This window comes from Salvia splendens, chromosome 12 (genome assembly GCF_004379255.2).
Source record: "Salvia splendens isolate huo1 chromosome 12, SspV2, whole genome shotgun sequence".
NCBI classification, from domain to species: domain Eukaryota; kingdom Viridiplantae; phylum Streptophyta; class Magnoliopsida; order Lamiales; family Lamiaceae; genus Salvia; species Salvia splendens.
The window spans coordinates 32,714,010-32,834,109 of NC_056043.1; the positions used below are offsets into that span (position 1 = coordinate 32,714,010).

The 120,100-nt window shown below is 37.2% G+C and overlaps 13 protein-coding genes and 1 pseudogene across 21 annotated transcripts; 8 read left to right on the forward strand and 6 right to left on the reverse strand.

Annotated features, from left to right (window-relative positions):
• The first annotated feature begins 2,085 nt into the window (after positions 1 to 2,085).
• On the forward strand, positions 2,086 to 4,989 carry LOC121758953 (E3 ubiquitin-protein ligase WAV3-like). Of its 2 annotated transcripts, XM_042154415.1 has the most exons (3): positions 2,086 to 2,443; positions 2,539 to 4,251; positions 4,532 to 4,989. In XM_042154415.1, the coding sequence occupies exons 1-3, from the start codon at positions 2,144 to 2,146 to the stop codon at positions 4,583 to 4,585; spliced, it is 2,067 nt and encodes a 688-aa protein (XP_042010349.1). In that variant the 5' UTR covers positions 2,086 to 2,143; the 3' UTR covers positions 4,586 to 4,989. The 2 variants fall into 2 exon arrangements, with proteins under 2 accessions (XP_042010349.1, XP_042010350.1); XM_042154416.1 differs by lacking the exon at positions 4,532 to 4,989 and having other exon boundaries at positions 2,539 to 4,438.
• A 115-nt stretch (positions 4,990 to 5,104) lies between these two features.
• Positions 5,105 to 7,881, reverse strand: LOC121758954 (glutamyl-tRNA reductase 1, chloroplastic-like). The gene is made up of 3 exons (XM_042154417.1): positions 7,334 to 7,881; positions 6,694 to 6,935; positions 5,105 to 6,440 (listed from the first exon to the last, which is right to left on the reverse strand). Exons 1-3 carry the CDS (start codon positions 7,599 to 7,601, stop codon positions 5,310 to 5,312), a joined length of 1,641 nt encoding a protein of 546 aa, XP_042010351.1. The 5' UTR covers positions 7,602 to 7,881; the 3' UTR covers positions 5,105 to 5,309.
• An 11,564-nt stretch (positions 7,882 to 19,445) lies between these two features.
• On the forward strand, positions 19,446 to 24,339 carry LOC121756833 (phosphoenolpyruvate carboxykinase (ATP) 1-like). Its single transcript, XM_042152234.1, has 13 exons — positions 19,446 to 19,525; positions 19,619 to 19,889; positions 20,059 to 20,237; positions 20,419 to 20,569; positions 20,686 to 20,770; positions 22,050 to 22,150; positions 22,245 to 22,543; positions 22,637 to 22,810; positions 22,896 to 22,961; positions 23,039 to 23,217; positions 23,433 to 23,602; positions 23,749 to 23,917; positions 23,996 to 24,339. The coding sequence occupies exons 2-13, from the start codon at positions 19,630 to 19,632 to the stop codon at positions 24,137 to 24,139; spliced, it is 1,977 nt and encodes a 658-aa protein (XP_042008168.1). The 5' UTR covers positions 19,446 to 19,525; positions 19,619 to 19,629; the 3' UTR covers positions 24,140 to 24,339.
• Positions 24,340 to 28,196: 3,857 nt separating this feature from the next.
• On the reverse strand, positions 28,197 to 28,921 carry LOC121757917 (glycine-rich cell wall structural protein 1.8-like). Its single transcript, XM_042153371.1, has 3 exons — positions 28,675 to 28,921; positions 28,306 to 28,581; positions 28,197 to 28,246 (listed from the first exon to the last, which is right to left on the reverse strand). The coding sequence occupies exons 1-3, from the start codon at positions 28,919 to 28,921 to the stop codon at positions 28,197 to 28,199; spliced, it is 573 nt and encodes a 190-aa protein (XP_042009305.1).
• Positions 28,922 to 30,581: 1,660 nt separating this feature from the next.
• Positions 30,582 to 46,220, forward strand: LOC121758371 (symplekin-like). 3 transcript variants are annotated; one of them, XM_042153780.1, is made up of 27 exons: positions 30,582 to 30,935; positions 31,505 to 31,664; positions 32,194 to 32,286; positions 32,518 to 32,620; positions 32,760 to 32,931; positions 36,914 to 37,088; positions 37,561 to 37,689; positions 37,802 to 38,395; positions 38,494 to 39,126; positions 39,684 to 39,749; positions 39,977 to 40,081; positions 40,149 to 40,385; positions 40,583 to 40,630; positions 40,771 to 40,917; positions 41,382 to 41,546; positions 41,628 to 41,690; positions 42,055 to 42,165; positions 42,263 to 42,346; positions 42,428 to 42,515; positions 42,587 to 42,693; positions 42,944 to 43,039; positions 43,349 to 43,429; positions 43,508 to 43,579; positions 44,160 to 44,204; positions 44,325 to 44,408; positions 44,493 to 44,596; positions 45,723 to 46,220. In XM_042153780.1, the coding sequence occupies exons 1-27, from the start codon at positions 30,730 to 30,732 to the stop codon at positions 45,817 to 45,819; spliced, it is 4,065 nt and encodes a 1,354-aa protein (XP_042009714.1). In that variant the 5' UTR covers positions 30,582 to 30,729; the 3' UTR covers positions 45,820 to 46,220. The 3 variants fall into 3 exon arrangements, with proteins under 3 accessions (XP_042009714.1, XP_042009715.1, XP_042009716.1); XM_042153781.1 differs by having other exon boundaries at positions 42,428 to 42,475; positions 42,619 to 42,693; XM_042153782.1 differs by lacking the exons at positions 30,582 to 30,935; positions 31,505 to 31,664; positions 32,194 to 32,286; positions 32,518 to 32,620; positions 32,760 to 32,931 and adding an exon at positions 32,939 to 34,960.
• A 14,244-nt stretch (positions 46,221 to 60,464) lies between these two features.
• On the reverse strand, positions 60,465 to 62,884 carry LOC121756823 (protein DETOXIFICATION 48-like). Its single transcript, XM_042152223.1, has 2 exons — positions 62,507 to 62,884; positions 60,465 to 62,420 (listed from the first exon to the last, which is right to left on the reverse strand). Exons 1-2 carry the CDS (start codon positions 62,645 to 62,647, stop codon positions 60,927 to 60,929), a joined length of 1,635 nt encoding a protein of 544 aa, XP_042008157.1. The 5' UTR covers positions 62,648 to 62,884; the 3' UTR covers positions 60,465 to 60,926.
• A 6,566-nt stretch (positions 62,885 to 69,450) lies between these two features.
• LOC121758478 (protein ZW2-like) lies at positions 69,451 to 70,399 on the forward strand. The gene has a single exon (XM_042153871.1). It carries the CDS (start codon positions 69,562 to 69,564, stop codon positions 70,225 to 70,227), a length of 666 nt encoding a protein of 221 aa, XP_042009805.1. The 5' UTR covers positions 69,451 to 69,561; the 3' UTR covers positions 70,228 to 70,399.
• Positions 70,400 to 70,596: 197 nt separating this feature from the next.
• Positions 70,597 to 76,715, forward strand: LOC121758477 (probable E3 ubiquitin-protein ligase rbrA). The gene is made up of 3 exons (XM_042153870.1): positions 70,597 to 71,549; positions 72,987 to 74,780; positions 75,689 to 76,715. Exons 2-3 carry the CDS (start codon positions 74,513 to 74,515, stop codon positions 76,597 to 76,599), a joined length of 1,179 nt encoding a protein of 392 aa, XP_042009804.1. The 5' UTR covers positions 70,597 to 71,549; positions 72,987 to 74,512; the 3' UTR covers positions 76,600 to 76,715.
• A 594-nt stretch (positions 76,716 to 77,309) lies between these two features.
• LOC121757918 lies at positions 77,310 to 80,963 on the forward strand (annotated as a pseudogene).
• A 232-nt stretch (positions 80,964 to 81,195) lies between these two features.
• LOC121758860 (amino acid permease 6-like) lies at positions 81,196 to 85,739 on the reverse strand. The gene is made up of 6 exons (XM_042154274.1): positions 85,324 to 85,739; positions 84,618 to 84,711; positions 84,173 to 84,387; positions 83,871 to 84,016; positions 82,112 to 82,339; positions 81,196 to 81,853 (listed from the first exon to the last, which is right to left on the reverse strand). Exons 1-6 carry the CDS (start codon positions 85,646 to 85,648, stop codon positions 81,443 to 81,445), a joined length of 1,419 nt encoding a protein of 472 aa, XP_042010208.1. The 5' UTR covers positions 85,649 to 85,739; the 3' UTR covers positions 81,196 to 81,442.
• An 8,275-nt stretch (positions 85,740 to 94,014) lies between these two features.
• LOC121759212 (probable inactive poly [ADP-ribose] polymerase SRO3) lies at positions 94,015 to 96,826 on the forward strand. Of its 2 annotated transcripts, XM_042154718.1 has the most exons (5): positions 94,015 to 95,019; positions 95,208 to 95,446; positions 95,535 to 95,668; positions 95,765 to 95,879; positions 96,349 to 96,826. In XM_042154718.1, the coding sequence occupies exons 1-4, from the start codon at positions 94,076 to 94,078 to the stop codon at positions 95,858 to 95,860; spliced, it is 1,413 nt and encodes a 470-aa protein (XP_042010652.1). In that variant the 5' UTR covers positions 94,015 to 94,075; the 3' UTR covers positions 95,861 to 95,879; positions 96,349 to 96,826. The 2 variants fall into 2 exon arrangements, with proteins under 2 accessions (XP_042010652.1, XP_042010651.1); XM_042154717.1 differs by lacking the exon at positions 96,349 to 96,826 and having other exon boundaries at positions 95,765 to 96,220.
• Positions 96,827 to 101,400: 4,574 nt separating this feature from the next.
• Positions 101,401 to 105,353, forward strand: LOC121758710 (inositol-tetrakisphosphate 1-kinase 3-like). The gene is made up of 10 exons (XM_042154104.1): positions 101,401 to 101,943; positions 102,501 to 102,582; positions 102,692 to 102,724; positions 103,523 to 103,643; positions 103,828 to 103,920; positions 104,056 to 104,163; positions 104,250 to 104,426; positions 104,565 to 104,620; positions 104,702 to 104,786; positions 104,908 to 105,353. Exons 1-10 carry the CDS (start codon positions 101,735 to 101,737, stop codon positions 104,976 to 104,978), a joined length of 1,035 nt encoding a protein of 344 aa, XP_042010038.1. The 5' UTR covers positions 101,401 to 101,734; the 3' UTR covers positions 104,979 to 105,353.
• Positions 105,354 to 105,930: 577 nt separating this feature from the next.
• LOC121757919 (50S ribosomal protein 6, chloroplastic-like) lies at positions 105,931 to 106,242 on the reverse strand. The gene has a single exon (XM_042153372.1). The coding sequence runs from the start codon at positions 106,240 to 106,242 to the stop codon at positions 105,931 to 105,933; it is 312 nt and encodes a 103-aa protein (XP_042009306.1).
• An 865-nt stretch (positions 106,243 to 107,107) lies between these two features.
• LOC121758708 (ATPase MORC2-like) lies at positions 107,108 to 118,476 on the reverse strand. Of its 5 annotated transcripts, none has more exons than XM_042154100.1 (16): positions 118,013 to 118,476; positions 117,088 to 117,151; positions 116,585 to 116,666; positions 115,565 to 115,718; positions 115,276 to 115,390; positions 113,219 to 113,549; positions 112,754 to 112,937; positions 112,101 to 112,202; positions 111,662 to 111,991; positions 111,505 to 111,588; positions 111,098 to 111,256; positions 110,103 to 110,186; positions 109,097 to 109,234; positions 108,368 to 108,480; positions 107,998 to 108,149; positions 107,108 to 107,555 (listed from the first exon to the last, which is right to left on the reverse strand). In XM_042154100.1, the coding sequence occupies exons 2-16, from the start codon at positions 117,140 to 117,142 to the stop codon at positions 107,452 to 107,454; spliced, it is 2,187 nt and encodes a 728-aa protein (XP_042010034.1). In that variant the 5' UTR covers positions 117,143 to 117,151; positions 118,013 to 118,476; the 3' UTR covers positions 107,108 to 107,451. The 5 variants fall into 5 exon arrangements, with proteins under 5 accessions (XP_042010034.1, XP_042010037.1, XP_042010036.1 ...); XM_042154103.1 differs by having other exon boundaries at positions 113,219 to 113,390; positions 113,490 to 113,540; positions 117,088 to 118,476; XM_042154102.1 differs by having other exon boundaries at positions 113,219 to 113,390; positions 113,490 to 113,549; positions 117,088 to 118,476.
• Positions 118,477 to 120,100: the final 1,624 nt, after the last annotated feature.

The window sequence follows — 120,100 nt, forward strand, 5'->3', positions numbered from 1 at the left end:
ACGCCAATATATTTTTTTGATTTTTTTTTATTTTGTGTCTATAAATACGAACATTCCATTTGTGCATCAATCTTACGTGCATTCCATTTCAATCTCTATTATACACTTTGAATCGGCATCAATGGATTGGTTCAACAACGATGACGTGAGATGGAGGAGTTCGTTAACTCGAACAATTGGTACATACCGGGGTCGCAACCATCGCAGCCGACGCCTAGTCCGGGAGTCGGTAGCAACGTCGACATAACCTCGCCGGTCAACAGGGAAGAGTTTGAATTCAGTGAGATGGAGCCCGCTCAAGAGCGGGGCAAGGAGAAGGTCGGCGAGGAGGATGGGCCGAAGAAGTGCACTCCGCATGAGACAATGTGGCTTGCGAGGAACTACATCGACGTGGCCGAGGATCCTATCATCGGCAACCAGCAGACTGGCAAGGCTTTTTGGGAGCGGATTGCTCAGAAGTATAACGTTGGCCGTCCTAAAGGGTCGATCGAGCGTAGCTACGTGAAGGTGCGCAAGCATTGGGGCCGGGTCCAGGCGGATATAAGCAAGTGGAACGGAAAGTGGGCCAACGTAGTTCGGATGTGGCCGAGCGGGCACAGCGAGGCGGACCTCGTCGAGAAGGCGAAGGATGCGTTCTTCACTGACGGGAAGAAGGCCTTCAAGTACTACGAGGTTTGGAAGCTTGTCGAAAAGAGCCCGAAGTTCACCAGCGGTACCGAGCCGGCGGCAACTGGGGCGGCGAAGAGAACCAAAGTTTCCGCCTCCGGAAACTACTCTTCGAGCGAAGGAGGTCCGGCAATCGACCTCAACGTGACGGACGACGACGTCTTCGTCTCCTCTCCTAGCATTCAGAGCCGCCCGATGGGAACAAAGGCGGTCAAGAGGAAAGCAAAGGGGAAGGCAACTGCGAGCAACTCCGCTATGGCGCCGACCAATCCGTCTCTGGATAAGATGTCCGACACTTTGGCGGAGATGAATATTACATGGCGGATGAGCCAGCTGACGGAGTTGACATCGAGGGATACATCGAAGATGTCGGACGAGGAGCTCGAGTTGCACCGTGAGATGATCGCCTACCTTCGCGCCCAAATGAAGAAGTAGTAGTCGTGGCCCGGGATTCTTTTATTTTAAATTTGTTTCGTCTAGTAATGTAATGTTAATTTCTAATGAACAATGCATTTTCCCGATTTTAATTGTTCAACGAATTGCGTTTACGAGTTAAATATGTTGAAGTTGTGAATAATGTCATTTATTAGTTGCGGCCCGAGTTGCAGCCTGCAGGGTTAGAGGCTTTTGGGGCCGAGCCGCAACTATAGAGGAATGATGACGTGAAAGGGACTTGGGGCCGGAACTGGGGACGGGGTTATTCATGCTCTAACTAAAATTTGACTTATTAACTCAATTTAATTTAATAATTCCATGCTACTAGTAATATAATAGTAAGACATAGGGATTCAATATGCGACGATCGAGATACAGTTACCAACAAATCAAAGAGGGTATCTTGGTTTTGCAGTAATTATTAATTAAGGAGTCCAGACTTTGCCAAGCTCAATCCTGACACCACTCTACTACTTTAAAATGTAGCCAATAATACAGTACTATGAATTAATTCAATTCATTCACCTGCATTTTTTCAAACTTTAAATTGTGTTATTTACCAGTATATAAATGAATGAAAATTTTAATGAAAATTGTAAAAATAACCTTAAATATGATAGATATAACGAGCAACGACGATCCAAAAATTTGGAGCAAATTTGTTTGGTTGATATCCATTTCTCCAAAGATTAAAGTGTTAAAATGGAGAGCTCACTCAAACTTTATGAATCAAAACATAGTTTAAAGTTCTCATTTTTACAACGTTCATCAAATTTCAGTTTAAAAAATGTTTTCAGTTATAGTTATTTTATATTTTTATGAAATTCAAAGCTGTCATTATAGATAAATACCATAATTTACTAACTATTATCACACATATTTGTTTTTTTATATTTTGTTTAGTTAAATAACAATGGTAGGCGGCGTGTGTATATATATGTGTTGTTTACGTAGAAGAGTAGAAACAAAGAAACAGAGCTAAAATATTGAAACAGAGCAAAAAATCTTCTTCTTCAGCTTTTACTCCCTCTCTCTCTAGAAAATGGGTTGGCGAAGAGCATTTTGCAACACTCTCCCCTTAGATAAGAGCTCCGCCGCCGCGGACAAGCACCGGAGTTCTAGGTCAACCAGAAGCAATCCTTCGACTCCTCCATTGCATTGCAAAACGAATTGTAGTAAGAGCGTGGATGGTAACAACGAGATCGATTCGCCGAATTCGAAGCTCGAAAGCAAAAGTAGCGTCTCCACTCCGAGAAATCGTTCCAGCATCCGATTCCGCTCCGCGCCGTCTTCTCCTAGATCTCCTTTCTCTGTGCTTAAGAGCACGCTGCGTTTATCCAGAGTGAGTAATTATGCATATGTATGCTTCTAATTGGTGTTGATTTTGATTGTTTTTTAATTTGATTTTGATTTTTTTTTTGGTGTTTTGTGATGCAGAGTAGCTGTGGAGTGTGTGTGCATAGCGTGAAGAGCGGGCAAGGAACGGCGATCTACACGGCGGAGTGCGGCCACGCCTTCCACTTCCCCTGCATCGCCGCCTTCGTCGGGAAGCGGCGCGGCCTCGTTTGCCCTGTCTGCGCCGCCGTGTGGAAGGATGTTCCGTTGCTGGCAGTCTACGCGCAGCAAAACCGCCAATTGGAGGAGGAAATTGATTCTGGCGCGAAAATCGCGCCTCTTTCTAGCCCTAATTTGAAGAGGCGGTGCAACGCGCCGCCCTACGACGACGACGAGCCCTTGCTCACCCCCAATTTCAATCGGATTCCGGATTCCGTGGCTGATGAAGCGGAGGAGGAAGTCGAGGAGTTTCAAGGATTCTTCGTCAATCAAATCAGTAGCGAATCATTTACCGGCGGTGATTTGAAGACGGTGGAGGTGAGCGTCTCCCCGGAGGCCGCCGTGATCTCCCAGGGGCGGACGCATGACACCTACGCCGTCATTGTGAAAGTCAGGGCGCCGCCACCGCCGCGCATCCCCGGCGCCGCGACGCGCGCCCCGATCGACCTCGTCGCGGTCCTCAATGTTAGCGCCAGCATGACCGGCGCAAAAATCAAGATGATGAAGCGCGCCATGCGCCTAGTTATCGCCTCCCTCGGCTCGGCCGACCGGCTCTCGGTGCTGGCCATCTCCGCAGCGCCGAGGCTGCTGCCCCTGCGGCGCATGACGCTGCAGGGGCAGCGCTCGGCGCGGCGTATCATAGACCGCCTCGCCTGCAGCCAGGGTACCAGCATGGCTGAAGCCCTGCGCGAGGCGACGCGGGTGCTCGAGGAGCGCCGCGAGAGGAACCCCGTCGCGAGCATTATATTACTATCCGACGGCCTCGTATCATCCGCCGACGAGAGCAGTCAACACTCTCGCGCGTCGTCTTGCTCGACCCGGTTCTCCCATGTGGAAATACCGGTTCATTCGGCCGGCTTCAGTCGCGAACCGGCCGAGAACGCATTCTCAAAATGCGTATCTGGTTTATTAAGCGTAGTGGTTCAAGATGCACATATCCAACTCGGGCTAGCGCCCGGGTCGGATCCGGCCGAGATTACGGCCGTATACTCATGCAATGAGCGCCCATCCATCCTCGGGTCAGGTTGCATCCGCCTCGGCGATTTGTACGCCGAGGAGGAAAAAGAACTACTCTTAGAAATCCGGGTCCCAGCTTCCCGGGTCGGGTATGGGTCACACCACGTTCTATCGGTTAAATGTTGTTATAAGGACCCGGCCACTCAGGAGCTGATCCACGGTAAAGACGAAGCGCTCCTGGTGCCGAGGCCTCAAGCCGTTCGATCCGGTCTGCCCAGGATCGAACGGCTGAGGAATGTCTTCATCACAAGCCGGGCCGTGGCCGAGTCGCGGCGGCTTATCGAGCGCAACGAGCTTGCTAGCGCCATGCAGATGTTGTCCTCGGCTCGAGCGTTGCTGATGCAGCCGACGTCGGAGATGGCCGGAGAGTATGTGAGAGGGTTGGAGGCTGAGATGGCGGTGGTGCAGTGGAGGAGACAACAGCACCAGCAGAAGGTGGCGCCGCGGCGGTGGAGCAGTGAGGAGAGAGAAATTGGATTGTTCGTTGATGAGAATGGGAAGCCGCTGACGCCGACGTCGGCTTGGAAAGCCGCGGAGAAGCTGGCTAAAGTGGCTCAAGTTAAGAAATCTTTTAACAAAGTGAGCGATTTGCACGGCTTTGAAAATGCTAGATTTTAGCTGCCATTTGTAATTTCCTTTTTGTTTTTCCTTTTTCAGTCCTTTTCTTGTTGTAGAGAATAAAAAACTGGAATAGCTGAAACTGGGCTCGGTTAAATTAGTTGATTTTACTTATACACCGTACAAAACGAGATCAAAATTTTATAAATTTTTGTTATTTATTTTTTACGCAATATCTAAGTATATTCGGGAAACTGAAGTATGGCATTTTGTATATATTAAATGTATGTATATTTTGCAGATGAAGTGGGGTAGGAGAATCCCAAGACGAATGTGGCCACCAATGATATTATAAAGAATATCAAGTAAGTTAAACAATTATTTTTAGATGATTACCAATGCACAAAGATATTGCTTTATGATTATAATATGGAATAGCAAATTATTGGCATATGATTAATCAGTCTATTCAGAGCTGCGTTGGTTTATCCAATTCAATAGAGAGAGGAGAGAAAGAATTATCTAGGCCCAATAAAAATAACTATTGGGCTTCATTTAAATCTAATTATTGGGCATCAAATTATTCATGTAAGAGTAACAATCATTCCTTCCTTAATCCATTATTCTTTTCTGTCTACTAGTAAATTTATTTTATGACAGTTAAACTTCAATATTTCATGATTTTACATTCTAACTTGTAATTTTAGACATTTGTCCACTCCTTTTCCATCCTCATGCTATTCCATTACAAGTATCAAACATGTCCTAAATAAATTAAATGTATATAGATCTAGACACTCAATGGCAGTATGGCACTGAAAATCAAGTAAAAAGAATAATGTAGAGTAGTAAACCTATATAAGAACACTTGACATGAGACAGAAATCTATATATGTATGCTCTTACACCTTAATTATATAGTTTACAAAGGGTAATACATAGAAGCAATAATTAGAGGAAAACTGTGTTTAACATCCAAGAGGGAAAGATTTTCCAAGAAATCCAATCTCATTAATATATTCATACCAAAAAAAATTAATCACAATTGAGGCCTGAAAGCAATAATCATAGAAGAGAACTTAATTCTGTGATTGCTCCACCTTAGCTCTTATTTTCTGTTCCAACACAGAAATCTCAGTCTCAAGGCTGAACATTCTGTTCAAAGCATGCATGTTTTCTAGCGTCTCGGACAGAGTCCGGCTGTCGCTCCCGTCACACCTCAGGTGCTGCATCGGGCCGTGCAGAAGTTTGTTGACGATGCCTCTGCTAAGATCGTCAACAGCCTTCCTCGTCTTCTTTGGAATGTCATCTCCCATTTTCGACAAGCACTTCTCCAGCTCTGCGCCTCTTATTCTCTCAGCGTATGCCCTTAATTTCTTGATGGTTGGGACGGTCTCCAGTGAATCGCGCCAGGCTTCAAATTGACCCGACTCTTCTGCAATGATCGCCTGAGCTTCCATTGCTTTACGCAGGCGGTCTTCTTTATTGGCTGCCACAACCTCCTTCAGATCATCCACGTTGTAGACACGTGCAGTCTTGAGATCGTTGACACATGCGCCCACGTTTCTTGGGACAGAGATGTCAACAAACAGCCTCAACCCCCCCACGTTTGAGCCAACGGGTGGGAGGTCCACGACGTGCTCTTTCAGAAAAAGTGGAGTCTCTGATGCAGTGCTTGTAAAGACCACATCTGCTTCTGCTGTGCAGGTTAGCATTTCAGTGAGGGGTTTGTAGATGATCTCAACATCCTTGATCTCCTCGCGAATGGCGGAAACTCTGTCTTCAGTTCGATTCACAACCACCATCTTCGTGCAGCCTTTGGCGGCCAAGTGCTTGATCACCAGTTTTCCCATCTTCCCCGCTCCAACAACTAGCATCCGAGCAGTAGAATGTGAGGCTTCGGGGAGTTTCATCAAAGCCAACTCCACTGCAGCTGAACTCACGGATACTGCACCAGCAGCAATGTTCGTCTCAGTTCTAACTCGCTTCCCCACAGTGATCGCGTGTTTGAAGAGACCACTTATGTTCCGTCCAAAGCCCACCACTCCCTGCCCGACCTTAACCACTTGCTTCACTTGAGCCAGGATTTGACCCTCACCCAATACCAAGGAATCCAGCCCAGCCGACACTTCAAAGATGTGTTGAGTCGCGTCTTGATCATAAAGTAGAAACCGATGCTCACAGATCTCCGAAGCAGGGATTCCACTAGTCTGACAAGCATACAATCTATCATGAGATTCACAGTGATGATATAAACCTTTAGCAGGAAAAAAAATCAGATGCTACAAAGATGAGAAGTCTCAACAAATATAGCTTGTTTCTGCTATAGGCTAACTGCAACGCCTTCTATAGAAAGGTTTAGATGCTATCGATGGTAAAAACCAACACGAATAACCATTGCAGTTGCTGGTAATCTTGGACAAAATATGCTTAGAAAATTATAAACAGTCAAGAGATAGATACCTTGGACATCCAATCAGTCACTTCTTTAACCCCTCGGTGACGAGAAAGAGCTACCACGTAGATTTCCATTCTGTTACAAGTACTCAGAACAGCAGCCTCTTCGATATGATTCAAACCACAGAGCTCGCTTATAGCTCTTGGCCACTCAGCCTCAGGAACAGCGAGTTTCTCCCGCATTTCAACAGGCGCCGTGTGGATGCTGAGACCAATCACTACAATGCTGCTTCTTTCTTTTGTATATCCTGCAAGAAAATCCAACAATATGATTTCAAGAAGATCCCAGTCTCCTAACAGAAAACAAGCAAAGGCAATTGACCCCACAAATAAGAAAAAACGAAATTGTATTCTCTAAAATGAAGGAAAATTATAAGAGAAGATACAAGCAGTTTGTTGTAATAGACCAAACAGTATGATCAAAGTCTAATAATTCAAATAAATTATTTACTAATATGAATAAAAAGATGCAACTGATTCCTATCAAATTAGGGCTTAGTTTATTCTCACGGAAGAACAGCTTCACATCATCATTAAACTTAATCATATCATCGATTATATTCGCAATCATTAGAATTAAGCAAGTGAGCTCAAATCTTAGAAAATCAATTAATTCATCAAATCCAAAAAAGGCAGGTGTTCATACTGTCAGCGGCGGAGGTCTTGAGCTGTTCGAGAGCCGATAAGCTCGAAGCGGAGGCCGAGAAAGAAGCTGCATTGGTCGGCTCCGCCGCGTCGGCTTGAGCCGCCAGGGCGTCCGGCGCAGCCTCGCACTTGACCATTCCCCAATTCCTCCGGCTCAGAGCCGCTAGCCGGGCTCGAGGAGCGGCGGATGCGGACATCGACGGCGACGCCGCGTTCCTCACCAGCAAAGCTTCGAGCTTTGCGCCCACAAATGCACTCGAAACAGCCATATTGCACAATTTGCTCAAATCACGGATTAATTAAGCGGAAGACCTAGAATCAAGGAGAGGGGAAATTGAGGGTTTTGTGAGTGTGAGTGATTATTGTGGTGGGGGTAATCGACGTCGTCAGAAATGGGGAGGGGAGGGGAGTATGAGCTTGAGGCCTCGGGATTGAATTGATGCTTGATTTTGGCAGTTTTCTTGATTTTTGATTTGTTTTGGAGTGGATGAGAGAGAGAGAATGGAATTGGTTGGATTTCTTTGAATTGTGATTGGTTGATTTGGGGCGTGTTCTATCCACACTACTCTTCTTTTCATCGGAGCCACATCACCACCAACTAGGAGATACTCCTACAATGCAAATATGGAAAAATGGTGTTTATTGTGTGATGATGTCGCGAATTTTTGATGGGAATAAATGCAAGTAATAAACGATCACAACACGGAAAATTACGTGGTTCGATTTACTGAGGTAAATCTACGTCCACGGGAAGAAGAGAGGGCAAATTTGTATTGCTTGGTCTCGCTTACAGATTACAATACTGATTTGCTATAAGATTCAGGATCTAGAGAGCTTAACCCTCGTCTATCTGATCTAAGTTCTATTTATACATTCGAACTAAGATCGTGGTTTGCAGGTTGATAACTGCTTGATACCACTAAATAGATCGTGGGTGTAATGGAGGTCGTGGAGATCCTGCATGGGTCCACTATCTCCTTGTTCGGTCGAATACTGAGACCGAACTGCTGAACTTTGCCGATCAGCTTCTGCCGATCTGAGAGTTGAGCTCGATAGGTCGGCTTTTACCGAGCTATAGGCTGTGACCGAACTCTTTGGTTGTGCCGAACTGATACTACCGAGCTATAGGCTGTGACCGAACTCTTTGGTTGTGCCGAACTGATACTCTTTCTTGGGTTTTGGGCTGATGGGCCGTCACTGCTATTGGGCTCGCAATTATTGTTTAGTTGTTTAGTTCGTATCCCATCACCACCCCCCCCCGAAAAGCGAAGTGAATCACTTCGGCGTTTTGGATAAGTGTAAGGGGGAGGCCGACGTCAGGGGACGTGCTCTGCACGTGTCTGCATTAAATGCGACAGCAAATCCGGCCAGAGAATCCAGAAAAAGTGGGATTTGAAACGGTGCGACGAATTTGAAATGCCTTTGCGAATCTGATAAATATTTCCTCTCTTCATCATTGGAATACTTTTGCGATTATTTCTTCTGTATTCTCTCTCTTTTTCGTAAAATTTTCTTCCGCTTCTTCAAGAATTTCTTCAGAGACTTTCGACCATCAAAGAGTAAGAATCATGTCTTCTTCTTCTGAATCTGTTTCTGAATCAGGTAGTGGTAGGAAGGGGGGTAAGGGGTCTTCTGGCCGGAAAAGGTCCGGGGAGAAGACGGTAGAATATTTCCACAGCATTTTGAGTAAGGATACTGTGATATCCTTACACGGAAAATATTTTCTTCCTGGGGGGTTAGGGGTGATTCCCGACGACATTCATAGGGCTAACTCGCCGCCGGAGGGTTATGCCACCGTTTACGAAGCCTGCTTAGAATGCGGGCTTCGTTTCCCTCTTCCCCCTGCCTTTGTAGAGCTTCTTGATTTTTTTCAACTTCCTTTAGGTCAGGTGACTCCAAATTCTTGGAGGCACTTATCGGCCTTTGCTGCCGAGCTGCGTAGACTAGAAAAGGATCTGTCTCTGAGGGCAATCCTTAATTTCTTTCAGTTTAAGAGAAAGGGATCCTGGTTTTACTTGATCCCTTTACAGCCCTTCAGAGCATTCTGTAAAACCAAATGGCCGAAGTGGCAAAATCGTTTCTTTTTTTACAATAGGACGGCGGCTCCGGACTTTTCCTGGAGAGGGCCGAAGTCCGTAATTCCTCATCCTCGGGTAGAACCGTTGGACGAGCTCGAGGGCGAGCTCAATAAGATTCCCATGATTAGGAAACAGTATTCGGAATCTGAGCTCGTCAAGGGTGACTTCGTGTTCGATTCCTCGTCTTCGGACGAAGAGACTGAGGGTGAGGATTTCTTTTTTATGCTTTACTGCTTTAACGGCGAAAACTAACTTTGTTTTCTCACTTTTTGGCAGTGAACATGCTAAGCAGGCTAGGTCGCAAATCCTCCGAATCCAAGGAGCCGGAGAAACAGAGAGCCACCAGCTCGGCGTCTGATGCCGAGAAGAATCCGAAGAGGCAGAAGACCTCTTCGAGTCAGTCTTCGGATCCAAAAAAGCCGGAATCGACTTCGGCAAAGGGGAAGGCGAAGACTCAGAAACCCCCAAAAGCGCCACAGAGAGACATTGTCCTGGGGGGTTGTGGATCCGGAGCGGTTGCGGCCACTTCGGAACATATCTCTGAGCCCTTTTTATGGCCAAAGGACTTTGTGGAGGTGAATTTCCTTCTTGATTTTCTGGTTTTGCTTCTTTCCTATATTTTTTGTGGCCCCTCTGTTGACTTTTTTCCTTTTTCCATTTTCAGAGGAACAATATGCTCTGCAAGCTCGTCACAGTTGAACTCTCTAAAGCGTCCAGCGATTATGATGAGATGCAGAGGAATTTGAATGCTGCTCGTCACCAGGCCGAACAGGCTCGGGCAGACTTTGAGGAGGCAAGGGCCGCTAGGATCTCGGCTCAGGATGAAGCCCAGCGTGCCAAAAACCAGCTCATCATCCAGAGAGAGCAGTCGAAACAGAGGGATGCTGCCGCCGTGGTTGCTCAGGGGGAGGCTCTCCGTGTTTACACGGAGAAACTCTTTTTGAGCAATCAATTTTCGGCCCTTATCGGCGATCTGCTGAAATTGATGACCGATAATGCCGAGCAGGAACCCGAAGTCATCTTGCCGCTGTATGGCCGAGAGATTGCAGCGCGTCTCCAGAGTCTGCCGCTCCTTGAGGAGCTTGCGTCTTCATCGGTCCTGCTTTCTGCTGAACGAGTCCGTAGTTGTCGTGCTGACCGTGACGAGAACATGGAGGCCATCTTTGCCTCCTTGGGGCCTGTTTCACCCGCTTCAATTTTCAAAGGGGAGGGTGAGCAGGAAAATGAGGCCGGCAAGGAGACCGAGCAGAAGGATCAGCAGACCGGCGACGGGCACGCCGAGCAAGAGGTGCAGCAGATCGGCGATGGGGGCGCCGAGCAGGAGGGAGGGAGGAGGGAGGCCGAGGCTGAGACCGAGGTCGACAAGGAGAAAGAAGCTGAAACCCACAGGGAAGCCGGAGACGAAACTGGCGAAGTATGATTTCGTCTCCCTTCTCTTAGTTTAGTTTCTTTCTTTCTATTTGTAAAATGGCCTTGAAGCCCTCCTTGTGTAAATTTTTTCTTTGAATGAAAAAATTCTCCTTTCTACACTCGTGTCTTCTTTATAGCTTTTCTTAATCTCTTTTACTCCTATTGTGGTTTACTGCCTGCTCGGTAAACCGAAATGCCGAACTGACATAGCTGCTTCGTATTCTTTACTCTAAGGAGCTGGAGGTACTTCACTGGAAGCGGCTATACTCTTCGGCTTTAAATGAAGCTGAGAAAAAAGCTATAGATGACCAGATGAAGTACGATGAACTCTTGGCTCGTTTAGTGGAGCTGGAGTCCAACAATAAGGACTTAGAGTCCATAAAGAAAGATCTGGAGGCCGAGCTGAATACTGTCATCGCTGAGAGGACTGCATATGAAGACTTCATCAGCGGGCGCGGGGGAATGACTATATCCGAAGTTCAGAATCAAGTTGATGAACTGTGGGAGAAGCTTCATGTACTCCGGAAGAACAATGTGCTGGAGAGCTCGGCTTGCCAACAAGTTGTGAAATCATTGCGGCGCTTGGCTTCTCTGTACGACATCATTCTTTCCCGGCGTCCCGCGATCGAGAGATTCCTTAGCCGTTTCCCGCTAACAGACGCTCATGCTCCAACTCAAACCTCGGATCCACTTACTCAAACTTCTACTCCAAATCAGCACCGGACTCAGGAGCAACCGGAAACGTCAAGACAAGAACCTACTCCAAGTCAGCAACGGGCTCAGGAGCAACCGGAAACGTCAAGACAAGAACGCCCTGAAGTTCGTAGAGGAGTGGTGAATATGAGTGAGCAAGATCAGCGAATGCTTCGTGAAGAGACTCTTCGCCGCCGAGGTGCTAGAACTTCCCGGACTCAGAGAAGAGGCGGTAGGTCGATCAGAGCATCTCGTCCACCTACTGATTCTTCAACTGCTCGGAACGCCCGAACTCAGCATCATGAGGACTTTTTGGATAGGTGGCTCAACTTTAGCAACCGTAGACAGTAGAGTAGTCCTTTGTAATGGTGTAACGCATTCTCGTAGGGCAGCGGAATTGTATGCCCAACAAGACTTAGTAAATGAAATTTTTTCATTTCGCTTCTATCACTGCGTATTTACAGTTCAACGATTTTTTATTTCATTTATTGTACTCGTCCTCGGTCTTATGAAGTAAACTCTTCTTTGACCGGATTGAGTTAGTGTCCTTATTTGGCGAGTTTTATCGCTTGGATTGGACTTTCCCTGTACTCGTCCTCGGTCTTATGAAGTAAACTCTTCTTTGACCGGACTTAGTTTGTGTACTCGTCCTTGGTCTTATGAAGTAAACTCTTCTTTGACCGGACTTAGTTTGTGTCCTTATTTGGCGAGTTTTATCGCTTGGATTGGACTTTCCCTAGTTAACCGAAGTGGTTTTCGGCTTATTGCAGTTCGTTTCAGACGAATTGCTTGTTTCTTAAGCTGAATTGTGGAGTCTTGTATCTTCCTTAGAAGCTTGGACTCACAATTGTCTTTAATAATTGATCTAAAAAGGGGATCAGCCTTTAAAGAACAATATACCTCAGTAACATTTATAAGAGACAAAACGCACACAGAGAGACAAAACGCACATAGAGAGACAAATAAAAAGGACGAAAAAGATTTTAATCTTTTAAAAAACGACAAGTATAAAGAACAATACAAATATGAAAGCACATACCCCTAGGACCGAACTAGACACGAGACTGACCGGACCTTGTCTCTTACAAATAGAACTTCTTGAGGTTGGAAATGTGCCATGTATGGTGTTTATTGTGTTTATTGTTTGGTTTGACAAAGAAAATAAGATTGAGGTTTATGAATATTGTTTGTTGGGTAGATATGGGTTAATGTTTTATCTTGATACTAGTGTATCTTGCGTTCGGAAATGATGAATCGAATATATTGATGCTTTCCAATTGATTGAAGTGTGAGCAGGTGTGATTATTTATTTTACAGCCGTGATCTTTGGTTAATGACCTAGTTACCCCATGGAAGAATTGAAGATATACTATATCCATATTGCTTTCTCCACTTAGCTCGAGGAATAGCTTGAAGTTGTGATTACAGTTTGAATTTTGATTCAGACAATAATGATAGTATCTTGTATCTAAAACAAAATGGTAGCTCACTTTTTATCGTATGGAAGAGGATTAAAACATGTTATTGAAAAACTATACTGAGTTGTTAATAATATCTATTGGAAAGAGGATCGTGTTGGGGCACATGAACAACTTGATGCATTGTCGTCTCCCTTTAACCCTTTGACCGAATTTTATTTTCCTTTATGTGTCTTAGTCTTTTCATGTAGCAAAATTAGTCTGGTAATTCTAGGTTAATTCAATCTCAAATAATATTAGAATAAATTGACCTTAAGCAATTGATAAATCACATATCACACCTTTTTATCGTCTTTTTTACATTAAATCATTATTTGTTATGTATAATCTTATATGCATATTTATATTGGAGTAGGAACATAAACACCCAAAATAACTCAAAACTCATGACATATGTGAGTGGGTTAGGATTGGAATCAGGAGGATTACATTTATTAAATAGAACAAAGCACTAATATCCCACAACGTAACCACTAATATCCACAACATTTGTTTGACTTAGACAATCACACAACTTAATTTAACTATTATACTATTATATCGACAGCTAGTATTAGTTTAATTAAGTTTTAGGATTGTTATATTCTGTCCTATATGTGTGTGATAGTATCTATGATCTTAGATGCCTTATTTTAAATGTTTTTACAAGATTGTGACTCAGAATGCACATTGGTTATTTAGAGGGAGAAATGAAGCATTATACATGCTTGTTCTTGTGCATGATTAGCACCAATATAAGTTATATTTTCTGTTTGTATATTGAGTAAAAATTAAATAGAAAAATGTACCAAAATGTGAAAATAATTCTATTTCAAATTTTCAACTTGATTGCGAATCATATTAATTTATGATAATTGATGAGTAGTATAGTAAGTCCAAAAATAATAATTAGAGATGTATGTTGTGACAACGAGTATGGTATATGCAAAAAAAATGAAAAAGATAAAGAGTGGAAAAAGGGGAAATTGTGTAGGATTTTTGTGGATGTTTGTGATTGGCTCATAAGATTTCATAGGGTGTCTGCACCACAACTTTCAACACATGACTCGTGGAATAGCTTTGTTCTCACACTTCAAGATGTGGACATGAATAAACATTTTTTTTCATTTCATTTGTCGTAATTCAGTGAACTTTTTTTGGTACATTCATAGGCTTGTGGATTAGTGATGTTAGTTTTATGAGAAATGGCTAAAATTGGTCCTGAACATATGGTCATTTTATGTTTTTGGTCTTAAACATTATCTTTTGGATTTTTTGGTCCTGAACATATGAAAATTTGATCATTTTGGTCCTGGACTAACTGTTCCGTTAAAAACTAACGGTCAACGTAAAATGACCATATGTTCAAGACCAATTTTGGCCTTTACTCTTAAATCCTAACTGATTAGTTGAAGTAATGTATGTATTTTGGCATGAATGTGGAGTGGAATCATGATGTAAAAGCTTTATTTGACATCAATAGATTTAGTAATGTTTGAATTTCTTGGTAGTAAGGTATGTATTTTGAATGTGGAGTAAAGTAATGTATTGATTTTTTAACGTAATAGTTAGTCCAGGACCAAAATGATCAAATTTTCATATGTTCAGGACAAAAAAATCCAAAAGATAATGTTTAGGACCAAAAACATAAAATGACCATATATTCAGGACCAATTTTGGCCTTTACTCTAGTTTTATTAGCGTTAGTACATTTTTTTATAAAATAAATAGAGTACAATAATTGGCCCTTTCCAACGAAGAAAGCAATTGGGCCTGTGGCTTACATTTTTACGAGACTAGCCCACAAATCAAAATGGATGGGTAGTAAATAATGGGCCGCTCCTAAGGGATTTTTTAATTGGGCCGAGAACTTTATAGAGATTAATTTCATGAATAAAAGATTAGGGTAATTGAATCGAATTGAATCTAAGTCGAGTCAAGTCAAAGTCGAATTATCCAATTCAAAATATAAAAATTGTTGCAACAATTAAAATAAATAGGTAGAAAACATTGCATAAAACTAATTTGGCATGGTAACAATATACGCACATATGTTGAAGATCATTATTTGCATCTTAATTTACACTAGAAAACGCTAAGAAGACTTTTGATTTGAGTAATACAATTTAATTGATTAAATAGTTAAGTGTTTAGTTTGCATTATTCACGTATGTGACTGACTAATCATGAAAGCTCGGTCAACATTATAATTAATCAAGTAATCGAATAGTTTTTTGTCACCCCAAAATTATGATCATCATTCATTATATCAATTATATGCATCATCCACCCAATCAAAGAGTGCCCAATATGATATATTTGACTAGCTTATGCTATATAATCAAGTAAAGATTTGTTATGTTCACTAGCTTATGCTAAACAAGTTTGAATGTCAACTATAATAGCTAACTAAGTCCACTTATCTCATCTAAAAAAACCTAATTTTAGTAGGAAGTAAACGTAAGAAGTACCATAATTGAAAATGCCAACATCTTTGGCCTTTTATACAATCAACGTCTTCTACCTTTTTAACTAAGTGTACTCGCTCTTTTTTTTATGCGGCCCTTACAAGGCTGTGCCACTTCATATCGACCTTCAATCTATAAATATGCCTGATTTTGGAAATGGTGGGTGGACACACTACATTCGAACTTTTGCATCCAACAATTCTCGTAAAGCTCAAAAGATCTCGCTTCAAACACGTACATGTCGACCATCATTTTAACATCTTTATGAACATTATTAGTTCAATTCTAAAAAACTTCACCAATTTCGTCTAGACCTAGCAGATTTCAAGTGTCATCATTTTAACATCTTTATGAACATTATTAGTTCAATTGTAAAAAACTTCACCAATTTCGTCTAGACCTAGCAGATTTCGTCTAAGAATGGGAAGTTGTTTTAGTATTTAGGTATAATTTTTCGAACGAAAATATGATTTTCGTCCACTTAACTCGGATCAAGCTCGATTTTTTCCTACATTTCTAATTATCATAGACATTTTATAACTGAAATTGGGGTAATACCAATGCAACAGCATCAAATTCACGTGGCCATGTTTTATTGCCGCGATTTAGGTTGACTTTAATGAAAAAACCTTTAGTTTTGTCTCTTCAATATTGATTAAGGTCACGATATGGATAACGTTTTCCGTGAATTAAGAAAGCAAAGAAGATTTCTTTAATTCAACTAAACACATTTTTAAGAGTAGAGTCCATCATTAGAGGAAATTATTAACTTTTATTTTTCTCTTATCCAAAAGAAGGCATGTGATGTAAATGATAAATAATGAATGTCACTATATATAAATATAAATTGGTGATGTATTCAACACTATTTATGAGCATGCATCTATAATGCCTTGGTCATGTTAACATGTTCTTACTTTACTTTTTATTTTAATGTTTTTTAATGTATCATAGATCAAAGATTTATATATTTGTTTTGACATTAACTTCGAATAGACGAAGAAATTATAGGAGTTGTAAAAAAAGTTTATATTTTATGTAATAGACTAATTGTACTATGTAAATTTGATGGCCTTACTTGTGATTTATGATATTTAAGGTAATGAAATGATTCAAAAATCATGTTAATGTGGCCTACATAAATAATTGGTGTTTACGGTAACTACTCACTTCTATATAATCGTATAACTTGAGGAATGATGCTCATAATTGGTATGTTATCACTTCTTTATATGCGTGTAACTTGAGGAATGATGTGTCATGTGTTGACTAGTCATTTTCGTTGAGGCTCTGCTTCTTTTATTGTATATTTTCATTTTAATTTTAATACTTCAAAAGTATTATTGGTAAGAAGTATAGGAGTATAAAGTAAAAGTTCAATTATTCTTTTAATTATGAAGTTTATGATAAATATTCAAAATTTTGAGCTTTGACTTTTGGTGTTATTTGTATGTCAATATAATTATGAAATAGTACTAAAATTAAAATAAATGCATAAAAATACTAGAAAGATGCTCACATAAGTTGACTATTAACTTAATTTTTGCTATTAACTTAATTTAACATTTTGTATTCAGTACGGTAGTCGTACGGAGATTAATTATAGAAGATTGGAGTTGTAATCCTCTTATTACACCTATTGTCGTATTCCAAATTTCCAACAATTAAATTTTTACTCGCTTACATATGTAACGATGATAATTCAAACGAGTCCAGGTAATATATCAATCATATATAATAGATATGACAAATTAATATCAGATATATAATTAACTACTCATATTTATAGCACTTTCTACATTACTATCTTCTATCTAATAAATACTGTATTCCTACGTTGGAAAATAGACAAAAAAAATCATGGTTAGAAGCTATTTTTCACATATGGTGGCATTTTTTTTGAAACTAATGAACATAATTTAGAGGTTTACTATCATCTAGTTTTGACAATTTTAATATATTACATTTGTAAATACATGTAGTAAAAATTGTAGATATAATTGTTGGTCTTTTTCATCTCGGCTGCTATTTAATATTTACTCGTTTGCCACATATTTTTAATCATATTTTAATACTTTTAGAATAAATAGTTTATTCCAAGTATCATCTTCTTGAGCATGAAAAAATATATGACCGACTTCTAAATATTTTAATACGATTAGAATAAATAGTTTATTCCAAGTATCATCTTTATTGATCATGAAAAAACATAATATGACTGACTTCCAAGCATATCACATGCTCAACTTGAAATACCATACCGACTTGTAAGAATTATCTCATCTCGAGCTAGTAACATTACAACTACTTTATGTCATTAATTTTGAAATATTTTAAAATTGATTTAACTAATCGATATAAACGAAAAATGTACCTACAAAAATGTCAGTATAATTGAATTACGAATTGGTAAAGTCTCGTATAATTATATTTATGAAAAAAATCAAATGATGTTATTAAATATATAATATAGTATATTACTAATAGAGAATTGACGGTGATGATATAAAGGGCGTTCCACTTTTGATAAGATGATAAGATGATGAGGTGTTATACATTCATGATTCATATCAAATTCGGTGGTGTTCGGTTTTCTAAATAAAATAATATCAAGATATAATCTAAGATTGAGTTGTGAGATTATTTTAGTCACATGGGGTTAACTATGATTAATTATCTCATGATTATTCATTTATGATTGAGTTATCTCATAAACCAAACACTCTACATATTTAATCCGGAATACAATCATGCAAACCGAACACTCCATTCGTGAACAATCAATATTTTGGGATTCACAGCTTTATTTATTTGTCATAAAGAAATGAGATAGTGCCTCGCAGCGCTACATTTTGAATAAAACATGCGAAAAAATATATTTTTGAATTCGACGTATTGAATATTCAAATAAAGTTGGCATAGTGATGATATAAATTTACCATTTGACATACGTAATCTGCGACACATTTGTTGTTTTTTTAGATATTTTTTGGCTTATTTTTTGTGAAATATTGTCCAACCTAATAGGATATGGCACAAATTTTAATAAATGGTCCATATATTGTGTGTTGAGAAGTAATTTTATTTAAATAATATACTTTCTCTATCTTTATTGAAATTCTCATTTTGTGAAGGAAGAAAGATACTCAGTATATTGTAAGTGGACAAAGTAGCGAGCCACATCGAAGAAAATACGTGTGATAGTATCTATAAACAAAAATTGTTAAAAAATTTATATTTATTTGTCAATTAAAAAATAACTAATTTTTGTGATGCAGGAGTACTATACAATAAAAAAGACTATTTTTTATTAATGAAAGGAGTATATAGTTTTCCTTTTAACTAATTTTTGTGATATATAAAATAAAAAGGATTATTTTTGATTGATGAAAAGAGTATATAAATTTTCTTTTAATTTTTTGCTAATTGAAATATAAAACGTCATTTAATATACTCGCATATGCATCTGCAAATTTAGGAACGTGGGGGATGAGGCCTTCTGGACCGTTGAGAAGGGTCCAATTTTTCATAAGCGTCGGCCGAAAATGTAATGATTGTTCCTCTTGTTCTACATATATATTTTTAAGATGAAGAAAATGTAAAATATTGTCTTGAAATTTTTATGTAACTTATATTGTTAATACTTTCAACCGTTGCATCATTCTTACCAATAACCTTTAAAATGAGCCTCCACATCATTATAATTATTTGTTGTACCTTTGTATCTACCATAACATTAATACAGAACATAAAGTATATAACAAAAATTCTTAAACCGTTCACCGTTTCTCATTTTATTTCGAGTTTTGTATAAATTTCACAATATTGACTTTATTATTAAAAAATAGTGTACTATAGTAAATACTATTATCGGTTGAATTTGAAACTAACTAAATCTGCTGACCTAAGCTGCATCACTAACCATGGTTAACTTACCATAGTCTTAATTTAATTCCAATTAAACGCGCCTATAAATATTGAGCCCTTCCATTTTTATCAAAGCAATAAATTACACCATTTATCAAGTTGGAAAATTTTGCATGGTTGAATTTAAGCAGCTCTAGTTGATCAAATTCCATCTTCCACTGTAAGTATTAATCTTCAATCTTTGATCATTCGCTGCATACATATATAGATACAGGATCGATTGAGCTAGTTATTGCTGTAATTTTCTGAGCAGGAGCGGCAAAAATGGCGGCGAACGGCGAATTCAGCTTCAGAAGCAGCGGCGTGAAGGGGCGGAACAACCTGCCGAAGATTCACACCGATAAGAAGGCCTCGGATGAGAGCGATATCTGCCACGATGACAGCGCGACGCCGGTGAAGGCGCAGACGCTCGATGAATTGCACTCGCTTCAGAAGAAGAAGTCGGCGCCGACTACCCCGATCCAGGCGGCGCTTGGAGAATTCGCGGAGGAGGACCGCCACAAGCAGCAGATGCAGTCTATTAGGTTTTTAATCGATTCGCCTAAATTTGATTTTTTGATTTTTTTGGTTGAATTTTAGCTGCACCTACGAAGATAGGCTAGGTCGTCTTTGATTTCGAAATGAGTGTTGGTGAATTATTGGATCTGTTATTTGTGGAACAGCTGTGTTTGATCAAATTTTTTAAATTCGCAGCGCGTCGCTGGCGTCGTTGACGCGGGAGACCGGGCCGAAGGTGGTGAAGGGAGATCCGGCGAGGGCGGCGGAGACGCCGCGGGTGGCGCCTGCGAGCCACCACCACTTTGAACCGACGCTCGACATCAGTGATAGCGGGCTTAAGTTTACTCACATCCTCTACAATCTATCCCCTGCTGGTAACTCATTAACATTTTCATAGATTTGTTATTTAGATTTAATGATTTATTCAAATATATACTGAATATGTGCAATTCAGTGATTCACACTGTTGGTAAAAGTTGAATCAAATCAACTTTACTCTGCTTTATATTGTGAATACTACTTTGACGAATTTTTTAATTTGAATGCGAATTCCAGAATTATACGAACAAGCTATAAAATACGAGAAAGGATCGTTCATCACAGCGAGTGGAGCATTGGCGACGCTGTCTGGGGCGAAAACTGGACGATCTCCGAGAGACAAGCGTGTGGTGAAAGATGAAACCACAGATGATCTGTGGTGGGGGAAGTGAGTCTCTGCGTGAATTGGAAAATAATTTTATGAATTTGATTGATTATCTGCATAAGAAATTACTACTATTTTTTGGTAATGATTTAATTCACGATTTTTTCTTGACGTGGCAGAGGCTCACCCAATATTGAGATGGACGAACACACTTTTCTTGTTAATAGAGAGAGAGCCGTGGATTACTTGTGCTCACTGGAAAAGGTATAAAGCTTTCTCGTTTAATTAACTCTGGATTTGATTAGTAAATTATCAAAATAATATTTTAACATTAGTAGGGTCGACTTTAAAGTCGCATTAGCCTTTTGTAAATCTTGCAAGAATCAAGAAATTATTAAATCTCTTCTATGCGAAAATGATTTGTCGGTTGACTTGAAAATTTACCCAGCATAACATATGTCCAGATAAACCAATTAACAAAATTATTGAATCCCCAAAAAACAGAGTGATGCTAGTCGTGCCAGCTGCCACATACTTCTAAATAGATATTGAAAAATCTAAAAATAATAATTATTCTATAGATTTCAATTTTGTGAAATCAAATTTTAAAAATATCTATCTACTCCTATTTATTTATGAATAGATATTTTGTGAAATAAGTTGAGTAGGTCATATTATACTACTACTACTACTACTTACTATTGTCCAGGGAGCTGTCTGTCACTATGAGTCAACTGCTGCAATAATTTAGAGCCAAGAATCTTTTTTTAATTCTGGGTGGGTGATAAATTGATGATAAGTGGCAAAAAGTCGACCATAAGAAAATTTTTAAAAATCAAACCAAACAATAAATAGCAACGAAAAAATATCTATTTTTAGTCTCAAACGGCATCCACACATGTTGGGGACACCTATATTTATGATAATACATTAAATAAAAAATAAGTACTATGAATCTAACAAAAGAACATAGTATAAAATATTCTAAAATTGAACTGTATCAGAACAGTAGGTCTATAATCTGAATCTAGTGGAATTGACTGATTCTCCACTTTTAAAAAGTACTAATAAATTGAGTATATTCTATGTTATACTCTCTCTTATGTTTGAATTAAAATCTCATTTTATTATAAAATAGACGACCTCGATATAAAAAGTCTCATTTCACTGTATTCTACTAATTTTTCTCACCCTTTTTTCCTTCATATGTATTTCTTTAAACCCCCGGCGTGTCGAAGTAAGACTTCATATTGCGATTGATGGGAGTAGGTATTATGTTATACTCTAGCCACAGTAATCAAGTGGCCCACATTTCAAGGCTAAGGGGTTACATAACATAATATTCTAGTAATTGCAGTATTAAAATGACCATTAGTTAGAATATGAGCTCCGTTCACAAAGATAACGAAACGTAACTTAGTTGGTAAATGTAAACCAAGCAGGTTGTGAAATCGAACCAATGACTTTTTCAGTAAGGAGATATTTTAGGAGTGTGCATGGAGAAGTGTTAGTATTTAACTAATGAGGTGTTTCATGTGTGAAGGTTTACGTGAACGACCAGTTCCTTAACTGGGACCCGGAGCATCGCATCAAAGTGAGGATCGTCTCTGCAAGAGCCTATCACTCTCTGTTTATGCACAACATGTGAGTAGCTCATCAACTTTGCACATTGTTTGTTTATTGAGTTTGTTTGTATAAAGAGTGATGGATATATATGAGTGTTGTGTGTCGGGTGCAGGTGCATTCGACCTACTCCCGAAGAACTGGAGAGTTTTGGCACGCCCGACTTCACCATATACAATGCAGGGCAGTTCCCTTGCAACCGATACACTCACTACATGACTTCCTCGACTAGTATAGACGTGAATCTTGCTAGAAAGGAGATGGTGATCCTCGGCACTCAATATGCTGGGGAGATGAAGAAGGGTCTCTTCAGCCTGATGCACTATCTCATGCCTAAGCGCGGTGTCCTCTCCCTGCACTCTGGCTGCAATATGGGGAAAGACGGAGACGTCGCCCTCTTCTTTGGATTATCTGGTAATATTTCTTCCAACCTCTCTGTATATGATGTATCAATCTCAATCAAAGCTCGTATAATTTTGTGTGTGTGTGTGTGTGTGTTTGTTGTAGGTACTGGCAAAACAACGTTGTCTACGGATCACAACAGGTACTTGATTGGAGACGACGAGCACTGCTGGAGTGACAACGGCGTCTCCAACATCGAAGGTGGCTGCTACGCCAAATGCATAGACTTGTCAAGAGAGAAAGAGCCGGATATTTGGAATGCCATCAAGTTTGGAGCTGGTGGCCTTCACTTTCCCCTCTCGTTCTGTCCTTTTCCTTCGCTTTCTGTGAACTGATTCATCTCCTATCCATTTGTTTTCTGCAGTTCTCGAAAATGTGGTGTTCGATGAACACACGCGAGAGGTGGACTATTCGGATAAATCTGTCACAGGTAGAATTGAGTATTTGAAGAATCACACGATCAAATGAGCTAGTAAGTGCCTTACTTGGTTCGTTTTTCCATCTCAGAGAACACACGTGCTGCCTACCCGATCGAGTTCATTCCAAACGCGAAGATACCCTGCGTCGGCCCTCATCCAAAAAATGTGATCTTATTGGCCTGCGACGCCTTCGGCGTGCTTCCCCCAGTCAGCAAACTCAACTTGGCTCAAACTATGTACCACTTCATAAGCGGCTACACTGCCCTGGTAAGCACAAAGCCAACTCCTCTAAGTAGAAGTAAAGCCAGACATTTTACATTGGGCTCAAGATTACATTTCACAGCTTCTTTTGGATTCAAAACTATATTTAAACTCAAGTTACAGATACTTAAAAATTAACATATAGTACTATTAATTACTAAAACACCTCTAAGCTGGTTTCTCACTCTGTAGAGTCCTAACACTTGCTGGAGCTGATGCAGGTTGCCGGAACAGAGGACGGTATAAAGGAGCCTACAGCCACATTCTCTGCGTGCTTCGGTGCAGCCTTCATCATGCTTCACCCAACCAAGTATGCAGCTGTGCTGGCTGACAAGATGCAGAAACACGGAGCCACTGGGTGGCTCGTCAACACCGGCTGGTCCGGTGGAAGGTACACATACTTTTCACCTATCAATATCTTCTTTTATCTCCATTATAATGAATATCCATATTAGCAATCAGTAAATAAAACAAATGTCATATATCGATGTAAAGAGAGAACCGTAACCACTGTATACCTTTCTTTATTACCTGCAGCTATGGGTCAGGAAGCAGGATCAAGTTAGCTTACACGAGGAAGATAATCGACGCCATACACTCAGGTGAGCTGCTGAAGGCGAACTACGTGAAGACGGATGTGTTCGGCCTCGAGATACCAACGGAAATCGAGGGTGTTCCTGCAGAAATTCTTGATCCTGCTAATACAGTAAGCTGCATTGCTATTTAGATACACAGCCTTTTATGAGGAAATCTTGTTTTAACACTTAATTTTTGTGTGGGGCAGTGGGGTAACAAGGAGGCTCACAAGGAGACTCTTCTTAAGCTAGCTGGGCTTTTCAAGAAGAATTTCGAGGGGTTCCTCAATTATAAGATTGGGACAGATAGCAAGCTCACTGATGAGATCCTAGCAGCTGGCCCAAATTTCTGAATCTAGAGAGGGAGAGAGTTTGGAAGATGAAATCATTTGTGGTGAAAGCTTTGCTTGAATTATCATGTTTTGTGTGATTGTTAACATATACGAATGTAGCTTGAATATGATAATAAGTTATATTTATGTAAGTTATCTTGTGTTCTGGAAATTGGGAGGAGCCAAACAACATGGCCATTGGAAAAATATTTTTAAAACAATACTGTTTTATCTCTATCGCTATCATATTTGTGGACAGTGTATTTGTAAGCTTACCACGCACAGCATTTGCAGACGTGTTCGGCTATAGACTCATCGAACGGACACATACTCGAGCCCGACTTGAAAATCTTATCAAGCTTGGTTGAGGCTCGAACCTACAAAATTAATAAATTCCAAAATTTTAGCCAAACTTCAAATTGTTAAATGGTATAGACAACATATTTAGAGAAGAAAGCAATGGGAGAAGATAATTGTATTTGATTGAATGATGAAATGGTACTCAACACCCATATATTTATAGGGATGTTGGTGACCTTTGAGATCCTACAATAAATGTATATTCATGGAACTACACTATTATTGGAACATGCACATCTTCAATGCTTCTTGGAACTCCATTCTTGGAACTCTATTATTCTTTAATGCTTATTGATACTTCCCCTTTTCTCAACACTCCCGCTCAAATTGAGTGGTGGGATCTCCAAAACTCAATTTGGAAAGCACATCTTCAAAGCTCCTTGAGTTGACTGCTTTAGTTAGGATGTCGGCAAGTTGATCCTCAGAGCGAACAAAAGGGAGTTCGACAATCCCATTCTCAATGTTTTCTTTGATGAAGTGTCTGTCAACCTCCACATGCTTCGTTCGATCATGTTGTACTGGATTTTGTGAGATGCTTATAGCGGCTTTGTTATCACAATACAACTGGCACTTGCTTGGAGAGAGATTAATCTCTTTCATCAATCTCCTTAACCATAAAATCTCGGTCAACCCACTTTTAATCCCACGAAATTCTGCTTCAGCACTCGAAAGAGCCACCACCTTCTGCTTCTTGCTTCTCCATGTTACCAAATTACCTCCAACAAAGGTAAAGTAGCCTGCTGTAGACTTCCTATCGTTTGGGTTCCCTGCCCAGTCAGCATCTGTATAACCATGAATCTCAAGATGCCATTTTTGGCGAACAACACTCCATGCCCTGGAGTTCCCTTCAAATACCAACAAATCCTAAGTGCTGCCTCCATGTGATCTGTCTGCGGCTTATGCATGAACTGACTTACGACCCCAACTGCATAGGCAATATCTGGCCTAGTGTGCGAGAGATATATGAGTTTTCCGACCAGTCGCTGATATCGGCTACGGTCAGCCAACTTGGCTCCTTCTCTGATTTGTAATCCGTGATTAACTGCCAGAGGAGTGTCTGCTGGTTTACATTCCAGTAGGCCAGTCTCTGCTAGGATGTCCAAGATATACTTCCTTTGTCGCAGAAAAATTCCTTTGGTTGACCTTAGCACTTCAATCCCAATAAAGTACTTGAGATTCCCCAAGTCCTTCATCTCAAATTCCTGAAAAAGATTTTTCTTTAATTCCTTAATCTCTTCTAGGTCGTCACCTGTAATAATCATGTCATCAACATATATGATTAAACATGTGATCTTATCACTCTGCTTCTTAAAAAATAGCGTATGGTCTAAATTGCTCTATGTATATCCATAGCTAATCATTGCCCCAGCAAACTTCCCAAACCATACTCTTGGAGATTGCTTCAATCCATACAAGGTCTTCCTCAATCGGCACCCTTCACCTGCTTTAAAATATGTTGCAAAACCTGGGGGTGCCTCCATGTAAACTTCTTCTTCCTTCTTCAACTCTCCATGTAGGAAGGCATTCGTCACATCAAACTGGTGTAATGGCCAGTCCCTATTAGCAGCAATGGATAACAACACCCGAATAGTGTTCATCTTAGCTACTGGAGAGAAGGTCTCAGAATAGTCAACTCCATATGTCTGAGTATAGCCTTTTGCGACAAGTCGTGCCTTGTACCTTTCTATCGAGCCATCAGGTCTTCTTTTGATAGTGAAGACCCATCGACAACCCACTGGTCGCTTCCCTTCTGGTAGAACACATTTCTCCCATGTGTGGTTTCGAATCAGTGCATCAATCTCTTTCTTCATTGCTTCCCTCCAATGCTTGTATTTCATAGCTTCTTCTCATGTCTGTGGTATTTCTTCTTCCTCATATAGTGCATTCTCGAAAGCCCGAGCCATCTCTGATAAATGGCCTTTGGCTAGGTTCACAACAGAGTACCGCTTTTTCCTGTCAATCCTCTCTGGTGCATACCTTTTGGGTGGAACTCCTTTGTTTGACCTTGGTGGAAGTATGTACCTCCCAGTGTCAGGGTCAACTCCTTCGACCTCGACTTCCTCAATTTCCCTTTCTTCGGTCTCAATTGAATTTTCTTCTGCACTTACAGTGTTAGCCAAACAATTATCTGTATCCACGGGATTACTTACATTGGATAACCTTAACGGAGAAATATTTGAGGCGATGCCACCTTCTACGATGGACTCTACCACATCAGAGACTTGCTCAGCGGAATTGCTTACTGTTTTCTCTGATAGATCCGCATTAGGATTGCTTGGCGTTGGCAGTGGCATTGAGATCCAACTTAGCGGGTCCGTATCATTGTTATCCCTAACATTACTCTTCCCCTGACCGCTAAGATGGGTAAAGAAGTACTCAGTTTCAAGAAAGTTGCAGTTCATTGTAACAAACATCCGGTTGGACTTTGGATCGAAACACCTATACCCCTTTTGATTTACCCCATATCCTACAAAAACGCATTTGATAGCGCATGGGGATAGTTTAGTTCTTTCATGTTTAGGAATGTGGACAAAAACAGAGCATCCGAAGACGCGAGTTTCAAGAGTCAAGGGCGGAGGAATTTTTGTGAAGGTGGACAAGACTTGTAGAGGAGTTTTGTGTTTGAGAATACTTGTGGGCAATCGGTTTAAGAGATAGGGTGAGGTGGCAATGGCTTCTGGCCAGAAGTGTTTCGGGGCTTTTGACTCTATAAGCATAGAACGAGTCATTTCGAGGAGAGATCGATTTTTCCTTTCTGCCACACCGTTTTGTTCGGGAGTATGAGCACATGTGGTTTGGTGTATAAGGCCTTTGTTTTGGAAGAATTATTTCATGGTAGAATTAACGAACTCCCCCCATTATCTGACCGAAGGACCTGGATGGTTTTGTGAAACTGAGTTTGGATAAGGTTATAGAAATGGGTAAAGTGTGACAAAACTTCAGATTTTTGTTTCATGAAATATATCCAGGTCATGCGAGTGCAATCATCCACAAAAACTAAGAAATATCGAAAACCTTGCCCCCCAATAAATGGTGCGGGCCCCCAAACATCAGAGTGTACTAAGGCAAACAGGGTTTCAACACGAGTATTACTTAATGGGTAAGAGTTCCGATGACTTTTGGATAAAAGATAAGTTTCACAGTACATGTCATGCTTAGGAATAATACTAGGAAATAACAATTTTAAGTAACCGATAGATGGATGACCCAAGCGCCGATGCCAAAGCCAAGCTTTCCGGTCAGCTGATCCGTGAGTTAACATGGCAATCCCTTTTTGAGCCATCTCATCCACATAGTAAAGCCCATCACAGTGCCACGCCCAATTATCTCCCCGGTTCGGATATCCTGCAACAGACAAAATTGTGGCTGCATTAGTAACGTACAATTCAATTCCTTTGTGACATGACTAATGGATAATAACTTATGAGACATCGAAGGAATATATAGACAATTTGATAACTGCAAAGTTGGGGAAATGTTAACGGTTCCAGCCCCCTCAACCACTGTAAATTACCCATTGGCAGTTTGGATATGAGATTTTAGAGGTTTCTGAAGGTTGGTAAGGTCTGAGGCATCATATGTTATGGTATCGGTTGCCCCACAGTCAAAAATCCATTTATCATTTTTCTCATGGCTATTAGATACTGCACACACAACTCCAAGCTTCTCGAGAGGCTGAAATCGATTTTGGCAAGTAGTTTGGGAAATTATGGAATTTTCAGGAGATTTGGGGGCTAATTGTGACTGAGAATTTTGGTGGGGTAAAACCTGCAATTTCCCAAAGATTTGGGGGCTTCCAATAAAAGAGCCCCATAACCCTAATCTACCTGAATCGGGCGCCACCTCTTCCCTCATCAATTCTTCACTCCAATCACGAATAACACTCCCACTTCCGCCGGTGACGAAGTTTGCTGCCCCGGTTGTGTTCACCGGCTGAGCAGCTTCATTTCCGGTCCTTCCTCCTGGCTGGACAGCACCGGCGGTTTGCGCGACCCCCTGCACGGCGTTGCCACCGTGGCCTCCAACTGCTGCGGCGGCGTGCCCGCTACGGTTCCAGGGTGTTTGCGGTTGCGGCGGCTTGCCGTGCTTCTCTTCCCACCAATCTGGATACCCAATTAGTTCAAAGCATGAATCTTTTGTGTGTCTTTTCCGTTTGCAGTAGGAACACACCAATTTTGACTTGTCTTCTTCATCACTTTGCCGATTTCTGCCATTGCCGCCACCGCGACCATCACCGTGGCTGCCGCGACCACCACCGTTGCTGCCGCGACCGCCACCCCGAGAGCTGCCGGTAGGGTTCTGCCACCCTCGGATGGCGAGGCCGGTTCCGATTCCATCCGTGGCAGCTGCTCCGCCGGTGTTTGCCTGTTGTAACACTCGGAGTCGTGTCTCCTCCTGCTGAATCAGGTTGTACGCATATTCGACGGAGGGAAGCGGGTCCATTTTCAGTATCTCTCTCTTGGTTGTTTCATATTTGCTATCAATTGCATATAGAAACTGACATACTCTCTGATCTTGTATGAATTTGTTATGAATCTCCATATCCTTTGGACATTTCATTGGGTTCGTCTGTTTTTGATCAATTGAAATCCAGATCTCTCCCAACCGGCTCCATATTTCTTCTAATGAACTGATTCCTTGTCTTAGTGTGGTTGCTTTGAACTGAAGGTCATACACCTGGATTTTATCTCTTCCACTCCCATATGTGACGGCCAACGCATCCCAGATATGCTTCGCCGTCGGATGTTGTGAAACTCGACTAACCAGTCGAGGCTCGATGTTTTGTATTAACCAAGTGATCACACAGTGATCGACTTGTTGCCACTGTGTGAAGGCTGGATCGGTTCGAGGTGGGGAAGGAGGCACTCCGGTGACGTGAGAGACCATTCCCCGACCACTTATTGCCGTCTTTATCAATACGGACCAAAGGGCGTAATTTTCTCCATTTAACTTGTTCCCACCAATGTGGAGGGGCTGCGTGTCGATTCTGAATGGCACGACAGCTGTTTCTGGTGGATTTGGTTGGTTAATCGCAAAACTATTGCGCATAAAATTGGCAAACTGCCGGGCAAATTCATCTGCCATAGATGAATCTGAGGTTTCGGTTACTATATAGTTGTCATTTGACATTTTGGCTTATGGTTACAGGTACAACGGAAAAAGGAAAAACAAAAAAAATGAGAAGGGGCCGAAAAAGGTATCAAGGACGATGATGATACCTTATCTGAGTCCAAACCCGCTTTGATACCATGTTAAATGGTATAGACAACATATTTAGAGAAGAAAACAATGGGAGAAGATAATTGTATTTGATTGAATGATGAAATGGTACTCAACACCCATATATTTACAGGGATGTTGGTGACCTTTGAGATCCTACAATAAATGTATATTCATGGAACTACACTATTATTGGAACATGCACATCTTCAATGCTTCTTGGAACTCCATTCTTGGAACTCTATTATTCTTTAATGTTTATTGATACTTCCCCTTTTCTCAACACAAATAACTTGCAAAAGAGAAAGACTTGAATCCTACTTCAAAATCTTATGAAGCTCGTTTCGAGCCTCAAACCCAGTTCCTTTTCAAAGCTAATAACATTCAAAAAAAACTTTTTTTAGCCAAACTTCGAATAGTTTGCAAAGAGAAATATTTGAAATTTGAACCCCAACTAAGAAATCTTGGTTTTGGAAAGTGTCATTTAAGCTTGGATCAAATGCACACATACTCGAGCCCGACTTGAAAATCTTATCAAGTTCGGTTGAGGCTCGAACCCAACACCTTTACAAAACAATATGACACTTATAATACGTTTATACTTGAATCAATCTCTAGTCACAATACTTACAAAATTCAAAATAAATGATGAAAAAGAGCAACTTAGTTACTAAGTTGTTTATCTTTGGTCCAATAAGTTGAGAAGTCACAAACCATTTTCTAAGAGTAGAAGAAAATACCGAAATACCATTGTATCAGACTTATTGCATTGAAAAAATATTGAAAATTTAATATTTTCAATATACCGTGATTTTCAATAACAAATATGATTTTTCATGTATGGCAATATATAATAACATTTCTGAAAGATAAAAGTAGGAGTATTATTTTTCCTTTCCCTCCGTTCATACGCGTCCTCATCAATATCCGCCATTCCAAATCTGATTTTCCTTCTTCCCCAATTCAAAACCCTAGAAACCCTCTCCTCTAACTGCACTTCCAATTTCCCCTCTTTTCTCAATCAATATTCAATGGCCGCCGCCCTGGCGAGGGACCAGGCGCTTTCCCTGCTAGCCGCCGCCAACAACCATGGCGATTTGGCCGTCAAGCTGTCTTCATTGAAGCAGGCCAAAGACATCTTGTTTTCTATTGAGCCGTCGCAGGCGGCGGAGCTTTTCCCTTACTTGGCCGAGCTTCAGTCTTCCCCCGAAACGCAAGTCAGGAAATATCTCCTTGAGTGAGTAATTCATGCGCCAAAGTTTAATTTTTCCCTATCTTTTTTCACTGAATTATTTTTTGCTGGGGAGCAGGTTTTCAAAATTGAAGTTATTGTTTATGTCTGTTTTGGTTTTAATGTTTATTGATGCAGTACAAAACCACATTATGTTTAGATTTACTAGTTCATGTATAGGGTGCTTTTTATTTGGTCCTTTTATTGCAATTGGTATAAATTAACTTATGAATTCACATCGTTCTGGTTAAATATAATGAACCTTTTAAATATATAGTCTGGCTTAATCGTCAAAATTGAAACTTTTGAATATATAATGCATTAGCCTTTGCCTATGGCGTATAGCATTAGCATTGACTCCCCGCCTTGTATACTCCTTTTTCTAATTCCTTTTTAATTTTTGTAAAATACTAATGCAGCTATGTTGCACTTTCATTCCAAGGCCTTATTTTGATGTGTCTCTCTTGCAAACTGCCCTCAACTAAAAACATTGGCTTTGCAGTCTTGGCATATTTCGGTAGTCCTACTTTGTTGGATAGCTTGTTTCACCATTTAACTGTGGTATTGGTTGACAGGGTAATTGATGAGGTTGGGGCCAAACCAAGCGAACATCTTTGCATATTATTTCCCGTCTTATTGACATTTTTGAAAGATAATAATCCCATTGTTGTAAAGCAATCTATTATCACTGGCACAAAAATTCTCTCTTGCGTGCTGGAAGAGTTGGCTTTACAGGTGTCTTTCTCTTCTCTCTACTCTCACTCCCTGCATGTATTATGTGCAAGTGCGTCTCTGTGTCTGTATCTGTGGATGGAACTGTGTGTTTGTGAACTCTAGAATTTTGCATGCGGTTTCTATTATTCTATATGTGCACATGCATATCTTTCTTGTCTTGTGATACAACATTTCATTAAATTAATTAATAAATAAATCATGTCCTTGATTTTTGAGTTGCTCTGCACTCTATAGCTGTATGAAGACAAAATGCTCTGTCAGGAAATGTTTCTGAAACGTTATTTAGAATCTCAAGAATCTCTTGTTCAATAATTTTCTCCGTAGACAAAATTACATGCATATATATAACAGTATTTTGTATCAGTATATGTAGATGGCTCCTGAGTTATTTGTCTTATCAGTATGGCCTATGCATGAAAACCATTCATCTCTATATTTACTTTCACTTGATCTGTTTTGTACTGTTGGATTGTTAATATAAGCTCATGTTTACGTGTGAATCTTAAAGCTGTATTTTGAAATATTACAGCATCAACGGCGTGATATAGTTGGGAGATGGCTTGAAGAGCTTTGGACAGGGCTGATCAAATTTAGGGATACTGTTTTGGCCATTATCTTTGAGGTATGTCTAATGTTGTTAACATTATGTCTTTTACTTCCGAAGATGCCAACTACTACAATATCACACTGTTTTGCTGATACATAATTTAAGCATTCATGTATTGTTTTGTTCTCTTGGTCATTAACCTTAAATGATTTAATAATTTCTCTAGAATTCTCATTGTGCGGAGATATGTGGTGCTTGTTTTCTGAATTATTGTAGATTGTGGCTGATTTCCAGATATTTTTGCAGGCGGGGCCTATTGCTCCAAAGTTGTTAGGGATAAAGTTTCTCGAAACATTTATTTTATGCTTCACATTGGATTCAACTGAGTTTGAAATGTGCAACCCTGAAGGTAAGAGCATTTTTAGTAATGGGATTAATTAGAAAGCTATTGATGATAGATTACCTTTGTATCAATGTTCTTTCTTTTGTAGCTTTATACATTTTCAGATTTTTCAACTATGACATTTACATTTTTGCTTTGTATGCAGTAATGGTGAGGCAAGGTAGGATGTTTAACATCTCATGGATAGCGGAGAGTCATCCTATTCTGAATCCTCCTGCCCTCATGTCTGACGCAAATAAATATCTAGGGATCTTTTTGGAAATTTTGCTGTCAGCTAGTAATTTGCCTGGTTGCGTGACAATTACTACTGTTAATAGGTGAGCCTTTTTGTATTGACCTTCAATATTTTATCTTGCAATATGTGGAGTCCATGTGATGTTTATTAGTTTGCTTCAATTTGAATGGTATTTTAATTTGAAGTTTAAAATGATAGGGAATTTTTCTTGTAACTATGTTTGGGCCCCAAAAAACAGACTCAGAAACCTTAAAACAATCCATATTTTAGACTTGGCCTTAGCGTTGCCGCAGCGCCTGAGGCGTCAGCGTCAGTCAGGTGAGGCTTACGCCTCAAACCCTGACAGAGGCGTGCGCCCTGAGGCTATTACTGGCCGCCTCTCCTTAAGGTGCATGTCTTGTGCATTTGTAACTGCACTATATAATTAAAGTATGATTAAATCATACAAATCCAAATTCATAGGCTTGGATATGATTATCATTAGTTCTTTTTTTGGAAAGTATCATTTGAAAATACGAGATACTAATATTAATGCAATCTTTTATTTAATGAAACAACATTATATATTGATCTGTTTATGTCCCTATTCACATGGTTTGTAGCATCATCAATGATGTTTTTTGGTTATTAGTCTGAACCTTTTGACTCAATGAAATGATATCATAAATGAAGAAGCGATTGAATGGATGTGTTGGGGAAATAATTTGACTTGTTAAGGGCATGAGGGTTGGGTAGGAAAGTGTTGACCTCTTATAGCTGTCTGGCCATTTTTTCTGAGCATGATTTTGTCTCCTTAGCTTATTTGTACATTTGTTAAATGATTGGCTTTTCTCTTTTTGGTAATTTTTTTTGTCTGTTGACATGTCTATAAGTTCCTTATTAACTTATTTTAATATTTAACTCAGATTCCCATTTTTTCCCTCTTAACAATAAAATCTAACATATTTGCACACATATTTAATAATATATGTCGATGTCTACCACTGTTTGCTGTATTTAATTAAATAACATGTTTGAGTTGTGTATTCTCAAAGATACTTGTTCCAGAGTATGGTGTGTTCCTTTGCAAGTTGTGTTCCGTATTTACTTTTTGCCTGTGTGTATAATGTTTTCTCCTGTACTCATGCATACTTATATCTGAGGCCTTTGTTCTACAGATTCTACTAAGTGGTTATTATCTCACCATGTTATGTGTTTTGCTGTGTTTTTTCACTTGCAATGTCATTAACTGTACGTTTCTGTTGTATTGTAGATTAGATGTGAAGGCTGCACTTCCATATAATTAGTGTTAAATGCAAGTTGTTTCCAGTTTTAAAATAAAATTTCATGCAGTTTTCGATGGCATTTCCTTCTAAAAAGCTTCTGTGCAATTTTTTGAACCATGTCAATATGCGCATCTTTTGTGGGAATGTTGATTTTGTATATGTTATGTTTGCAACTCTGCGGTTTTATTTATTTTGGAGCATGTTCTATATTGATCAAACAACAAGCAAGGAGCTAAAATGTTTGTTGATGTAGATATTCTGGCAAATTGCACCTATGAGGTAATCTGCATCATAGTGGAGTGCACGTAAAGGCCACCTCTTTTCGGGAGGGGTTACTGAAGTTGGCAACTTGTTTTAGTATAAGTTCACTGCCTTTTTTGTGCTATCATTGCAGCATGCTGTCCAGAAATGTTAGCGTGGCGTTAAATGGCAGTTTTCCTGGGACTGCTGAATTGGTGGTTCAGATAAGGGAAGTAAGCATTAGCTGATGCCAACAACATTGGTGTTTGATAGGACTGATTAGGTCATAGATAAATTTTATCTGATTGGATCTAAAACCATTTCACCAAGCAACCTATTACATTGTATATAATTGTTTTGTGAGACCAAAATACTCACCAGTTACAGCACATCTTTTGTATGAACATATGGTTGCAACATGTGCAACCTGTAAATACTGTTCTGTTGATGTATATAAGTGTTTGTGCTTTTCTATCTCATGTGAGTTCTTTTAACAACTAGTTTACTTGTGCAACGAATTCCATCCAGCCATGTGTATCAGCATTTTCTTGTGAATATATATGCCGATGCTTCCAGATGAACTTCTACAACAATCTATTTGGGCGGGTAAAGTCAGATTGATCCAAACACAAGTTTTTGCAGGCATATTTAGTTTACCTATGGAAGCAGGCTCATCATGAGATGACAACACCTTGACGGTGGTACAACAAGATTAAGCATTGCCAAATCATGTCTTGAAACACAACCATTAACATACAGTATTCCTAAAATCAACATTATGTCAATCATGAGATGGCAATTTGAGTTCAATGTTCACTAAATCTTATAATTTGCTTGAATCAACAGAGAGTATTTTGAAGTTCATGCACATTTATCTTTTGATAGAACTTTGTTGTACACAGAATGTGGAGGTGTGCTAATGAAGTTATGTCCTGTCGCTGTTGTAAATTAGTTCCGAGACTTGTGCTTCTGTGCGATTTCACTGCCCAAATTAAGGCTAATCATCGATGGTGCTAATTTGGTTTCATGACTGTGCCTTAATATACAAACCACATCTTTTGATACTTTTGCTCTTTGGGGGATCACTAATTTTTCAGTTTTAGAGGTGCAATATATATCACTCTTTTGCTTGACCTAGTGTATTAATCTGAAGATTTTAGTAAGAAATGATTTCTGATTTACAGGCAAGCTTATTTGTGAGTTGCTTCATTTTTTGAACCATACCTCTGCATTCATGTCCGTAGCTTCCCTTTGTTCTCTGTGTTCTGAGTCCCGTTGAACAGTTAAATTGTAACTTGCTTATAGAGCTTACGGTTTGACTATCTAAGGTTGAATTCGAGCTACCTTACTCAGGAGGGGACTTGTTTCCTCGTTATGAAAGTTTGTCATTCTTTTGGGTTTACATAAAGTTTTTGAACTGTCATGATTAGTAGGGGATGGGGTTATATATCTTTTGGGTGATCCCGTGGCTGTGTCTTGTTTTTGATATTAATCGAGTGGTATGAAGTCCATAATTAGTTGGCATTATGGATTTGAAGTTAATAATAGTTTTCACGTGGTCTGGGATGTTCTCTAAGCTTTGGGTATTATTGCATTCCAAAATTTTAACTCCTTTTCTCTTGCTTAATCTAATACTCTTGTTGTGCCACCTGGGGCAGCATTACTATATCTTTACATCTTTAGGGTTAGCTTCTTTTATATCTGATGATCTGATGTTAACATGAGAACTTTCTATGTGGATATAATGATGCATGGCCTTTTCCCAAGAGGGAGATGATATGTGGGGTTTTTTGTTTGTGTGCTGTATTTGATTTTGATTTTGATTTTGGGATGTCCAGTTTTGGTTATGGCATCCAGTCGTTTCATTTATACTTCACCAAGCTTTTTCGATGGCATCTGATTATTTTTCCTTGTGCTTCAGCTTTTGTTATTATGTTTACCACTTTGATGCTGGGCCATTCAGTTCTGATTGATTTACTTTTCAGTAACTGTTTTGTGATGAATCAATGGTTTGGTTTATGAAAGTGAGCTGTGATTTTGGCCCTGTTTGTTTGTCTAACTAGTAGTGAAGGGATAGAGTGTATACCAGGGGAGGGTAGATGGAGTTGGATGTTTTTCTTGTAGAGCTTCAGGTCTTGATGTTTGTTTATGTGCTTTGATGCTGGGCTTCTCAGTTTTCTTTGCCACCCTTTTCATTAACTGTTTTGTGACGAATGAATGTATTGGTTCAGGAAAGTGACCTATGGTCTTGTCCCTGTTTGTTTGTCAAACTAAGAGTGAAGGGATAGAGTGTATACACGGTGAGGGTAGTTGGAGTTAGATTATTGTGATACTTAGTATCACTGTTCTTGGTTTATTTGTTCTGAATATCATGGATGTATGTATCTTCTCATACTGACTAATTGAGTGTGTTTTATATACTTTTAATTTTTGTTACTGGAGCTGTTTGTGTCTGATTGGAGCTACTCGATTGTATGAGTTTGTTGGTAGAAAATAGTAACCTTTTATTAGATGCATAACTACTCGATTGTCGACAGAATCTAACATCACTATGTTCAGTCTTGTAGCTATTGCAAGGAAAAGGCCTGTCTACTACAAAACTGTCTTGAAGGCATTGCTTGATTTTAGTCCAAGTGTAGAGATGGCTAAAGGCCGCCACACAGTCAGCATTCAGTTTTCTCTGAGAACTGCATTTCTAGGGTTTTTAAGGTGTACACATCCTTTCATGACCGAGGTAAAGTCCATATTGTATTGCTTCTTTATAACTTATTGTATCATCATTCTTTTCAAAGCATCAGATCAGTCACTCCATACTTGTATAGAATTTGACAATACTCATAAATCCAACATTTGTCATGCAAGCATGCATCCTGATTGTTTTATGTATGTTTTTATCTATCTGAGTCTATGGCAGTTGCCGTGTTGTATATTCCATTCATTATTATGGAGATCCAATGCATTTAGGATTTCATAAATCTCTCCAAAAGCTCATTAACTCATTGAAATAAAGCTTGGTTAATTCTAGTGTCAATGCAGACATACTTGTGCACATTTGAGAGCCATCAATGTGATAAAATATTTGTTCTGTCAAGAGTCACCCAAGTCTATAAGATCATAATTCTGTTGCTACTCAACCTATAAGCAATTTAGAAAGTATATCAATCACTATTAAAAAGTCTTATTTAGAAATTGTTCATTTTTACCAGTCAAGAGAGAAATTGCTTAAAGAGTTAAGAGCAATGAATGCTGGAGATGCTGCTGATCAAGTTATCCGCCAAATAGATAAAATCACGAGGAACAATGAACGTGCTTCACGTGATCTTCAGGTCAATAAGGTATATATGAATTAGGAAGAAGAGATATATTTTTGTTATTTGGTCTCTTTGATCGCTAATAATATACATACCGACACATTATCTAATTTTGTAATTGGGTCTTTTTATTCAGGATGATCAGCTGTCAAATCAGTTGCATATTGCAGGGGATTCGACTAAGAAAAGGACCACTCAAATCGACCATGAGGATCAGAATAATATTTATGATGCCTCTTTGAAGAGGCTGCGTCATGGTCCTCATAGCAATACAAATGCCGCAGCGGATACTAATGATGCTAGGCAGGATCATGTTAATGGCATATCTGCTAAGCCCCCTGTGTTGGATGGTGGTCTAACTCCTGTGGAGCAGATGATTGCTATGATTGGCGCTTTAATTGCCGAAGGAGAAAGAGGAGTGGAGTCTCTGGAAATTCTTATATCCAATATCCATGCCGATCTACTTGCTGATATAGTCATCACAAATATGAAGCACTTGCCCAAGAATCCACCTCCTTTGACAAAATATGGTAACTTGTCTTCGAAACATCGTAGTGACACAAGCGATCCTACCCATGTAGTTGCATCGAATGGTTTGGCAACTTCTACGCAGACGTTAGACCATTCGGCTCAATTACCTGCTTCATCATTGAGCACGACTAGCTTTGCTGTTTCAGATACATTTGCTTCTGCTAATCTATCTACAGATTCTAAACGTGATCCACGAAGGGTAAGGTTTTTCTTGGTGAGAGGGGAGCCCCATCCTTATATTTGTTTATTTATTTATTTCGTCTCTAACTATTCCTTAACATTCGATGAACCTTCCAGGATCCTCGTCGTCTTGATCCAAGACGGTTGGTGGTTCCTGTTGATGTGCCTCCAACATCTGTTTTGGAAGATAATGTTGTCCAATTTCCAACTGTACAGTCTGATTTCGACCCTGTCAGCTCCTCCAGCGCACTCATATCGGTACCTCAATCTGTTCCTGAAAGTGCTCCTCAGCCTCTGATGCCCACAATTCAAACTGACATAAATCTTCCAGACTCCCCAATGACAATTGAAGTGGACGAGTCTATCCAGAACGATGAAGTCCTTGATTTTGATGCCAACGCAATCACTCCAGATAAGGATGCAGATTATTCTGTACATATGTCACCATCTTTTAGCAAAGCTGAGGACATTGTTTCTCATGCATCAATGGATGTAGCCATGCTTGATGAGGCCTACTCACCTTCATCAGAAGAATCTGATGAACCACTGCCAGATATTTCAAATGCTGAAGCATCTGAGAGTGGATCTGCTGAGTTGCCAGTGCTTCCCTTGTACATTGAGCTGGATGAAGATCATCAAACACATGTCAAAAGACTGGCACTTGAACGGATAATTAACAAGTACCAGAATTCACACAGAACAGATATTAAACAAACACAAATTGCAGTGGTCGCCCGACTGTTCGCACAGGCATGCCCTAAGATTCCCCTGAATAATTTGTTGTTTTAGTGATTTTTTTCTCACTTCCATACTCCTTTGTTGGTTTTCCAAGATCTTTAAACAGGGATTTCTTCTCCTTAGTATTGTTTTATGTTTTAATAGAGATTTTATCGAGCTGGATTCATTGAAAACTTTTTATTGAGAAAAATCTGAATGTAAATGTTTATTCACTAAATACACACTATTTATCTCAATCCTGTCACTAACACACAGGCAATTACTAAAACAAGAGTAAATTTTGTCACCAGAGCAAATAAATCTGCTTGTTGATAATGAACTGTAGGTCTTGATGAAACAGAGTTACTATTGTTTCAACTGCTCCATGCAAACTTTTGATTTCCTTCAGAATAGGAACTTCATATCTAAAAGATCTTCATAGTTAAAGGAAAACCTTGATTGAAAACTAAATGGCTCAATTGGAATCATGAACTGTTGCTTGATATCTCTTAGTAAACCTCTGCACATTCTGGTACTAAACAATCTATTTCTATCAGTGGTCCTGAGTTTTTCCATGTGCTTTTTTGTAGATTGATGTTAGTGATGTGATTGGGATGGTGCCGAAACTGATTATATCAGATTATGAACAGCAAAAGGTCTCTCTCTATCCCTCTCCCTTAGCATGAATTTGATTTTTTGCTTGTTTCTCCCACAATCCTTACATTTTAGCTCCCATCTTATTCTTAATTGCGTGATATAGATTTAAGTATTACTACCCTCTACATCAATGTACCCTCTGTAAAATGAATAATCAGCTGTGCTGGTTTTCTCATTATATTTTGAAGCTTTGTTGGTTAGTTTTCTTAATAATTTTTTTTCTCAGGGTCACGAGCTTGTGTTGCATATCCTATACCATCTCCATAGTCTTGTTATCTCAGACTCTGCATCATCTGCTGCTGCTGTATATGACAATTTCCTTCTGGCAGTGGTAAATTTTTTAACTTATCTATATTAGAGTTGCCCAAAATATATGATACTTTGAATTTCAAATGCAGGCAAAATCTTTGCTAGTTGATCTACCAGCATCTAACAAGTCTTTTAGCCGACTTCTCGGTGAAGTTCCCTGCATACCTGATTCCATATTGGGGATGCTGGATGACATGTGTACCAAAAGTTATTCTGGAACTGATGGCCGTGATGGTGATCGTGTCACTCAGGGCCTTGGAGCAGTGTGGAGCTTAATTCTTAGTCGCCCTCTCATTCGCCAAGCATGTCTAGATATAGCTTTGAAGGTAAGTTTCGCATGATATTACGCCAAGAAGTGACGTAGTGTAGATTTGTACATTTAGAAAATCAACCGTGAAGATAATTTTCCATCTTGTGATAGCTCAAACTAGTATAATCTGTATGCACATTCCTTTGGCAGCTTTTGATTTCTTGCGTTGTACCAAATTGATCTCTTCTTTAACTTTGCAATTCCACATGGCAGTGTACTGTGCACCCAAAGGACGATATCCAGGCTAAAGCCATACGCCTGGTGAGGAAGCTGCCAATCTATCTTATGTTTCCATTGTCTATGCGCCTGTCTTAAGAGAGTGTATTTATCTGTGAGGAACTTTGGACTGAAGTTGTTTTTCTTCTAAAATTTTTGCACCTTTCTCTCTTTGCCATTGTCAGGTGTCAAACAAACTCTATGCAGTTAGCTTTATTTCTGACAGCATCGAGCAGTTTGCAAAGAACATGTTCTTCTCAGCTGTAGATCAGCATTCTTCAGATTCATTACTATCAGCGTCTGCAAATTCTGACAGAAGAATTGGAGGACAGGTCCATTACATATGATCTTGTTATTTACATTTATTACGTTACTCGTAGGAAATTTAATGTGCTAATTCTATCTGTTATTGTCTCTGTTTCATTCTCTTTATAATTATACTTGGGATAGTCATTCTGTGATGCAACCCATGTTGTCAATTAATTTTTCCTTGGTTTCATGTAAGTTTACTGGAAGAACGATTTCCTTGAGTGGAAGATTTGTTAATTATGTGCAATTGGACTATATACTCGGCATGCACCATGTTTACGTGATTCATTCAACTAGAAGGATTGGTAAATTATGCCGAGAGTTGTGATGTGTCATGGATAATTCATTCGGTTAATCGGTTTAAATATAAAATTTAAAACACGAGCAAGCCAAACCTCCCAATCGAATACAAAAAATAAACTTACTGATTTTTTGTAGTACTTTTAGCTCGTTAATGATACCCTTTTAACTATTTCTCTGCATTCAGGTAGGAAGTGCAGAAACATCCACTAGTGGCTCTCAAGTTTCTGAGCCTGGGATTTCTCCAAATGAGACTATGAAAGGGGTTCAGGATGCACCCCTAGATGATTCATCAAATATATTTTCTCAAGCTCACAGGCTAATGTCCTTGTTTTTTGCACTCTGTGCTAAGGTTGGTTGAGGAGACACGCGAAGTAATGTATGATGCATATTTTTGCTTATTCTTTTCTGATGTTCATTTTTGTCTTTGTAGAAACCTATTCTTCTTCAACTGGTTTTTGACAGTTATGTCCGTGCTTCGAAGGCAGTTAAGCAGGTCTTTATCTATAATATTTAGTTAAATTACATTTTTAATTATTCACTGAAGTATCTCAAACTTAATAGTCGTCTCCTATAACTACCAAATTCTATACAACTATTTTATGATGCTATCTGGGGTCATGCTGATCCTTTGCCTCATCTAGTTTTTCGATTTGCTATTTGTCTGTAAAGCTGTTCTTTGCAATCTTGATTTTTGTATATGTGGATCTTACTAGATGATAAGAAGTACTATCAGTCTCGTGCATATAAAAAAATTCTTACTGCTTTACTTAATGGGATGGGTATTTGTTGTTGTTTATAACTTTAAATAGCTCCACCGTTTTCACCAAGCCCTTTTTACGAACAAATTGGTTATGTAGGCTGTCCATCGTCATATAAACGTCTTGATGAGGGCTCTGGGGTCATCGTATTCAGAATTACTTCATATAATATCAAATCCACCCCAAGGAAGTGAAGATTTGTTGACACAGGTTGCTTGTCCCTGTCTTCTCATATTGTCCACAGTTCTCTAGCATTTTCTTGATTTTTCTCTTCGTGAAATGCTGATAATTTTGGTTTCACCTGAAGGTTCTTCATTTGTTATCCGAAGGGCGAGTACCACCTACAGATTTGGTGGTGACTGTTAAACATTTATATGAAACTAGGCTGAAGGTTCTTACTGGTGCCCTTTTATACCTTTACTCCTTATTACTTGGCCGATCTTTTCATCATTATCTGATTTTTGCCCTGCAGGATGCTTCTATTCTTATTCCTATCATATCTGCTTTTTCTAGAGATGAGGTGCTCCGTCTACCCTATTTTCCAAATTTCAGTTCTATAAATTCAACATTGTGGTTCTTTTACATTTCTTGACATTGAAATTTTATATTGCGGCACAACTAATTCCCTTGTATGAAATCGTTTATTTTTTTATGTGTTTCCAGGTTTTACCTATTTTCCCTCGGCTGGTCCAGCTTCCTCTACCCAAGTTTCAGATGGCACTGGCTCATATATTACAGGTATAAGTTTGATATCTTCTTAGGACTTATTATTGGTTATTGTTTATTTGAATTGCATTTATTGCATTTGAGGCATATTTCAAGAGAAAAGAAAATTATAACTGTCCTGTTTTTGGGGCATAATCGTATACATTATATTTGATTATTGGTAAATATGAATGTGAGAATTGTCGATAAATTAAGTTTTCGGAATTTTAATTAAGTTTGTTCTCGTGTTCCTAAGATTTCAATATCTGCTTTTTGTCTACAGGGCTCTGCTCATACAGGTCCTGCATTAACACCTGTTGAAGTCTTGGTGGCAATCCATGACATTTCTCCTGAGAGAGATTGTCTTCCACTGAAAAAGGTGTTTGTCCGAGCTCGTTATATACTTCTTGTTATTAAGTTTAGTATTATATGTAAAGAAGTGTATTTCTTAAGATCAGATTTATATGCACTCTCGTCCTTCTTTTATTAAGGTGCACCTTATTATTAAGCTGCTGACCCAGATTCTTAATGCACCCGTCTTTCCATTGAAAGTTTCTCATGTTGCCATGATTCTCCATTAAAGCCAGTTCTGTACTTTGTAAAGTGTAGATAAAATATCTTGAGGGTTTGTTGTAGAAATTGTCATGTATATGTTCTATCCGAATAATCTTGTGCAATTGATTATCAGATCACGGATACTTGCTCAGCTTGTTTTGAGCAGCGCACGGTTTTTACACAGCAAGTCCTGGCTAAGGCCTTAAACCAGATGGTACGTATAGGTTCTGTTCATGAATGCAAGTGTTCCCAGTGACACACTATCAACATTGACTCTTTTTGTTGTTTTCAGGTTGACCGAACTCCACTTCCACTGCTCTTCATGAGAACTGTAATCCAAGCAATTGATGCTTTTCCGACACTGGTAAATTCAGTGCCTCTCGAACTGTTTTGTGGGCCTTATTCACATTTTGTAATATTGCGTCTTTTGACTTCATCAAATGTTCTTAACTCAAGATAGGTTAATGTTTTTATTGTTATCACATTCCACAACTTTGCTTCCTTTCCAACCAAATGGGTGCCAAATGTTTTCAATATGAAAATATGATTTAGTAGTTGGACGCCTAAAAAGACGATGCTAGTAGTCAACTTGAAGTCTTGAACTGACATCTTCCATTCTGCTTACATCTCAATTAGCACACTGAGATCTTTGCCTATCCTCCTCCTGTTTATGGTACATTCTTCAGTTTCTGGAATACATGTTAGGCTAAGTACTAGTCTCGGTATAGCCTGTTATGTCGATCTTAATATGCTGTATGATGATTTCTCAATTTATCTGTCTGAACCAATTTGTTATCTAGAGTCTTGGATGGCTGTGATTCCACTGATGAATCCTGGATTTCATCACGGCTCCTATAGTCATAGCTTCATTTTGTTTTCCGCCATTTGAATCTTTATAAATGACCGATGTTTTGTTGCTAATTCACCCTTCTGATTGATTTCAGGTTGATTTTGTCATGGAAATCTTGTCTAAACTCGTCAACAAGCAGGTACGTTGTGAAGCTTCTATATCATGTTAACCTTGCAGCATCGACATGATAATTGACCATTTCCGTGGTTAGAGGAGAGGAATCACGAGAGAACTGACTTCATGCTATGATAATGTGCAGGTTTGGAGAATGCCAAAACTATGGGTTGGCTTCTTGAAATGTATCTCTCAAACACAGCCACATTCCTTCAACGTATTGCTCCAGGTATATATGGTTCGTTTTATTATAAAAAATCTTGTTCCTTGACCTTTTTCTTTTTTCATACAAACTCTATATATATGCTTGCAGATGCCGTCTCCTCAGCTTGAATGCGCTCTAAGCAAGTATCCGAATCTTCGTGGTCCACTTACTGCTTTCACAAACCAGTCAAGTATTAAAACCTCTGTGCCTAGGTATGTGAAGCTTGGCATTTCTTTAGTTTCTTTTCAACATAATATTTTAGTAATTCTCTAGCCCCCCTCTCGAGTCGCGTGCATGTGATAGAGACGAGAAAATCCACGTTACTTCTTCACCATGATCACAACAAGGTTGTCGTTGAGTACAAACCTATCACACGTCGGAAATCTGAGGGAAGTTGGAAGGTGTATATAATTCTTGTCCAAACTAATATTGCCGACGCCAACAACCTTGACAAGTGGTATCAGAGCCAGGTTGGCGTCGGGTCTGGTCTGAGAGACCCATGTTCGAGTGGGGCCGACGATCCTGACAAGTCTGAGTCGGTCCCGTAATGTGTCTTGATGTGGTCTCGGCTTGAGGGGGAGGTTTGTTGAGTACAAACCTATCCCACATCGGAAATCTGAGTGAAGTTGGAAGGTGTATATGATCATGTCCAACCCCTAATCAGTTTGAGGCCTTTTGGGAGTGACCCAAAAACAAATCCGTGCGGACTTGACCCAAAGCGGACAATATCAAACTAATACTGCCGGCGCCGACAATCCTGTTAAGTGGTATCAGAGCCAAGTTGGCGTCGGGTCTGGTCTGAGAGACCCATGTTCGAGTGGGGCCGACGATCTTGACAAGTCTGAGTCGGGCCCGTAATGTGTCTCGACGTATCGACTGCGTATGATATGTCTGATCCCGATGTGATCTGGTTTGAGGGGGAGGCTTGTTATGTACAAACTCATCCCACACGGGAGTCTGAGGGAAGTTGGAAGGTGTATATGATCATGTCCAACACTTAATCAGTTTGAGGCCTTTTGGGGGTGACCCAAAAACAAATCCGTGCGAACTTGACCCAAAGCGGACAATATCAAATTAATACTGCCGACGCCGACAATCCTGACAAAAAGACAAACACGAGAATTGTTTATCCAGTTCAATGCGACGCGTATCTATGTCTAGGGGTGATGACAAACACAGTTCTGTATATATATATGTGAAAATCAAATATGATGTGTCAAAAAGATCATATTGTTTCGGGTAATCGGCCCTGTTATATATGTATATATCTATGTGTGTATATCATAAGTATGTGATTATGATTATTGTTCTGATCTTATAATATGGTCACTGTGGCAGGACAAACCTATTGCTTCTTGGCCTTGCCTCTGAACCACACATGCAGCAACCACACGCTGTTTCGTATCTGCAGGCCTCCGATGGCCCGGCACATTAACACGAGCAAAACTGGAACACCAAAGCTGTAAACAATCAGAGTGATCATGTCATGTCACATTGCTCATATGGCTGCAAAAATACTACCAGGCAGCGTGGCTCCGGGGCTGTTTTTTGGAATTGCCAGTGGGTAGTTCCTCGTTCCCTGCTCGATGAGGGAGTCATTTGAGTCGAGTGATGGTTCCTCCTCCGTCTGTTTCTTGCTTTAAACACCAAATAGAGTTGTGGTTTGTAGGGTGTAGGATGTCTGTAGGGAGTATAATAGCAATTCTTGTTATAACTACATTATGGTATAAATTTAATGTGTTGTGCTCATCTACTTGCTGAAAATTACTATAAGTGAACATTCATTTGAATTATGAAATTGAATCAACAAATTAGGTAATGATACCTAATTTATTACTTTGTTTAGTTCAATATTACAAAAGGACTTCAATAATAATATGATAATGACGATGGCAACAATGATGAGAACAAAAAAAAATCATAAGAAAATAATAATGAGGGGGTATTTGCGTGTAATTTCCTAATTCTCTATGTCAAATTTTGGTCCTGCATACTAGTTTCATCAAAATTAATATTTTGATGCTGACATTATTAGACAATTACTTATGAAACAATACGATATTTTGTCGATATAAAACCGTAGTGCAATCATACATACCACCACAGAAATCTCCCTGCAGCTTTAGATAGTGTGTTCCGATTTTCCCTCTCCAAATGCATGTGTTACCACTCATGACATTTGGCTGTTTATATATATGTGACATTTTATTTTCCTACAACAAGTTGTATAGTGTGACATATCCATTATACAGTTGGAAGATATTGTGAACTTATAATGTTTTTAAATACATATGACCCTAAATCGTCACGTGTGTACGGCTGGGCCACCATGAGAGGTCGAATTGTTTGATATATATGGTTTTATGAACTCCAATTTAATAATTACTACTGTATTAATTTCATTTGTGTGAATTGGGAAAAGCTTTTGCAGTAGACTACCACAAGCTTTGGATAACTATTGCATATCCACTAAAATAAAGAAGGTGAAAAAAAATTCCACATTGCACAAAGTCATGAGATAGGCTCTAGTTTCGAGATTTATAAGATTATATCATTTAGTAAAATCAAATAGATTTGAGGAATGTAAATGGTTCAAATAGTTAGATACATATATTAACTCTATACATATATATACATGTGGATAAGATAAGATAGAATTCATACCCCAAACAGTGGATCCAGAAAACAGAACTTGTTGTAGGATGTGAAGAAGCTGGTCGTCGCATGCTTCGGAAGGCAAAGACAATGTCGTGATTGTCACTGGAATGTATGCCGATGAGATGAAAAATGGAAGTAAACCTCCACCCCTCATGGTTGGGACGAAGCTACATCATTGTAGGGTTGATGATAGCTCCAAAGACCAAATTTAATTGAGTTTTTTAGCCAGCATGGAATCAATCAACCCGCTCGATTCCACCTGAATTTCGATGTGATGCTAATGGCTTCTTACACAATGATTCTAACCAAATACCAAACTTTCGACGATGTTATACAAATAATTTATTTTATTTTGCTAGAGTTTGAAGTCCCTTCTTACTTTCTATGTATGTCAGTCCGTAACTACTTTCGATGATATGAACATATAATTTATACAAATAAAGAAAGTTTTTTTTAGCTTGGTAGAGACTCGAGCCCCCTTCTTGCTTTTGTGTACATCAATGACTACATTGGATGATAGGAATAAAGACGATTTATACACTTATATTATATTTGAAATTTGAACTATGGTAGAATTGGTGTATGGTATAATAGTCTAGCACGTTTGTAGTTGCACGAAATTGCCATCTTCATTTCAAACGTAATCTATTATCTATATATGTGAATTGAATGGTGGAAATTGCAATGAATAATCAACAATTAAAGCCAAACACTAATTTCAGTCTATAATAATTCTTACATTGGGGGCACGAAAACGTGCTAAAAATGACAACATGTATTAATATTTGAAATATCTATTTTCCAAAAATATGAGATAATTATGCGATTGCGTTGTTGGGCCTTATACGTAATATATATAGTCGTCAAACTCATCAACAAATTATAATAGTTAGCTAGAGATCCCTTTGTAATGGAACTACTAAATATGTTGAGACATGCTACTTTTTTGCTAATGGATAAATCTATGTCTATCCTATACTATCTCTCCAATATATTTTGCTCGCTTTTTCAAATGATTGTCAATTCAATAAGTTTAAATTGTAATTTATTTACTAAAAACGAGTGATTTCGTTCTAGCATATAAGTCCAATTAGATTTTTTTATATTCGTCACAAGCCAAGTATAAAGTATGAGAGAAGTGTGAAATTGGTAGTTTAATTTGACTTAAAAGTCTCTCAAGGGGAACAAAGTTGAGACATATCAAGATCATGCATGACATAATGCAATGATAAATTCGCCTTTTTATATATTAACTAGATTTATTTTTCATGGACAATAATGATTATTTAATTATGTTAATACTATTAAAAAATTAAAATTAAATTGCATACCACAACTATAAATGTAAAATGAACTCTAAAGTATTCTATAATATTAAAAAGTTACTTATATAGGAGTAATAATTATAAGAAAGCTAACCTAACATGCATAATCATGTAACAAAAAATATTAAATGAGATACTCATTTCGTCCTACAATAATTGTCACTTTGATTGTGGACACGAGTTTTAAGAAATGTAAATAAAAGTTGGTTGGAAAAGTTAGTGGAATATGAGACCCACTTTTTTATTTGGTTTTATAATAAAATGTTAGTGAAGTGTGTCAGTGGAATGTGGGATTTCAAGTACTTTATTTTAGTTTTACAGCCATCAATTAGAACTCACCAATCCAATTACAGTTTATAATTAATTTTTATATTTGATTTGTATTTTAAAAAATTAAGAATTAATTATTAGAATAAATTATTTCAAAGTTATTAATACTAAATAATAATAAAATAATTATGAATAATTATATGATGATAGCTTTTATGCTCACATTATTATAATAGTGAGACTCTTCGTGCAGTTTCTAGCTTTCTGATTTGTTGATATATCCCACTAAAGTAATTAGTGTCTAAATTTTGATAGTCAAATCACTTGAACAATAAATTAATTTTGTCAAACCACTTATTTCACCTACAAATTAAATTAGTTAGTTGTCCAATTACTTTTCTCTCTTTCTTTCACATTGTTCCAATCTCCATAATCTGACATCTTGCTAATATGGCTTCATTTTTATTCATTTTCTTAAACTTTTGGGCAAAGGGAAATCAAACACGTACCAACACAAATCACATTTAGTAACATAAAAGACTTTTGGGGGCTAGCTAGATTTTAAATTCTAATAAACCTTCAATAGAATATATTTTAATTATAACTTTTTAATAAAGATTCACAAATATCCTACCTTCTAATATATAGGGTAATTGATATTCAGCCATGCATATTCAAATAAAACTAATTTTATTTATTAGTCATTTAATAAATATTTAATTTACCTTATCATGATGGTTACTTTTATTGGAGTCAAATCAACCCCCTCTTCTAGAATAGTTAGAGGTAGTAATGTGAATATATTAGAGCATTAAATAAGACCCTTAATTTATTAATTACTATATTTTATTAAAAAATTACAAAAAGTACTCTTTTATGGCCATTGTGATTGCATAACTTTATTCATTCAGATATTCCTAATTAATGATGCTAGGTAGTGCATGTTGAATTAAAAGCTTGAATATAGAGACAAAAAAGAATTTAATGTACCCTACAAATGAGAGGCAGTCCAACTTTAAGATATACATTGGATAATAACTCTTCTCAAATACTATACAATATTAATATTATTATTATTATTGCATTAACAGTGGACCCTTTTTTCTTCTCTTTTTTGTGCCATTGGAACTAAAACCATACGGCTCTGCCATTTTTCTGAATGCCACACGATTCGCATCTTTGAATTTGCTACCAAAAAAATATGATATAAAATAATTTAAATAAAATGAAGAATGGCATCTTTCAATGATGCAAATCATCTACAACGAAATGAATGAAATCTTTCAATGAAATGGATGAAAAGTACTCTTTCAAATATCTACTTCTTTTTTCAATAAGGTAAAAATGCTCAAAGTTAGAAATTGACGAACAACATCACAATAAATTAAAAAATTAAAAAATCAAACCAAAAGAGCTAACACATTTACAACAAAATACAAAATCCATCTAACAAACAATAAAAAATATGGCATGTAACCTCTTCTTTAGCAAAGCTACAAATCATCACTCTGTCATATTTAAACAACATCACAATTTTCTTAAACAAAACAATCGGATTTGATAACCACAAATAAGAAAAAAGAAAACCAAGACGACAACATGAACTAAACCAAAGTCCAAAACACGAAACTTGGACCATTAGGTAGTTTTCTGAGTATTTAAAATCAATTGACAACAAAATGAATTAGGGATTTTTTTGACGTATCACTCTTTTCTTTAGCTTAAGAAGGAAAATAAATTAATCATCCCATTATAATTTATAAGATTTCATCAGTATTTCAAATTCACACCTTTAATTATTTAATGAAATTCATTTTCAATCCGTGCACCGATTTTCTCAATGTAATGAATGAACATTCTTGATAGTATAAAATATCTAGAATATATGAAAATATTTTAGAGTTATTTAAAATAATTTTTGGTCAGAAAAGATGTGCAATTCCTATCAAATTTGAACTTTGAAGCTTGTATATATAGTCATAGGATGACTGACTATTACTGAGGCACGCATGCTACCATTGAACTGTATTTAATATTATTGACATAGTCTAAATGCCTAGTGCATTTATAGTCAAGAATGATAAGACCACCACTCTTTTTCCACCGCTGGATTAATTTTATCTCTATTTTATAAAGTTTGTACCCTATGGGGGTGTTCGGTTGACAAGATTAAATCTCATGATTAAATATGTATCATGTTTGGTTCATAAGATTGAACCCTTCAACTTAATCCTAGATGAATAGTCTCATGATAATTAGTCATAGCCTCCCCCTCCAACTAAAATAATCCCACAACTTAATCCGAGATAGATAGTCTCATGATATTAGTCATGGCAACCGAACGCCACCTACACATATAATGGTGCAATCTAGCCTGGTCGGGGTTCGACCGACCCCACTGCCGAACCACCCAGTGACAGACACAAGTGGGAGGGGGATAGCCTTAAATCTCTGGTTAATATTATCGAAATTGTCTGAAATCTTTTTTAGCCCTTATTAAGTTGAGGTCGATGAATACCAAATTGTTTTAGATTGAAGGAGTAGGAGGGACTTCAACTAGAGAAAGGGAAGAATAAGGACGGTCAAAGATGGGTTCGATAGAAGCAGAAGAAAATATGTTTAATAAAGCCCTATCAACATTTTTTTTCTGCGGCCACCCTGGTCCGCCCACAGGGTAAAAACTTCATTAAATTCGGCATTTTGATCCGACGGCAACCCAATGATTTTGCAACTCCACTTCAACTTGTGCATTTACTTCCGTTTTCCTCTGATATCCATTGTCAGACCTCACGAGTTCCATTTTCGAAATTCGTTAGTATACATACATACTGTACATATATGGTCGCAATAAATTGAGACTGGCCATAAATAAGACCTATTCTAATTCATTAGATCATAAAATAAACGGTTCAGATCTAATGTTTACGATGTCACTCTACATATTGCTCTATATCATCACAATGCTAAAATTGTCTACTAGTATAATAAAATTAAAACACGTCCAAGATTGTGTGTGTGAGAGTGTGTATGTGTGATTTCCACATAATATCTCTCCACAATTTTAGCCGCATTCGTTTAATTGTTTTTAGAGGAATAGTCCCACCTTATATTTGAAAGAAAAAGTTACCAAAAACAAAAGTAAAATAATACGGGGACAAACCAATATAGAAAAAAATTTGCTATTTTTATGACGAAGGGAATATTATAATATTAAAATAATATGAACAAATAATAATGATAATGTATTGAGTTTCAATTAAATGTAACCTTATTCTAATTGTACTAATTCCTACTTCTTACTCCACTAACCAACCTTCATTTATATTCTCACTCATGTCAAACATAAAATTATTGGAGTTTCCATGATAACACTAACCGACCTTCTTCAATCATATTCTCATTCATGTCAAAACATAAAAATTATTGGAGTTTCCATCTGCATAGATAACATATTTTTATTCATCATTCTATCTAATAAAAAGAATGTCGGATTAACTAGTTGACTAATATTACCTCGCTCATTGTCAAAAGATTAAACTTTTATAGTGTTCTAAGTTAATAGTATAAATCAGTTTGAACTAAAATGTCAAATTAATGTTGGCGGTTTGAATGTTGGAAAAGTGAAAAAAAATGTGACTTTCGGTGTAATAAAATCTAATTAATATAGATATAAAATTTCATTTCCCAACATCTGTTAGTTAAGAGTTAGTGCCCTTTGCTTTCCTAATATTAATCAATTTAAGTTAAATAATTCTGTCTTCTCAGAGGATAAGCCACTTTGTCTGTCACTCTCAAGAAGTGACATGATTTTGATAAGACATTAAATTGGAAATGAGTATATATGCTTCTTTGCAGTGTTTGAGTAATACTATAAGATTTTGAAGTAATCAAAGTTGACTATCTATAAACTATTATTCCACCAAAGTTACCACTTTTTTTATATTTAATATCAATTATTTTAGATTCTATACTATTCTCTTTTTGAATAATTTGGGGGATAACTTTACTTTCTATTAAATCAGCAATTATTCTTTATTCAATCATGTACGTACGTAATAAAATATTCATACTAGGAGGGTTTGTGTTTTATAAATTTAAATAGTGCACCGAAAAAAAATTAAAATTCTTAACAATGGAGATGGATTTGGTATGGATCATGAATGATAGTTCAATATATAAATTATTCAGTTAGATAAATTAATATAAATGAAATTAAAATATTCGAGCTATAGGCACACATAAGCTAGATGATTTAGAGTCTGAATCAAGTAAAAAGGATGAGAAGTGAACTAGCCATTTGTATCCAACATGATCAACAATTGGAAGACAAACATAGAAAGGTCAATAATTTGATTTACTCTACATATATCGTATGTGCTATTACATGTGTTCTAGAATAACTACTATTGCATGATCTTAGGTGGCTACTATTTTTATTTGGTTTTCTTAATTATGAATATTATACTTTTCTTTAATAAACATGATGTTAGGAACAAAGCTTGAGATCCCAAATAGCCGAGATTAGACATGTCATTTGCCGACTTAAAAGTCCCTCAAGTAGTAATTAATAAAAAAATCAGGTAACGTATTGCTTGACGAATATTATAGTATGTATGTATGTAATTAAATTATTCTATTCTCTCACTTTTTTTTATCTATTAATTGAATGTGTAATGGGTCATACCCTACCATTTTCATGCACCAATGTAATATATTTAGTATCTTGCTTTTCCTTCTAGTACCTTTTCTAGTGCACTATAGTTCCATTTTTTACTTGATTTTGTTATTAAAATACTAGAGTAATAGTAATAATTATTATTATTTTCAATATTTTGTATTATTCTCGTTGGGGTAGTTGTTTCTATTATTATTAATGGTTAACATAATGATCATATTATTAATAATTTGCTAATTTAAGAAAAGTAATTATTGTTATAATACTATAATAATAATAATAAATATTATTATTATCTTTATTATTTATAGTGCTAGTCTTGGTAGGGTTGGTACAATTATTATTCATTGGTTAACATAAGAGCATCCACAACCGTGCTCTTGCCAGCGGCACGGTTGTGGGCCCGGGCGGTACTATTCATGCCTGCTCTCTGGCAAGAGCACAACACCCACAACTGTGCTCTTCCGCAAGGACGAGCACAATTAATATAAAATTCAATTACACAAAAACATTTCCATAATATTAAAATTCATTTAAAACCCACAATAAATATTACAAATGACAAATAAAATTAAACATTGCATAATTAAAATCCTAAAAATTAAAAATTACATAATTAAAATCCTAAAAATTAAAAATTACATAATTAAAATCCTAAAAATTAAAAATGACACTACTCGTTGCCGAATTTCGCCCACATGTGGTTGATTAGGTCTTCTTGTAGTTGATTGTGGATTCGAGTATCGCGCATTGTGTGTCTTGTCTCGATCCTCTCGCCAACCGTCGTATGCTCGCCTCGGCGTAGGGGAGACCTCGCTGTTGAGCTTCCGGCTTCGTCCTCGTCGTAGAAGCTAGCCGCTCTCGGCCCTTCGTCGGCTATAATCATGTTGTGTAATATAATACACGTGAACATGATGTCGGCGATATTATTCACGTACCACAGCCGAGCCGGGGCCTTCACAATGTTGAATCGAGCTTGAAGGACCCCGAAGGCTCTTTCGACATCTTTCCGCGCTGACTCTTGACGCTGCGCAAAAAGAACCCGTCTCGGGTCGTGCGGGTTGTGGAGCGTCTTCACGAACGTCGACCACCTTGGGTAGATACCATCGGCGAGATAGTAACCCATGCGGTATATATTTCCGTTGATGGTGAAGTCGATCGCCGGTGCTACACCATTCATCACATCATTGAAGAGTGGTGACGAATATAGCACATTCAAGTCGTTGTTGGATCCAGCAACGCCGAAATATGCATGCCAAATCCATAGGCGGTAGTCGGCGACCGCCTCAAGGATAAGCGTTGGGCCGCCGCCTTTGTGACCGCTCAAGTGTTGCCCCCCTCCAAGCAGTCGGACAATTCTTCCACCTCCAATGCATGCAGTCAATGCTGCCAAGCATTCCGGGAAAGCCATGGACTGATTCGTGAAGACGAAGCAACCGTTGGCAATCATCAGTGGTGGGTGCTCGAAGGAATTCATCCCCAAAAGCAGAACGAACGCCCTCGCAAAAATTCTTTAAACATAGGATTCCAGTGGACTCACCGATATGCAAATACTCGTCGAACATGTCGGCCGTTTGCCCAGTAGCGAGTTGTCGGATGGCACACGTACACTTCTGCAACGCCGTGATACTTTGCCGGCCGGCTGCATCTACACCTGTTTGAAAGTATTCAACACGTGCGGACAATGTGTTGACAATTCGCATGAACAAGCGCTTTGACATGCGAAAACGGCGCCTGAAGTAATCTGCCGGAAACCGCGGCTGGTCGGCAAAGTAGTCGGCAACGAGCCTTTCGTGGGCTCCCTCCCGGTCACGATGGATGTACCGTCGATTTGATCTGGTTCGTTGAGGAGGAGGAGCAGGGGTATTCGCCGCGACATATGCTTCGTAAGCGGCACGATGTTGTTCGTAGTATTCTTGTTCTTCGCGTTCCGCTTCCGCCATAATATGGGTGAAATCCATTTGAGATTTTGAGTGGGGGATGAATGTGTTGATAGTTTGTATGAGAATTATGAATGAGAGATGAATGAGAGATGATTTGATGTGATAAATGGATGATGAATGTGTGTATTTATAGATTATTTTGGGGAAAAAAAAAATAAAAAAAAATCAAAAAAATTCAGAAAAAACGGGAAAAAAACGGCCATATTTTTGGGATTTGGAAAATATTTTTTTTTATTTTTAGCATTATTTATAATTAAATACCGATTTTTAAAAAAAATAAATAAAAAAAAGTTTAAACACAACGGCTATGCCGTTGACGAATGGGAGCGCGCCACGTGTGCGTCCGCTGGCACGGACGTGCTCGATACATCGAGCAGCGCCGTGCCAGCGGCGCGGCTGCAGCGGCGGCGGTCCTGCGCCTTGCCAACGGCGCGGACGGCGGTGGCGTCTTTCGCCACCGCTGCGGATGCTCTTATGATCATATTATTAGTAGGCTTGCCGATTTAAGAAAAGCAAATTGTTGAGTGAGGCCACGTGGCATTTTATCTTCCAATATGTAGTATAAGTTAACATACATAAAAATCTTATATAATAATAATAATAATTTCCATGGCATATGGCACGAAATTATTTGATATTGAGCTTTGTTATATGAAGTGAAAGATTTGATAGATAATATATATATATTTTTATTTATATTTAATACTATATTTGTATATCCCTCATCTAGGTAGGGAGATTCCCACCTATCGAAGAAGAAAACTTGGTACCATTTCTGCGTTATAGTCTCATGCATTATAACATTTGTACCATATAATAATATGCCAATCTATTCACTATCTTTTCCTTTGTCTTTTCCTTTTATTAAATTTAGTTATCTATCACCTTACAATAGTGGAACTAAGTTAAAGGGATAATATACTTTTGTATTTCTTTTTCATGATATTGAAGCATGTACTTAATGTTGCCTACTCCCTTTTGTCCAACTTGTAAAAGTTTAAAGTTTTGTAGTATATGAACTAGACATCTTGAGTTTGCATGATGATACAATACACTATAATTAAGAAAAATCAGGTAATAAATAAAAATGGGTTCATTGATGAATGTCGAATTGTTGAAAAAATATGAAGTTTGTCCACGTGTAGGTCTAGCTAGCTAGTATATCTGAAAAAATTGTAGTGAAATTAAATTCGATATAAACAGTATTCCATATTAAGTGATCAACTTTGGATCAATTTAACTGACCAATAGTATATCTGAACTTTAAATTTGGACAAGATAGAAGGCTAGTCTAAGCCAATTAGAGAAAAAGTCCAAACCTCCAAAACTCACCTTGAAGGGTTTGATGGAGACTGTTGGAAAATGAAACAAAAAATAACCATAACAATATCTCACGTAATTGTAAAGAAAGAACTCAAACCACTATATAAATATCATGAACCTCTCATCCCTATTATCAATTACTATTTATTTTAGGATAGAACCTATGTAACTAAGATTTTTTTCTGTCACTACACATATTAGCAATTGCACAAAAATACTACTAGTTCATCCAATTCCACTATGTTGCTTAATACACTTCAAACCAAAGCTATAACTACATCATTATTACCAATGTTCCACCCAAAGTAGCACACATTTAACTTCTGAGATTGGAATTTTATTAGGGTTTGATTAACTTCTCCTTCTTGCATCATAATTACTTCAACGAACATTGTTACTCGTAACTTAACCTATTTATGATCAAGTGAATTGAATATGTTGATCCATTTGTTTAATTACATCAATTATAGGAGCAGTTACAAGATTATTATCAATGTTAAACCTAAAGAAGCATACACTTAACATTTAGATATTTGGAAGAGGATGAGAGAGAGAGAGAGAGAGGTGTGGGGGCCGGAAACTGGTGTGCAGAGGCACTGGTGAAATTTTTGTCATCTGAAAATAAGACAGGCTTAATTATAGCTGGATTTTGTTTCATCAGTTTCAACCCAGGCCCCCCTCTTTCTTTTTCTCTCTCTCTCAGAGAAGAATTACATCACTCCTCAGTCACTGCATGCATGCTCTTTTGGGAATTTTGGACTCATATACGTACACATATGGATACATGCACCTCCTCTTCATTGCTTCCACTTACATCATTATATCATTATCTCATACTACTACTATTTCACATGCACATCATCTGTTTTATTTGTGATGTTTGATTTTTGTGTAAACACGTTTTCAATTATGTATACATGCATTTTCTAAATTAATCATTTCATCAACATTATTGTGTTGTGTTGTGCATAGCTATCTATATATACGTACAATGTGCTGGATGTATATCTATATAGCTAGAGAGAGGATTCCTTAGTAGTAATACATGTTGTATTAAAACCATATTCTAGTACTCCATAAAGTACTCTTATCCTTCCTCGATTTAAGACCTCATTTTATGATGAAATGTGAGCGTGCATGATGATTGAATGGTGCTTGTGGGGTCCACTTACCGAAAATGGAAAAAAAGTACTTAAAATTTTAAATTGCGGGTATCGAAATAGGAGAATGCGACATTTTTCTTGGACGGAAAGAGTATATGAATTACCTATATAGTGACGAAGCTAGAAATATTTGTTGAGGGGACCAAGCTTAGTAACATAAGTTCAAGGAGCAATAAGTATATTTTTTAGAATAAAATATAATTAAATATGATATAGAATACTTTATTTTCTTAATTATGGTGTGACTAATTTATGAGTATTAAATTAACTATATATACTATTTTTGAAAAATATTGGTGGGCGATGGACCACACTAATTATATAGACACCTTGGCCCACTGTAAATATATCTTGTTCCTTTTTCTACTTTCGATTGTTGAAGTATTTGCTTTTTTGCTAAGTTGATGCTACTGAAACGAAACTGCTAGCATTCGTTATTGCTAGCAATGCAAGGCTGTATGTAAGTATAAAAAAGTTTAATTTGGTTAAGAAAAATAATTTAATTTAGAAAAGCATCAAATCCTAAAACATAAATAATAAATTCCCGAGTAAATAAATGTATAATTAACTTAATCTCTTTAAAAGAGCTTTTATGCAATTGACACATACATATATTCATGAAAATCATCTAATTAAAGTACATTATCTTCATTCATCAACTTGAATAGAAAGAAATTAAACACCGACATATATGATCAAACATAAAGAATAAACTCGCAGCTTTTGGTTATTCACCTTTTCCCTAAATTAGAAATATGCTCAAGAAAAAGAGCATGCATTTCTCTAATTTGAGAATATTGGATTAAAAAGATATTAAAGTTAAAGCTTCCAATTAGTAAAAGAATTATAAATAATGAAAAAGAAATATGTCCACATCATTAACAACCAATTTATTTTTATTTTTATTTTGAGTGAACTACAAAATTAGCCCCTATGTATAGTTAATCGAACGTTGAAGGTACTCATGTTTAAAAAAATGCACCAAACGCCTCTACGTATGGGTATAATATCATATGAAGTCATTTTTCACTGTTTACTGTCTTTAATGCCCTTCTCATCCTCAATTTATTTCCAAAATGCCACTCCAAGGGCATTAATGTCTTTCCATTATTTCATATATTCCTATTCCTAGAATAAATTAGTTTTAAAAGAGTGTAGGAAAAATAATTTTTATATATTATTAGTATACTTTAATTTTTATTAGTATTTTTTAAGAAAAATAATTGGAGAATAAAATATATTTAATTACTATTAAAACATTCGATGATAATATGTGTATTATAATTATTAGTATTTATAATTTATTGGTATTATGTTTATACAAAAATTAATATTTTAATAATTTATTTTACAATATTCTTAAAATTCAAATTTATTAATATTAATGAAATGTAATGATGAAATATTGGAAAGACATAAATGTCCTTAGTGGCATTTTGGAAAAAAAAAGAGGGTGAGAAGAGCATGGAAGACCGTAAATAATGAAAAATGACTTCAAATGATATTATACTCATACATAGAGGTGTCTGGTGCATTTTTTGAAACATGAGTACCTCCAGCGTTCGATTAGCCATACATAGGGGCTAATTTTGTAGTTCACTTTTTTATTTTTATATTTTGCATTTTGTGTTTTTTTTATTATTGTGATCAGAAAAGTAGTGACTTCTTTTCAAGTGAGTTTCTCTAAAAAATGAGTCAGATTTGTACAAAAAAAGATGCACATATTCTATGCCAAAAATGTCATAGAAGAAATTTGTAAACCACCATGAAATGGAAAAGAGCAAAAGACTTCAATTATTTTCATGATAAAGGCCACTTTTTTTATGTACTGTACTATATTGATATTTTTTTTATATATATATACTAAAACTGAGTCCCACAAAATGTACCACAAAAATATTTGTTCGATATACATAGACTACATGAGAGTCAATGAGCTTGGGCATCACCATTCAATCACTTCATTAAAAAATTATTACTGTATTATTATTTTTAACAACCATACATATATTTATGCGGTTGGAAGACAAATGTGGTTCATCAATAGTCGCTAACAGTAGACGACAGACGAAGAACAAAAGTGAACCTCAAGCTCAAAGAATTAGGACCAATGACAACTCTATAGACTGAATTTAATAGAGTTGTCAGACCTATATGGACTGACAGTGGGGTCGACTGATGTTAATGTATATAGGCTATATGTTGCATTATATGATTATATCTCATTTGTTCATTTATTTATATAATAAAGTGGCGAAATTAAATGTTATGATATAACAACATTAAACTAATAAAAGAACCCAATGTAGTTTGAAGAAAAATGATTAAGTTTGGGGTTGGTAGTGTAATAAATGATGGAATTATTGGGGAGAAAAGGGGAATAAATATTGTAACATTCCATTTTAGGTAGAGAATGTTGTGACATAATTGGGAAGGGAAACATGAGGAAAAGGGCAGGTACATCCTTCCTCTTTCCAAGCCCTTAAAACAACCGACAGCTTAACCTTTTTCTCTAATTTTCTGACACTAAAATCCCACCAAGCATGCAATATAAGACTATTACACTTCATCAACATACACAAAAACACACGCACACACGTATGTATAGCCTATACAATATTGACATCTTATTTTGAAAAAATTGTGTTTTGTGTGAAAAATAAAAAGGTCGTATAAACTCGAGCAACTTTATCTATGAAAAAAAGTTTGTTAGAACAAGTCGCTTATAATATAGGATACAATCCACTAATAATAGAAAAAGTATTAATTATTACTAACATACAAAAACTTTAAGAACATTAAATATAAGAAAGTACACATGTCTTCAAAGATCATTTACTATAGCTTAAATAAAAGTGAAGGAATATGGAAATTAAACATCTCTACAACGTAAAACGGGTACAAATTGAGGACGCTAGTAAATACGATCAACAACGAATTCAGTAAATAGAATCCGTATGGTCGGACACAGTAAACAATGTAAGTCCCCTGCGTCTGAAGGTAGAGACAGCGCGACAGCTCGAAAGGCCGAAATTCTTCGAGCCGACGGTGGGTCGGTCCACCAGACCCCACCTGGATCCACCACTAAGTACAACTCCAACCCAAGATTTTTTTTCCACTCTCCTCATCACGACGTTCCTCTAATAAAACCCAAAACCAAAAAAATGAAGCTACCCTAAATTAATTCAATGCAATGTTTGTGTATTTATGATGAGCGGATTCGTTTCAGCCGCCGCCGCGGCGGCGGTATGATCATTTTCACACACACTAATCACCGCCAGCTCCGCCGCGCAGACTGGCAGAATGTTATTATTATTCTGCGCGGCGGTGGCGGAGGCGGAGGCTGCGAGGGCTTCCGCCCTCGCGACCTGTGCCCTCCAGTCCGTGCGCCCGAGCACTGCCAGCATCAGCACGGCGCACGAGGCCTGCGCCGCGAGCAGCCCGAGCCACAGCCCCGGGAAGCCGCGGCGCAGCCAGAACCCCATCACGAACGCCGCTGGCATCCCGACGAGGTAAAACGAGCCCAAATTGATGTTCGCCCCGACCGTCGGCCGCGCGCTGCCGCGCAGCACGCCGCACCCGGTCGTCTGCGGGCAGTTCCCGAGCTCGCAGATCCCGGCGATCGGCAATGCCGCCGCCGTCAGCTCCAAAATTCCGGCGTCGTCCGTGAAAAGCCTCCCCCACTTCCCCCTCATCCAAATCGCGAACACCATCGCCGCCACCCCCATCGCCGCCGCGCAGAGAAGCGCCACCGCCGCAGCGAGCCTGGCTCGCGCCGGGCGCCCGGCCCCGAGCTCGTTCCCGACTCGAATCGAGACGCCGAGACTCAAGGAAGAAGGAAACACATAAATCAAAGAGGTCGTCTGAATCAAAATCCCCATCGAAGCAATCGTCGCCTTCGGATTCGGGAGCAAACCACATAGAATTATCATTAGCTCGTACCACCACCACTCCAAACACACAGACACACACGTCGGCACGGCCAGCCCCACCAGCGCCGACCAGCCACGCAAGCAGTCCCGGCTCGGGCCCACCCAGGAATCCTCGTAGACGCCGGAGAAGTAAACATAGGCGCAGAGCAAAAGGACGAGGTTGAGATTAGTGAGCGCCATCGCCAGCGCCACTCCGGCCACCCCCATCGAGAAATACTCGACCAGGAGGTAGTTCAGAGGGACGTGGAAGAAAACAGAAGCAAACGAACAATAGCTGACAGGCAATGTGATACCCTGGCAGCGGAGATAGATCCGGAGCGGGTGGAGAAACGCGAGAAAAAAGAGGTCGGGGATGGCGTAAACAATGAATGTGTGAGCCACAGACGATATCTCCTCGTCTTGGTTGCACCAAAGTAGAATAGTCCTCATGTTGAGCCACATCACTGTGATGGGGACCGCGGCGGCGAGGAGGAGGAGGATGGTGCGGTGGAGAGTCAGGCCCAGGACCTTCATCTGCTTCGCACCACAGGCCTGGCTAGCGATGGGCTCCATGCCCATCGCCAGGCCAGAGATGACGGAGTAGCCGGTGATGTTGGCTACTCCGATGGACAGGGAGCCCCCGGCAAGCTCCAGCTCGCCAAGGTAGCCCAGGAAGAGCATTGAGATCATGGCCCTTGAGTAGAGGATTAGCCCTGTCATGGCTGTGGGGCATGAAATTTTGCCTATCTCCTTCATTTCTTCAAGGACCTAATTTTCATCAAAAACATTATTTTATGATCATGGTGTGACATGTGTTATGAATTTTCCTTTTTTAAAATTTTTTTTGAATGTACCTCAGACATGCTAGGCCATCGAAGAAGTTCGTCGTCGGCGTCGGAATAATCAGCATCCATGATCTTGGTGGGGTTGATGAAGTGGTTTTTATTGGAGGGAGAGAGGAAGGAGGAAGGGGAAGAAGGCTTGGGATTGCACATACCTTTCTTTTCTTTTCTTTTTCTTTTCTTGTGTTGTTTATTTTCTTCACTACAAAGTGGTATAGTGCAAAAGTTTGGGAGGGGACTATAGTTGAAGCAAATAAAAAAATGGACAAATTTTTTGGGTTGGTGTAGGATGTTTGGTTTTTGCAAAACTTGATGGGGGGAAGGCAAACATTCATTGTCTATATATACATAAACAAGAATCGATATGCTTGAATACGTGTCAAGAATGAAGAATGCTATGAAAAAGCCACTTAGCTACAATATTTTTTTTGGGGTTGGCTATCTCCACTTTTCATAACTTTTTTCATCGTACCAAAAAAAAAGTGACAATAAAATTTTTCATGGTGTTTGTGGTGAAATAAAAAATTGACGTCTGTTAGTGAGGAAATGCACAAAATTCTCACTATTATATCTAAGTAGCATATAATTAAATAATGCATGGATATGATTGGTGGAAACGGCATTGTTTTGAGCCAAGAATTAGTTTTTAGGTAATCTTTCTCCTCTTTTGGGTATTTATGTTGTATGGTGGGATTTCTGTAGCTTAATCACCTCTCCCTCTAAAGATAAGAAAGAAAAACATGGAGAATAAAAAGATATATTATCTTTAATGCTAAGTGGAAAAGGGTGAATGGGATTGACAAATAATCTAAATTCAATTCCCTCACTATAGCTAGTTGTGTTGAAGTGACATAGCTTCTTCAATATGTGGCTTATCCAGAATTTTTGATTTGGAGACGAGTTGATTCAGGGTGCTGATCGCTTCTGACGTAAAACGACTTTCATTGTCTTTTGTTACTTCTTTTCGTCTTCCTCCCTCTTTATTTAATTCCCTCATGTCTCTCTCCCTTTAACTTTTTGTTATGGATATTGAATACTGAGCTATTAACATGGCAAGCGAGCTATGTAATTTTAAATTAAAGATAAAATTATAAAGCTTTTTTATTTTTAATTAGTTCAATTTGAGATTTATTAATTTATTCCATGTTGCAACTTTAATCATATGACTAAATTCATTTCTATATATATGTTATTCTTCTTTGTTGTAAGATTACTATTTTGGGAAATTTGTTAAATTTTTGTAAATTAATTTCAATTTCAAAGAAATGTTGTTAAATAGGATATGAAATGCCTTCTCGGGTCTCCAACGTAAAATGTCTGGATCCGCAATGGAGAAGCGGGCTATGTATAAATAAGCAATGAAGAGTGTGGATATTAGATAATTAATGAGTTGTGGATAATTGACTATTGTGAAAATTTAATTATCCATTTACAAACAAAAAAAAACACACGTAGTGGGAGGGGTGTTACGTTTTTTCTTCACAGTCCATGTGATGTACCGCAGTCGGAGCTGTCCATGGCCGATTTCTCACAGCCAAACACACCTTAGCTACTTTGCCCAATTTGAGAGGCACAACTTCATCCATAAATCACTATGAGGTCCCATCTCATTTCTGGCTGTGTTTTTCTCATCTAATTAACTTCTCTTTTATATATGTCTATAATTTTACATATGCAGAATCTTTTAGTGGCAGCGATAAAATGCAAACTCATATATTGTACAAATTCCAAACTTTTCAATACAGTATCAACACAACGTCAATACAATATCAACACAGTGTAAAATTTCAAGATTTTGATGTCTACACAATGTTAATACAATGTCAACACAATTTCAACACAGCAACAACCGTTGACATTGTGTTGACATTTTTTGTTGCTATTATTTTATCATCTTATGATATTTTCTAACGGTCCAGATCAAAGTTTGAAGTTTGTACAATATTTAGAATTTGCATTTGATCACGTCCCATGTTTTAGTAACGTGCGAAACCCAAATTTAACCAGAGTTCGCTGAGGTGCATGCTATAATCATCCCTAGGAAAATGAGAGACATGATGATTACCCACCTAAGACGGAACAACCCAATCTCAATCAACAAGGATGTCTCAACATCTAATTAGATAATATGAATTGAATTCCTAGTATTGGGGAGAAGCCCATGGAAATCAAATGCTTCCAAAAATAAACAAAAAGGGGGTTTGCAATAAAAATGAAATTAATTAATATGGATGAACAAGTTATGGGGTGGGGGGAAAGGGACCACTATGATTATGATATATGATATAGTATAAATTTTTTTAAAACAAAAAAAAATTGAAAAAATGGGGTGTGTGAATATTAACCGGCAAGACTGGTTGAGAGGAAACACAATCTCAAATAAAATTGGTAAGTACAAAATCCCAATCAAATAAAATTAGATATATCCATTTAAAAACACACCAAAAACAACCAAAAATGCCTAAAAGTGGGGGCACCCTCTGCCCTCTCTGTCACACTCTGGCGACATGCACTTTTAATAATCGCTCTGTTCAATATAATTCGCACGCACCACTCTCAGACTCTGAGAACTAAATTACAACATGCAAATTTTCAGTAATTATTTTTTTTATTCTTATTTTTATTTATTTTGAATGGAATTATTATCATCTCGAAACATCCCTGGCCTCGTGTTTCCAGCTCGATCTTTTTTCCTGCACAAAAAAGATCTCCACCCGGAAAAACTACATGTATATATGTATGTGTAGTGATGCCACGTCGCGGTATTTTTGTTCGTGTGCAGTAGCTTGCAAATCGCATTGGATAACGTTTTTCATGTGTGGGGTTGGGTGGGTTGGTTGTTATCGCTGTGTGGCGGACCAAGACTCGTATGAACCTTTGTTTGTGTCTGGCAACGTCGAATCGTATGTGAGATGGTGATGCGTGATTTTCTTTTATTCGGGGGCTTATCGTTGTGTGATGGGCCAACATTAATGTTAGTGACAAATATTATAGCTGCAACGAGACCATATATGACTTTTGTTCATGTGCTATGCTGTACAACGGTAGACTGCAAATTGTAATGGATAACGATTTTTCTACGGTTGCAAATGATTCACTTTTTCGTGGGGTACCGTTGTTTGTCTGGTTATCACTAAATGTCAATGGCACATATTATAGCCACAATAAGATCATATGACCTTTGTTCATGTGCAATAGCCTGCAAATTACATTGGATAAATTTTTTTTACGATTCATGTGTGCTTGGACCATTAGCAAGCACCGGATAAACCCATGTTTATAGCCTTCAAACCACACTGAATATAAACCTCAATAGACTGCAAATCGCACTAGATAACAATAAATGTACAAATTAGACTCAGACTCAAGAGAAACATTAACGAATTTAAAACTTGAAACATTTAGCCTTAAAAAAATAGTCACTCTACTATTATTAAAACAAACCTAAAGAGACATTTTTTCACCTTTTTGTGAAGTAAGAGACATGGAATTTGGTGTAATAAAAATGGTAAGTGGGGTTCACCAAAATGGCTCTTAACCTTTGATTTTGGTGTTGAAAAATAGACAAAATTCTGTATTAAAAAGAAGAAGAAGAAGGGTGTCTCTCTTGAGTCCACCAAATAAATTGATATGCACCCACTATTATATTCTTTATCAGAGTGCCTGAGGAATTTAAGCATCACAATATGCATTGTTTCACTAAACAAAACATCAATATACAGTGTAAGAATAATTGGCAAATTCCACCACCTAGTGAAGCAATGTATGTCAACAAAGGCAACAAGTATCAATTGTTGATGTCTGGCCTCCTCATGATCCCTTCTCCTATTCAAGACCCTCTTGCGCATTAGGGCGATTAGGTAAAAATACGGGACACACTAACGGGTGTTCAGATTTGACCAGGAAGATAAATAAACAAAACACGACCAAATGTGCTTTTAACAACACTGCTAGTAGGAGATGTACGACCAAATGTATTAGGTGATTTTTTCCGAATGCCAAATATCAAAAATAAAAAAAATAAAATAAAAAGTACTAAAAAACATATTTTTTGTGCATGAAAAGGAAATTTTGGAACACTTGGTAATGTCCTAAAACAAAAGGATGGTCAATGTTTTTTGTGTATGTAACAAAGAATTACAAGGAGGCAAAGTACCCTTTTCAGATACTGATAATGCAATAAGCATAAGAATTTATTCCAAAGCTAGCTAAAGGAATGCTGAAAAGGTAGAATTTTCACAAAAATCTAGCTTCATGCTTTATGAAGACAAGGGTATGGAAGCTCGTATTCGATTAGGCGACGCGCAGTTGGTGGATTTGCAGCCACCAACCGCGAAAATTCAATAGAGATAAGGAAAAAAAAAAGAAAAAGGAAAATCACTCAACCAGCTCATGGAGCAAATTGCATGAGATTCCATGGTTACATCAAGTTAATGGGCAGCAAATTCCTGTGGAAAATGATGTGTTTTTTCGCATCCGGGAATCAAGCCTGCTGCTTATCTTAATAGTTAAACGTGTTGGAAAATAGAATCGAAATGCAGAAAAAAGTAAGGTGATGAGGTTTAGGACAACGTCGTGTTAGCTTCTTAGCGAAGCTTTGGACTAGTTTTTGTGAGGTTATGTTAACAAAATGCTCCAACCGCGAAACAAGGCCACAAGCAGTTCGGCCTAAAAGGAAATATTCGACTAGGACATACGAAGCTCCACGAAGAACTTTTGTTTGTTTTGATCATGGGTTTATGTAATGATTCTCAGTATTTTTCTGGAATAGATGGAGTCAAGGATTTTGAAAAGATGGTGCTAGATTTTTTTAGTACAATTGGGTGATGGTGGATGTGTTTTCTCTCTCCCAAGAAAGAGGTTGATGATGATCACTTAAAAAGAATATCCATCAAAAATATTTCACAGGGATAAGATATGTAGTTTTGCATTCTTACATAGGTCTCATTATGTAGGAATTTCACTGAACTAAATTAATCTATATGGGAAATTCAATAAATTTAACACTAAACAAGTATATACTTCACTTTCAAATGATGTAGCATTGAAATCCATTTTTATTGATCGATCCGTGGGAAGATAATGATCGGAATAGGGGACCGAAAGCTATGGAACTTGTGAGTGGGGGTCTTTGAAATGGTATTTATCGCGAATGATGGAATCATTCGAAAGAATTGGACGAGGAGCCATATGAGGTGAAAATCTCATGTATGGTTTTTGGAGTGACAGTAAGGATGAGTTATTAGTCAACTTTTCTAATAGACTTGCGAGGTTAAGGAAGACTTGGTCAAGAACCTAGCTCGTAGAGTAAATCATCGCACCTACGGTCCAACCACTGGTCATTCTGTTTTTTATTGATCAACCGTAGGAATGTAATGATTGAGATGACAGAGTGAAAGATATAGAACTTGGGTGTATGTCTTTTCGAATGGTACTTATCGAGAACGATGGAATCATTTGGGGAATTCGTATACGGTGAAAATCTCATGTATGGTTCTGTAGAGTTGCAGTAAGGGACTAACGGTGACTCGTCTATCAACATTTGAAAATAGATATGTCAAATTAAGGGAGACTTTTAGTTTTAACTAAAGATATAGTCCGCGAAGTAAATTATCACACCTACGATCCAGAATGTGTTGTGACGAATGTCATATCGATGGTAATATATTGTGGAGTTATGTACGTTTATTAATGGAAAAGGACATTTTTTGTTGATGTTAAAATGATGAATTGGATATATTTTTAAGGAAAGAAGAGATAAAAAACATTTTGAGGCCCATTAGTAAGTATAACAAAAATTTGTTTGCAGCCCACTCTAAACCCATCATGAAATGTTTTGGGTGTTACATTTAATTTATGGAGTATTTCATATCAATATATCATCTACCACTTTCAGGGTCGAAACAGCTTCAACTGCAAATTGAGATATGGAATTAAATTGTTCGAGTTTATATAAATCTAAATGAATGAGTTATATATATTAGTATATACTAGCCAACACGAGGATCATATTTTTCAGTTGAGTTACTTGTATAAATATATAAACTATACATAAATATATAAACTATAAATATATTGGTAATTGGTGGTGTAGTTGGTTGATCGATAAGCTTTTAATACCTCTAAGGTATACAGTTGTATTCCGCTGATAAACGACTTCGTTGTACTTTTGTGAAAAAAAAAATTCATTTTTTGAAAAAGTTAAAATCGTGAAAGTTTTAAAGATGATGTTATACTTAACATTTTAATAATCTAATTAAAGTGGTTCATGTTTTTGAAAGACTAATAATGTCAATATTGGTTATGTTCAGTTTTTATTCTTACGATCTTGTAGAGGATCTCCTCACAGTTGCTTCAGACAACAACCGAAAGATTTTTACAATGGTTAAAGATGGAAGAATTAAGATTTTTCTTTTTCTTAGAGTTTTAGTGTCGGAATTCTGACTCTGCCATTATAATATTTAGATATATATATTTATAGGCTTCATATAGTTGATAGAAGACAATAATTTTTCTATATTTAAAATTTCCAAAATTGTTGCAAGGTATATTATTTTCTAACTTGAAATTGTTGGAAGGCATATTATTTTCTAACTTATCCTTACACATAGGCTGATATATTATTTGTAACTCATCCAAGGTGTCATAACAATATGTACCCAAATAAGAGCATGTTCAATGAGTCACCACAAATGACTATGTTCAATGATTTCACTACTTATGTATATGGCCATATTCAATGATTTCACCACAAATATGACTATATTCAATAATTGTAAAAATTGTAATGCGACAAACTACTCCGCCGACGCACCGCTTTCCCCTTTATATTTACCAACAACCCAATTCTTATTCATTAAGAAATTCATTAATATCAATATATCCTTAATTCCTAAGCCAAAATAAAATAATTGATGTAGCCACCAAACATCCTTCACTATTAAGTCCACGTTGTAACCACACTCTACTTTTTTCCACCTATAAATATTGACTACTATTCCATTTAAGAATATACATCAAATACGTTTCTCCTTTAACCAATAATATTGGCTTTGAAAATATTTAGAATGGCAAAATTTAGTACTTTTTATGAAGGGTGGCTTAGCAGTCAGGAGGACTTCCTCCGACGGCTCGAGTCGCTACTGATCCCGGTGAACGGTTTCGACCGGGACCGGGAGTGCCGCGAGATAATCCCTCGGGTGATCGAGCATTACCGGGAGTTCTACCGGGAGAAGGCGGCGGCGGTGGAGGAGGACGTGTTCGTGTCGATATCGCCGCCGTGGATGAGCTCGTTCGAGCGGTCGCTGCTGTGGATAACCGGGTTCCGGCCGTCGATCCTGTTCCCGATAATGGAGGGGGCGCTGGCGGAGGAGGAGCTGGCGGCGGGGCAGCGGCGCCGGATCGAGGAGGTGAAGGCGGAGTCGCGGCGGAGGGAGAGGGAGATCACGCAGGCGATGGCGAGGGTTCAGGAGACGATGGCGGAGCAGCCGGTGTATGGGTTGATCAAGAAATTCGGCGGCGGAGAGGGGGCGGCGGCGGAGAAGATGAGGGCGGCGGTGGAGGAGGTGAAGGCGGCGATGAGGGAGGTGGTGCGGGAGGCGGATGAGCTGCAGGGGTGGACGGTGGCGGAGGTGGTGGAGGTGCTGGGGCCGGTGCAGGGGGTGAGGTTTTTGGCGGCGGTGGGGAGGTTTCAGCTCCGGGCGAGGCGGTGGGGAGTGGAGAGAGACGGTTAAATCTGGTTTGACTTTTTCCGTTGAAATCTGGTTTATGTTGGAATCTGGTTTGACTTTTTCCGTTGAAATCTGGTTTATGTTGGAATCTGGTTTGACTTTTTCCGTTGAAATCTGGTTTATGTTGGAATCTAATCTATTAACTAATTTTATTTTCAGTTTTACTTTTAAGTAACAGTTTATAGTTAAAAGTTTATCAAATTATAATATAAGGTAATGTTGAATTATGATTCGGATTTGTTTTATACAGTTGAATTTTAGTATTATCAGCAATAATTTATTAAATACATTCAAATGTAATTTAAAAAATTCAAATTTTTCGATTAAGATTAATTTAATGTATTATATTATAAAAAATTAGTGTAGTAGTGTGACACGGTTAATGTGAGGATAGTGGTATGATACTGCATATTATTCGACGTAATTAATTGTCTCACCGAATCTTTCAATTCGGCCTAAAATTAGTAAGTTTAACTGAATCTTTCAATTTTGACATGATACTTAATCCTTTTTTTTTATTTATTTAAAGGAGGATCAATGATGGTTCCCCATCTACCCCATGATACTTAATCTCATCCGTCGTAGTTTAGTGTTTAACTGAATATTTAGTTCGACCCAAATCTGATAGAAAAGTTTACCATCAACGATTAATTTTAATGAGATACAAATGATATACTAATTGTCTCTTAAAAATAAAAATTATTTACTTTGATTCGTTCCCTGAAAATAGAATCTTTCTATTTTAGGAAATTTCTTTCTCTCTAGTGAGGCGAGACTCATTTTCTATTAGCGCACTTTTGCTTTCTATATCCTCTTATTTTACCAATTTTACATTAAAATCCGTGCCAATTTCTAATGTTTTCATTTTTAGGGAAAATCATAATAACTTAATATAGTTTGAATGGCTAAAAATTGCTATAACAATTTATAGTTATGAATCGTGATTAAATGAAATGCTATGGGCCTAAAGAAAATGGGTAGCCCATCCCTTGAATTGGGCGGATAACTTGGGCCGGGCCGTACACTCTGATTATTGACAAGACTCGAGTGGAATTTGGTATTTTGTTAAAATGATCTACAAAGTTTTCCTATTTATGTTCCATACATTCATTAGTGAACCACCTATTTACTTTTGTCATGAATCTTGTTCCAAGATGAAATTGTTAAAAAATTGATAATTATCTTTCATTGCTCAATATTAACTTATATTGATGGGGCTTTCAATGCGCGTAATGTGATCTCATGGTTTCCCTCAGGGAAGAGGAGGCGGCGGCGATAGTAGAGAAGGGGAGGAGATGACTCGTGCATCGTAAGGTTGCATGCATGTAAGTGTTTGTCTAACTTTGTCCTAAGATTGTTTGAGCTGAATTGCCTCATAGATTAAATTTGTTACCTGATGAATGTTAAGATTAATAGCCAAGACTAATCTACTTTTACATTACCTTGAAATTAACTATCATATTATATTGACTAGTTGAACAACATCCATTCATAAGACTCAATCTTATCTAATCCATCAAACTTAACACGAGTTAGTGATTCTTGGTCAATAATTTGAGTTAGAAAACGAACAACATATGTACATAGATGAGAATCATGAGATGAATAGAGTTTGGAATAGGTTGTTGCACCTTAATTAAGGTTAGTTCAACTTATAATACCCTCTCAATTCATATTTCCACACACATCACTATCATTCAATAAGTTGCCATATTTCATACGCCAAATACATAATAATAAATTAAGAAGTCTACCTTTTAAGGTCATAGTTTAAAACTATCAAAAGTCTAGTGGAACAAAATATTGTTCTTTTATTAGGAGAATATTAAAAAATTTCAAAGTCCTTCTTTTATACACATTGTCTAGATGACTTGATTATAAAACTATTAGTACATAGTATTTCTTATTCATATCTTTTAATTTATAAATTATAACACATCAAGTCATTATCTAAGCCACCTTAAATAAAATAGCCTTCTTTTAACTTCTAAACCAATTAACTGTTGAGAAATATAAATCCACTGATCCACTCTACGCAAACAATCCAAAGATTAGATTCATATTATAAGATATGCAAAATTGAAAAGATTTTTATCCATTGGAATTTTGTTACCTTAATAAGTGGAGTACATCAAAATTCAAAATCTTGCTAACGGTATTTAATTACGTCTTGGTATGATATGTTTGCATTATAATAATGTAACATGTCATTATTTTGAAAGCGAAGGCTTATGTATCTCTAGTGGATGTCTTTATAGAGAAAATTATACTATAATAGCTAAACAAATAAAAGTTGATAATTAGAAAAAAGTGTTAGGAAACTTGGGCTTCCACATAACTAATTTAATGTATAATCATTTTTCAGTTGTCCAATTATAGTGATTTATTAAATATTAAAGTTTAGGCTAAAGTTTAGTTAATTTGTTATGGAAATAAGTGTAAATATTATATGAGATTGTCTATATTTAATTTATTATGGAAATAAGTGTAAATATTATATGAGATTGTCTATATTTAATTTATTATGGAAATAAGTGTAAATATTATATGAGATTGTCTATATTTAATTTATTATGGAAATAAGTGTAAATATTATATGAGATTGTCTATATTTAATTTATTATGGAAATAAGTGTATCTATAATATGAGATTTTTTATATTTAAATTATTATGGAAATAAGTGTAGCTATCATATAAGATTTTTTATTTGTTGAAAAATTGAGTAGAAAATAAAGGGTTTTATATTTTACATAAATAATAGCTAGGTTAAGATCCCAGAAGAACATATCCCAGTATTCTCAATACGTGAAGAACATATCTGACTGCAGTAAAGCAATTCCGCCATTTAATTCAATATGGATATAGGTATGCTTTCACTTTATAATTTTTGTTTCCGATTAATCATCATAGAAATATTTATGTAATTGTTCATTCAATTATTTCAACAAGTATTATTAGTGCCACTCTAGAATTGAGATGTCAGTGTTTGTTCACTATAAAAATGTTGTCACCAAGTTCACATTATTGTCAAAAGACTTAATATTTTCTCATTTATGTTTTTCATATAACAAAATTTGTAACAACTAAAGAGAACTCAATAATTCATGGATTATTTTAAAATAGTACTAGTATTTATTTACATAAGTCATTTCCATACCCCACCTCCAAATATTATTAGCCTCCCAATAGACATTTCTTCCTCTAGCAGTTATATATATGATGATATATAAGTATATTTATTAGGTTTATTGGTACGTAAATTATTTTATATTGATCAAATTATTATTTATATGAAAAACATACTCACTATTAATTAACTTATAAGTTTTGAGTTTAATGCTCCCGTGGTCGCCTGAAAATCCGAGGTGACCAAATCACACGGCAATTAAAACATCATTATTTTGAAAATATAACCATTATACTTATTATTTAATTTTGACGAAATTCTGATTTTGCACTCTCTATTGGATTTTGCACATAAACATCAAAATCCATCTTAGTTTGCTACTCTATCCTAAATTGTAAACTCTTTATGTGAAAGTGAATAGTGATACACGTATTTTTCTTTGTATGTATTAATTTCCTATTCTACTATAAATCCAAAAAGCTAAACCCAAATTTGTAAATATATCATTTTTCATGCATTTAATGCACCTTTATGTAGAATCACGAAAATTTTAATATTGGAGTTTGAAATTAGAATTATTAGATGAACAGAATAAAATTTGATCAAAACTAAATAATTCAGAGGCTATTATTAATACATGTAATGTCATTTTAACATCAAATAAAATTAAAAATCAGATTTTAAAGTTGATATACAAAATCAAAATTTTCTAAAAACTTAGAATATTATGTATCAGTTATTATTAATACATGTAATGTCATTTTAACATCAAATAAAATTAAAAATCAGATTTTAAAGTTGATATACAAAATCAAAATTTTCTAAAAACCTAGAATATTATGTATCAGTTACCCTATTATTGTACCAACAACTTTTGCAAAAATAATTCTACTTTGGTGAAAGTGGGTGAAAAGTACTTCTAATTATACTAATAGACCATTTCAAGAAATTTTCTTCACATCTAAACAAAACAATAAAAAATGACGCTTGATTTAATAAAGATTTTCCTAATGTTTGATTTTTTTATAGTAACAAAGGTAACACACACAATGTATGTTGACTTTATTATATATGTGAAAATTGATTAAATATCTTAAATCAAGTACAAAACCATATCTTATTTAGCACAAACAATTTAGCAGTAAAAATTCGTTAGAAAAATGAGAGCTCTGAAGCTATCGGCCTTCAAATTTCCCGGCGAAATTCCGGCGGCTCTTGAAGCCTTCGTCTCCGCATACCACCGCCTCTTCACCGTCGTCGAATCGGATTCCGCCGCCTCGATCGCCTCCTTCGCAATGTACTCCGCCGGTACATTTCTCGCAATCACTCTGCCTGCATGGATGTTTCTCTACTACCGGAAAATCAGTAAACCCTTCCTTCGCGCCGACGATTTGGAGGCTACTGCTAATTTATCCTCACTGGATAACGGTAAACTGTTAGCTGTTGTTTTCGATTTCATCTTTGATGGACGGCGAAAATCGCATGCAAATACTTTTTTGTGGAGAAATTGGAGTCGTTAATTGTGTTTACGGTGATCAGTGATTAGTGATTAAATAAACCGTTAATTACCTTTTATGCTGTGCCAGAGGATTTCGTGAACGATTTAGCTCACAATTTTGGGGAATTTACTGCGTAACGATAAAGCGTCTGATATTGCTTCAATTTTCCTTTTTTTTTTGTGGTTATAACTGTTCGATTGATCATTGATGCAATGTTGATTTGATTAATGATTTTTTTTCATGTAGATTGAGTTTTGAGTGAGATTGGGATTATATTTATATCAATGACTTGTAATACGCTTGGAACAATTCATGATTAGTTCCATGTAGCTCACTAGTTAATATCTAAGCCTGTGATTATGTGTGAGGATCCGACGATGCCAAACTCAGTTGCTAAGATGTTCCTCCTCTAACCAATTATTGACATTTAAAAAAAAAACTAGGTGTGAGGATCTTATTGCAAGGGAAATTCCCTTTGTCACTGATAAGCTTTGTTAAAACTCTTCAATCTACATGCCACAAGTTTGCTCTAGTTTTGTGTTTCTTTATTTATGTATGGGATGCTTTGGTCAACCTCCGTATCTTAGGTGGTTGTCGGTATTCTATACATACAGAAATTGGTTATGTAGCCCTGTTTGAGGCAACCTATGAAGGTGTTTAAGCATGTAAAGAGTCATTACTTTAATCACTATGCAAGGTCCCCTGCTGTATATTACAGGTGGTTGTCGTTTTACCTTAGCTCGCAAGTAGATAGACTTGTGTTTAGTATTTTACCACTTGCTGAAGCATTAGTGTCTCTCTCACGAGGTGTTTATCCCTATATATTTCCTATCTCAGGAGGAATCAGGAGAGGCAAAGCCCCTGCTTCTGATGATCTGTACGAGGACGCATTTTCAATTGATGATGCTGGTTATGCTGAGGAGCTTCAGTTCCAAGAAACACTGATAGCCTCGGAGATTCAGTTCGAAGAAGCACTGATAGCCTCGGAGCTTCAGTTCGAAGAAACACTGATAGCCTCACTTTTTGCTTCGGAGTTGGACTATCCATCTTCATCAATGCAAGAGCCTGAACCTATGTTTAATACAGAAATAACGAAGGTTGAGATAGCTGAGGGTTCGGGCCAAATCTTCTGTGGGATATGCTTGGAAGACAAAGCGAGCTGGCTGATGTTCGCGAACGACACGTGTCAACACTCATTCTGCTACGAATGCACAGCCAGCCACATTGAAGCAAAGATCCAAGAAAAAGTGGGAGAGATAGCTTGCCCTGCACCAGGCTGCAAAGCTGAGCTTGACTCTGTTGCTTGTAGGCAAATGATCTCCGATGAGGCCCTTGTTCAGTGGGACGAGGTGCTCTGCATGTCACTCATCCCCGAGTCTGAGACACTGTACTGCCCTTTCCAGGACTGCTCAGCTCTGCTCTTGAATGATTTAGGGGGTGTGATTGAGAAAATAAGATGCATCGAGTGCAAGAGGTGGTTCTGTGGGCAGTGTCGGGTCCCCTGGCACACGGATTTCACGTGCAAGGAGTTCAAGAAGCTGTACGCGAAGAAGGGAGGGAAAGTGGATAAGATAGTGAAGGAGCTCGCGAAGAAGAAGAGATGGCAGAAGTGCCCCAAGTGCAAGATGTACGTGGAGAAAAGCGAGGGATGTATGCACATCACGTGCAGATGCGGATACGAGTTCTGTTACCGATGTGGAGCTACCTGGTCGGATTCTCACGGCCCCTGCCGCCGCTGGAAATTTTAGGTGCTTCTTCTCCGTATATATAGGTTTTATTATTGGTTTTCATTATCGTAGGTGCTTCTATGGATAAAGATTCATGTTAGACGATGTTTAATAATTTAGAAAAATGTTTGCAGAAATTCGGGAGATTTTTGAATATCAACAATTACAATGATGGTGAATTTCCTCTTTTGTAACATCCTTTACTCGATTATCGAAAAATCGAATACGTGGTGTCATTTCGGACCCGTTTCTACTTGTTTCTTCTACAGTTTCTCCTACACATTAATCTCTCTGTCCTTTTTAGTCATGGCAGCTTCTTCGTTTCTGGCCATCACAAGAGTTAGATTTTGGCTAATTATTAGTTGAGTAAACAGAATTATCATATAGTACTCACTAATGTAAAATTTTATTTGTCTGTTATATTTTTTTTTTATAATTAAAATAGCGGGAATAGATAAAATCCTCACTTCTGCAAATGTGGGGTATAAGGAATATTCATTTTTTAAATTGCCACATATCACATCTATCTTTATTAGTACTCCACAAATTTATAGTAACTCTAAAACATGTGCATCCTAGCAATGACTCTTGTGATTGTTGGTGAACTCAATGACTTAGCTTTCTTGTAATTCCTTTACATTTTATTTTAGTAAATCCCTCTTTGTTCATTCAAACTATATTATGATAGAAAGGTCCTCTTCCTCCCCTATGATGATCTTATTCCATAATCCATGGATAAGGTATAAACTTTTCAAAAGAAAAGTAATATCCATTTATCACCATCTCACTTTGCTCATGTTATCACCAAAGAACCTCCCCTTTTTGTCACCATCATTCACCAATCTCCACCTATATATCTCTTTCCCTTCTCCCACAACACTCCAAATCCTCTCCCATGGCTTCCAAACACCACCTTCTTCTTCTTATTTTCCTCATGATCTCAACCTACACTTTTTCCCAAACAAACCCTAATCACAACCAAACCTATTTCTTCACTCTCATGAACAACTACACCAAAGGCAAAATCCCTCTCCAATTGGGACTACTCCGCCAAAGGAAACAACTTCTGCAGCTATTCCGGCATCACCTGCGACTCCTCCGGCCAAAACATAGTAGGAATTGACGTCTCCGGCTGGTCATTATCCGGCGAATTCCCCTCCCAACTATGCTCTTACCTCCCCAAACTCCGCCTCCTCCGCCTCGGCCACAACAGCTTCAACCTCTCCCTCTCCCCCATCACTAATTGCACGTCCCTCGAGGAGCTCAACGCGACCTCGCTCTTCCGCACCGGAAACCTCCCTGACTTCACGCCGTTGAGCTCTCTCAAGGTTATTGATCTCTCCTACAACCTCTTCTCCGGTGACTTCCCTCTCTCAGTCACAAACCTCACCAATCTCGAAACCCTAAATTTCAACGAAAACCCTAATTTCAACTCGTGGCAGCTCCCGAAAACCCTAACCAAGCTCACGAGCCTCAAATCAATGATTCTTTCAACGTGCATGTTGGTGGGCGAGATCCCGACCTTAGTCGGGAACCTCACTTCGCTCGTCGATCTCGAGCTAAGTGGGAACTATCTATCCGGCAGAGAACTCGGCCGGCTAGAGAATCTGCAGCACCTCGAGCTCTACTACAACGAGCTCGAGGGCCAGATCCCTCACGAGCTCGGAAACTTGACCAATTTAGTCGTCCTAGACATGTCTGTCAACAAGCTGACCGGCGAGATCCCGGCCTCCTTCTGCCGCCTCCCGAAGCTGAGGGTGTTTCAGCTCTACACCAACGCTCTCACCGGAGAAATCCCGCCCGAGATCGCGAACTCCACGACGTTAAACACGCTGTCGCTCTACGAAAACCTCCTCACCGGGGAAGTCCGGAGAGGCCTCGGGAGATCCTCGGTGATCGTGGCGATGGACCTCGCCGAGAATCGGCCGGAAGGCTGCCGGAGGGCCTCTGCAGCGGCGGTAGACTCCACTACCTCCTCATGCTGCAGAACAATTTCTCCGGGGAGATTCCGAGAAGCTATGGTGAGTGTAAGTCGATTGTGAGGTTTCCAGTTAGTGATAACAATCTTGAAGGTGAGATACCAAAAGGGGTTTTCTCATTGCCTCTTGCATCGATCCTTGATTTAGGGTTTAATAATTTCATTGGATCAATTTCAAAAACTATCGGAAATGCAAGAAATTTGTCACAGCTTTTCTTGGAAGGGAATAGGTTTTCTGGCTCTATCCCTAAAGAGATCTCTCTTGCTACAAATCTTGTCAAGATTAATCTCAGCAACAACCTCCTCTCTGGTGAAATTCCTCATGAAATTGGGGGATTGAGAAACCTCAACATCTTGATGCTGCAGAACAAGAAGCTGAATTCTTCGATACCGGAATCGTTATCCTCTTTGAAGTCATTGAATGCTCTTGATCTCTCCAACAGTTTCTTAACTGGTGAAATCCCGGAAAGCTTGAGCAAATTGCTTCCAACATCTTTGAATTTCTCAAATAATTCACTCTCTGGTGAGATTCCAACCCCCTTCACAAAGGGAGGTATGTTGGAGAGCTTTCTTGGAAACCCTAATCTTTGCCTACCTTCAAACTTCCATTCATCATCTCAAAATCTCTCAATTTGCTCAGAAAAACCCTATTTCAAGAAAAGGGCAGCATGTATTTGAACATTAACATACATTTTGTTTGCAATATTGATCATTGGGATTGCATTTCTTGCCAAAAAATGGTACACCAAAGAGAAGAAGGTTGTGGAGACCTACGACACAAAGTCGAATTCGTTCTTCTCCTACGACATGAAGAGCTTCCATCGGCTGAGCTTCGACCAGCGCGAGATCATGGACGCGATGGTCGAGAAAAAATAGTAGGGTACGGGGGCTCGGGCACGGTGTACAAGATCGAGCTCAGCAGTGGGGAACTAGTCGCAGCGAAGAAGCTGTGGGGCCGGAAACCCACGGCCTCGGAGGAGCAGCTGGTGATGGAGAAGGAGCTTTTGACGGAGGTGGAGACGCTCGGAAGCATTCGGCACAAGAACATAATGAAGCTCTATAGCTATTTGTCGAGCCTTGATTGTAGTTTGTTGGTGTATGAATACATGCCAAATGGCAATCTTTGGTAGGCGTTGCATCGGGGGAAAGTGGTGTTGGATTGGTCAATCCGACACCAGATCGCGGTGGGGGTAGCCCAGGGACTGGCCTACCTCCACCACCATCTGATGCCTCCGATCGTGCATAGAGACATCAAGTCGACTAATATACTCTTAGATATTAACTACGAGGCTAAGCTCGCGGATTTTGGGATTGCTAAGATCCTTCAGGCAAGAGGGTCCCATGATTCTACCACAAATGTTATTGCAGGGACTTATGGCTACTTAGCGCCAGGTACGTGGTCCGTGTATGTACGAGAACTGTGAGAACTCTGCACTGAACTGAATATTTGTCTGTCCTGAACCTATAGTTTTTATAGGTTCAGTTTCGAATGCAATACTAGGTTCAGCACAGAGTTCTCACAATAGTTTTTTCATTAGAACCACATATATATACAGTAATACACTATAGTTGAGCTACATCGCTGGGTGGGGGTAATTTATAATTATTTAGGGGTATTTTAGTAATTTTCTCACATACACAATTTTATGATAAATTCAATTTTTTTTCAAATTTGTTACTCCTCCTTGTTTTAATATTAATACAACAAAAATAAGATATTTTAAAAGAAATCTTGCTGGGTGAATTGTCTTCTTAGGTCCACGAACGTGAAATATCTGACTCTGCCACTAATATTGATACGATTGTATAAAAACCAATGGTTCAGGTAGGTTCCTAATTTCTTTACACGTGGTGTGACAGAATAAGTGTACTCATCAAGGGCGACTACGAAGTACGAAATGTGACGTGTACAGCTTCGGAGTAGTGCTGTTGGATAGTGACGGGGAAGAAGCCGGTGGAGGCGGCGTTCGGTGAGGGCAAGAACATTGTGTCATGGGCGAGGGCGAGGGCGGAGGAGATGACCGAGGACGGGAGTAGGGAGGTCTTGGACAAGCGAGTGTCGCGATTGTACGAGGACGACATGGTCAAAGTGTTGACCATCGCCCTTCGTTGCACGGGTGGAGCTCCGGCCCTCCATGAACGAGGTGGCGCAGCACCTCATAGAGACGGACCCTTGCAAATTCAACTGCTGCAAATTTTCCAAAGAAGTTAAAGGATTAATGGATGACCCTACTAAACCAAATGAAAACAATTTTTAATTTTTCTAGTTACAAAATTAAAGTTATAGTAATGTCTAAATAGTCACCCCACATATGCACCCATTTCAATTCCTATTTTGTTTGCATATTCTTTAGAATTTGGAATCTTGGTTTATGCATATCCATGGACTGCTTTTTTAACACAAAAAGGTACTCCCTAATTAGTCTCTTTGTATATACTTCAATTATTGAGGTGGTCTGATTCGGTGGTGGTCAATTTAATAGAGAAAAGGGAGTAAAAAATTGTTGGTTAAAAATTTATCTTTATTGCTAGAAAGTATATATGCAACAGTATGAAGAAAATCACATGTTGAAATGTCAAACGTCCATGCAATCAATGTTGATTTGTGAAAAAAATCAGAACAATTGAAAGTTCATACATTTACCGATGGAATTCTAATACTTTTGCCAAACCATAATTGGTTAATTAAAAGCCCATTAGGAACAATTACAACATTACATAAAAGAAAAGACTCACTCTTAATGAACATTTAATCAATCAACACTTAAATTATATTTCATGATTCTTCCTAATAAAAGCAACAATAATTACCCCAAACCGAAACCCTAACACTACACATACACTCTTATTTCATCCCACATTTTTTCATACCCTTTTTTCCCTCAATTAGGCTTTGAACGGCTTGTAGGTCTTCACATCCACGGCTAGCCCTTGGATCGAGCCCGCGGCCGCCACTAGCGACACGACGAGGCAGCTCCAGCTGAGGATCTTGAGCCACATCCAATTGAACGAGTATTTTGGGATTTTTTGCTGCGAAATGTGCATCTCGATGGGGAAGTACACCGTGAGTGGGTAGAACGAGGCGGCCCCGATGAGGCCTAAAATGTCGTTGAAGAACGGGAAGATCATCGCCAGCACGGCCGTCACCACCACGTAGCTCGTCCGCCACACCAGCCGGAACATGTTGAAGCCGTGGGACCCCATGAACGGCATGTACTCGGCGTTTATGAACTTGCTCTCGGGCCATCTCTTCTGGCACGACTTCTCCACGAAGGCAAATATCGGCTGCGCGAACACCTGCACGTGTAAACGCAACCGTATGATTACATCGGGCGGGTTTTAAATTTTATTTTTATGGTTTTTTTTATGTGAAAACGTTAATAGAGGACATTTTCTAGAATACGCTAAAGGTTCTCAATTCCATGTTACATTACCTATGTAACATGGAATAGTACTAGTAAAAAGATGTAATCAATACCTAATCTGGATTAATAAAAATAATATAACTAAAAGTTGTAAATTAAATATAAAAAAAGCATATAATAAATTAATTACCTGGTATGCACCAATGAGGTGAACTGCAATGCAAATATTGGCAAAATCAATTAGCCAAAATGGTTCATAAAATCCAAATCCAGTGAGGAAATTCCCAGGAGCATTATTGCCAAAAGCAGCATAACCCACACAGCCACATAGCATGTAGAATAATGTTGTGGTTGTCACTCCTATAAATGAAGCCTTCTTCATTACTTTGTTCTCTGATGGCTTTGACTTCAGTGTGTCCTATTCGAATAATTTCAAATATAATGCATTATAAGCAATTTAAATTGGCTGTTTTTTTCAAATCTGAAATAATATTCAATTCGTAGTAATAGTGACATGATTACATGGCGTGGCCCCTTCTTCAGTTATTTCAATTATTTATAGTTCGATTGGACAAGGCACGTATAGTAAGATCTAAAATTATTTTTTAAAATAAATTATAAGAAAACAATAAGGCAAACGTTTTCGAAATATTTATTAAGTAAATAGATAAATATGCAAGTAAAACGTAATAGTTTGACAAATCTAGGAGAATATAAAAGTAAAATATTTGAACTTTTTTTAATTAACAAAAATTTAATTTTTGAATTAATATTTCTCCGCCACCCAAAAAAAGGTGTGACCCAATGTAAGAAATGGATACCACAAACGGAAATAATCATTACTGTAAATACATATGAAAATATATTATAAAAAGGGTTATATGATTGATTTCATCCATGATGGAGATATTTCGTATGAGAAATAAGGAAATGTGGTCCGTTTTAATAACAGTGACATCCACCATAGCAAGGCAAAGATGAGACAAATGAGATATAACCATTTTGAAGTAGAATAGTATACTCTACATAAGGGAAAAAAAATTACTCTAATCGTCTATTATAAAATTTTCCTATTTACTAGTAGTATTTTATAATGTATACAATTAAAATGGATACTAATTCTAAAATTTTACAAGGATGGCTGCTATTCTTTTATTCTACTATTTCAAATATTCTCTCTTTCCTAATTGTCTAAAACAAAATATTTTGAAGAGGAAAGGAGAATGATCATGGCCTTCATATATAGAGTAGAATCGAGGGAATATAATATACATGTGTGACACATGAAATTGGGATATAAAATCTGATCATTGTATATTTTGTAGATGGATGATATCATGATAAGGAATCACATGAATTACAAAATCAGGCACATTAGTTGGACATATGTATGGGGGCTCAATGTTTTTGTCATTGTATGATTCAAGATATGTAACCACTTACCTATTGTCGGTTGTTATCAAGTTGGCACATTAGTAGTTAGCATTTTCTTTACTATTATTACTATTTTTTACTTTAACAAAGAGCAAAATTATAATTTCATAATATACGTGTTTTTAAAAGAACATATAAATCCCAAACAACGACGTTTGACATCTTTTTCTTCCTTAAAAGGGGTGAAAATGGCGTTTAATTTTTGTTATTGGTAAGATATGAATATATCACTCTTATAATTTTACTATTATGACTATTTACAATTACGAAGTTCTTTAATCATAAATTGACCGTATTTTGCCAATAAATTACAATCAAAATATTTATTGGTCCTAAATTGGTCACATGTTACCAAAAATTCACAACCACCAACCTTTTATTGGTGAATTTACCCTATTTTTGGCTACAATGCACTACCACGAAACCTCTACACAATAAATTAAGGCTAATTTACATAAATTTAAAACAAAACAAAAAATACTTTTAAGTCAAATAAAAAGATATAATTGACTTGCCTGGATTTCGATGAGCACGGTGGAGTAGGCATAAGCAAAGGCTATATTTCCAATGGATTGAAATGTTCTCCACACCTTATCTGATCCCGATAGGTCCACCCCGACCGTCGTCCCTGTCAGCGTCGTCCTCACCTTGTCTCCACCACCTAAAATCCGAAAAGTCTCGTGCAGAATCGCGCAAATAAGTATAATATTTCCGGACTATCCAGATATAAAATGTCGTATTTTTTTGTACTAAACAATATTACAAATGAATTAATCATACACCCTAGCTAAATCGTCCGTGCCCTCGTATAAATTACCTACAACTTTGGCTATAGAGAGGCCGAGGCCGATGGAAGAGTACGCAAAGGACATAACGGCGGCCACAATAGAGAGCCACGATAGCTCGTGAAAATCCGGTATTATGCACAAAACTATCTCAATTGCCGCAAATATTATCATGAACGGGTAGGTCGGTTCAGAGCAGTGCGCGTCATGTCCGTGTTTGTGATAACAGTTTGACTTCTTTATGGCCCTATAAATTCAAAATAAGCAAATTCAAACACTAAAAAAGTTACTACTACAATTTTGCGTGAGACCAGTGTCGGAGCCAGACATTTAACAACTTTCTCAGCAAAGTTTCTTTTCAAATTAAAGCAAAAGTTAATCTCAATTTACACAAATTTAACAAATCTCCAAAACTTATATTTGAATGGAAACTTATATTTATTGGAATTTAAATGTAATATTTGTATTGGTACTTACTCCATACTAATAGAGGCAGTTATTGTGTAACCAATAGTGATTCCAATAAGATTGCCGTATTGCGCCAGTCCACACAGCTGAACTTTTACACCACCTAATTAAAAAAATCACACAAGAAAAAATGAATTAATTAGGGAGAAAATAAAAGTAATTCCTCACATAAATCACTGCAAAAAAATAATTAAATATTAATGCAATTATAGTGATTTTTCAAGACAAAAAATAGATAATTGCTAGATTTTCGAAATTAATGTACAATAAGGTTAACTGGAAAAAATGGAAAATATAATTGATGAAAGGATGTGAGGATATGACATGATAATAAATGTTATTTGTCTTTTCCATTTTTGAGCAGCAATAATTATTAGTTAGGTACTGCAGATTTACCTTTTTCCCACACACTTAAAAAAAGAAGTCAAAACACATTAAAATCATACTCTATGCACTCCAAAGTAAATTTACTCACTTTAACATAATTTTACTAGTAAATTGTTACATCTATTTCATCCACTACAAAATGGAAAAGGCAAATAATTTTACTAGTAAATTGTTACATCTATTTCATTAATTAAACGATACATATATAGTACTTTTAATTAAATGTAAGCGCGAAAAAGAGTCCGTGATACAGAGCAAAAGTTTAGACAACAACAAAAAAGTAAGCCTAAAACAACGGTAAAGAACACGAAAAAGGTCACGATTTTACCTAAATGGGCGCGCACGGCGTCCATGTAGGTATAGTTGCGGGTCCCTTGGACGGGCCCCGGGCAGCGATAGGAGTCGGCCAGGAGGGTCGAAGTATAGTAGGTGATAAAGGAGAAGGCCATGAGCACGGCGGGGCCCACGAGCCATCCTAGCTGCGCGATCGCCCACGCGAGCGAGAGCACCCCGGACCCGATGACGGCCGTTATGATGTGCGAGCTGGCCGTTAGCAATGTGCCCGTGCGCTTAATATGGCCGTCGTCGTCGAAGCTCTTGGTGACCTCGGCGGATTCGGTGTACATAGGAACGGAGGAGAACTCTTTTCCCATTAGTGTGTGTTTGTGTGTGAAAAGTTCTTGAATTTGTGTGTGTGTGTGTGTGTTTTTTTGGGGAAGGTTCAGTTTGTGATTTGGTATAAGAGTAGAGGAGGAGTGTGGAGTGGTATTTATAGAGTGGGATGGGTTGAAAATGAGAGGCTAATAAAGTATGAACATAAATATAAATTATAGTATACATTTTTGTTATGTTTCCAATACTTTTTTCAAACCCTCTATTAATGAAATTCATCTGTTGACTCCTCAATTTCAAGATTTAATTATGTTTAACTTTTATATATATTTATCTCATGTCACACATCTGTTGCCTAGATATTATAATTAAAGGCTAAAAAATCATAAATGCAACTCCCTTTGATAGTAGTATTCACTTATAAATGTTTATTTCCTCAATTATTTTGATAAGTGGCAGCAGCTGTCAAACCAGAAATGGTATAAATTTTTCATTGCAATCGAATTAATTGGAAAATGAATTGCAAATTGATAAGGGCATTTTTCATTCATCCAATATATGATATATCCGATAAGTCAGAGATTCAGAGTTTTGAGTTTTCATTAGAGTAAATGAGAGGATAATAAAATAGGAAAATGCCATAATTATTTTCTTATATTTGAAATTGGACACTGGAGGGTAAATTAAGATATATAACATGATGCGAATTATTCAATATAATTCATTCATTACTCATGTATTATCATTCAAACCAAATTAGTATGCAAATTCAGAATTTAATGAAAATGTAATACTGAATCTTTACAAATTTAATTATGGTTTCTTACACAAGATTCCATATCTATCCAATGAATAAATATTTAACTTTATCAGATTCTCAAAGTAATTGTGCAAAATAAGAATTTACTTTAAATTAATTAAGCTATTATATCCATATTAATATTCTTCATATCATATAAAGCAATAGTTAAAGACATAATTTTGTGCAATAAAACTCTGCAGCCACAAGAAACCCATACAAAGCGTTTTTAATAGATATATAAAAATTAATACTTTTAATTAATAAAACATTAATTTAATTGTTTTATTTTAATAATTTATCAATAGTTTAAATCTAAAATACGCACTATTAAACTTTAGTCTACAAAAATAAAATCTAAAAAATAAGAATTTCAAAATACATTGTGTAGACAGCTATAGTGTGATTGGTTTACCATCATCCGATTAATTTTAAATCGGTTTCATTTCTACATATTTGAAATTTTTTACTACTATAATTAAAAAACTACCTTATCCCCAAAGTTGGGGAAGAATCTAGCCTAGATGAATATACTAACCCCTAATTTTGGGCTTTAATATAAAATAATTGTTCAAGAAATCTTGAAAAACACACTTATGTGGGATTTAGGACATTAGTTTGGTCTTTAATGATGATTTCCAAGGAGTGATTTCTTCTACTTTAATTTTTCTTGTATTAATAATTTCATCCACCATAGACGGTGCATGCTTTTTATTTTATTTTTGTGGCTCTAATTCTCCAAGTATATAATGCCAATAATATTTTGAAAATGGTACGGTACGAACCATCAAATGTGATGCACTAATAATAATGTTTTAGCTATTCAAATAGAATTTGTATTATATTATTGTGAATAATATTGAAATGGAGCCGCCGTTGACTTCGGCTTTCTTTGTTGTTGTAAGTCAATTTCATTTATTTGGTTGTTTGGAATAAAGTTTACAACATTAAAGGCCTCAACAAAAAAGAGACTTATAATAATAAAAAAAATTCAATCAATTTTATAAAAATTTTGCGTCATGCTTTGTCACTTGGGTATACGTAGAATTGAGCAAAGTATCATTCTTGAAATTGACTAGATTTCGTGACTAGGTAGATTTTGAGTGGAATCGTGCTTCATAGCATTTCTTTTTTCTTTTTCTTTCTTTTTTAGTGGCATGATATTGGAGGTTGTGAGTTACACAAAATCAACTCTCCAATTGAACTCACAAATTTTAATTTAGAAAAGGAGAATTGATTTTTTGTTAAAAGAAAATAGTTAAAAAGAATTTGACTGCCCAATTGAAAGTAGTGAAATTGAATAGATTGATAGAAGCCAATGAGTTGGCGTGGTTGACATTCTTAATAAGGAGTATATCCACTAAAAAAAAGAACTAATCTTTTAATAACATAAAAAATAGAACTTACTTGTATTGGAAAATTTTGTAAAAATGAGTAATTTAGGATGTTGAAGAAAATGTCACTAAGTTAAGGATAAATTATATTAATTTTTAATGCTTTATGACGCTTCCATTGGCATAACATAATTTTAATTAGGACACTAAGAATGAAGATGTTTTTTTGAAGTGGTGATGCTATATTCAGAAATGCAAATTTGCGTCCTGCTTGAAGTACTAGTTCAGTTTTTTTAGTTTAGTTTTATTCATAATTGCTTAATTTTGTTTATTTTCTTGCAATTGACATAACACAACATTTGAGTAAGACTGATTAATCTTTTCGATATAAATCGACTTTATTTTTGTGGCATCTTTATTACCTCAAAAAGTTTTTTATGAAGGGGACTAAAAGTTGAGTTATCACGTCTTGTTTTTGTATGAAAAGTCTTAAAGTTATTTGGGAGTAGGGACATAATTCCAATTTGAGGAATGGATTGATGGAGAAAAAAGTGAAATTTCATTAAAAATATTCACTGTATGGGTAAATAGATCTATAAAAGAATATGTTGTACATGAAGAAATTGTGAATAAATATAACTAAAATGTAGTACTAATTAAGATCTCATCTGACAACTGTGCACTCTCAACTGTACTATAAAACCATTAATGTGTTTATTATTGTGGTCCTAACCATGGCAAAATACTTTTTTTAATTGAAATATATATAGTTAATTGTGCTATTAAGAATACAACTATGTACTATCAATTTTGTTCTCCAACAACCAATTTATTAAGCTTTTTTATCCGGTATAAATATTGAAAATCTTATTTTCATATTGTAAAAATAACAAATCATCATGTTGATTTTTTAACGTATTTTTTATTGTGTTTTGAAGAAACTCAAGTGTACACTTTAAGAACAAAACACATTTTATACTAAAATTGGCATCAAATAGATGTTTTACAATAAATTTTATATTATTATTTGTCCACAATAAGTAGTTATGTTTTTCTAGTTTTGACTGTCCACAAAAGTTAATTATCTCCCATTTTTTATAAATTTCTAGATCATTAATCATTCTCTATTAACAATACTATAATAATTTGTTACCCTCTATCTCTCTAACAATTTACCAATTTTACATTAAAATTTGTGGCGTGCGCTACCCTGACTATTAGTTATGGACGAGGAGAGTAAGATATATATATATATATAGGAGGTTGATCAAAACAAGTATGGGTTTATATAAAGAAATACATGCCAAATTTCAGCCATAGGATCTGGCGAGATCATCTTGATTTTAAAACATCTGATGGCTCAATTAATTCATTAAATCTTGTTATTTTATTCAATAAAAATCCAATAAGGTTAATTAAGTAATTAGCTCTATCACGTTGGTGATGGCATCTCCTATAATCTTGTCATTTCTCTTTCCACTATCAAAGTATACGCGTGAATTATGAGATAAATTTCTTAAACTGCATCTTCTACGTATATTCATCTTCTTCAGCCACTGTAACATCAAACTTCCATTATAATTGTTTCAGGTTATTATTTTCCATTCTCAAATATATATCATCGTCGTTGGAAGATCATAACTCCAATCGCGTTCCAGATTACTTTTAGAGCATCTGCATCGGTGATCTCCGGGACGGACAGCGTCCGTGCCGCTGGCACTGCGTTGCTTGATGCATCCAGCACGTCCGTGCCGCTGAGCAGGCTGACGTGGCGCGACGGGATTGGCCAACGGCATAGCCGTTGGCATTTTCAAATTTTTTTAAAAAAATTGAATTTAATTTAAAAATTGTTTTTAAATAAAAAATTTATTTTCCCACTTCCCAATAAATTATACCCGTTTTCTTCCCACTTTTAATTTATTTTTCAATTTTTTTTCCCAAAATTCACATTTTCATCTATAAATACCCTCATTTCCACACAAAAAATTTCCCAACACACTACACAAATCTCATATAAATTCTCTCATCAATTCTCAATCTTTCACTCTCACAAAAAAAATGTCCGGCTCCGGCGATCACCCCTCCGACTCCTGCGGTTGGAACCACGAATGGTTCGGCTCACAACCATTCCCTAGTGCGGAAACGCAATTCTCAGCCCCTCCTCAAACCCAAGGTTCTCAAATTCCGTGTGGCTACCGACCTTACCCTGTGGACGACCAAGATGCCCCCGATGGGCGATACGAGTGGGCACCCGAACCCAGATCGGGAGGGAGCGGCGACACTCAAACGTCTCCTACTCCTACTCCTCGTGGTGTTCGTGTTCAGGGTCGTGGCGACAGTCATCACGTCCGCACCCCGTACACTCCGGCGGAGCTGGACCAGTTATTCAAAGCCTATTTGATTATCTCCGAAGATCCGGAGGTTGGCACGAACCAAAGCGATGATAGGTTTTGGTGGCGCGTCTCTCGCCGGTACAATGCAAACTGCTTGGATGGAACCATCGAGCGCAATGAGAGTATGGTGGGCAATGCCATCTTCAGAGCCAACGAAGAAATCTAAAAGTTCCAGGGGTATTACCTCCAGGAAGAGTGGTCGGCGGGGAGCGGCAGGAGCGAGCTCGACATCATCAGTGCCGCCTTGGGGACCTACCAATCCCAACATTACAAACCATTCAAGTACCTCAACGCTTGGCAGAAGGTGTGTGTATCCGAAGTCTATTGTAAAGTGGTTCTTGGTTGTGTATATATTACCTGATCGTAACACTAATAGTTAGGTTAGCTCAATATCTCAATATCCCACTAAAGGAAACGTCCATTCCTTTCACAACGTATGGAAGCTCGATAAACGTTCCTCCTTTTTTAGCAAGCCGGCAGGGCACGAAATTGGTGGATTTCGATTTATTTTTTGTATCATATATGCAATGCCGTTCATGTAACCAGACGTTAAAAACATACCTGCTCAATGTTGTAGCCGGGACTGGGGTGGTTAGACAGATTAAGAACCCTGGCAAATCTATCTAACCAATTTCCAACTGCAATGTCTAGTGTCTCGCCAAAGATACGATACGATACGATACGATACGATACGATACCTGCCCTCGCTATAGGCAATAACCTGAGTATTTCCCCCCGCTCACATAAAGGACAACCGGATCATCTGCCCCGGTCACTATCCTCTCCGTCTCAATATGTGCTACACACTGATTTGCTAGAAAACCATGAGTTTCATCCTAAAATCAATTGGTGATAGGAGGAGAGGCCCATGAGACTTATATAATGGATTAAGCTCTTTGTGTACACCGATGTGAGATATTATTATATTTATTTTTATGTTTCAATTGCCAACACGATTAACCCCAACTATTGGCTTCTTCCAAAGTTGTGATAAGATGCGAATGACTATAGCTGATACCTACAAAGAAACACGGCATATTAAGCCTCGGAACCCCAACGTTACATATCAATAATACAAATAACCAATCAAAACACAGTGTTGCATTCCATTGTTGATACAATTTTAAAAGGCCAGAAAGAAAGGACAAATATCAAAATGCAACAATTTGTCACATCCATAAAATGATCTAGGCATTTCAAAGAACTCACAAAAGATAACCATCAAGGAAAAACCCTCTACTCGAATCGATCCATGTTGTTTGCAGTCTCATACTTTATCCCAAGAGGTCTCTATGGTCTTATATTCCACAAAAAAATAAAGATCATTTAGCCTCAAATTTCAGCAGAGACTTGGTCTCATTTAACATCAGTTCAACCAGAGTAACACCAATCAAACTAAATCAAAATGGAACAATGTTCAGCTAAGCTTTATAAATTGGTAATAGAGCTGAATTTATTTGGAGTTGAAATATCTAAGAGCCATTCGAGCTGAGACTGCATAACATACAAAAAAAAAAGTGAATTCATAGTAGTACTATAGTACTCCCTCCGTCCCACTTTAGGATCTCAGTTGAGTTCGGCACGGGTTTTAATAAATGTAAAAGAAAGTTGGTGAAAAAATATAGTGAAATGTGAGTCCTACTTTTTTATATAAGTTTTATAATAAAATGTGAGTGAAAAAAGGTTAGTGGAATGTGAGGCCTAATACAATTTAAGGAATATTTTAACTAGGACCCCTAAAGTGGGACATCCAAAAATAGTAAACCGGGACTCCTAAAATGGGACGGAGGGAGTATTTTATAACTGACCCATTTTTAGCTAATAAATGTAATCTATTGGCTTTTTGTTTCTAAAAAAAATCAAATGTAAGTATACGATTGTTAAATGGTTAAAATATTGAGGATACTACACCTTTTTGTAGTAGAATTATCTCTTGCTTGCTGCCGGTGGATGAGAAGTTGCAGAGGAGGGGGATTGAGTTAGCGTCTAGGTGTCAGTGTTGTAGGTCTCCTTCGGTCGAGTCTCTCAGTCATGTCTTTTTTCGAGTCAGTCGGCGGTTTCTGCATGGGAGTATTTCGATGCCTGGTTTCCTTCCTCGCACATACCGATTCACACGAGCACTGATATTGCACTTAGACTAGGTCACTGGCGGAGGTCCTCCTTCCAGAGGGCTCCCGCCAAGCATATTAGTTTTCTTGTTCCTTGTTTGATTGCTTGTTTTCTTTGGACGGAGAAGAATGACTGCAAGCATGGCGGTAGTCCTTTTCGTCATTCACATGTTATTTGGCAGGTCACTCATCACCTGCATGTGTTTGTTCTGGCCGATAGGATCACCTCGACTCATTAGAGGGGATGTTCGTCGTCGGTTGACTTCATGTCTTTCTCCCCCAGACAGCGTGTTCTGCGGTCGCTCATGGTCCTATGGCATCCCCCTGATGCACCTTGGGTGAAGCTGAACACAGACGGTGCCTTCTCTACATCGACACTGGAGGCGGGGGAGGGAGGATTGGTTCGTGGTTCTGATGGAGGCCTTCTGCAGGCCTTTTGTGCTCCGGTAGCTGCATCGCTTTGAAGCGGAGCTTTTGGCTCTGGTTCGGGGTTTGGAGATGGCTATGGAGCTTTCTACTCATATTGGATAGAGCTGGACTCAACAGCTCTGGTTAGTTTGTTGTCATCTGGATATCTTGGATCTGCAGATTTTAGACACCATATGGTTTTGATCCGGAGCATGACATCCCAGCGGCAGGTTCGATTCTCACACATCTACAGAGAAGGGAACCGGGCTGCTGACTTTCTGGCAGGTAGGGGGTCCAAACCCTTGCCTTTACATACTTCGATCAAATCTCTTCGCCTCGGTACCTGAAGGAGCTAGTTAGGATGGACCAACTGGGATATCCTAACTTCCGTTTCCGGCGTAGAGATGTGGGCTGATTTAGCTCATTTGGTGGTTGGTTTTGATCTTTTTTCGTTTCACCCTTTTGTGTATTTAGTCATTTTCTTTCCACTTGATAGCATGGAGGATCTCGACTTATGAGACCTCTACTCTGCTTTTTCATGTTCTTGTTTGGATCTTAGTCACTTTTGGGCTAAGATCATGTTTTTGGAACATTACATTTTGATCTTATTTACGGGTTAGGAGTCTGCCTAAACCTCCTATCCACAAAAGGCGTCTTTGAGTTTAAAAAAAATTTATCTCTTACTCGATTCCATATATGAATATCAACAACAACATGATTTTATGCGGAATGAGATACAAACAAGAGCATCTCTCAAGATCCTTAAACAAGGTCATTTTTGTAGTCTATATATGATTCCAGAACAAGACCAGTACATATGAATATATTATGAGGGATATTTAAAATAAATTTTGATATATTGTTAAGCATGATCTAGAATTCATAATATTTCTTTTAGTTAGCTCGAACTTTTCAATTTATTACCATTTTATATTTTATTAATAAAAATTAATCTATTTACATTATGTAAATAAATTAAAGAATTAATTTTATATTTTTTGTGTAGTTATATATTTTATAAAATTTGTTATTGAAGTATTGAATTAGTTTTCAAATAAGACTGAAAAAAAGATTAATTGCACGTCAAGTCAATCCCTGACTAGCCTATCGAAATGGAAGTCCTACTCAGATTGCGGGCTAATCGAATGCTTGTGTCAAAAGCAATTGGTTCAAGAAATGAAGTTATAATAAAAATTATTTTTCTTAACCAGCAAGGCATACCACAATTTTAACATTGTAAATGCCCTTTGTTGTCTTTTCAGCAAGATCCACAGGGGTAATTTTGTCTTTACAGATAACCGACCTGAACCGTCGCAGGTTAAAAAGGCGGCAAAAATTCTTCATTTTACCTCAGAAGTTCGTTGCAGCGCTAAATCAGCAGATATTGTACGGAGAGCTTCTCTACTTGTACCTTCAGGTTTCAGCCATGAATTCGTTGAATTCCACCTCGATAATGGCGCAGAGGTTCGCGGAGGTGAGAAGCAGCGCGAAGGCCGTTGTTCATAGTGAGCCTTTGATCCAGAATTATTCGAATTTCAAGCGGAGCTCTTGCCCGGAGCGCTTGATGTTCTACCAGAACGGATCGTGGGTTGATTATTCCGAGGAAGTGGCGGAATTGCTGAAATTAGGGTTTGCGGAGGGTAGGCCGGTGGTTGAGGCTCAATTGCTCGGGTACAGCTGTTTGTTTGACTTGTACCGCATGCTCGAGATCGATTTGGAGTCCGGTAATCAGCGCTCCATCGCTTGGATTGATGCTGATGGTAAGTGCTTTTTCCCTAAAACGTTCGTCAACAGCTGCGAAAATGATCGTGAGGTGGAATTGGGCGATGGCGATGAGAGCTGCGCGAGGATTGAAATTGATGTCAGAATTGTTGAGAATTCGGGGGATCGCGAGGGCGCGGGGTTGAAGGAAGGTGTGGATTTTGGTAAGAGGGGGAGAATCGACGATGTGGAGGAGAGTTTTTGTGGCGCCGCTGCAAAAAGGGTGAAAATAGATGAGAGTGAGTCGCAGTCGTCGCGGTGGCCGAAGGCGAGGAATTTGGCAGCTGGGGAGAAACGTTATGAGATAGTGAGGAATCTGTTCTTATCCGGGCTGGAGAATGTGGAGCCGGGTGCTACGGTTACCGCCATTCATCAATGTGTGCGGACAGGACCTTTGGATAAAGCGCGTTCCGAGGTTTTTGCCAAGCAAATGGAGATCATGAAACGAGCTAGAGGTGGGAGTAATGTGGTTTTCGCGTGGTGTGGGATGTCGTCCCAGGGTGTGGAGAGCGTCTTGATGCATGGGTTTGGAATCCCTAGCAAGTTATCTCGATCAGCCGGTCATGGCGTTGGAATTCACTTGTCGCCTATACGATTGCCCCAAAATAGGTATAAATCGATGCATATATCATCATATTACTGTATGTGCAAGTTAATTCTTATAATGTTAATGTTTTGGTAGATTATTGAGATGGAATATATGTGTCACTTTTTGTTTGTTTGTGTACCTCCGGATTTGGTAGTATATGTTTCCGGATTTGCGTATTTTCTAGTAATATTTTGGCTGGGATGGACAGTGCAATGTTGGCTGAGGTGGATGAGAATGGTGAGTGGCATGTCATATTGTGTAGAGTGATACTGGGAAGATGCGAGAAGGTTGAAGCAGGGTCGCTTCAGTCGTATCCATCAAGTGTGGAGTACGATACTGGTGTTGACGATTTGAACAATCCTAGGTGGTATACTGTGTGGCAGGGGAATATGAACACTCATATTCTACCAGAATGCGTGGTCAGCTACCGGCCTTTAAATATAAATGGTAATACTAGATAGCTTTCTAAGGATGTGAACTTTGCTCAAACCTTCAGTGTGCCTTTGAAACTAAATCGCATTAGTTGATATTTCAGGTTCTGTAAATAGTATCCCTAAGAATGGGGTTCCTCATCCGTCGACATTTATTGCAAAGCTATTCTCCAAGCTGAGAGGTTCGCTTCCTTTCCCGCAGTTTTTCGAGTTGCAAACTTCGTGGGAGTCGTGTAAGGTGAGAATTTTGTTCCCTCAATCTGATGCAGAATGTTTAGTTAGATTTTAATGTGTACTTATGCACTTAAATATAAAACATACTATCTTTTTGCAGAAAGGGAAGTTGGGCAAACATGCCTTCATGAAAAAATTACGATTACTTGTTGGAGACGATTTGCTGCGCTCTACCATTCATGACATTCGTGGCTGAGAATAAGTCTTCTGCACTTGTATGTTCGTAGTTGGCAGAATAGAATTAGATATTTTTAGTCAAAACCTATTGGAATAGGGAATCACTATCCAATGTATGGATCTGTTGAGAAACCTTAATCAAATTAGGAAAGCTAGTTTGATGTGGGCTATATTTTTATTGCATTGGTGTCCCTCTACAGTTAGAATAAGAGATGGAACTAAGCTATAGAGTTTGAACAGTTTCTACAACTTCTTTTTTCTAGTTCCCTTGTTATACCTCATCCTCTCATATTTCATACTTTGTGTTATGCTCCCCTCTTGGTGCTCATTAAAGTTTATGATATAATTAATCAATAACAAGGCTTAATTACTGAGTTCATACTCGGATTATCCATGGAGACTGGTTTTTTCATCATTATTTTGTTCTGCATTGCAAATAGTTTAATCTTTTAATATGCCTTAAACGAAATCTTAGTCGTGTTGATTATTGAGTATGTCCATCCAAAGGAAGGGGCAGTATTGGAAGAGGTGCAGTTCGATAAGGGAGGGGCACATTGCCAGGCACCGAGGCTGGTGGCTGTGCCTCAAATGTGGCTGCTGGCAGCAGTCTGGGCCAGATTTTCGAGCATTCTTAGCCGGTACGTTGTCTGAATTGCCTTATTGTTCGTAGATAAACATTGATCGGTTCAACAGATTTTCATCAATTGTTTATAGTTTTGTGGTTAAATCCTCTGCGAAGATTGCTTGATGTTCTTTATTTCTTTGATTAATTACATTTTTAGTAAATTTTGATCACTACATCTTTTGTCTTAACTCAATTGTTGTCCATGATGAACCATGTTAAAGTAGTTATATCTGTGCAGTAGTTGCTCCCAGTTAATGTGTATCAGTACAAGCACAGATTTTACTTTCCAAATTCAGCAAATTGAATCTGTATTTATTAAAAAAATTGCATATATATTATTCAAAATAGATGTATTTTCTTCAATATGGATCTTAGCATATTGTTCAAACTGAATTATATGTATTTATTCAATATGAATCTGTATTTTATACAATTAAGAGTGTATAAATTTAATATTAGTAATTGACTACATATTCAATTAAATCACGTGTGATTTATAATTATGTGAATGGGATCGATTTAGAATTAGATAATGACATTAAATTTTGATTGGTCGTTTATAGGATTCCGGTAAACAAGAATAATTAAAGTTGAATAAAGAGCACGTGAAGGATTGTGAGGCATATAAATATCATTGAAAAAAATATCTAGATGAGATTTGTTTTGGATTGTCCACACATTTGGCTGGTAAAATTTCACTAGAATGAATAAAGCAAACTCCACTCAAATAGATGCATGTCATTCTCAATTTTAATCGATCTTTAATATAATTTCTAGGGATTTATTAGGTGAAATAGCATGGTTTAAAGGTATATAGTGAATGAACAAGGAAGAAGAAAGATTGTTTCTTTTACGCTTAAAAATATTCGGTGTGACTCTCAATTAAAATGTATGCTCCCCAACATGCAAAAGAAATACTTAGTCAATTTTTATCATTTTAGCATGTATACAAAAATTAATCTATTTCCATTTACGATTATCCTCAATAATTAATATGTTAATTCATTTATTCTTTTAATTTATTTATTCTTTTTTATCATATGACTCATCAATTTATTAGCAGTATATTTATTAATTATTACTAATACTATTACTGTTTCTATTTAAAAGATAATCATTTCTGCACTTATAATAAATCAACCGTTCTTATTAAAATATAGTCCTACTACTACTGTCGCAAGGGACAAGGGAAATTTCGTTTTCTGCATGTTATAATATTTAGGAAAATGACAAAAAAGTTTATAGTGGCGTGGCTTTGTCGTGTCTTTTCAATTGCAATGTGGCACTAAATCCTATCATAATATATATCAAAACAAATTGAAATAAATTAGTTTCTCGTGTGCATAGTTTTTTCTCATATTCATAACTTCTCCCAAATTAATTGTCACACTCACTTGGCTATTGACACCCCAATTGCTAGTAGTTTGAGAGTATCAATTTGATCGAAGGTGAAGAACAAACTATATATATACAAGTCAAAGATAAATAACAAAAGTTTCAAATTATTTTTTTCTTGCTCTTTTAACTAATTTGTTGGGGGTGCCCTTGCATCTTGTTGTTGCACTTGTGTTATCTGTTGTGGATTTTTTTTGGTTAGGTGATGTTGGTTGTGTGGCAACAATTTGAGCATTTTTTTGATAAAAAATATCCAATATACATACTTCGTAGCTCCTTAAAACATAAGTATTGTTCAATATTGGCAGAGAGATCAAGACGAAGAGGAACTAGATAAAGAGTGAGAGAGATGAAAAGAATGAAATAAAGACGAAATGAAACTCGACAACCACTATAAGGCAAAGCTTCACCGATTATTCACATTAATGTGTCGCATAATTATTTGTCACACCCCACATAAAACATCAATGATTTGTCAATAGTTGTATAGTACTACTATATGTTTATAACATTCTAATGTGCCTTTAAATAGGTGGAAGCAAAGTAAATTCTTATAGTGACATACTCCATAATCAAGGGAATATACTAATATAGCATATGTATATAACATGCTAATGTCCCATGTAATGTTAGGTGATGAAATATGTATCATGTGCATGTGGTCCACATTATAATTCTTCCTTTGGCAAAAAATAAATTTAGTGGTGAGAATTGAGTCCCACAAAGCTCATCAAATTGGATACAATTCTCTATCGTGGAGTTATGGGCCTCCCATTTTGATCGACTTTTTAGTAAATATTGGAAGACAATATAATATTCCACAACTATACAAATTTTAATTGATCATGGAACTCCTACAAAAGGAATGGATCACATCGAATTTTCCAACTTTTTGAGATGTAGAATTTGTCACCCATCACGAGTGACCGCAGTAAAAAATATTGATATCGTCATCTATCAACTTTCTTTGCAATCATTCTTGAACTCCTATGTCTTTTGATCTTCAGTAATAACGCTAATTTAGTAATAGATGATGATAATTCTTTAACAATTTAGAAAATAATATTTCAAATCAATGAATTATATCAATGACTAAGCTTCAATGAATATGTTGGACAATTCATAAATGTTTTATAAAAGTCCAAAGAGAAGAGAATAAGAAAAGTCCAAATTTCTTCTTGTTTTTAATTTCATGAGATCACTTTTCTCCATTACAAGGAAACTATCTTTTGTAAAATAAATATATTACACTCCTGAATTAGTATACAAGAGTTAGTCAATTTAAAATGTTAAATGCACTCAAGTGGAAAATCAATTGTTTCCAAACAAATTAAATACTAGTACTCCTATGTCTTATTCATGAGACACTATTCATCATTCTAAATTATGTATATACATCTAGCAATCTAGTACTAATTATGGAGTATTAATTCTTTTTCATCATACAAATTACCAACTATAAAAACGAAAATAATAACTAGAAAATAGTAGTATATCATTTTTTTATCATGGTAACTTAAAAAAAATCAATAAAATTGAAAAGCAAAAAAACAATAATGAGTAACATTTTAAATGATCTAGTCAGTCGATTTTCAGGCTAGCCCGCTCAAGCTATATTGGACTCAACCAAGCTATGCTACACGGACACAACATCATTCAGTTTGAAATTCGAATTAGAACTTTTCGTCATTAATACTCCTTTCGTCCATTTATAAACACCACGACATCTGATACGTAATTATAAAAGAGAAAAAGAAAAAAATTGATAAAACATAAGAGAGACAAAAGAAAGTGATAATAAAGTTCTATTAATAAAATTGACTAATTTTCATAGACAGAGAAATATAACATTTATTTTATCCCATCTAGAGGTGCCCAAGGTTTTCGATTCCATCAGTTAACTGCGACTGAACTAGAACCGTAAGATTTTACCCGAACCGAAATCGTCAATTTTAGAACCGTCAATTTTAGAACAGCCTGAAAACCGTGAAACCAAGCCAGAACCACAAAAAACCACCGAAAACTGGCAGTTCGGAACTGTGAAAAACCACCGGTTCGGAACTGTGAAAAACTATCGGTTCGGAACCGTAACCGCGAAACACCCTCGCGGTTCGGTCCCGATTCGGCAATTTTCAAAACTGGAACCGCTGGTTCCGGAACCGTGGGCACCTCCCATCTAATGTTGGAGATAATAGATGGATTTCAAGCCAAATTGACATCCCAAGAAAAATAAAGACTATTCAATGCATGTATATGTGTGCAAAAATGGGAATGGCAGGTGGGTCCCACCCCATGAATGTAGGGCGTTAGAGCATCCACAATGGCGGTGAGCGGATCAGCTAGCCGATTCCCGGCGCTGGCCGGTTCGCTCGCTGAACCATTGCAGGCGGCGAGCGGCAATTCTGTGAGAAAATCGGCGAGAACATGCCGATTTTCTGGCGCTGGCCGATCCGCTCGCCGGTCGGCTGGCCGCCATTGCAGGCTCCCGATCGGCGAGCGATCGGCTAGCCCATTTTTTTTATTTATTTAATTTTCGAAACACTATATATACGCGGTTTGCACGTCATTTTCATTCGCACCACTTGTTTTAACGAGTAGTGCCAGGGCGTCGAACAACGACCTCAACGTCCTCAACTCGTCGCTCCTTTTCAACGAGCAGTGACAGGGCGTCGGTCCGGCCATCAGTTTTGTCGCCAACGGCAACCGGCATGATATGAGCTACTACTTGGCGGATGGGATATACCCTAGGTGGTCCGTCTTTGTGAAGACGGTCAGATGCGCATCAGATGAGAGGAAGGCCTACTTTGCGGAACGGCAGGAGTCGGCGCGCAAGGACGTGGAACGCGCATTTGGTGTGCTCCAGTCTTGATGGGCGGCAATTAGGGGTCCAACGCGTTTGTGGCATGTCGACTGTATTGCTGATATAATGTACACCTGTATTATCATGCACAACATGATTGTCGAAGATGAAGGTGTACAACTGACTAGTTGGGCCAACGACGATAATGAAGTCGATCTAAGCCACGGCGTGGCCGCCCCCAACGTACGAAGCGGGGTACCTCACGATGAAGCCGGCCGCCTCCAAGCACATGCTGACATGCGCCAAGTGGATGCTCATATTCGACTCCAAAAGGATTTAATTGAAGAGTTGTGAGTGCGGAGGACTGCACGGCATTAGTTTTTTTTTATTATATATTTTTTTAATCTGCCTTTTTTTTAATTATGTATTTTTTTAATTAATGTATTTTTTTTAAATTAAATATTATTATTGAATTTTCCCGTATTTGTGTCGTAAATTTAATTCCTTATTTTGTGTGAGTGTTAATTATTTGTTTTTTATAATTTTGTTTATTGTGGCTAGCCTATTGATTGTCCAGTTGCTTGCCCTAATAATGTGGCAGGAGGAGTTTTTAGTGTTAATAATGTTGCGGGAGGAGTTTGTGGTTGGGCTATGGCGGGTATATCTCTTATCTCTTAGACGTTACATCAGTATCAGTTCCCATGGCCATGGCGACAGCTACCATCTATAAAGACAACCCCTTTCTCTCAATCTCTTTCCTCCACGCGTTCCATTTCACCTTTTTTCTGCTTCCCCCTAATCCCCCTCTCCCTATCTATATATACATGCGCATGAGATGCAAATTTCTCTTCTTTTTGTCCTCCTCTTCAACTGCTTCAATTGTTTCTGCCTTCTGCTTCAAGCTGTAGAAAAATCCACTCTTTATTTGGGAATTCATTTTTCGAAATCCCTAGCCCCAAAATTTTCAATTTTGTGAAATCGAGCGCAGGGTATTTGAAATTGAAGGGGAAATTGGGAGGATAAGGCTATTTGGTGGGAATTATCGATCGATAAATTGAAATTAGGGGACGAGGATGGGAGGCGAGGTGGCGTACCTCACTGTGGGGGAGAAGGAGGGGTGTGATGAGGGGAAAATAGCGGCGGCGGAGAGGAAGTATTCGGCGCCTTCGGTGGGCGGTGGCGGGTTGGCGCCGCCGCCGAAGAAAGTGGTGGTGGTGGGGTATGCGCTTACGTCTAAGAAAGTTAAGAGCTTTTTGCAGCCCAAGTTTGAACGCTTAGCGAGGTAACTGGTTGATTTCTTCTCGTGATTGATGTTTTTTTTAGTGTTGGTGAAGATCAAAATGATGGATTTTGGGTGATGAGTGTTTGTGCCTTAGCACTATCGTTTTTGTTAATGTAGTTTTCAGTGATTTTTATGCTTCTTTCATTAAGAATTGAATTGGTATGTTCACTGTTTACTTGTTTGGATTGAGGTGAGGGTTTGAGTTCGTCTTTGAAGTTGTGTCTGTGTTTGATTTGATTAATCCGTTTTTTTGAAGTTGGAATTGGAATTGGAATCGGAATCGGAATCGGAATCGGAATCGTCAGCTGTTATAATCTCTATCTATTTAATAAATGGTTTACTTTATGCTGGATGATCTTGCTTTTGGGTGTATATGTGTGTGTGTTCTTGTGGTACAGCTGTTGGGTGTTCTGTATTTAAAGGATTATGAACTGTCAAAGATCACATTTTGGTTTCTAAATCTTTAGGCAGTCATGTGGCATTTTTATCCTGTCAGACGTGAACATTATGATAATAATTTTAATCCTGACAATGTTTAATTACTAATTGCCCTTCAGGAACAAGGGAATCCTGTTTGTGGCTATTGATCAAAGCAAACCTCTTTCAGAACAAGGTCCTTTCGACATTGTGTTGCATAAGGTGACTTTCCTTGTTCTTCTCCACTTCCAGCTGAATCGCTTTTTGTTATAGTAAGTCATGTATGACTATGAGCATGTAATGCGTTTTAATCTTGTTGTGTTTCCTGCAGTTATCTGGAAAAGAATGGCGGCGAGTACTAGAGGTTGGTTTCATCTTGCAGGGTGAACTTTGTTAATATGGTGAAAACTTTTATTATTGATAAGAAAATTTTGATGAATTAGGGAGTGGAATGATACACGATGATTATATGGTGGCATGTGCATCCATTATGACTGACTATGACATGCTTTTGTGCTTATTCACATCTAACATAGTTTGTGGAGACATTGCTTCTTCTTCTTGAGAAAGTTTAGTTCATATTTAGGTTGAATCTTCGTGAAGAGATTATTTTCTTAGCAATTACATCTTCATATTCTGAGGAGTTTCATTGATGGTTGTATTACATTCTTACAGACAAGAGAGAGACACACATAGCAGAGTGGGTTCTTAATTTCCTACATACGTCCTAGGCTTCTAGCTGAAAACTACCTTATTCTCGTCTAGGTGGAGGTTCTGGGGTTTGTTCTCATTATTTTAATTCTGATTTGTTGATCATCCTCTTTGGCATGCATATATTTAAAATAATTTGATTCTTGACCATGCCTCACTTATTCCAGTAATTAAAGTTAAATTAGTTTTTAGGTATTAATGCTCAACCTCCTGCACAAACATGTAAGATCTATACACGATAATGACAATTGAGTTTTTTTCTCATTTTCTTTAATTTGCTCGCTAATCTATATTTTTGAAGGTTCTAATGTGTATTATTGTCTCCCTTTTTTAGCTTCTCTTTTCATGTGGTTTTATTTGTGAAATGCTTTCCCAAATATCCTTTGTATGAACATATATGCAGCATTGTGAAGATTGTTTCTTGTCATTTATTGTTTACCACTTTTTGCAGGATTATTGGAATGAACATCCTGAGGTCACAGTTCTTGACCCTCCTCGAGCCATACAGCAAGTACATAATCGTCAATCCATGCTTCAAGATGTTGCCGACCTGAATCTGTCTGACCGTTATGGTAATTTTGATGGATACCTTTTACAATCGTGTTATTTTTTTAAGCTTCTCCTCTCCTTGTTAAGTCTGCCTGCTTTTATTTGTTCGGTGTTGATCTCTCGTAGATTTATAATGCTGCTGCTAAATGTCATTGAATATTGACTTACATTTTGAAATATTGATGATGTCACTTATGTGATGTGCAGGAAAAGTCGGTGTTCCTAAACAGTTGGTTATCAAGAAAGACCCATCATCTATTCCTGGTGCTGTGAGCAAGGCAGGCCTGAGGCTACCAATTGGTATGTCTTGCTTTATCTTCATCTTTTTTTATCCAGTGTAGTATTTTCTCTCGTTTTCTTTCCATTTCTAATTAATAGAACTATCTCCACAATCCATTCGGACATTAAATCTTGTACTAAATTTCTTTGCTTCAGTGGCAAAACCTTTGGTTGCAAAGTCACACGAACTGTCTCTTGCCTATGATGAGTTCTCTCTCCAGAAGCTGGAGCCACCACTAGTTTTACAGGAATTCATTAATCATGGTATGGAGAAATTTACCGTGTTCTTTAATTACATTATCCAGTGGTTTTCCTTTAATCAGGTCTTATTTTTTTGCTTGGTGCTGTAGGAGGTGTGCTATTCAAGGTGTATATTGTTGGTGAAGCAATAAAAGTGGTCAGGCGTTATTCCTTACCCGATGTTAGCAAATATGAACTGTCAAAGAGTGCTGGTGTTTACCACTTTCCAAGAGTTTCTTGTGCTGCTGCATCTGCTGATGAAGCTGACTTGGATCCTCATGTAGCTGGTGAGCTTATAATGCTCGAACATATTGGTTTTTCTTACATTTTCCTTTGTTGTTCGCCTAGACAGTATATTGTCTCTCAGCGACCTCAAAGAACTATCGATTATCTTTGTGTTTTTATTATGCCTTACTTTCCTGCAGAGCTCCCACCACGGCCATTGCTCGAGAGATTGGCTAAAGAACTACGACGAAGACTGGTACACATTTCATCTTCTGCAATTTTGATATATCCACCATTGATCAATTATTGTTGATTTGTTTCAATCCTCTTGCCATAGGGTCTTCGGCTATTCAACTTGGATATAATCAGAGAGCATGGAACTCGAGACAACTATTATGTGATAGATATAAACTATTTTCCAGGTATGCCATCTACTCGAGAATAAGATGTTCATCTTGGATGGCACGACTAGATATGATAAAAACTTTCGTCTAAATGTGAAAGGCGGATGAGGTGGTCTAACATTCTAGTTCCAATCTTCAGGATATGGAAAAATGCCAGAATACGAGCACATATTTACAGATTTCCTCCTGAGCCTAGTCGAAAGCAAGTAGACATATTGTCTCCAGCAAGAGCCATATCCGAGCAGTGAACTTCTGGGGGAGCTTATCGACACACATCGCTATGCTTTGGAGGGCGAGGAAAAGCCAGATAATCTATATGCTATGGTCACATTTGGCAGTGACTATGTGCCGTTGTGAAGGCGATCAATCGTCTCCGGTTCATCATGATCTGCCAAAGGCCTTTCATGGTTCGTGTTTCGCCTGCTTAGCTGGGTAGTGCTAATCAGTTAGTATTAATTTTTGATCGATGTGGTGTGTGGTTTTGTAAATTCTTGTTAGTTAGATATGTATAATCTCTCTCAGAGTTTGCTACCTAATTCACATTTTTTCATTTTTGGGGAAGTTAATTAGTATGTTTCTTTTTCATGATGCTGAGCTTACCTTCTTGTGTAGGGATGATAATGAATTTCATTTATATCATCTCAAATTTGATGATATTAGATTCCAATTCTTTGAGGACAAATGTTGGATTTAGGGAGGCACTTCCAAGAGAGAGTAGCATCATATTTTGTGGGTATAAACTAAAAAAACTCTTTGATATCAAAATGAGTTATGATGAGTGAAATTACATGAATTCTACCAAATTTGCATACGATTACCAAAGAAATTGCATCCAATGTAAATCTTCATTGTCGAATATGCCAAAAATAATTTAGAAACATTTTATCATGTAGCATAATCTCAATCCTTTAACCAAATATTGAAATCAAACAATGACTAAAAATTAGTAGCCTAAAGATATATTACATCAACACCATTAAACATGAAGATGATCCGAATAAATAAACGCCCAATTCTTTCACAAAATAAGTAAAATATCCAAATCATTCAAAAAAAGGGCGAGGAATTTCAAATTCAACAACAATATCAACAGCAATTCTGCTCTCTAATTGCAGCAAATTGGTACAGTCGAAAACACAAACCTAATTCCCCAAATTGGGCATTACTTCACTCGGACTGGACAGCAGGCTGCGACGGCGGAGTCGTCGGAGACGAGAGTCCATTCCGAGGGGAGAGGTGGGAGCGGGGGGTACACGGCGGGGCCACGGCGTATGTCGGAAGGCCGGCTCTTGCGGGGGCGGGACTTCATGTGATGCTTCGTCGCCTTTTTCTGCGGTCTGGAAGAGCACTCGATCGCCAGCCCGCCGCTGCCGACCGATAGGCGGCTCGGTGGCGGTGGGAAAGCCTTGGTTGCTGCGGCGGCGGAGGGGGGCGGAAGCGCCAATCTTGTGCCGAAAATGGCTGAAACTGACATTTTCTTTTCTCTCTTTTTTCCCTCTCTACTGGCGTGAGTGATGAAGAAATGAAGGGATAGAGTTGGATGATGAAACTGGTACGAATTGTGTATATATAGTTGGTGGAAAATGGAAATTCTAGAAAAATAATTTCTCTTTCTTTCTCCATGTTCAATTTTATTATTTTGATAATATTTATTACAATATTTAAATTTAAAACGATTATGTTCATCAGTTATTCAAAAATTAAGATACAACTCCCACATTCAAAATAAAATATTTTTCTCTTTAAATTGTCTCACTAGAAATAAAACATTTCTTTAAATGGAAATAACATTTTCTCTCTTAGTTTATTCTCAATTCACTTAACTCATAAAATAATAGAATATCAAAAAAGTATTTCATATTTAGCAGGGCATGGAAAGAGTATAATTTAGCGGGACATGGAGAGAGTATAATTTTACAAATCAATTTGTTAAAACAACAAATTTTTATATTTATAATGCATATTGTTAAAACTTAAAATAGTGAATTTATTAGTGGAAAATTATGAGACACAAGAATCTTAAAATTCTCCACAAAGAAGCTGAATTCTATGAGCCACTGACCTTTTTTTTCCCTAAAGTATATTCTCTCAATTAGAGTTTCCAATTATCATAAAGTGAGGTTTTCTATTAATTTTGAGGTATATAATTATATACTACTACTATAATAGCTCGTGACTACTTCTACCTGTCCTAATCAACAATAATAAGACAATTCTATCCAGCCAAACAATATTCATATGCAATCTTGTCTATTCTAGCAGACCAAACACGCCCTTTACGTAGACACATATATATTTCAATCCCACAAAAAAAGAAAAATGAATAAAGAAGATAGAACTTTATGATGAAATGAGATAATAGCCTACTAAACCTCTATGGATGAAAAAAGAGATAATACAGCTGAAGCATCATGTCACACTACTATGAACAACTTCTGTTACTTCTGTACTCTAAAATACTCGTGAAGCATCTACTCTCTCACAGAATCTGCTCTAACCCAGTCAGGTTGCAAGTTCAGATTTTGTCAAAATCATTGACACAAATAGCTACGAAAAGGACTAAAATCGAGTCACCGGTTTATATTGTGGTGAGATTAGATAGGGAGTGTTCTTCCCGGATCTGGGAGCTACGATACAAAATGGCGATGAATGGAAGCAAAAAGGGTGTGTGTTAAACCTCACATCATCCGTTCTTCTTACAGAACCTTGGAAGAGATGATCGCATCTGCCGCTTTACAGAGACCTTCAAATCGTCCTCTTCCGAATCACTAGCATAGTTACTAATGCCTGCACACAAGCATAAAATTTATTCCTACTGAACTTTGAATCATCTTTCATGTGATTAATCGTAGAACTTGTACGACAAATCACTCGTTTTCATCACATAGAAGATAAGCAATAGCAGCCTTGCTATTAATGACTAGTGAGAAACCTTCTGAAAGTTCCACTTTATGCACCTTAATGAATATAAGAGGGCATAATGCAACTCAAATAAGTAACAAATTTAATGTTATATCAAAAACAATATCATGAATTTTAATTTCTTCCTCCAAATGCCCAAAAGGAGAATATGATGAAGCTTAGCATTCTGTACATCATGTATCACCAGTGCGCAAACAATCTCACGGGCTAAACAATCATATGCATCTCTAAGATAAGCTAAAATAATGAAATAACAAATATATAGGGCAGAGACATATTTAAGAAGCAAAATAATGAAAAAACAAACCTTCTGATTTAATGGCTTCTCTTTCACGAAAGCCGTTTCTTGGATCTTTTGTGTTGTAACCGTGGCGCTTGGTTGATATTGTAATTGTTCCACCTGTGATTGATTCTTCTGGTGTATCACAGAGACCATTAAAAGGCATCATGTAACAGAACCTAAAGCCAAACACAAGATTTTATCATTAATTATATTGATTCTGCAAATATGACATCTGCCTGCGCTAGTAATTTATATAAGTTTAAGAAATACTACTAGATAAACATTTAATATAAAATTTGCATGAATGCAAAATAAAACTAATACTGATGATTTGGAAAATATGAAGCTACCAAATGTTTAAGAGTAAAATATTAAATGGAAAAAGGTATTTAACCATTGTGAAGGTAATGTCTTGCTTTCAAAATCAGTGCTTAGCATCCTCCATTTTCTGCATTTGTCACACTGCACCCACTCATGATCAGGTTTGACTGACGCATTACCCTTTCTCTGTACAAGAAACAAACCCATGTCAACCGGACTAACCTTAACCAATCATTTCAGGGTAAATTTTCTATGAGAACACTATATATACTGAAGTAGAAAATGTAAAAGATAGATTATAAGGAAAGTTTACTTAAAGAATAGAAGGAAATCATAATTCAGAATTGATTAGTACATCGTACAGAGTCATGCCATAAGATATTATAGTTATGCATGAGAACGGAGAAGAGATGCACCATGGAGTGTTTCATGTTCTTTTTAATAATCAAGATATACTATACACATATAATCAGGAGTCAAAACATATGTATGAAACAGAAAATGCAGATCTAGGAATAGAGTTAGTCACACAAACAAGCCTCTAACTTTATGTTCTTCCTTAGCCAATATGACAATTTCATAAATTCTATGTGAAACAGTGTAACTACTATGCATAGTTAATGTTGCATGCCGATTAGGCATCCAATTCTCTTTCAAAGAGATTTCAGCTAAGCTCCTGCTTACATCCCAGTCTTTGAAGATTAAAATCGGTTGAAGTCATGCTGCAGAGTGAATGTTTGCAGCAATGATAGAAGCTAATAAGCCAGTTATTGTTTGTTTTAGGAGAAAGCAAATCAATTACCAATTGAATCTTATCAACATATTTGTCTATATATTCATTCGCTTTTTCACCCAGCCACTGCTCCAGTTCAACATAGGCTTCACAGTCTTGGAACCCTTGCTTGTTGCTGTGCACCCAGACACAACCATTCTCATCGTCCTGTCGAAGAATAGAAGAGAAGAAAATTTAGATTGTCTCTGCTTCAAAACTGCTGATATCTTTTATTATAGTGGAAGTCCTTTGGCCAAAGAAAACGATATTAAAACTATTGAGGTATAAAAGTCTGTTAATGAGGGAAGAGTCATCAGCCAATCAAACAAAAAGGATGTTAACATGCCAAACCACATCACAGATTCTAATGTCAGTGCTACTAATGGTTACAGCTTATCGAACATCACTGATTCAGATAAAAAACCCACATCACAAAAGATCACCTCAACATACAAAAGGTTAGCTTTATATTCAAAGGTATTGTCTGGCTTAAGTTACGAGGACTTTGATTTTTTGCTGATTTAAACAAGTGGATGGACAAAGATCTGGAATACTCATCTGCCTTCGCAGGTGGGCAGTTGGACAAAACAAAAGATCTTATAATCTTTACTAATAAAATAACAGTTCTGACCAAATATAATACCATGCAATTTGACATGTTATACTTAATTCAGTTAATTGAACACAAATAAATTAGCACACCCATTGTTAATTGCAGTAAAAGTTTATAAAACTTGCACGAATCAAATTTGCCATAGCATAAAGTACAATAGGATGCAAGTTTGTAGAAAAGTATTCACACCAAGACTCTGCTCATTTTTAGCAAAATATAAGATTGGACCCTCATTGATGACATGTTTAGGACTGGTTATGGAGCCTCAACAAAGATAGATATCTTCAGATGTGCAGATTTAGACTTCTGTTCAGTGATTGACAAAGCACTATTTTTGTACCAAGATGGCTAAACTCTCAATTTAGCATGTAACATATTGAGATGATAAGTAAACCAAGGATAATATCATTTTACGAAGTTTACCATTATTTTAGTAACATCAGCCACACCAATGATGCCACGTCCACAATCTCCATTGTGAATCATGCTTCCAACTCTCTTATAAGCCTGAAACACGTGATGCACAATATGAATTTATAAGCCCAGCATAAAACAGAGCGATGCACAATAAGAATTTAGTTTTAAATTTTTAATATATTTCCTTGTCTCTTATTATTTCCTAGTAGGACTCTATTGGATATTCTGTAGGGTTCATGTAACCCTCAATGTGCATGTTTTGGGGATTATAATTGTTCTTTTTATGAAAATTATAGCACCATCATTGTTTACTAGGATAATTCAAGGATTATAACTTTTGAGTTGCTAGGATACATGGAATTAAACAAGACACGACTGAAACACCATGCTCAAATTGATCCGTACTACTTGGGGGGGGGGGGGGTGAGGCAAGGCGTGACAGCAGTGCCGTTGGTTTTAACAGGATAATAGATGTCTTATCATCTCCGTATCTTATTCATTTCCAGGCCCCATGCTTCTTAGTTAAGTTCGATGTAGATATACTCCATTTTAAGATGCGGCAAGATTCCATTTTCTTCAAACAAGAAGGGTCAACTACCATAACTTCCTTGATGGCTAAAAGATGCAAAAAAATATAAAAAGGATCCTCCTTACGGATCAATTTCCAGATGTCTTTAAGACCTTAAGCAAGAAAGTAGTTAGTCAGGTCCAAGTTAAACCCTTGTATAAACTAAGTAAGACAACCGCATGTGCCAATGCCACATGATCTATCATTTAGCATGAGAAACACAAAATAACTCTTGAACATGAGAAACACAAAATAAATCTTGAAATCAATGTCATTAATACAGTATCTAAGAGACTAGGTAATGTTGGAATGACAAAATACATCACTTCCCATAGTGCCAACGAAGCCCAAGAAGGAAACCGAACAGGTTAAGGAATTAAATGACTTCTTTTCCTATTGCAACAAAATAAAGGAAAAAGAAGGGTACGCTTACCTCAATTAAACGTCCATGCCAATATAAAAATATTCCACTATTTGCTTGCTCCCATTCCAATTGAGAACAGCCAAGAGTAAGTTGAACTGGTTTTCCTAAGATGGTGCCATTTTCAACAGTAGTCTTACTCAATGATTTTGCAAGGGGTCGACTTCTAACCTATTTAAAAAACGTGGGGGAAGGGCGAGAGATAAGAAATAATGATAAAAATTAATTAATTTTGCTCCACACTAAATCAAGCACACGTGTTACAGCAAAACAGAAAGAACTAATGTTAAATTTCTCTTGTCTCAAGAAAGAAATGTCTCAGTTTTAAGATCACCTACTTAACCATTTTCATTCATAAGAAATGTATAGAAATGTTTATAAACACAAATTTGGTGCCATGAACACATAAATTTTGTTACCAGTGCTCCCTGTACATAGATCTTCATCCTTGGATCTAAGAATATCACCTCCAAATACGATTTCAGACAGTAGTCCAAAGGAACCTGAAATTAAGAAACCACGTCTTAGTTTTTGTATGAATAATTCATTTGAGATGCTATCAGAAAAAAGGCACACCGACAAAGACATTTGCCCTGGACGGCATCTTGTCCTCCTTGACCGAATGAATATACCACCCTGATGAAACGAACTCCCGCCAGTGAACCCAGCTTCCCATTTTAAACTATAATCTGATCCCCATTCATCCAGATTCCATATATAAATTTGTGTTCCAGTACCATCTGCCCCAAAGACACCCACTTTTTCACCAATAAGATACTTATCAAATGGGGAATATCTTTTAATAATCTTCAAGTACAACTTAGCCGCATCCTTATTCTGGACATCTGTGTCCACTTCCATGGATTGCCCAACTCTGCGGTAGCTTACAATGGGTATCTCCAGATTCTACAAAATAACATGCCAGAGAAAAATCAATTTTAGTTCAGAACAAGCAACACTAGAGATTTAACTCCACATCCGTCACTGGTATCTATAATTGGAATTGGGGACTTGCATCTTTGCCTTCATTCAGCGACTGCGAGAGGAATGCAATTGATCTGGAGTTAGTTGTCTGGGTCAGAACCAAGGCATCCTTTCCTAGTCGCATAGTGCCAGTCTGCGAAAATATCCAAACAAAAATACATATTCTGGTCATTGTTCGGCAATAGCTTTTTCCAATGTGGCCCACAGGACTACACAGGTAATCCTCTAAGACTTGCACCATATATATAGAAACTGAAAATATTCATATTAGGTACGTTTTACCACATTAAGAGTCTTCATATATAGCTATTATATATATATATATATAACACCCATGCTAGATGCATTACATTTAGAACTAAAGACCTTCAATTAGTATGAACCACTGGGGATCAGCTTCAGTATAAAACTTTAGAAGGGAAGAAAGAGTACAAACAAATATCAGCTTCAGTATAAAACTTTAGAAGGGAAGAAAGAGTACAAACAAATATCAGCTTCAATACAGAACTTCACATATTGAAAAGTAGAGACAAGTATGAGAAGTAAGAGTAACTGGTATCAGATTCAATAAGGCCTCTCTTGTTATTAATCTTAGGCACAACATACATAAAGGCAACATTTCGTTGAAAATATTTATGAAGATACACCACTGACTGTTAACTAAGCTGGACTGTGAAGAAGTACCTTAAACCCAATTCCATACATTCCAATATGATTGGGGTCATCTACTTCAGTTTTCCCGTGGCCAAATGATACCATTCTTTGGATATCTGCATGGCTCATTCCATGGCCATCATCGATCAATGATAACATAGGAATTTCTTTGCAAGCAATTTTAGAATAGAACTTATTGATAGCGATTTCCAGTCTGAAAACAACATTAGATATCATATATGTTAAAGAGAATATAATCAAATATAAAACAAAAAAGGAAACATGAAACATGCAATTCAACCTTACAATTGAGAAGGGGGAACACAAAGAAACAACATATAAACAATAATAGTTGGTCATTTCTATTTTCCCAAACATCTCAAAAAAAAAAGACAACTCACTACTTTGGACTTAGAAAACTAATGCTGTTCAAAATTGGTTATGTATAAGTTACTTCAACACCAAGAAGAAGAGAAAAAGAACATGTACACCTACTTGGTTGCTTTTGCATCCCTTGCATTATCAACAAGCTCAGCAACTGCCCCAAATATCCAACTGGAATGTGCTTGACCAAGTGTTTTCAGATAACTGGGATGTGCTGTTACATAATTTCTCTGAAAGGATTTAACTGTTTCAACAGAATTTCCTAATTGACTGCTAGCTTTAGCTGACAAATCAGAAGAGGAATCTCCATTTACTTCTGCACAATGTATCTTAGGAGAATATTTATCCTGAGAAAGGTTTGAGATCGACATAGCAACCTCACCAGCCTGAGATTGAGATGTAGGCGGAGATATTTGATCAGAATCAGCAACCCCTGCTCCAGCTTAAATAGAAGAACGTAAGATTAGAGTACAATACAAAATAAATTATGTTTGGTTTCTTCTCTTCTATGCTAAGAGTTAGAAGTTATGCATAAATTTATTACCATGCAAGCATTTCAGTTTATATGATTTCAAATAAAAGATAGGATGGGAGCAGTATCCAGGTCAAAAACAGCTGGAAGGACATATGATTCATTCAAGGATAAAAAATTGAACTTTGCTATCTGGATAGATAACATGAAAATAACAGAGGAAGTTCATTTGCATTGTTCATGATTTGATGAAAACATTGGGATCAGGAACAACAAATCGATGGCTTTTCCTACTTTCCTTATTTGTAATGAATGTTATACTATTACTTATTTCTTTAAAACTAAAATTGACATTTTAGTTTAACTGAAAATGGACAGTGAAAAAATATTACTACTAAGTAAAAATATATGCCTATCAAAAATATAAAAAATTATCCTGTTGGTATTAGTTCATATATTCACATGAAAAAGATAATCATATTCCCCCTTAAAATAAATACTACTGCTAATTATACATCATTTTTCTAAAGTAAGAAAAACATGATTACCTTTTTATTTATTTTTAACTAAATGCTATTGATGAAAAAAAAAACCTTGTATCCACTTCGTAGTTCAATAAATAAATAATTTGTTAATACAAAATTAGAAAGAAAAAAAAGCATCACTTGAATTAATTATTTTTTTCTTGCTAAAATGTTTGCTATTTAAATTAATTTTATTGTAAATTTATTTCGATATTTGAAATCACATTCAGTAAAAAAAAATATCTATTAATTAAACCATGATTTTTTTTAAAAGTTTCTTATATAATAGTATTACAAAAAAACGTAGCTTAAGCATGTAAGAGTAATTTTACTAAATTAATAATATTACTCACTACACTTCAATTAAAGAGTAATATAAGAAAAGTTTATCATACAAACGAGTTTATTCAATTTATAAATTATACTATGAAAATACAATTGATGTTTTATTTCATGCTTCATTCAGTGCACATACCAATTATAGGAAATGTCCCCTAGCTACATTTTTTCTAGTACCAATCACCTCCTACATACATACTCTCTCCGCCCATGTTACTCGCACTTTTCATTTTAGGTTGTAAATTTGGGATTGATTTGTTAGTGTAATTAAATTAGTATTTTAAGTGTAATGATAGATCACTTAAAAAAGGAACACATAATTAACTCTAATATATTAATTAAATACCCTAATTCTTACTTAAAATCGAAATAGTGTAAGTAGTTTGGGATAAGCCGAAATAGAAAAGTGCGAGTAACATGGAACATAGGGAGTATTATGTAAAGAAAAATGATAACATGGCCTCTATGGAATATTCTTGAGAATCTATGGAATTTTAAAGATGAAACTTGCTAAGTAAGATATTTTCAATTTTCCTTTCTATCTTGTATTTAAGATAATTTCAATTATTGCATCTTCCATTTTCCATTTTTATGTTGTATAACACAACTTACTGCATATTGACAGGATACATTGATTATCATTCATTTAAGTTTTGGGTCAATGGTTCTAGAAAATTTTGGATATGAAGCTCTTAGATCAAAGCAACACATTATATTTCTTCTCTAGATCCTAACTTGCATAATTAGTAAAATAGCAAAGAACCACCATTTACTAGGGGGTTTAAGAATGCAAGAGTGATGATAAATCTCAACAGTCATGTTATGCTTCAAACCTGGAGATGTTTTTGATGTTTTCCCTTTGTATCGAACAGTTGCAAGGTCAGATCTTGAGCGTTCAAGGGGAGGTAGTATGTAGAATTCAAACAATCCGAAGTTGGATATAGCAACCTTCAAAGTTAGCAAACATGACAGCATTACATTTCCCCAAAAACACAAGAACTGAGACCTAGGTCCATAACAAGTCCCAAACACGAAAAGCAAATAGTTCCAGTCACCTTCTAAGCATGGGACTAACATTACTTCAGTAAAAAGAGTTCCAGAATACTTGTAATTGTATATTACCCTGTTATGCTTCTGAAGGAAATCCAAGAACTGCCCCCATTCTTTTTCCTGATGGGAATCTTCACAGGCTGGTATTATAGAAAAACCAGGCAGTGAAGATAGAAATCTGACCTTGTCTTTCCTGACAATGGAAGTTATGTCCCAAACTGCAGGCCTGTCATTCATGTACTTTTAAAAGACTTGGATATTTTATAAACCAAAGAATGCAATTAGATTTCCAAATTAAAGGCACAAAAAAGTTACAAGTCTCAGGCTCTTTTGACATGATCAGTATCTATGTGGGAGCATGTATACATAAAGACAAACTACTATGTACTAACAAGTTCATAAATCCACAGACCACATCATATATTGTGAAATTGAGAGAAGACAACTAATAAATCTACAAATGGTTTTGGATTTTGCACTCTATTTATCCAACTGATAGTTGTTCTAGTTTCTACTACTATTAGATATGTTAATGCAGGTAAAATTTCAAGACTTCGTGAAAAAATAGTTTTTGTCATGTGTGCTGACTGAAACAAGCTCTGTTGGGACAGCATAAATGCTTATGTATATAGGCCATTTATGTGCCTTCATGACAGCTAACACAAGTTAATGTGAGTATGATTCTCATCTACTCAACTCCCCAATTAGTCAAACTAGTGAGGTTGATAAAAATTTATACATTTACTTTTATCCTTTATACATGTCACCTTCTTAATTCTAATATCATCAAGCAATCAAAATTGTAAATGACAGATTTTAAATATATACTAGCAACAAGTAGTCTACTTCAACCCGTAGTTACATTACCCATTGGGTGGAATAATAAGCATAATGTATCATGTTCAATAGCTACAGTAATACAAACCAAAATCCACAAACCATGGGCATGTAGAAGAGCTATATACAAGGTCCAGGGAAGACGAACCATAGTATATTAACTTCCACAAAACATCATATACAGCATGAGTGTGGTGTATGTTCATTGAAAATCTTAAAGGACATGTCAATACATTAGTTGCAGTGGTGACTTACATTTGGCTGGGTGGATTGACACATGCTGCACAACTTATAATTCTTTTATCCTTTGTCAGTTTAAAAAGAGTCTGGGAACACCCTGCAGAACATTGCATCAAAAGGTCAAATATAGAAGCCTATATAAGGCTTAATTTGGTTGAAATCTATTCATTCACAAAGCACTTACATGAGTGGATGAGTAAAAGAAGCCATAATATCAAAGGTCATGCACAAAAAACATAAATCCACCAACTTAACTCACAACATGCAATGTACAAATTTCCATTGATCTTTTTTTGGGGGGTGGGGTCATTCTCTTATCTCATAAACTAATCAATATGGATGCATGTGAAAGAAAATATGTTTGACCCAGGTGATGTTCATTTGAGTGGAAAAAAAAAGAAGAGAAGAAAACATATATATATATATATATATATATAGAGAGAGAGAGAGAGAGAGTATACGGGAACAAATGAAACAAAGAATTATTAAAAGCGGATGAATTGAAGTGCAATAATCACCTTCTCCAATTGGAGTATCTTCCATGAAATGATCCCCCATTACAAATCCAGTCATGACATGTAACTTTTAGGAAACAGAGAAGAGAGGGTAAGTTCCTTTAATTAAGCTCAACAAATAAACATTTTATAAATTTACAATTTAGCAACAAATCTTTTGAAAAAGCATCATCTAAGAACGAGAAATAGAAAGTTCAACGATAGCATTCCTACGAATCACAGCCATATGCAGCTTGTGATACGTAACACACAAATCATTGTTTCAACCATACTTTTCACACAATCAAAACTCAAGAGCAGTGGGAGAAGGTGGTGTGCAACCATTGACCAAACTCCCAACACTAGCTGCCCACATTTCTAATTCACATCATCGGCGCCTAATTAATCACATCCTGACATGACTTTGAAATACGCCACCGGTAAATTTTCTCATCTAAAGCATGTAGAATTAACTCATCACCTAGATACTTCACAACACAGAGCTTTTTATTCAAGAGAATTTTGCTATCATATCAAAAATTACGCCATCATCAATCAAAGCAACACTATTATGAAGTTATATCTTATAATCAGCACTATGAGCATCACTTTCGGTGCATTCAACGAGCAGCACAAATACTTACATGTACAGCGCCAGCCTCATACACAACACAAAAAGATGCAGCTAAAAAACTCAACAAATTAGCAAAATTCCAATGACGAAGAAATGTTTACAGTAAAATCAATCGACACAAAGCAAGGAACACTCAAAAATCATAAATTAGAAACAGCACCACTCAATTCTGCAGCATATACAAAATATCATAACCCTACACCAAGCAACCAAACTATTGAAAGGCGCTGAAGCTACAGTAGTTAAATTCAAATGGAAAGACATTTTCGAACGAAGCGGGAAAACAAAATAGCTGTCTCGTCACCAAAACCCCACCAGTGTACACAGAAATCCATAAAGTTTCTAACGAAGAAAGCTCCTTGTCGCCGTTTACTGCTCAGCCACCTCCTCCGCCGCGAGTTTTAGGTATGCTCCCGTTTCTCCAATTTAACACAACTACACTACTAGATTTCAATCGAAACAAATTTCAAATAAAACCAAGGAGTGCGAGTTAGCTATTTTTCCAGCTATAATAAAAATTTGGGTGAAGGTTTGCTTGCCCTCTTCAATTTATTTTGCATATTCGTGTGCTACAACGGTTAATTTGTATCTTACCACTGTTGCATGAATTTGAATGATATCTACCAACGAAAAGGGGGAACACTGTATATGATGATCAAAACACGCCAAAACAACGAAGCAACTACAACAAAATGTGAGAATTTATATATTTCCTTGTTCGTGTATACTTAGCTAGTTTAGCTTCAATGTGTATACATAAATTCGTGAGAATTTGTAAATACTAACCCAGAATTTCCAATTGAAGACTGAGAGAGAGAATTGCTTCGGCAAGCTAGTTCAGTAGCTATAGCTATAATAACCGCTGATTATTGGAGCCGTACAACTTTGAAAAGGGAAATTTAATTTAATTTTAAATTGAATAAATATTACACGATGGAGTTAGGGCTGACAATTTTTAACACGACACGAACCGGCACGAAAATAATGGGTTTGGGTCAGAGCTTATTGGGTTCGTGTCCTTATCGGGTCGACCCGTTAAGGACACGAAAATTTCGTGTCGTGTTCGTGTCGGGTTCGTGTTATCCATTAACAATACGTGTTCGTGTCGTGTTCGTGTCGTGTTCGTGTTATCCGTTAATAAATAATATTTTAATATTATTAATTCTTATTATTTTCATTTTTAATAGGTTTAACCGTTATCAGGTCGTGTTGTTATCGAGTCGTTATCGTGTCATCTCGTGTACGTGTTGTTATCGTGTCGTGTTGACCCGAATTGGTTCGTGTCGTTAATGGGTTCGTGTCGTGTTCGTGTCGTGTTCGTGTCTGAGGGTTTCGTGTCGTGTTCGTGTTCGTGTTTGAGGTTTTCTTAACGGGTCGTGTTCGTGTTTGTTGTTATCGTGTTCGTGTCGTTATCGTGTCGACACGATAACGACCCGACACGCACGATTTGCCACCCCTAGATGGAGTAGTAATTTAATTGAAAATTATAATCAAATGTTTCGTATAGGTAATCTTATTTTATTGTTCATACATAATTAAATGTTTCATATTGGTAATCTTATTTTATTTTTACTATTTTTAATAAATTGACGCCATATTTAGTAAAACGTTTTATTTATTAGTAGTATTTTATTATAGAAATAGGATTCATTTTTTCTTCTAATTTTCATTCACTTTTATTTGTATATCGTAGAACTAAAATGAAAGGCAACAGAAAATAAATAACTAATTAATATGGCAGCACTATGCAAAAGTGGTTCTTATTCTTAAAACTAAATAATCACCTCTATATAAATATAAAGATTTGAGATCAATTATGAATCAATTTTGAATGTAATTTGCAATTATGATTACTAATTTAGGGCAATATATACAGCCACAAAATGTGACGTTATTTTCAATATTGATTATATATTATGTGTGCATCTGATTTTATGCGTCTTCCAAATCTTGTTTTCTTTTTAAAAATTGATTGTTTTTTGGATCATAAAATATAAGATGGAGTTGAGATAATATTGTTTCGGATTTTATAAACTGTTAAATCTTATTTTCACAATATATAAACGGTTTGAGATTCTGCTAAGATATAGTATGTACGTATATTTATCATCTACAAATTATTAAATATTGTCATCTCACCATAATATAAGTGGCATATATATTGATATGATCATCAACATTAAAGTGTGGATAAAATGTTTGAAATTTATTTAATACTATGATTCAAACATAGCTAAATTCCCTTGTTTGGGGTTGAATGCTCAAGGAGTGGCCCGGTGCGGAGGCTTGGGGCAAGCGACAAGAGGGACGGGGCCGAATATCAGGGTACGTAATATAGGGAGAGACTTATTTACCATTTAAAGTAGCAAAAGATAAATGAGATTCATATTGAAGGAATATTTT

What these genes read in the sequence shown, in the direction of transcription:
- LOC121758953 (XM_042154415.1), top strand. Translation starts at nt 2,144, where the DNA reads ATGGGTTGGCGAAGAGCATTTTGCAACACTCTCCCCTTAGATAAGAGC. An exon ending in GCACGCTGCGTTTATCCAGA is followed by an intron (nt 2,444 to 2,538) that starts GTGAGTAATTAT and finishes TTTGTGATGCAG; the next exon opens with AGTAGCTGTGGAGTGTGTGT. An exon ending in TTAAGAAATCTTTTAACAAA is followed by an intron (nt 4,252 to 4,531) that starts GTGAGCGATTTG and finishes TATATTTTGCAG; the next exon opens with ATGAAGTGGGGTAGGAGAAT.
- LOC121758954 (XM_042154417.1), bottom strand. Translation starts at nt 7,601, where the DNA reads ATGGCTGTTTCGAGTGCATTTGTGGGCGCAAAGCTCGAAGCTTTGCTG. An exon ending in CAAGACCTCCGCCGCTGACA is followed by an intron (nt 6,936 to 7,333) that starts GTATGAACACCT and finishes ATTTTCTTGCAG; the next exon opens with GATATACAAAAGAAAGAAGC. An exon ending in TGACTGATTGGATGTCCAAG is followed by an intron (nt 6,441 to 6,693) that starts GTATCTATCTCT and finishes TATGCTTGTCAG; the next exon opens with ACTAGTGGAATCCCTGCTTC.
- LOC121756833 (XM_042152234.1), top strand. Translation starts at nt 19,630, where the DNA reads ATGGCGGCGAACGGCGAATTCAGCTTCAGAAGCAGCGGCGTGAAGGGG. An exon ending in GATGATCTGTGGTGGGGGAA is followed by an intron (nt 20,570 to 20,685) that starts GTGAGTCTCTGC and finishes TTGACGTGGCAG; the next exon opens with AGGCTCACCCAATATTGAGA. An exon ending in ACTTGTGCTCACTGGAAAAG is followed by an intron (nt 20,771 to 22,049) that starts GTATAAAGCTTT and finishes TCATGTGTGAAG; the next exon opens with GTTTACGTGAACGACCAGTT.
- LOC121757917 (XM_042153371.1), bottom strand. Translation starts at nt 28,921, where the DNA reads ATGGACCCGCTTCCCTCCGTCGAATATGCGTACAACCTGATTCAGCAG. An exon ending in CAATGGCAGAAATCGGCAAA is followed by an intron (nt 28,582 to 28,674) that starts GTGATGAAGAAG and finishes TTGGGTATCCAG; the next exon opens with ATTGGTGGGAAGAGAAGCAC. An exon ending in AGAGGTGGCGCCCGATTCAG is followed by an intron (nt 28,247 to 28,305) that starts GTAGATTAGGGT and finishes GGGAAATTGCAG; the next exon opens with GTTTTACCCCACCAAAATTC.
- LOC121758371 (XM_042153780.1), top strand. Translation starts at nt 30,730, where the DNA reads ATGGCCGCCGCCCTGGCGAGGGACCAGGCGCTTTCCCTGCTAGCCGCC. An exon ending in CTAAACGTGATCCACGAAGG is followed by an intron (nt 38,396 to 38,493) that starts GTAAGGTTTTTC and finishes TGAACCTTCCAG; the next exon opens with GATCCTCGTCGTCTTGATCC. An exon ending in CTAAGGCCTTAAACCAGATG is followed by an intron (nt 43,430 to 43,507) that starts GTACGTATAGGT and finishes TGTTGTTTTCAG; the next exon opens with GTTGACCGAACTCCACTTCC.
- LOC121756823 (XM_042152223.1), bottom strand. Translation starts at nt 62,647, where the DNA reads ATGTGCAATCCCAAGCCTTCTTCCCCTTCCTCCTTCCTCTCTCCCTCC. An exon ending in GATGGCCTAGCATGTCTGAG is followed by an intron (nt 62,421 to 62,506) that starts GTACATTCAAAA and finishes GATGAAAATTAG; the next exon opens with GTCCTTGAAGAAATGAAGGA.
- LOC121758478 (XM_042153871.1), top strand. Translation starts at nt 69,562, where the DNA reads ATGGCAAAATTTAGTACTTTTTATGAAGGGTGGCTTAGCAGTCAGGAG.
- LOC121758477 (XM_042153870.1), top strand. Translation starts at nt 74,513, where the DNA reads ATGAGAGCTCTGAAGCTATCGGCCTTCAAATTTCCCGGCGAAATTCCG. An exon ending in TTTATCCTCACTGGATAACG is followed by an intron (nt 74,781 to 75,688) that starts GTAAACTGTTAG and finishes TTCCTATCTCAG; the next exon opens with GAGGAATCAGGAGAGGCAAA.
- LOC121758860 (XM_042154274.1), bottom strand. Translation starts at nt 85,648, where the DNA reads ATGGGAAAAGAGTTCTCCTCCGTTCCTATGTACACCGAATCCGCCGAG. An exon ending in CTCTATAGCCAAAGTTGTAG is followed by an intron (nt 84,017 to 84,172) that starts GTAATTTATACG and finishes TTCGGATTTTAG; the next exon opens with GTGGTGGAGACAAGGTGAGG. An exon ending in ACCTCATTGGTGCATACCAG is followed by an intron (nt 81,854 to 82,111) that starts GTAATTAATTTA and finishes TTACACGTGCAG; the next exon opens with GTGTTCGCGCAGCCGATATT.
- LOC121759212 (XM_042154718.1), top strand. Translation starts at nt 94,076, where the DNA reads ATGAATTCGTTGAATTCCACCTCGATAATGGCGCAGAGGTTCGCGGAG. An exon ending in CCGGCCTTTAAATATAAATG is followed by an intron (nt 95,447 to 95,534) that starts GTAATACTAGAT and finishes TTGATATTTCAG; the next exon opens with GTTCTGTAAATAGTATCCCT. An exon ending in CTTCGTGGGAGTCGTGTAAG is followed by an intron (nt 95,669 to 95,764) that starts GTGAGAATTTTG and finishes ATCTTTTTGCAG; the next exon opens with AAAGGGAAGTTGGGCAAACA.
- LOC121758710 (XM_042154104.1), top strand. Translation starts at nt 101,735, where the DNA reads ATGGGAGGCGAGGTGGCGTACCTCACTGTGGGGGAGAAGGAGGGGTGT. An exon ending in GAATCTGTCTGACCGTTATG is followed by an intron (nt 103,644 to 103,827) that starts GTAATTTTGATG and finishes TGTGATGTGCAG; the next exon opens with GAAAAGTCGGTGTTCCTAAA. An exon ending in AGGCCTGAGGCTACCAATTG is followed by an intron (nt 103,921 to 104,055) that starts GTATGTCTTGCT and finishes TCTTTGCTTCAG; the next exon opens with TGGCAAAACCTTTGGTTGCA.
- LOC121757919 (XM_042153372.1), bottom strand. Translation starts at nt 106,242, where the DNA reads ATGTCAGTTTCAGCCATTTTCGGCACAAGATTGGCGCTTCCGCCCCCC.
- LOC121758708 (XM_042154100.1), bottom strand. Translation starts at nt 117,142, where the DNA reads ATGACTGGATTTGTAATGGGGGATCATTTCATGGAAGATACTCCAATT. An exon ending in AGATACTCCAATTGGAGAAG is followed by an intron (nt 116,667 to 117,087) that starts GTGATTATTGCA and finishes AATGTTCTGCAG; the next exon opens with GGTGTTCCCAGACTCTTTTT. An exon ending in AAGACATTACCTTCACAATG is followed by an intron (nt 108,150 to 108,367) that starts GTTAAATACCTT and finishes GTTTGGCTTTAG; the next exon opens with GTTCTGTTACATGATGCCTT.